The following is a 144,179-nucleotide window of genomic DNA, read 5'->3' as shown; positions in this document are numbered from 1 at the left end:
CATGGGTCCACCTTTTGAGCCCATGCACTCTTGTGAAATGCAATACTTAACATGGAAAGTTGCATTTTTAATTGCCATCACATCTTTAAGAAGAGTAAGTGAGATTCAAGCATTTACCATACAAGAACCATTTATTCAGATACACAAGCATAAAGTAGTTCTACGAACAAATCCTAAATTTTTACCAAAAGTCATATTACCGTTCCACTTAAATCAAACAGTAGAATTACCAGTGTTCTTCCCACAGCCAGACTCCGTAGCTGAAAGAGCACTACATACATTAGACATCAAAAGAGCGTTAATGTACTACATTGACAGAACAAAACTAATTCGCAAAACAAAACAATTATTTATTGCTTTCCAAAAACCTCATACAGGAAATCCAATTTCTAAGCAAGGCATTGCTAGATGGATAGTTAAGTGCATTCAAACCTGTTATCTTAAAGCAAAAAGAGGACTGCCTATTACACCAAAGGCACACTCAACTAGAAAGAAAGGTGCTACCATGGTCTTTCTAGGAAATATTCCAATGACAGAAATATGTAAGGCAGCTACATGGTCTACGCCTCATACATTTACCAAACACTACTGTGTAGATGTGCTAACAACACACCAAGCCACAGTAGGCCAAGCAGTACTACGAACATTGTTTCAGACAACTTCAACTCCTACAGGCTGAACCACCGCTTTTGGGGAGATAACTGCTTACTAGTCTATGCACAGCATGTATATCTGCAGCTACACATGCCACCGAACGGAAAATGTCACTTACCCAGTGTACATCTGTTCGTGGCATTAGTCGCTGCAGATTCACATGCACCCACCCGCCTCCCCGGGAGCCTGTAGCCGTTTAGAAGTTGATCTTGAACATCTGTATATTTGTAAATATATATATTACTGTAAACTACATTATGTACATACATATTCACTCCATTGCATGGGCACTATTACTAGCATATACAACTCCTACCTCACCCTCTGCGGGGGAAAACAATCTAAGATGGAGTCGACGCCCATGCGCAATGGAGCCGAAATGGGAGGAGTCCCTCGATCTCGTGATTCGAAAAGACTTCTTCGAAGAAAAACAACTTATAACACTCCGAGCGACTAATGCCACGAACAGATGTACACTGGGTAAGTGACATTTTCCTTTTCTGACAATCTTGATTGCATGATTTGTTTTGATTGATTTTAAGGAGGTATACAACCTGCTATTTATTTCCTAGCTGTCATATTTTCACAGTTACCTTCTTTCATGACATCTTGTTGTGCAGGATACTTTCAATTAGACTCCAGATAATATCTGATAGCAGTAAGTATTAATGTATAAGGAATTGAAAGTTAATTTTGAGAAGCAGAAGAACAACCGGGACAGGTTGATTCAAAAGTTGGCACAGATGCACAGTTCTAGATGTATACCTTAATCGTCTTTTGAATATGAAAGTTATATAAAGCTCTAAAGGAGAGTAAACCCAGTGATTGTCTCAGGATGGTAGAGAGAGTTCCACTGTCTTAATACTGCCCCAGTGAAGGGTCTGTTGTACGCTTGTTTTGAACTTAGATGGCATTAGCAATGTGGTTTTTCTTCTAAAATCTCTGGAACAAACACAGAATGTCAGTACGTTGACCATGCTATTGTATCTTGTCTGGCTTCCTTTGTAAGTTGTGCTTCCATTTTTTAAATTTATTCTGACATCTAGTAGAAGCCAAAGGAGGTAGAGTAGAATTGACAATGTGATTGAACTTCTTTTTGGCTGTGATTTGCCTTGATGTTTATGCATTGTTTTTGCCTAGGTGTCTCGTAGGTGTAAATGTCAGGGGGAAGCCCTCAATGCCAAATTTATTAGTTTCACAAAATTGACCCCTGAAATACAAAAATGGGATTGAAATATTTACTTCCCTTGTGAGCTGCTCAGGATATATAACTTCTGGCCACACCAAAGTACATTTTTCACTCAGCTTTTCTGTTACTACCTTTGGGCGTGGTGTGGGAATCCTGAGCAAACTTCCCTGCAGGATAGGCTGTTCAGGTCAGTTTGCCAGGGCATCATTATCATTTTTGACAAAGTCTATAGACTTGCCATTTGGATAAACAATTATGCATCCATGACCTATGCTAACTTTGTAAAACAAAGCCCAAAGATTTTCTTAGGGGCCTGCCACCAGCATTGCCAAATTCTGTTTGCTGAATCAGAAGGTGGTCTAGTTTGGATTCCACCTCCCACCTACTTCTTCATCCATGATACACTTTTTATCATGTTATTTCACTTGTATACTTTCTTATTCATTCCTGTTTTTTCCTGTCTTCAACTTTCTTTCTCTGTGGACTGCTTTTTTTCTCTTCTTCTGGGGTCAAAGTCTGTTGATTAAAATATAAGTCCTAATCCCTCATTTAGCATCTTAATTGTTGAAGGAGAAGTCTACATTTCTATGGCTTTCTTGCCACAGTCTAACGTTTGCCATAGTGGTTAAGCCTGGGCTGAGTTCACGGAGTTATGCTACGTGGAGCTTTGCGAAGTGTCCAAAAAACTCTGCTGCGCTACGCAGAGTTCCACAAGCGGCAGAGTGCATTGGGTCACGCTGCTTGCGCTGATTTTTAGTGGCAGGTTTTGTCCCGTGCTGAAAAATCTGCGTGAATGGCTCCCCTGCGCAGCGCAAGAGGGCACTGCTTCTTTTCTGTTGCTCGAGTTGATTTTGTACTCAAGCAGCAGCTACCTTAACGTGAACGGAAGGTTTCTCAACGCAAGCAGTTGCAACTATACTGCGACCGCTCGCGCTGAGAAAACGCGCCGGGAGGTGGTCCTGAGTAACATTTTCCCTGCTTGCACTCACCAACTCACCATTGACTAGCGAGGAGAAAACTCTGCTCATCTCCACTACGAGTAGTTTATGGGAACTGCGCTGAGTGGGAGAACCTCTACAAACTCCGCGAGCAGAGTTGACCGCCCACCCCTAATAGTGGTGCCAGTATAAACTCGTCACAAAAAAGATACGAAAAGCATGGGCACCCTCCAGCGGCTCGAAATGGCAAATGTGAGGAGTCCACATCAAACGTGGGCCATGCTGTTACACCTAGAGAGGCTATGGCGCACCAGCAAAGATCCCACAGACCGAGCCGCCTTCAAATCATCCCTCAACAAATACCGACTGCTCGTAAAATACACGGAAACCGCATCCTTACAGACCACATCAAAACCTCCACCCAAACCACATCAAGAAACTCTTCAACATTGTCTGAGTTCTCCTCCTTGTCAGCCTCTGAGAACACCATCTCCCCATCCCAGGAACTCTGCAACACCCTAGCAGACTGCTTCCAAGGCAAGATATCTACCATCTACAGTAAATTTGCACCCCAACCCACCGACCTCCACAGCCTCCTCACGCTAACTGATACCACCAACAATTCTCAGCTCACTACATCGGAACAGCTCATCAAACAGAGAACCATTGCCATCATGAACTCCATCCACTCCAGAGCACCAATGGAACCCTGCTCCCACTACGTCTTCAACTTCGGGAGAAAGGAAATCAGCAGCTAACTCACCTCCATTTCCAATTCTTCCATCACCATAGCCACCTTTCCCGATCAGTGGAAACATGCTAAGGCTAGACCCCCCTGCACGAAACCCTCCGCCGACCCCAGCGAACGCAAGAACTACCACTCCATCTCTATGGTCCCTTCCTCCCCAAAGTCCTGGAGAAGGCCATCAAATGACATCTCAATGAACACCTGGAGATCAACAACCTGCTGGATACCTCTCAGACCATCTTCTGTGCCAACCACAGCATTGAGACCACACTGATCTCTCCCACCGACAACATCAGAATCGTCCTCGACTGGAGAGACACAGCAACACTGATCCTTGGCCTCTCAGCAGCGTTCAACACTGTTTCCCACGTACCCTTATCAGGAGACTCCACCTCATCGGGATCCATGGACCCGCCCTCATAAGGATTGCATCCTTCCTCACAGGACAAACCCAGAGAGTCCGCCTACCCACATTCACGTCGGAAACCCAAGAGCATCATCTGCGGCGCCAGCATGGTTCATCCCTTAACCACACCCTGTTCAACTCCTACATGACTCCTCTAGCCAGCATAGTTGGAACCCACGGCCTCTACATCAGGTCCTACGCAGCTGACACCCAGCTAATCCTCTCGCTCTCAGAAGACTCCTCAACCACCAGAACCAGTTTACACAACTGCATGACGAGCATCGTTGACTGGGTGAAGACCAACTGCCTGGAGCTCAACACGGGAACACTGATATACTGATCTTTGGAAACCATGCCTCCATGTGCAACAGCACATGGTGGGCAGCCGAACTTGCACCCACATCGACAGACCGCACCCGCAACCCTGGCATCATCCTGGACTGCAAACTCACCATGAAACGCCAGATCAGCACACTTTCCTCTGCCTGTTTCCACACATTTTGCAGGCTTCAAAAGATGTTCAAATGGCTCTCTAGTGACACCAGAAAAACATTGACTCGAGCCGTAGTGACCAACCGACCCAATTACAGCAACGCGCTCTATGCAGAATTCATTATCCAGCTCCTAAAGAGACTTCAGCCGATTCAGAACTCAGCTGCCGGACTCACCGTCAACCTCCCCAAACGGACCCACATCATCTCTCCCCCCCCCCCCGCCCCCTCCCCCCTCAGGAACCTCAGCTGGCTCCCCGTCCAGAAAAGATGCCAGTTCAAGATACTGATACACGCCTACAAAGTCTTCCCCAACCAAGGACTAGCATACATCAGCCACCGCCTGAACTACCACCAACCCTCCAGACACCTGTATCCTGCTTCCCTCACCCACACTCCCCGCATCTTCCGAAGCCACAGTTGAGAGGGCTCCTTCTACCTCGCTGCCACGTCCTGGATTGACTTTTCCCCTCCACCTACAAACATCATCTTTCACAGAATTCAGAAAGTGACTCAAGACCTGACTCGTTGACTCATCGCAACAGGATCCCAGTGCCTGGATCCCTCATGGGTGATTAGCCGTGCTCTATAAATTCTGCAGCTCAGCCAACCTTCTTAGGAAGGCTAGTAATGAGATTAAAAGATGCAGATTCCTCCATGAATCCTGATAGCAGTAAAGAGGTGAAATCCTGTCACACTTACGTAAAATTATGTACAGGCAAGAAAGAAGCAAAATATCAGGGCCAGTGGTATTATGTTGGAGGCATGAATGCTTCATAGAATCACAAATCAAGCATTTATGTTTTAAATGCAGATTTTGTTGCATTATCATCTGCTGTTTTGAAAAATAGCACATATTCATATAGAAAAGATCTCAACGCTTTAGAAAAAGTGTATGCTTCTTATGAAAAGAAAATAAACTTATTCAGCATATAATTTTTATACTTTCAGTAAACGTGCCTGCAGTTTTCTAAATTGTGCCAGTAGGATTTACGTATTAGCTTCAAGACACTTTAGGATTTAAGACATGATGCCATTAAAAGGGATAATGTTTGTGATTCCTTTGAGCTCCAAGTACTCTTTTGAAATGTCTATGTGTATGGGTGATACTTCTATAACACAAATCTAGCCAAAAGGCAGCAGAGTGGTGTACATGGTGAAAGTGAAGCTTAAACTTAGCAAGCAATAGTAATGGAAGCAGAGTGGTGGACGGCTAATGCATTTTAATGTACTGTTCCGTAAAGAGGGGAGTCTTCCAAGTATTTCCAAATTTGGAGCAGCATTGGGACATTCCTGATGGATACTTGTTTCAGATCCTAGGTGTATAGATGGAAAAGGCCTGTTGGCGTTTAAAAAACAAAATAAAAAAATGACACTTTAGTCTGCAGTCTGATGATGTCCTGGTTTCTGAGGCGCCAAGAACCACCAAAGATGATTTACTTGTCTGCAAGATAAGCAGGGGTGCTGGGTTTGATGGCTTTGTAAACGATCCAGCTGGTTTTGAAGATGGTGCGGGCATGCAAAGGGAGCTGGTTGAGTTCCTTCAGAATGGGGATGATGTCATCATATTTTTGCAGGCCCTGAATGAGATGTGCTGCAGCATGTATGATTTCCATGAGGGCTCTACTTTAGAGTCTGGGAGACCATGGAGTAGGGCATTACCACCCCCCAAATGTGAGAATATAAGGGCTTGCACACAGTTCTGAAGTTGCTCTCCGAAAGAAACAGTTTGACTTTATTTAGACGGTAGAGCTGGTATCAGGCTGTTGTATTTTTGGCAATTTATTCCTTGAGGAAGAGGTTGATGTCTGGGGTGAATTCAGGTGATTTGGCATTTGCTGAGATTTAGCATTCAAAGCAATCAAACTTCAGATCTTTGAACCAGATTTGTACTTTATGTAGTTTACTGCTCTTGGCAAATAAGAATTTTGTCTTGGTATGGTTGAACAACAGATAAATGCTGCTTTGAGAACATTGTGAAGTAAATATCAATTTGTGTGACTAGTTAATCAAAATGTTTTCATGACAAAGAAGGAATCATTCATTCCACCCTCTTCGAACTATTCATAAATATATAACTTCTGTTAGCTGCTCCAGACAAAAACCCTTTCCAATGTCCCTTAATTGGCCATACTAACACTATCCAAGCAAAATGCTCATCTTTTGAAAGCATGAACATAGCAATTCACAGTCGAAAGAGGACATTTTGACTTTTGTAACTGTATGGCACTTCAGTTGTAACATTTTAATAATTTTTGAAGTTAATAACAATTGAAGATGTGTGAAAAATAGTAGATTGATTGTAATGAGTACTATAATTTAGCAACTTATTATACTTGATAGTGGTCAGAGAAATGCATTAGATGAGACTATCCAGAATCCTGAACAACTCATCACCCCTTGGAAAGTCAGTGGTCATGTATTTTTTTTTTACATTTTTATGTACTACAATTGATGGGGACTGCAGAGGAATAAGAGATCAGAGACATTCGGAATAGTCATTGAGTATCACTAACATTCTATGTAATATCAATGAGACACCCTTTTATACCTATAATGCTGGAATGTTGGCATTGTTTGTTTTTCTGTTCTTGCAAACTGAATAAAAAGATATTTAATATATCGCCTTGGTGGTGTTGTTTAGGTTTACTAAAGATGAAAATGACGCCATTCATTCTGTATCATTTGTCATTTTCACTTTACACTTTGATGAGAAACTGATATCTGGATTGGGTTAATTTTCCAGCCTCTGTGAAATACAAGAAAGCTTTTGCAATGTAGCAGTTTCCAAGTGATATTTAAAACTCAAATGTCGCTGTAGGAAGTTTCAAAGTAAGAAATTGTCTGCACAGAGTCCAAGGGTTCCCCTTAGAGGTAAGATAGTGGCAAAAGTAGATAATTCTAACGCTCTATTTTGTGGTAGTGTGGTCGAGCAGTAGGCTTATCATTGGGTAGTGTTAAGCATTTGTTGTACACACACAGGCAATAAATGAGGAACACACACTCAAAGACTTACTCCAGGCCAATAGGTTTTTATATTGAAAAATATTGTTTCTTAGTTTGTTAAGAACCACAGGTTCAAGATTTACAGTAAACACTTTAAATGTAAGGTACTTCACTTAGATACTTTAGGAACTTTGAATAAAAGCAATATCCTATACAGTCTTTGTAAAAATGGCAATAAGCTATTTTCAAAGTGGACACTTAGTGCAAAAATCAACAGTTCCTGGGGGAGGTAAGTAAAGGTTAGATTAGGAGGTAAGTAAAACACTTACAAGTCTCAGTTCTGGGGTATAGACAGCCCACCGTTGGGGGTTCAAGGCAACCCCAAAGTTACACCAGCAGCTCAGGGCCAGTCAGGTGCAGAGGTCAAAGAGGTACCCAAAACACATAGGCGCCTATGGGGAACAGGGGTGTTCCGGTTCCAGTCTGCCAGCAGGTAAGTATCTGCGTCCTCGGGGACAGACCAGGGGGTGAACACTGGGGGGGACACAAGTAGGCACACAAAACACACCCTCAGCGGCACAGGGGCGGCTGGGTGCAGTGTGCAAAGCAGGCGTCGGATTTCAGATAGGAAACAATGGAGGGACCCGGGGGTCACTCTAGCGGTGCAGGCATTGGGGGGGGGGGGGGTCTTCTCGGGACAGCCACCACCTGGGCAAGGCAGAGGGTTGCCTGGGGGTCACTCCTGCGCTGAGGTTCGGTTCCTTCAGGTCCTGGGGGCTGCGGGTGCAGTGTTGGTTCCAGGCGTCGGGTCCCTTGTTACAGGCAATCGCGGTCAGGGGGAGCCTCTGGATTCTCTCTGCAGGCGTTGCTGTGGGGGCTCAGGGGGGGCCGTCTCTGGTTACTCACGTGCTTGCAGTCGCCGGGGAGTCATCCCTGAGGTGTTTGTTCTCTGGATCTTGAGCCGGGGGTGTCGGGTGCAGTGTGTGCAGTCTCACGCTTCCAGCGGGAAAGTGCAGTCTTTGAAAGTTGCTTCTTTGTTGCAAAGAAGTAGCTGGTTTTGAACAGGGGCGCTGTTCACAGGAGTTTCTTGGTCCTTTAGTCCAGGGCAGTCCTCGGAGGCTTCGGAGGTCACTGGTCCCTGTCGGATGCGTCGCTGGAGCAGGTTTTCGAAGTTGGGGACAGGCCGGTAGGGCTGAGGCCAAAGCAGTTATCGTCTTCCTCCTTCTCTGCAGGCTTGTAGGTCAGCAGTCCTTCTTGTTTCTTCAGGTTGCAGGAATCTGATTTCCTGGGATCTGGGGAGCCCCTAAATACTGAACTTAGGGGTGTGTTTAGGTCTGGGAGGGCAGTAGCCAATGGCTACTGTCCTTGAGGGTGGCTACACCCTCTTTGTGCCTCCTCCCGGTGGAGAGGGGGCACATCCCTAATCCTATTGGGGGAATCCTCCAAACTCAAGATGGAGGATTTCTCAAAGCAGGGGTCACCTCAACTCAGGACACCTTAGGGGCTGTCCTGACTGGTGGGTGACTCCTCCTTGTTTTTCTCATTATCTCCTCCAGCCTTGACACCAAAAGTGGGGGCAGTGGCCGGAGGGGTGGGCATCTCCACTAGCTGGGATGCCCTGGGGCGCTGTAACAAAAGGGGTGAGCCTTTGAGGCTCACCACCAGGTGTTACAGTTCCTGCAGGGGGAGGTGAGAAGCAAAGTGACAAAGGCACTCTCCCCATATGGCTAGCAACATGTCTGGTGTGTGGCAGGCTGGCAGAAACTGGTCAGCCTAAACTAGAAGTTGGGTTGGTATTCAGGGGGCATCTCTAAGATGCCCTCTGGGTGTATGCTACAATAAATTGCACACTGGCATCAGTGTGCATTTATTGTGCTGAGAAGTTTGATGCCGAACTTCCCAGATTTCAGTGTAGCCATTATGGAACTGTGGAGTTCGTGTTTGACAAACTCCCAGACCATATACTCTTATGGCTACCCTGCACTTACAATGTCTAAGGTTTTACTTACACTGTAGGGTCATAGTGCTCATGTGGTACACCTGTGGTATAGTGCACCCTGCCTTAGGGCTGTAAGGCGTGCTAGAGGGGTGACTTACCTATGCCACAGGCAGTGTGAGGTTGGCAGGGCACTCTGAGGGGAGTGCCATGTCGACGTAATAATTTTTCTCCCCACCAGCACACGCAAGCTGTGAGGCAGTGGGCATGTGCCGAGTGGGGGGGTCCCCAGGGTGGCATAAGACATGCTGCAGCCCTTCGAGACCTTCCTGGCATCAGGGTTCTTGGTACCAGGGGTACCATTTACAAGGGACTTACCTGAGTGCCAGGGTTGTGCCAATTGTGGAGACAAAGGTACAGTTTAGGGAATGAACACTGGTGCTGGGGCCTGGTTAGCAGGGTCCCAGCACACTTTCAATTCATAACTTGGTATCAGCAAAGGCAAAATGTTAGGGGGTAACCATGCCCAGGAGGCATTTCCTTAGTCGCCTTTTATTTAATGGGTGATTTGTAATATGAAAGTACCTCATAGATATTGTGCATTCTTTGCTTACTGGATAGCAGTAGGTTGGCTGCGTCTTGCACAATCATCGATTGATATAGGTCCTCTACCAGTACTAAATTTAAGTGGGGGCTCTGTATAATAAACATGAACATACACAATTTCTGCTTTTAGACTGAAATAATTGTTCTTGGTAGGACTAATTTAAAAAAAAAAAAACGAAAAAAAAAAAAACTCAATGAGTGTGAAAATGTAGTGTCCTGCATTTCATTTTTCTCATGTTTTACTCAATGTTAGTTTTTACATTTTCATTAACTATACTCTCCTCTTTGAATGTTTTATTATATGTGAACAATGGGGACTGGGTTCTGTATCCAGTATATATTTCCAGTCTTCAGTGATATACCACTGAATTGATTTCTTAGGGAAACTCTTGATCATTTCTTGCATACACTGACCTCTTTCAGATCACAATTAAAAAAAAAAGACCCAAGCATCTTCGTCATTGTGGATATCCCAGACTCTTTTCATTTTCATTTGTTTGCCCAATCACTATTGAGCTACCAAGTCGGCATATTAGTAAATATTAATATGCACATTATTTCTGTAAGATAAGTTCCAGGGTGCAACTCATATTTCTGTCCTTACTCAGGAATGTAATGTTTTTGATCCATCATGTTTGACTAGAATCTAAGAACCATGTATTCCATTGATGTTTAGCTATCCATAATAATCGGAAAATGGTGCTCATTAGATCAAGATAATTTGTTCTGCTTTTGGTTCTTTTGTATTTTCCCCATGTTAGTAATCCCCGTAGACTTTTGTAATTTATGTCTATGGAGTAAAGAAGTAATGGATTCTTTTCCAATCTGATAAAAATACTTGAATGGAACATTGTAGATACCTCTTGTTGTATTGGTATTATGGATACATTTGTATAACATTGTGATCACTTAAGTTGTTACTATACCACACTATTCAAATTAAAATGAGTCATTGTTGCTTTTCTATTCTGAATGATGATATGTCTCTTTGCAGTTGACTGAGCTCCGACAAAGATTGGATAAAGCAGAAAAAGATAGGCGAGAATTGCAGGATGAACTTAGGCAAGAACGTGAAGGAAGACAAAAATTGGAGATGATGATAAAGGAACTACAGCAACAAATTTTGAATTCGTCAAAGAATCCTAATGTAAATTAGAAGCAATCAATGGTGAACTTCAGAGTTTTCTGTTGCCAAACTGATGTTAATTGGCTGTAATGGAAAAATGACAACTAAATTGGCGGTTTTCTATTCCCGAAGACCTAATGAAAATCTAAAAACAAATGTTATTGTACATTTTTCATTTATGCCCACAAGATGTAAATTATTTATGAAAGCTTTGTTTCTATGAGATAATTATAGTAAGTTCAGATCATTATTTGTTTAGCAATTTGTTTAAAACTCTTACTGTTGTCTTAAAGTTGCAGTTACTAAAATGATTTATTTTTCTTGCCTATTTTCTATTCTTGATTTAAAAAAACAAAACAAAAAAAACTGATAATTATAATAATATTAAACCATTCAGGCCATACTTGTTCAGCAATCTGTTTAAACCTTCTTCCTGCTTAATGTTTCAGCTACTTACAAGCTGTATTTTCTCTACTCCATTTTTTGTTGTTTACTTCTATAAAACTGTCTTGTAATTGTTTTCATGAATGTCAGTCACTTCTCCTCATTACTGAAGAAGTGCGGGTAATTTGGTAGCTGATGGGTTCTGAAAGGTTTTATGGCTATCAAATTTAAAGTGTCTTCCTTGACTTAAAAAAATTGCTCTGCAATGAGCAAATAGATGTTTCTGAAACTAATTTTCACCTTCTAAGATTATTTTAAAAGTGGTGGAAAATAATCATTATTCCACCGAAAAATTCATAAACTGGTGCTTTTATAATGTGATCTATTTCACATACTTCAAAACACTGTTTCCTTGCCCTCACCAGTGACACAAGCAAAGTAAACACTGATCTTGTTTATTAGAGTTCTGCAAAATGAAGCTTAACAAGTGAATTTACTTTCCACATATGTTTGAGGATAATTTTTGCTGTACATTGCAGTGCAAGTTTTTCTAAAAGCTGTTACATGGGTATGCTCGCAAGTATATTTAATTCAAAAGCTATATCAAATTTCAGTAGTAAATTCTTTTTTTTACTGGAAAGGCCTAAAACGTTTATTTAAATGCTGTTCATTTCAATAATTGTTCCATGTCTGGTATTGGACAGCATGCATTAGGAACAATGTATATATATTCAGAATTATTTGATCTACTTCATCGTTGGAGTAGTTGCAGTTGCTAGTTGTTTTTGTACCATGGGTGCCTATATTATCCCTTTGTTCCTTTTTAAGCTGCTATTCCTCAATGGACAAAGCCCCTTTGGGAAAATTTGATAATACCTTTGTTCTCGATGGGTGAGAACGATTGCATCCAGACTCAGGTTAAATTTTATTTCTGAAATTTAGCAAAATGTATTGCAATTGGCAGTTTCATGGGTAATTTCAGTTTCCTACTGATGTCTTTTTGAGCGCATTTCTGTCTAATTTTTCTGACAAGTGTCTCAGAGTATGAGCAGAGTTTGTTAATTTGCACTTAAATCCTCTTTTTTATTGTTTTACATCACACACTTCACAAACTTTATCACTTTCTGTTAGTGCATTTGAAGAACCTTGTAAATCTAGTATACAGCAGTTGAAGTATATGTAACAGTGCCTAATTTATAGGTATACAGTGGCTGCATTCCGACACTTCCATAAATTATTTTGCTCACATGTTCTACCTAGTTATCGCTCAAATACTGTGACAAAAATCAAACTGCTGTATGCTTCCAGGAGAGCAGTGCCAAGTAAGTTCATATGTTTAACACTATGTTTCATTGCACAAAGTTATTGGTGCAAAGTGTAGTCACTTTTGTTTCAGTTGAAATATGTTTGTACTTCTGCAAAACGGACTCTCAAAGTGAATGACACAGGGAGCATTTGAAACTTGCTTCCAAAACTTTCAGTTCAACTTATAGAATACATAGTGTAATTCTTCTGCTTCAGGAGCTATGCATGGAGCCTGATCACTTTTACATTTGATTGAGCTGCCACTGAATTTGCCAAAGCTCATTAAAATATCCATACACCCCTTCTATGTAAATAGAAAGCACCTCCCCATTTTACTTCCATCTTTTCATAATTATAAAAATAATGCCTATGCAGTCAAAAATATTTGGAGGACAAGGCTGATCAAAATATAAAATTATTTTTAAAAAAAAGCAACCAGCTTCCTCCTATGTCCTCCCCCGGCCCCACTTTTGAGAATCTGGATTTAGCGGGCTTTCTATAGGAAATTAGGTATGTTGAACCATTTTCTAAGCTGTCTAAACCTTTCCATAATAACTACTATTGTATACAACTGACTGCTAGGTTCCCCTTTTTAAGTGTACAGTACTTTGAAAATATGCATGTACTAATTGTTGCCATGAAAATTAGTGCAAACAATTCGAAAACAAGGCCACACATCTGAACAAAAAAATCTTTGTTTAAACTTGGAACTTGCCCCTTTTTCAAATGGTCGTAGAGCTATTTTTTAATTAAAGTTACTGGAATAGAATACTTTATTCTAAAATCACAGGCTCTTTTTGCTGCTGGACTGTGTCAGTCCCTAAAATGGGTTAGCCCTTAGGACTCCTCAACCTTAAAAAATGTTAATTTATTACTGACTTATCAAAAGTCCATTTTGGGTCTGACTACTTTAAATGTAATGTTTGTAAATACATCACACCAGGAAAAATTCACTTGTTTTAAATTATATTATAATCACGTTATCTTTGCATTGAATATATATATATATTTATTTATTTCAGGTTGTTTATAAGATCAGATTCTTCTTGCCTACTGTTTAGTCTTACTTTTATAAATCAGAGTTCTAAAATATACATTTAAGATACCATAGTTATATTTGTCGTTGTGTAATAGATTTTTAGTAACTGTAAATACTGTAAAGTTTGAATTGAAAAATATTACGTTGGGCTATGCCATTGTTCTAGTTCTGCCTCATTTACCAGTCTAACCCCATTTAAAGAGCTTGAATAGATATTGAGTATTTGCATAAACATTTACAAACCTCTTGTAAAAAAGAAAATATATATTATATATTGTATCCTGTCTGTATGAACGTTGTGTTTTAGCATTACTTAGCATGCTTATTTTGTATGTTAGTAAACGTGAAACATTTTGTTCTGCCCTAGGATTTTGTCTGTAGTTCTATACAAGCATATTTTTCCTAGACTTTGTTAATGTTAATATTTTATAGAAAGTATTACAATATTTTTCATTTTAAAAGAGCATACAGGGTTGCATAGTAAAGAAGGTGCTTTATAACCTAAAGCAAACTGTATTAAACCTACTCTGCGGGATGTATTTCAAACTTGCAACAGATAATTTGTCCCAGTCCTCATTTGGCAGTAATTATCTGCTCTTAAAGCACCGTCTGTCTCAGATAGTATACTACTATACAATGACCCAAACCTGATGTAGGAAAATGGGGTTTGTGTTTGTCTGTTTAAGCAGATCTCCAAGTGTTCAAATTTAGTAGACATGGGCATGATTGTTAAGAATTCCTAAACTATTTTTATTGCATACTTAAAATAGCAGTTGATATGCTGAGTTGTGTTAAAAAAAAAAAAAGGGTGGGGGTAGTATTCTAATACTTATTCAGCATAGACTAACTCAAAGATGCATATGGGTGCAGTTTTCATTTGAAAGAAACTTGATTATCACCTATTCCCAACTTTACTTAAAGCATAGACCTTTTTTTGTCTTGATTTTTGAAGCTGTGAATGGTTCATCCTCATTTTGATTTCTCCTTTGAATTAAGCCAGTGAAATAAATGTGTGGTAAAAGAAAACCATGCTCCTTCATTAAACAATACCTTTATTTTCCATCTTAACCGGTCTTATATTTTGAATATTCAGTTAAATTTAATTGTTTTGCGCACTTAACCTACAAGATAGGAAGATGACTCATACTTTGTGATTCAGTAGACTTGACTAAAATGCATTTCAATTTGTGCTTATAGGCATTGTAATTTAATCGTTTTATATATAAATTATCAATCGTAAATCAAACAATTTCTGTACAGTATTGTAGATTTACAGTTATATTTGCCTCTTTTTCCTTTTGTCATGCTATATTAGAGTATTATTGAGTGAAATGTTTTTGTTGCATTCAGATTTTCACATTTTAAAACCTACAGTTTGAGGATTTTTTTTTCTTGTGTATGTTTTCTCCACAAATTGTCATGTTAGTTTCATGGCGAGTTGTCTTAATGATCATTCAACATTTTGATTTTCCATGCCCCAATGACCTTCTGACATTGACTTTTCTAAATACATATACTCACTCGCCTAGGCGCATACAATTGGTTGCCTTTTTGTATCATTGTCTGTTTGCATTACACCAAGGATTATTTCCTGATTTGTTTCTTCCCTTTTGGATTCTTTATTTAAAGGCCAGTTCAAGTACGGAGTTGTCAGGGCGTTGGTCATAGGAAATAACTTATTTAATTTTCACTGTAGGCCATTCATACTTTTAACAGCGTTTCATTATTCCCAAGCTCCTTGGGAGCCAGCATCATCAAAAGATTTGCATACTTAGAACTTGTTAAAAATATTTTTCTCTTCTTTGTATACCACAAATCGTCAATTGCCAAAAAGTGGTACTCAAGTGCACTTTTTCTAACTGTTCGAATTAATTTCATTTCTTTCAAAATATTCCTTTTATCACAGGTCAAACGCCTGTTACATTGCAGTGGTTAAATTTTCAATGCATCATGACATACTATTCATTTGCATAAAAGATGGTATTAGTGATGATCTAATCAATGTATTTATGATTAAAACTAGTTTATCTAATCAGCGTATTGAGCAATAGTAGATGTTTACCATCTATTAAATAGCATGGTAGTCTTTATCCCTTTAAAGTGAATGTTTCTAAAAGTTGCAAGAGTACACTTTTAATCAGGGGAAGTCTGTTTTCATCAAAGAAAATGCAAGCTAGTGCTTTGCTAATGATCTCTTTTTGAAAAAATACTTTTAATATTGTTAATTGTACTGCCATTTAATGTTATTTTTCAGCACTGGAAGGCAGTATTACTGCAGCTGTACCAAGTTATTCCCTATTAACCTCACGACGTCTTTGCTTACAAGAACTGCTTTATTTTGTGGCGCACCCTTCAAGCGTGATCAAAATTGCAACAGGCTGGCAGGCTTGAATGACGTGTTTCCAATTAGAAAATCTGTCACACATTTATTTGCCACTTTCTTCAGGCACTGAATTTTGCCATCCAAATTCATTTTGATACTTATTCAGCCGAAGGTCGACACAGGTCTCGTAGGGCTACATCTCATGTTTTCAGGAATGTGGTATTATATCACTGAGAAAACTGTTTTGTTTGCACCATGCACCACATCAAAGTAACATTACTACTAAAAACTCCTCTTTTTCATTGCCAACCATGTTGCATATGGCACTAGTATTACATTTATGAGATTTGAACAAATTACAACATTCAAACTGCCAAAATCGATTGGTGCTATTTTTAGCAATGTTCCTGCAGTCCTCTATGGACTGCAAGACTTTGGAAGAGTTTTCTTAATCTAGTAGCAGCATCTCAGCTTTATATTTAGTTATAAAACTATTTTTCGATTTCCTTTGCTCCAATTCAGCAAAAACTAAAAAAGGGCCTCTATTTCATTGCTGCATTATCTTTTGTAGTCTTGGTGATGGCCCTATTGCATATTCTCTTATCAATTCTTTTAATCTCCTTGTTCTAGTGCACTGCTGTCAATTTGGTTTAGTTCTAACTATTTCCCTATAAGGTAAATGTCTCATTCTTGATCTAGACTCACTGCATTTCAGCGTCTTAAAGTAGCATCTGCGTTCCGTGCTTGACGATCAGGTACATTTTTGAAGCTTGCCATTCCCACAAGACTGTGTAAGATACAACCACAGTTTATTAAACTGCAGATGTTCTACTGCTGGCAATGTTTTCACGCAAACATCTGCTGGAGGCTTGGATTGGGTAGAATTTCTCAGTGGTACTTAGATGTCAGCAGACTTGTGTCAGCAGTACCTCTTTGCACTGAAGCGGTCTTTCTTATGGAGAATGGTTCAGAACAAAAGCCCTCTACCATAGGTTACTTACAGTATACATCTTCCTCCAGTGCAAATCTTGTTTCCACAGCCCGTATTTGTGACAAGTGTTGACTTAATGTACTGGTGCCAAGTTAGAAGGGGTACTGCTAACCTAAATTTTAAGTTCCATCATATTCCTTCTTTCACATTGAGGCCATACCGTTGATCAGCACTTGAAACCTAAGCAGTAACCCTTTATAAAGATATATGTGTTATCGATCTTGGAATTTTGACGTTTAGTAGCACATGCTTAAACTTTATAGCAATCAAACCTCTAATATTAATATTGTCCTTTACTAACTTGTTCAGTCTTGTGATTTCTTCAGGTAGCTGTTTCCAAAAAACAGTCCTGTAATCAATTTATATCAAATGATCAACCATCATATATAATTATTCCATAAATCCCATCAGGTACTCTTACCTAACAAAACTGGTGGGAGTAGTTTTGTTGCTGAACAATATTGAGAGGTTTCATAGGTATCAAATATACTCTTTTTTTCCCCCATTGCTTTCTGTTTTTTGCTGCCATAAGTGCTTATTAATAGGTTTTGCCTAATAGGGGCACCCTTCAGTCTAAGCCCGACTGATCTCACTCAGTCATATTTTCAGGAAGTTCATCTTCGCCCAAGAACAACTTTGCCAGATAGTGCTGGCCAGATAGAAGGTATTTCTTACATCACAAACCTAGGTCAAACTCAGTGGAGGGAATTGTTAACAGATACTTAGCACACAATATAGCTACAGTCATATAACAAAGCATCTCCAAAACAAATGCCCAGCATCTGAACCACAATTCAGAAAGATGACCCTTACAGAATAAAATGAACCGCTAACAGAAGGAAGGCTTCTAGAAATGTATGAAGTTTGATATATTTTAGAGTTTGTTTTTTAACAGCTATAAGAAAGTATAGTGTATAGTTCTTACTTGAAAGCATCCAGAGATGTTCTGTTCCTGCTGATATTTCGACTATTTCAAGACTACACTTTAACGAAACACGTTTTAGCCATGTCTAACCTCCAACTCCTAGTGTATGTTTTTTAACTTCCTAGTCGGGAGGCTCATGGAGGACTCATTATATAAAGGCATATACTATGGTTGGACCGGTTTAGCGGTGCTCTTTATGTTCTAAGGATATTACCCACTCTGAGGTATATTTGGCAGTCATCCCATTTTTCTCAGCAGTTGAGGGTTCTCTGATTTTAATGTGATCAGTAGGAACACCTTTGATGGGTATTTTTGACCCAGTGTAAGATTATACCACATTCTGATCAGTTGATTGGCTTCAGTTCCAACTCAGTCATTATGACTTGTAATGTGAAATAAAGTGCATAATTCCAGATGTTTGTTTCCAGTGCAATCTTGTGGGAAAGTTTTTAGATTAGGAGATCTGTACAACACTCATTTTAGTATAATAAGCCTTATTAAGGGAAAGCAAAAAGTGACTCACTGTAGTCGGTTAGATTGAATTGTGATGTGCCTTGCTGAGCACTGCTGGCAGCTGCAATGTTTTAATGCCCAAACATTAAAACCTTGTGGTTGACAACATGAAACAATAATTTTTAGTATTTTGCAAGGTGGATTAGCAATGACAGCAGTGGCAGTCTTGCAGGTTCTACACTACTAGTCTGCTTTCTGGGCATTCAACAGCATTGCAAGTATATCCGTGTTAGTGTTAAAAAGGGAAATCACTTGCAGTTTTTATGTATAATAATTGATCTGCTGATTCCTGTTAGGCATTGCTTTCAGTTAATTTGCCTACTTATGTCCAGTTGTTATTACAGTACTTTTGGCTCCTAAGCATCATCTCAAAGACAATATATAGAGTGCTTACAACAGATGAGTTCTAGAGTTTGCTTTCTGTTTAGTGAGAACAACTCCTGTATCTTTGTCATATATTGTCGAATGTGGTGTGTAAGATATTTAAGAAGTACCCTTATCTCAGGTTATTTTCTCATACACATGACGGAAGGGAATTTCTTTTGTTTGTAAATGTTGGAGAGATTCTCAGAACCTCAATTCTTTAAGTATGTCTCGCATCTAGATGCGAGAAGATGGTCTGCATTTGACTGGCTGCTTTGAAAACAGTGTTCGGTCAATGAATTCTTTGACCTTATTTACTCCTATTGCTTAAAAATTTGCTTACCATTCCTGTCTTTTTCAATGTGCAAGTGGCAACTATTATTTCTGCCTTCACCAGAAATGCGTTCCCTGCCATCGACTAGTTTCCAAAGTAAGGATATATTTTGGATATTTAATGGTTTTTGGCTCCTCACAATAAGTTCACTTGCAGTGGAGCGAGGCTTTCTGGTAGTTATTTTGTCATTCTGCAATTTAATTTGGACTTTTGAACAATTTGTTAAGTCTAAAGTCATGTTCTAAGTTTTACATGAACAAAATTACTAACTTTACTGGTAAATGGCCATTAATATTCTTAAATCACTAATTTGTGACTGTTGGTTCCTTTGATATTTCAGTTGGATTAGAAATTTTAATTGATGTATGATTATGGATGTAAACAGAGGTTACATCTGTTGTCAGTAGAATTCAAATATATGCAATTGTCCGCTTTTATTCTAACTTGTCATACACAGATGTATTCTTGTTACATATTATTGGGCTTCTTTATATATTATAACTAGCATGAGTCCACACGGTTCAAACTGATTAATTACTTTTTGTGAGGGGTAGAGGTATAAAGTTTAAAGAAATCTCACTGAGATGTAATTGAAATGCCAAGAATTACACTGCTTTTGCAACATCTTTAAACAAGAAAATGAAAGGAGGAGATGATGTCCTTTTTGAAAAGGTCTGAAAAACAAGTTGGCCATGCTTTCATCCATTGGTGGAAACTTCCAAGTATTATGTAGGTGATTCACTTTTGCATATTGTCATGCTCTTAACACAGCTCAGTTCACAAATAATTTTAAGTAAACATGACATCCCGATGACTTTCTTTTGAGTTTCAGTGATAACGTTAAATAATCCCATGAAAACAATCTTTGTAAAAGGACCTAACATTATTGCTACTGGTGAATTTAGAGTCTGTGAAAGTGAGACCTATATATTTTTTTAAAACAAACTTTATTGATTTTCACTTATGTATTCGCTTCCAATTACAGACATTTCACACTGTTAGAGAATTAAAGGCATAAATCGACCCCTCACGTCATTATATCGAATATTGGCTACTTCGGTTGAACAATTTAAGTGAGTGGGATGACATCCGAGGGATTTTAGTATAGTGTCACAGTGGAAATAAGATTTGTGCTTAATCAAGTAAAACGTATACCATGTTGGAAAACATAAGTTCTTATTAAACATGACTGGACGATTCCTAGCTGAGTGTTCAGAGCTTTTCCATTTGGCATTTACTTTTTGAGCCCTTTAATAAGCAACTGAAAGATTGAATGGATCAGAGATATTTCAGTCATAAGAAATGTGGTTCTGTTCCTCCTAAGTTTGGAAAAACTCTTTAATAAGAATTGAAGTAGTTTTTCAATGACGATTACTTATTAAAATTAATAATTTTATAACTGTGATGCAAGATCATAAAGTTAATTCATAAACCAATTAAAATATTTGCCAATGATGTACAGTTTTAGCTGTGGTTACATAACATGACAAAACTGTCTCCTACCTCATGTGAAATCCACAGATATTTTAATGTTTTTAATGAAACGCATAGCAACTATTTCAACACCTGGTTTACAGATTGTGAAATATATTTATTGCAGCAGGACATGCCATCCTCTCAAGCTTATACCTCAATTGTATTTTTGTGCTGCTTCCATTTTCATGCCCTGTAAATACCCTTTATAGCTTGTGGACCTATGCCCAAATAAAGAAAAGTTATGTGCATCTTTGTATTTTTGTTGTGTTAAAGTGTTGTAGTGAATGTGCTTACTAATATTATTTTCTTTTATGTATTCAACACTTCTTCCGGTGAAGTGAGATTGATGAGATTTGCTTCTTAATGGCCATTAATTGATGGTAAAGAGTCTGCAATTAGTACACATGTTGTAGACGTCCCTGAAATGGCCACTCAGAAATAGTGTTGCAAGAAAATTATACATAAGTCATTTTCAGAATGGTTGTCTTAATTTAACTATTTGGCACATTGACATTTTAAATTTCCCTTAAAATGTGTGTAGCCTAAGAACTATGGAATTGTTCCCATTATGGTGACATAGACTGCCTACCACCCCACTCTTAACAAACAATCAAAAGGCTGCATTATCCCTCTTTATACCCATTTTGTACTCCTGTGTACTGGACATGAATGCATGTTACTGGTACGTAGCTTGTTAATTGTTTTATCTTCCTGCCAGTATCTTCCTCTGACCTCCATAGGACACCGATGCACAGGGACTAGGCAAAGAAGATATATCCCACTTAGGTGCTGTCTCTTGGGCATAGTACCCCTTTTTCGATAGGGTACTGAAGTTACATTCCAAGCAAATAAGAATCAAAGATTTACACTTGTGCTTTTACATCCTGTTGTGGTAGTTTCACAGGATTTGTTTCTGTAGCCACTTGAAGGCAGCTATTCTCCCATTTTGACCTAAGAATTCAGGTTTGGAAAGGGATCCAAGATCTGACTGCTAACCAAATTACCAAGGTTGGAACTCAAATGATGATTGTTCACAAGCAATCTTCTAGTCAGCATGAAATAGTGTTTCCACATGCTACCTTAATGTGATGATCTCTTTAGGGTAGGCAAAATGCTCATATTAATATTGTATATATTGATTTGGTTTAGATGTTTCCCTGAATCTCAAGAGAGCTATAGTAGAAGATATGCTATGCAGTTTGGCAGGGTCTCCGCTATAGTCTATGCAGTGTGCCCAGTCTGGTTATGTTTATGCTGGCCCCTGTTAAATCTATAATGAGGAACTGGGCATGTCCAGCTTCAAAAGCTTTAAGCACTTTTTATTCAGCTCTACTCAAGAAACTTAAAATATACACTGGAAGAAGGTTTAGTCTCAAAAAAACGTGATGACCCACCTTTTATCCTTACCATACCTTTAAATATGCTTTTAGTAATATTTATATTATCAATAAAATAAAAAAATATATATATATGTGTGTGTTCGATGGCATGTGTAGCTGCAGATACACTTGCTGTGCATTATCCTGCCATCTAGTGTTGGGCTCAGAGTGTTACAAGTTGTTTTTCTTCGAAGAAGTCTTTTCGAGTCACAAGACCGAGGGACTCCTCCCTTTCGGCTCCATTGCGCATGGGCGTCGACTCCATCTTAGATTGTTTTTTTTCCGCCATCGGGTTCAGACGTGTTCCTCTTCGCTCCGTGTTTCGGTTCGGAAAAGTTAGTTAACAATCGAAAAATTTGACGCTATTGTGTGTGCTCGATATCGGGTTAGTGATAGTACATCGACACCGAAGAAAAGAAGAGCTCCGGCAGCCCTTCGGGGCTTCCACTCCTCGGCGGGGCCTGGTCGGCCTGACCGCGTGCGTCTTCGAGGCTCATGGAACGGACCCCATTCCGCTTCTGCCCCAAATGCCACGCTAAGTATCCTTATACAGACCAACATTTGGTCTGTAATTTGTGTTTGTCATCCGAACACAAAGAGGATACGTGCGAGGCCTGTCGGGCATTTCGGTCGAAGAAGACGCTGCGGGACCGGAGAGCTCGAAGACTCCAAATGGCGTCGACACCGGCCGGACACTCAGACGTCGAAGAAGAGGAGACATTCTCCATTCCAGATTCGGACGAGCCCAAGAGTGAGCAGCCGACGAGGCAACAAACCGTGAGTAAACTAGCCCCGGCAAAAACTCACTCGAAAATCATGAACGGCCCAGGGGACGCCACCGCCGACAGGCCATGGCTTTACCCGAAAGCACGGTGAACAAGCATCGGCACCGAAAAAGGCTTCACAGCAGCCGAAGACATCCGACTCCGGTCGAGATACCGGCTCCGAATATACTCGGCACTGAGATACCGACTCCGACCAGATCTGGCACCGAGAAATCGGTACCCCGAAAGCCAAAAAGGTTTCTTCGGAGCCGAAAAAGACTACTGAAAAGGTTTCGGTGCCGAAACACCCAGCCTCGGAGCCGAAACAAAGCTCCTATATGGACGAACAGGGCCTTTCCTCACAATTACAAGGCCACAGGTTTGAACAAGAACTGGGGATGGGAGAGCCAGACCATACCCAGAGGAGGCTCCATATACAGAAAGACACGGGGAAAATAAGTACACTTCCCCCAATTAAGATGAAGCGGAAGCTCGCATTCTATGAGGCGGAAAAGCAGCCAAAAGCAAAAGTGGCTAAAGAAAAAACACCACCACAGTTTTCTCCACAGCCATCGCCATCGGCCTCACCACATCTGTCCCCAATAGCAACACCCCCAATGGTGCAGTCACCAACGCACACAGGGATGATCCAAGATGACCCAGATGCATGGGATCTGTACGATGCACCAGTCTCTGATAATAGTCCGGATTGCTACCCGGCAAGGCCATCACCACCAGAAGACAGTACTGCTTACATGCAGGTGGTTTCCAGGGCAGCTACTTTTCATAACGTAGCATTGCATTCAGAACCTATAGAAGATGACTTCTTGTTCAATACCCTGTCATCAACACATAACCAATACCAAAGTTTGCCAATGTTACCAGGCATGTTAAAATATGCCAAACAGGTGTTTCAAGACCCAGTCAAGAGCAGAGCCATCACACCTAGGGTGAAAAATATAAACCTACCCCTACGGACCCTGTATACATTACGCAACAGCTGACTCCTGATTCAGTGGTAGTGGGAGCAGCCCGGAAAAGGGCTAACTCACAAACTTCTGGGGACGCACCACCACCCGACAAAGAAAGTCGGAAATTCGATGCTGCAGGCAAAAGGGTGGCAGCACAGGCAGCCAATCAATGGCGAATTGCCAATTCGCAGGCTCTATTGGCAAGATACGACAGGGCACATTGGGACAAAATGCAAAATTTTCCCAAAGAGTTCCAGAAGCGTGCCAAACCATCTCCAACAATCAAATAAGGTCGGCTATGGACTCAGCAGACACGGCAGCCAGAACAGTAAACTCGGCGGTCACCATTCGGAGACACGCATGGCTACGTACCTCCGGATTTAAGCCAGAGATCCAGCAGGCTGTGCTGAATATGCCTTTCAACGGACAACAATTGTTTGGGCTGGAGGTGGATACAGCAATAGACAAACTAAAGAAAGACACTGACACAGCCAAAGCCATGGGCGCGCTCTACTCCCCACAGAGCAGAGGCACTTTTAGGAAGCCACACTTTAGAGGGGGGTTTCGGGCCCAAAGCACAGAGCCTTCTACCTCACAGGCCAGACCCACATACCAGGGCCAATACCAAAGAGGAGGCTTCCGGGGACAATATAGGGGTGGACAGTTCCCTAAAACAAGAGGGAAATTCCAAAGCCCAAAAACCCCACAAACTAAACAGTGACTCCAACGTCACAAACCCCTGACTCACAGATTATTACCAAAATTGGAAACACATAACTACAGACTTGTGGGTCCTAGCCATTATCCAACATGGTTATTGCATAGAATTCCTACAAATACCACCAAATGTGCCTCCAAGAGCACACAAGATGTCCAAACAGCACTTAGATCTGTTACAACTTGAAGTCCAAGCGTTGTTACAAAAAGAAGCAATAGTACTAGTACCCAATCATCAAAAAGGAACAGGTGTTTACTCCCTGTATTTCCTAATTCCAAAAAAGGACAAAACACTGAGACCCATATTAGACCTCAGAACACTGAATCTTTACATCAAATCAGATCACTTTCACATGGTGACACTTCAAGACGTGATTCCCTTGCTCAAACAACAGGACTACATGTCAACATTAGATCTCAAGGATGCTTACTTCCACATACCCATACATCCTTCCCACAGGAAATACTTAAGGTTTGTAATCCAAGGCGTGCATTACCAATTCAAAGTGTTACCGTTCGGGATAACAACAGCACCAAGAGTATTCACAAAATGGCTTGCGGTAGTAGCTGCTCATATCAGGAGGCAGCACATGCACGCATTCCCTTACTTAGACGATTGGTTAATAAAAACCAGCACTCAGCAACAGTGTCTTCAACACACAAAATACGTCCTAGAAAGCCTTCACAAGCTAGGGTTCTCTAAACTACCAAAAATCACATCTACAACTGTGTCAAATACAACAATACTTAGGAGCAACAATCAACACACAAAAAGGGATTGCCACTCCAAGTCCACAAAGGGTACAAGCATTCCAAAATGTAATACTAAACATGCACCCAAACCAACACTATCAAGTGAGGTTTGTGATGAAACTTCTAGGCATGATGTCTTCATGCATAGCCATTGTCCCAAACGCAAGACTACACATGCGGCCCTTACAACAGTGCCTAGCAACACAATGGACACAAGCACAGGGTCAACTTCAAGATCTAGTGTTGATAGACCGCCAAACACACTCCTCGCTTCAATGGTGGAATCCTATAAATTTAAACCAAAGGCGGCCATTCCAAGACCCTGTGCCTCAATACGTGATCACAACAGATGCTTCCGTGGTAGGGTGGGGAGCACACCTCAACCAGCACAGCATACAGGGACAATGGGACGCTCAACAAAGCCAACTTCATATAAATCATCTGGAACTGCTAGCAGTATTTCTAGCAGTGAAAGCATTTCAACGTTAATAGCCCACAAACACATTCTTGTCAAAACAGACAACATGACAACAATGTATTACCTAAACAAACAGGGAGGGACACACTCATCACAGCTGTGTCTCTTAGCACAAAAGATTTGGCATTGGGGGATTCACAATCACATTTGCTTAATAGCACAATACATCCCAGGAATTCAAAACCAGTTAGCCGACAATCTCAGTCGAGATCACCAACAAACCCACAAATGGGAAATTCATCCCCAGAAACTACAAACTTACTTTCAAAGCTGAGGAACACCACGAAGAGACCTATTCGCAACAAAAGAAAACGCAAAATGCCAAAACTTCACGTCCAGGTATCCGCACCCTCACTCCAAGGGCAATGCATTACGGATGAGTTGGTCAGGGATATTTGCTTATGCTTTTCCCCCTCTCCCACGCCTTCTGTATCTAGTAAACAAATTGAGTCAAAACAAACTCAAACTAATATTAATAGCACCAACTTGGGCTCGCCAGCCATGGTACACAACACTACTAGATCTGTCAGTAGTACCTCATATCAAACTACCAAACAGACCAGATCTGTGAACTCAACACAAACAACAGATCAGACACCCGAATCCAGCATCGCTCAATCTAGCAATCTGGCTCCTGAAATCTTAGAATTTGGACACCTAGACCTTACACAAGAATGTATGGAGGTCATTAAACAAGCAAGAAAACCTACTACAAGACATTGTTACGCAAATAAATGGAAAAGATTTGTTTTTTACTGCCAGGCAAATCAAATTACACCGCTAGACGCCTCCGTACAAAAAATTGTAAGTTATTTACTACACTTACAAAAATCACATTTGGCTTTTTCATCCACAAAAATCCATCTCACTGCGATATATCTGCTTATCTGCAGATTAAACATACAAAATCGCTTTTTAGAATCCCAGTTATTAAAGCCTTTATGGAGGGACTAAAAAGAATCATACCTCCGAGGACACCACCAGTACCTTCGTGGAATCTCAATATTGTACTTACACGACTCATGGGGCCACCATTTGAACCCATGCATTCTTGTCAAATCCAATTCTTGACTTGGAAAGTAGCCTTTCTAATAGCTATCACTTCACTACGAAGAGTTAGCGAAATACAAGCGTTTACTATCCAAGAACCCTTTATACAAATACACAAACAAAGTGGCTCGCCGCAAATCCAAAATTTTAACCAAGTCATATCACCGTTTCATCTAAACCAAACAGTTGAACTCCCAGTCTTCTTTCCACAACCAGACTCAGTAGCTGAAAGGGCACTGCATACATTAGACATAAAAAGAGCGCTAATGTATTACATAGACAGAACAAAAGCATTTTGTAAAACAAAACAATTGTTCATAGCTTTCCAAAAACCTCATGGAGGTAACCTTATATCCAAACAAGGCATAGCCAGATGGATAGTCAAATGCATTCAGACTTGTTACCTTAAAGCTAAAAGAGAATCGGCCATTACACCAAGGGCACACTCCGCTAGAAAGAAAGGTGCCACAATGGCTTTTTTAGGTAATATACCAATGACAGAGATTTGTAAGGCAGCCACCTGGCCTACACCTCACACATTTACTAAGCATTACTGTGTAGATGTGTTAGCAACACAACAAGCCACAGTAGGTCAGGCTGTATTAAGAACATTATTTCAGACAACTTCAACTCCTACAGGCTGACCACCGCTTTTGGGAGGATTACTGCTTTGTAGTCTAAGCACAGCATGTGTATCTGCAGATACAAATGCCATAGAACGGAAAATTTCACTTTCCCAGTGTACATCTGTTTGTGACATGTTGCGCTGCAGATTCACATGCGCCCTCCCACCTCCCCGGGAGCCTGTAGCCGTGTTAGTTGCATGTAAATTGTATATATGTAAATAATATTCCTTTACTACACACTATGTACATACATATCTACTCCATTGCATGGGCATCTTTAATATCTTTACTTTACCAACTCCTACCTCACCCTATGCGGGGAAAACAATCTAAGATGGAGTTGACGCCCATGGGCAATGGAGCCAAAAGGGAGGAGTCACTCGGTCCCGTGACTCGAAAAGACTTCTTCGAAGAAAAACAACTTGTAACACTCCGAGCCCAACACTAGATGGCTGGAACTGTGCACAGCATTTGAATCTGCAGTGCAACATGCCATGAACAGATGTACACTGGGTAAGTGACATTTTCCATATATATATATATATATATATATATATATATATATATATATATATATGTGTATATATATATATATGTATATATATATATATATATATATATATATTCGATGGCATGTGTAGCTGCAGATACACATGCTATGCATTATTCCACCATCTAGTGTTGGGCTCGAAGTGTTACAAGTTGTTTTTCTTCTAAGAAGTCTTTTCGAAGTCACGAGATTGAGTGACTCGTCCTCTCGGTCATACTGCGCATGGGCATCGACTCCGTAGTTAGATTGTTTTCTTTCCGATGTCTGGTTCGGACGGGTTTCCTCTCGCTCCGAGATTTCGAATCGGAAACTTTAGAAAACTTCCATGATCATCGGTATTGTTTTGATCGCATTTCCACCTAGCCTCGAACTGATAGTGCAGTCAAACTAAAGTTCGCCCTTCTGGGCATGTGCGCCTGACTCTGGCCTGTTCGGGCCCACCACCTTGAAGCCTGTTGGACTGGACTCAATTTCAACTTTGTCCCCGATGCCACGTGAAATTTCCATACACAGACCAACACCTTGTATGCAATCTGTGTCTTTCTCCTGATCACAGAGAAGAGGATTGCGAGGCCTGTCGATCATTTCGATCCTGGTTTGCATAAGTTCTCCATCTAGTGTTGGGCTTGGAGTGTTACAAGTTGTTTTTCTTTGAAGAAGCTTTTTTGAGTCACAAGATCGAGGGACTCCTCCTCTCGGTGATAGTGCACATGGGCATCGAGTCCTTTGTTAAATTGTTTTTTTTTCTTCCCGCCATTAGGTTCGGGTGTGTTCCCTCGCGCTCCGGTAGATCTCCATTTGGTACTATCTTAACTTCTCTGTCTTTCCTTAAAATGTGGGTATTGTTTTCAAATGCGTTTTTCATACTAAACTCGATCCAGTTGTAGCGTCGGGATCAATTAAACACCTTTTTGGGTGCCCGTGCCCTTCTTGGGCCTTCTCAGGCTACTGCATCACAGGCTCATGGATCGGACTCTGTTTCGATTTTGCCCTCTGTGCCACGCTAAATTCCCCTACACCGACCAGCACTCGGTGTGTAATCTCTGCCTCTCTCCAGACCACAAGGAAGAAACATGCGAGGCGTGCCAAACCTTCCGCTCCAAGAAGACTGTGCAGGATCAGAGAGTGTCAGCTTGAGATGGAATTGAAGTCGACCAAACAAACGCCCAACATTTTTGGATGAGGAACAGGTGCAGACTGCGGTTTCCATCGCAGACTCCGACATCTGACTGAGATGGGGACAGCCCAGTTATTCCTGCAGCGCAGTACATGAGTACGCCAGCCCCATCCCATCTCCAAAAACAACACAAAAGGTCTTGTTTCCACCACTGCTTACTGGCCATGGTCGGGCCTGAAAGTTACATTTCGACGACCGTCCCTCTGGTTCGGCGTCAAAAAAGACCAAAATGTTTTTGACCAAGCAGACACCAACGCCTGTTTCGGGATCCAGTCGCAAGGTGGAGGCTTCCACTTCGGGAACCAAAAAATTTGCATTCCACCTCGGAGCCGAAGCAGCCAAGCTCCTTTTCGGAGCCGAAAAAACTTCTATCTGCTTCAGAATCCACATTTTCGGCCCGATTAAGCAGTCAATCACCAAGCTTTCAGAGCACACAACTGTAGGAAGCAGATATGTTCCATCTACAGAGGAATCAGCAGACATCAGGCACATTCTTGAAGTGATGGGCTATAAACAATGCAAAATACAGATTCAAAAAGACCCTGGGATGATTATTGCCGCTTCTTCAAAAACAAAGAAGCTGTCTTTCCAGGAATGTTTGGATCCTGGGCTTTCACCTGCAAAAATATTTAAGCACAAGGAGAAACCAAAGACAGTACAACAGTCTTCTCCACCGCACTCTCCTGTGCTTCCCACTTCTCCATCACCTCAAACTCCACCACCTTCACCTACACAGTATCCTATGCAATCTCTTGTCTCTTCACACAGGGATTAGATGGGCGACAATACTAACAGTGTAGACCCATGGGATGTGTATGATTCCGACCCTATCATCTAATGATCCTGATCTATATCCCACTATGCCATCTCCACCAGAAGACGCCACAGCCTATAATCAGGCAATTTCTAGAGCAGCCACATACCATAATCTGCAGCTACACTCTGAACCCATAGAGGATGACTTTCTATTCAACACCCTATCCTGTACACATACACAATACCAATGTTTGCCAATGCTGCCAGACATGCTAAAACACGCTGATGATGTTTTTAAGGAACCAGCAAAGGCTAGAGTACTCACATTGAGGGTGGACAACAAATATTAAGCTACACCATCGGATCCACTCTTCATAACACAACAGTTAACACCTTATTCCATTGTTGTCAGTGCATCTAGAAAGAGGGCAAACAGCCAATCCACAAGGGATGATCCCCCTCCTGATGAATAAAGCCAGAAATTTGATGCAGCAGGCAAAAGAGTGGCAACTCAAGCCGCAAATTAGTGGAGAATTGCCAACTCCAAGGCTCTTTTAGCCATGTATGACAGGGCCCACTGGGACGAGATGCAGGAGTTCCTCCAATACCTCCCTACGGAACACCAAAAAAGGGAACAGCAGGCAGTGGCAAAAGGACATGCTTTTGCCATCTATCATATTAGATCCACCCTACATGCAGCATACACCACAGATAGGGGTATAAATACTAGTGTTACGATCAGAAGGCATGCTTGGTTGCGGTCCTCAGGATTCAAACCTGAGATACAGCAAGCGGTCCTTAATATGCCGTTTAACAAACCGCAGCTATTTGGACCGAAGGTGGATACTACCATCGAAAAACTTAAAAAAGGAGTCAGATACAGCAAAGGCCATGGGTGCCCTTTACACAGCACCTTTTTGGGGTACTTTGTGCAAGCCCCAATTCAGTGGTGGGTTTAAACCCCAAACACAGTATTATTCATGGGAATCTTTCAGAGGATCTTATAGAGGACACAACTTCAGAACTTGTAGCAAATCCACTGCCACAAGAGGTGCCTCATCAAAGCAGTGACTTCCTCTCCAACCCCACACAGCACACATCTCCTGTGGGATGAATACTGCAACATTTCTACCAGCATTGGCACAATATTACGTCTAATCAGTGGGTACTGTCAATTATCCACATTGGTTATTGCCTAGAACTCATCTCCACGCCACAAAATATTCCCCCTCATTGACACGGGCTTTCTCCGGGAACACATTATTCTGCTAAAACACATTGTTCTGTTAAAACAAGAGGTAGAATATCTTCTATTCAAAGGTGCTATAGAGGTAGTACCTATCACGCAACAAGGAACAGGAGTATATTCTCTATACTTCCTCATCACAAAAAAGGATAGCACTCTCAGACCAATCCTCGATCTCAGACCTCTCAATCAGTATATTCTCTCGGAGCATTTCCACATGGTCACTCTTCAGGGTGTCATCCCTTAGTTACAAAAAGAACACTACATCACAGCATTAGATCTTAAAGGATGATTACTTCTCTATGCGCATACATCCAGGACATCGCAAATACTTGAGGTTTGTGATAGCAGGCAAGCACTACCAATTCAAAATGCTACCTTTGGAGTAACCGCAGCACTGAGAGTATTTACCACATGCCTAGCAGCGGTTGCAGTAAAATGCCAGCACCATTCAAACCTGTGAACAACACACGTAAACACAATCAATAACAATCACAGTCTAGGGTTCCCAATACATTACCAGAAGTCTCACCTTTAGCCAGCGCATATACAACCATATCTGGGAGCAATTTTGAACACTCAGTCAGCATTAGCCTACCCAAGCCCACAAAGGATTAAAGTGTTCCACATTCTCATATCTCAGCTACAATACAATCAAACTTGCACAGCAAGGTTTATTATGAAACTGTTGGGAATGATGGCATCCTGCAAATCAATACTGCCCAATGCACGTCCAAACATGAGACCCCTGCAACAGTGTCTTTCACAATATTGGTCTCAGACACAGGGTCAACTTCACGATCTAGTGTTGTAAGTCTGGCAGTCCAACAACTCTCTGCAATGGTGGAATCACATCAACTTATCGAAAGGGCGGCCATTTCAGGACTCTGTGCCGCAGACCATAATCGCCACTGGTGCCTCAATGACAGGTTGGGAGCCCATCTCTGCAATCTTACAATACAGGGAGAATGTGACTCAGTCCAGCAGACTTACCACTTGGCATTGCTGGCAGTGGTATTAGCACTCAAAGCATTCCAGCCACAAATTACACACAAGACAGTGTTAATAAGGACAAACAACATGACAACAATGTATTATCTGCAGAAACGGGGGGGAGGAAGACACATCTCAATTGTCCCTTCTAGCACAGACAATTTGGAAGTGTGCATTTCACAATTGCATTCACCCGTTAGCAGAGTATATCCCAGGGATACACAACCAACCAGCAGACCTCTTAAGCAGGACGCAGCAACAAATAAATGAAAGGGAGATTCACCCACCAATAATTCAGCAGTACTCTTAAAATGTGGGGAACACCAAACGGATCTTTTCACAACAAGTGGAAACGTAAAAATTCCCAAACTTTGCAACCAGGTACCCATACCCTCGATCCAAGGGCAATGCTCTATGGATCAGTTGGTCAGGGATATTTGCTTTTCCCTCTCTTTCACTAATTTTGTTTCTAGTCAACAAGAACCGTCACACTTACCTCACTATGATACTCATAGCTCCCACATGGGCACGTCAACACTGGTACACAACACTATTGGATCTATCTGTCTCCAAACAGACCAGACCTATTGACTCAAAACAGAGATCAAATCAGGCGTCCCAATCCCAGTATGCACAACCCGGCAATTTGGCTCCTGAAGTCATAGAGTTTGGATATCTACATCTTCCATCAGAATGTATGGACATTCTGAAAGAAGCACATAAATCTACAAGCTGGCAGAGCTATGCAGCTAAATGGAAACTTTTTGTAACCAAAAACATTGATCCACTTAAACCATTGGTACAGGATATTGTATGCTTTACTTACAAAAAGCAAATCTTGCATATTCATCTGTTAAAATTCATCTAACAGCAATATCAGCCTACTTCCTAAACAGACCGTCTACTTCTCTTTTTTGAATACCTGTCATAAAAGCTTTTAATGGAAGGCCTCAAAAGAGTTATTCCACCTAGAGCTCCACCAGCTCCTGCCTGGAATCTTATCATTGTGCTTACAAGGCGTAAAGGTCCACCATTTGAACGCATGCATTCTTTCGCTCTTCAATTTCTCTCATGAAAAGTTGCTTTCCTGGTAGCAATTACTTCCTTAAGGAGAGTAAGTGAAATTCAAGCATTCACTTTAGAAGAACCCTTCTTCCAAATTCACAAACATAAAATAGTACTTAGGACAAATCCAAAATTTCTATTCAAAGTAGTTTCACCATTTCACATCAATCAGTCAGTGGAATTGCCAGTCTTCTTTCGACAGCCAGATTCAGTTGTGTGACTTTTCAACAGCCTCATAAAGGTAATCCTATTTCGAAACAAGGATTGGCCAGATGGATAGTACAGTGTATTCAAACTTGCTAGCTTAAAGCTAAAAGGCAACTATTAGTAATTACTAAAGCACATTCTACTAGAAAAAAAGGAGCTTCAATGGCACATTCTACTAGAAAAAAAGGAGCTTCTCTGGCATTTTTAGGAAATTTACCAATGGCAGACATATGCAAAGCAGCCACATAGTCGACACAACATACATTTACTAAACACTACTGTGTGGATGTGCTATCACGCCAAACAGGGCAAATGTTGGTCAAGCAGTGCTTAAAACACTGTTTCAAACTACTCCAACTCCTACAGGCTGACCATGGCTTATTTTAGGAGGGGGCTGCTTTTCAGTCTATGGAAAGCATTTGTATCTGCAGCTACACATGCCATTGAACGGAAAATGTCACTTACCCAGTGTACATCTGCTCATGGCATGTAGTGCTTCAGATCTCATGCGCCCTCTCTCCTCCCAGGAAGACTGTAGCCGTTGTGGTACTTTCTTATGTATATATGTATGTTCGATGGCATGTGTAGCTGCAGCTATACATGCTGTGCGTATGGATTCCGACATCTAGTGTTGGGCTCGGAGTGTTACAAGTTGTTTTTCTTTGAAGAATTCTTTTAGAGTCACGAGATCGAGTGACTCCTCTTCGGTTCCATTGCGCATGGGCATCGACTCCATTGTTAGATTGTTTTCTTTCCACTGTCGGGTTCGGACGTGTTTTCTCTCGCTCTGAGTTTTCGATTCGGAAAACCACAGAAAACGTATTCGTCGGTATTGTTTGGATCGCGTTTCCCATCTTGTATCGAACCGGTTGTACCTCCGGAACCTTCATTTGCGCCCTCTGGGCATGTTCACCTGGCTTGGGCCTGTTCGGGCCTACCGCGTGGAAAGCCTGATGGATCAGACTCCGTTCCAATTCTGCCGTTGGTGCCACGCGAAGTACTCTTATACAGACCAACACTTGGTTTGTAACTTGTGCCTTTCTCCAGACCATTGGGAGGAAGATTGTGAGGCCTGACGATCTTTTCGATCAAAGAAGACCCTCCGAGATCGCAGAGCTGAAGACTCGAAATGGCGTTGAAATGCAGCGAACATCTCAACTTTATGGTAGAGGAGCAGTCGCAGACAGCAGTCTCCATCCGAGACAGACTCCGAACAGGAATCAGAACACAACAGACCCATCACAGCTGGCCAGCATGTGAGTACGTCTGCCCCTACACCCCTGCACAATTTCTTTTTTTAAAGGCCTTGGGTACACCACTGCCGGAAGGCCATGGTTCTGCCCGAAAAAAGACTGTTGGCGACTGTCCATCGGGGTCGGTGCCAAAAAAGGCCACTCCTCCGTCCACTTCGTAGTCAAGCAAATCTGTTAAAGGCACCGTTTCAGACTACAGTGAAAGAGCCCATTCCACTTAGTAGAAAATTCGGCAATCTGCTTCAGAGCCAAGGCCTTCGACTACTTTTTCAGGACCGAAAAAACTACACACTTCGGAGCTGAAAAAATCCTCATATACAGAGGAACAAGGACTTTGCAAAAAATTAAGACCAATTGCAAGACCAATCATAGAATCTCATAAGACTTCTGGAGAAGAGCCTGAGTTTGAACCAATATTACAGGTTATGGATGAGAGACTGTCCAGAATCCATATTCATAAGGAGACTGGAAGAATCATCACTGCACCTCCTTTAAAAACCAAAAGAAAGCTGGCTCTCCAAGAGGAACTAGACTCTGTACATTCACCATCGAAGGTACAAAAGGAGAAGTCTGTACCTCTACTTCTCCTCCTCAATCTCCACAGCTCTCTTTCTCACCTCACAATAGCCCACCACCACTGCCTTCTCCAACACATTCTTTATATTCACAGGGAGGTACGGCAGACCCATGGGATCTCTATGACTCTGATCCCATCCCAGACAATGACCCAGACATTTACCCATCAAAACCTTCTCCACAAGACACCACTGCATACACCCAAGTAATATCCAGGGCAGCAGCTTATCATGGAGTAACCATGCACTCTGAGCCATTAGAAGAAGATTTTTTATTTAATACGCTGTCTTCTACACATTACAGGTACCAGTGTCTCCCAATGTTACCAGGAATGGTTAAACACACATACCACATTTTTAGCGAGCCTGTAAAAGCTAGGATTATCATCCCTAGAATTGATAATTAGTTTAAGTCTGGTTCTTCTGACCCAGATTACATCACTCGCCAGGTTCCTGCAGACTCAGTGGTAGTCAGTGCAGCAAGAAAGAGGGCAAATAGCCAGTCTTCAGGAGACGCACCACCTCCTGAAAAGGCGAGTACGAAATTTAACGCAGCAGGGAAAAGAGTTGCTACACAAGCAGCAAATCAGTGGAGAATTGCACATTCTCAGGCACTTCTAGCCAGGTATGATAGGGCCCATTGGGATGAAATGCAAGATATTATACAGCATCTCCCAAAAGAGCACCAAAAGCGATAAGCAAGAATCAGATAACATCTGCCCTCGATGCTGCTGATACAGCTGCAAGGAGTGTAAATACTGCCATCACAATCAGAAGACATGCATGGCTGCGCTCCTCTGGGTTTAAACCAGAAATTCAACAGGCAGTACTTAATATGTCTTTCGATAAAAAGCACCTCTTTGGCCCAGAGGTAGACACCCCTGTTGAAAAGCTGAGGAAGGTCTCATACTGCGAAAGAGATAGGCGCTTTATACACCAAACGATATAGAGGTTCTTTTCGCAGACCACAGTTTCGAGGAGGTTTTAAGCAACAATCCTCAGAGGCTTCCACCTCCCAAAACAAAGCCAGGACAACTAACCCATTATCAACGAGGTGGGTTTAGAGGATCTTATAGAGGTCAATATTTCAGAAATAGAGGTAAATTCCAAACCTCTAAACAGACAACTCAACCTAAACAGTGACTTCCTTCAATCCCTTCCACTCCACATGTCTCCTGTGGGGGGATGACTACAGCAATTCCACTCTCAATGGCAAAATATCACCACAGACAATTGGGTATTATCAATTATCCTCAATGGCTATTGCCTAGAATTAATCTCCACCCCCTCCGAAACATCCCACCCCGATAACACAAATTGCCCCCGAACATACAGTTCTGTTACCACAAGGGGTACAATCTCTACTATTAAAACAAGCAATAGAACTAGTTCCACATTCTCAACAAGGAACAGGAGTATACTCACTATACCTCCTAATTCCCAAAAAAGACGGCACCCTCAGGCCCATGTTAGACCTCAGACCTCTCAATCTATACATCCTGTCAGAGCATTTTCACATGGTAATTCTGCAAGATGTTTACTGCGCTAGATCTCAAAGATGCGTATTTCCACATACCCATCCATCCAGCTCACAGAAAATACCTCAAGTTTGTCATAGCAGGAAAACACTACCAGTTCATGGTGTTACTATTTGGCATAACAACAGCTCCAAGAGTGTTCACAAAGTGTCTAGCAGTAGTAGCGGCCTACTTAAGAAGACAACATATCCGTGTCTTTCCATATCTAGACGATTGGCTAATAAAATCAAGCAATCTTACACAAAGCCGAAAATACACACGTTATGTGATAGAAACACTGCACACCCTGGGTTTCTCTCTAAACTACCAAAAGTCACACCTTCAACCAGCACAAGTACAACCGTACCTAGGTGCTATCCTAAATACTCAACTAGCCCTAGGTTATCCAAATATACAAAGGATACAAGCTTTCCAAAATCTAATACCACTTATACAACCAAATCAACAATACGCTGTAAGATTCATCATGAAGCTTCTAGGAATGATTGCATCTTGCATAGCAATAGTCCTACATGCAAGACTAAACATGAGGCCCTTACAACAGTGCCTTGCACAACAATGGTCACAAGCACATGGTCAACTTCAAGATCTAGTGTTGATGGACTGCCAAACACATATGTCTCTGCAATGGTGGAATCGCTACAGTCTAATGAAGGGGCATTTGTTTCAAGCCCCTGTGCCTCAGACCATAATTGCAACAGATGCATCAATGATCAGTTGGGGAGCTCACTTAAACAATCAGACCATTCAAGGGCAATGGGATGTCAAACAGAAACGGCTACACATGAACCATTTAGAATTATTAGCTGTGTTTCTTGCCCTAAAAGTGTTTCAACCTCTTCTCAAACATTAGAATGTTCTCATAAAAACAGACCACATGACAACCATGTATTATCTCAACAAACATGCAGGGGCACATTCATCTCAGCTGTCCCTTCTAGCTCAAACAATTTGGAAATGGGCAATTCACAATCAAATTCATTTACTAGCACAATATATTTCAGGGATAGACAATCAGTTGGCAGATCTCCTCAGCAGAAATCATCAACAAACACACGAAAAGTACTTTCAGAAGTGGGGGACACCAGACATAGATGTATTTGCAACAAGTGAAAAAGCAATATGCCAAAACTTTGCATCCAGACACCCACATAGGGCAATGCTCTGTGGATCAATTGGTCAGGGATATTTGCTTATGCTTTTCCCTCTCTCCCACTCCTTCCCTTTCTAGTCAGCAAACTACATCAAACATCACTCACCATGATACTCATAGCACCAACATGGGCATGTCAGCATTGGTACACAGCAATACTAGGGGGGGTTATTACAACTTTGGAGGAGGTGTTAATCCGTCCCAAAAGTGACGGATATACCACCAGCCGTATTACGAGTCCATTATATCCTATGGAACTCGTAATACGGCTGGTGGTATATCCGTCACATTTGGGACGGATTAACACCTCCTCCAAAGTTGTAATAACCCCCTAGATCTGTTTGTAGTACCTCATTCCAAACTCCCAAACAGACCAGATTTGTTAACACAAAACAAAGGTCAAATCAGGCATCCAAACCCCAATGCTCTCAATCTAGCGATTTGGCTCCTGAAGTCATAGAATTTGATTACCTAAACCTTCCACCAGAATGTATGGAAGTAATTAATCAAGCAAGTAAACCTACTACTAGACAATAATAAGCAAACAAGTGGAAAATATTTGTCTACTACTGTCAATCTAAAAACACAGATCCACTTACAGCATCTGTACAAGATGTTGTATGCCATTTACTTCATTGGCAGAAATCAAATTCGGCTTTCTCCTCCATCAAGATACACCTTACTGCAATATCTGCATACTTACAAACTATTCAACATACTTCTCTATTTAGAGTTCCAGTTATTAAAGCCTTCATTCCTCCTAGAACACCACCTGTTCCATTGTGGAATTTAAATATCGTACTTACCAGTTTCATGGGACCACCTTTTGAACCCATGCACTCTTGTCAATTTCAATTTTTAACATGGAAGTTTGCCTTCCTTGTAGCTATTACTTCTTTAAGAGGTGTTAGTGAAATACAAGCATTCACTCTTAAAGAACTTTATTTTCAAGTGCACACACATAAGGTTGTACTTAGAACAAATCCAACATTTCTACCAAAAGTAGTATCTCCATTTCACATCAAACAAACAGTGGAATTGCCAGTCTTCTCTCCACAGCCAGACTTTGTGACAGAAAGAGCTCTTCATACCCTAGATCTCAAAAGAGCTCTTATGTACTATATAGACAGAACTAAACATTTTAGGAAAACAAAGCAACTTCTTGTTGATTTCCAACAACCACATAAGCAATCCTGTATCAAAACAAGGTTTAGCAAGATGGAAACATGTTATATCAAAGCAAAAAGACAACTTTTGATCACTCCTAAAGCACATTCTACAAGATAGAAAGGTGTGTCAATGGCATTCTTAGGAAACATACCAATGGTTGATATATGTAAAGCAGCTACATGGTCAACTCCCCATACATTTACAAAACACTACTGTGTTGAGGTTTTCTCACAGCAACAAGCCACTGTAGGCCAGGCTGTCTTAAAGACATTATTTCAAACAACTTCAACGCCTACAGGCTAGCCACAGCCTTTTGAGATGACTAACTGCTTTGTAATCTATGCATAGCATGTGTATCTGCAGCTACACGTGCCATCGTACGGAAAATGTCACTTACTCAGTGTACATCTGTTTGTGGCATGTAGTGCTGCAGATTCACATGCACTCTCTCGCCTCCCCGGAAGCCTGTAGTTGTTTACGTTTTTAACATTTGTACATATGTGTTTACATTTGCATGGACATCTCCTTGTATTTCTATACTCTCACTCCTTCCTTCACCCTCTGCGGGAAAACAATCTAACAATGTAGTCGATGCCCATGCGCAATGGAACCGAGAGGAGGAGTCACTTGATCCCGTGATTACGAAAAGACTTCTTCGAAGAAAAACAACTTGTAACACTCCGAGCCCAATACTAGATGTCGGAAGAGCTATTCATAGCATGTGAATCTGCATAGCTACATACCACGATCAGATGTACACTAGGTAAGTAACATTTTCCTATATATCTCTCTCTCTCTCTCTCTCTAGATATATATATATATATATATCAATTTCAAATAAATAACCCAGAAGGGGCTGTTTTTGATTATGAGGGGAGTTATCGAGGATCTTTTGACAATAGAAGGTTTAATCTGCTGACAAATGTCACACTGTCTAACATAAACCCTAGTCTGTTTATATAAACTAGTTCACCAGTAGCATTGCTACAGTTTTATTAATTCCTACATGTGCAGATGCCAGCCTCTCATGGACTTCTTTGATTAAATCTAAGCTAGACAGACTACTAGGTATTATGTCTCGTACTCCTGATATTGTAGCTTCAGGAATGCTATTTGAATTGGGGGTGTAGGAGCATTTGGGTAGAAGGCATGCAGAAGGCATCCCACCTTCCTTGGTTGTGTTTATGGCTGTTAAAATAGCTTTTGATCTTCATTTGAGATCTGGTTGGGACTCCACTCAATCAGTCTGAATTGCAGCCTGTGCCACTAGGTCAGCTGCACACTTCCCTTTAGTGTGAATGCCATCACGTTGATGGCCCAAAACATGGACTGTGGAAGCTTATCTTGTAAGATAGCTACCTTTCCCCACAGCTGTTTATTCTTTTTAGGTTTTCCCTTTGAATCATTGAATCAATTCACCCACCTGTGCTGCAAATCGACGTCGTAACCTTGTTCACAGAGGGATCAGTTGGGCACAGCAAGTGTGGGGAAGTGACAAGCCAGCCTTTTGCAATGCACGAATCAGGGCATGTAATTCTGCATGTTGTGAAATACTTTCACCTAAAATTTTAGTGTGAGTGCATTGTGGAAGGAATTCACTGTTGTCCATTACACCTTGTGAATGAAGAGAGGGATCAAACTGAAACCTTACATCCACTCCACTTAAAGAAGAGGCCCACTGTACCCATCTCGGGTGTAGGGCGCAAGCATCAAGAATGCTTCCCTCTGTGGATGCTTCTATTGCTGGTACAGGAAAAACAATAATGATATGTTTTTCCCGCACGAAAGAGTGCTCTTTTAAGATAACTGTTTGCAGAGCTGTCAGGGTTGTTTCAATGGAAGAAAAACATGCTGTGCCACGGAATACAAGTGAGGCTTGTAAGCTACTGGGATTAATCTATCCTTCATGGTAAGTCTCATTGGTATAACTATCGTGACTGGGTATGACTGATAACTAGGTTGGTCTTGTTATTCCTAGTTTGTAAATATTTAGCCTTGAGCATGTCTCTTTATAGAGCATGCAGGATAGCAGTGGGTGCATTCATCTGTTGTTTATATGAAAAAGTGGGACAAAGCAGGTCAGTGAAGGGCGTCACTCTTTCTGCATAGTGAGACAAATAAGTATGTCCAAAGTTAAGAAGTCCCAGGAGCGATTGCAAATGTTCAGTGTATTGGTAAGGTTGCAAGGAAGCACAATTCTGAAGGAAAGCTAAACCCTTCCCCTCGTTGGATATCTTGTATTTCAGGAAGGTCACAGTCAGGTAGGCAGTCTTTGACTTCTTGAAATTAATCTTGTAACCGTGTGTTGTTAATATGGTCACCATTTTGTCTATCCTGGTTAGGTGTAGATTTGAATCATCATCAGTGAGATGGATAACATCGAAGTATGAAAATACCTCAGGATCTAGTTGTAAGATCTCCATAATTCCTGCTGAAAGTAAGCCTGGACTGTTCTTATAGACCGTAGGCAAACATCGTAATGAAAATTACACTCAGTTGAAACTGAAAGTGGTTAGATACTCACTCTCTGGCGTTATGTTTTGACTAAAGAACCCCTTGGACATATCCAGGATTGTTTTGTATTTGTTCCTCACCAGGTTGGTCATTAAACCTGTACTATGTGTGTTATGTACTGCACAAATCAGCATATACAAAGTCAAAATCCTACAGTCTAAGACTTTTCTATAGGAGCCGTCTATCTTGGCGATGGGAAAAAGGTGTGTGTTCATTGGTGACAAAACTTTTTCATATCCTGATACTGCAGTCGGTCTAATATTTTTTTAATGCCACCCGGCTTAAAGCTTTAAAGAGTGTTTTGCTAGTGGGTCACTGCGTAGGGGAATGATATGTGGACTGGAGTGTTTGGCTCACCCAGCTTGATTTCTGTATAGGGCTGGTGCTTGTCTCACAGCCCATTGCCTGGCATATATTTCCCTGATATCCTCAGGTACTATGGGGGAGAAGGCTGCTGTTATGACTTCCTCCCCTTGGGGTGCTTCCCTGATAAAGGATGAAGCCTAGTCTTCTTCTGGTAAAATAGCATAATCATCAGTTAAGTGTGTCTAAAAGATTTCTTTGCTGATATGTGGTGTGTCCCCTTCAGTTTATATGTTTAGATTGTAAATCCTATCAAGAGGATTTAAATGCTTATTTGGAGTCTTGATCTGTATAAAATCATCAGTTGGATCCTCATCCCAAAACCTCTGAAGCGTCTGAACTATTGTAACTTTAGTGGTGCTAAGTAGAAGCTCTCTTGCCCAAGCCCTTTTTCATAGGAGGACCCCCAGATGGATCATCATTTTTTCTGCTACTTTCTGGGATTTTAGAGTCCAATCCTTTCTCCCCTCTCTTTACCCTGACATCAATCTTGCGTCCTCCTTCACTTCCATTGCAGATATCCCTTTTACAGAACCCTCAGTCATTTTTAGGTTTTAAATGTGGCATAACGAGTCGAGTACCTAAGCTATCCCTATTCACAGAGGTGTAAACTTCAGCAATTATTTTTGGTAGTTACCATTCATAGTCTTGGACTCGAACTGCTTCCAGTTTCTGACCTGTAGCCCGAACTGAACCCTCTCCCTTGATATTACTTAGGATGATAGAGGAGACGTTCTCCATTAACTTGATTCCTAAGTCCAGAGCTGGTGCAGCTCCGTGCTCATTCTGTACCTGTCTAAGTACATCAGTCGCAAAGGCGTACCATGCATAGATGCATTTCCAGGGGCTACACTCCTCTACAGGGGTTACCATTCAAAGAGGGAGACGCATAGGCCTTCATTACGAGTCTGGCGATCGGACCACCACCAATGTGGCTGTCTGAGCGCCATTTTTCAACCCTGGCGATCGGGCTGCAGTGGGGCTGCCAGCTCTGCTAGGATCAGGGATCTCAGTGGTCTGGCGGTAGCGCTGCCCTGAGGATTACAACTTCGTTCTCTGCTAGTCATTTCATGGTGGTAGCACTTTTGCAATGTTCACTGTCTGCTTTGCAGACAGTGATCATTGCGAGGGTGCTGGCGTGCCCTGCATCCTGCAGCATTGTCGCCCGCTTGATTACGAGCCGGAGACAATGCTGTAGGCCGTTTCCCACTAGGCCGTTTCCCACCTAGTACGGAAACTAAGGTTTCCGTACGCTGGCCTAGCGGGAAACTCTTAAAGGGCCCAACGGGAAGGTTGCCTCCGTCTGCTGAACTCATAATCAGGCCCATAGTCTTTATTCTAGCTTTGTCCTGGGGGATCGTGTATGGATACACTGCTGCTAACTGATTGATCTTACGAACAATCCGGAAAACCATGTCATGCTTCTTAGGTGTGAATATTGAAAATACTACTCAATGCAGGACTGTAAGATATAAGCAACACATTGGGTGCCAAATGTTGCGTAAGCTACAACTTTGGCCTAGCACTACAAGGTGTGCTTTCCGCCTAGGGTGACACTAGTGAACATGGTTCAATGCACCAACGTTGAATGTGGTAGACCGGTTATTGTAGCCTTGCAGGGCACTATTCAATTTGTGATTGAAACAGAGCTATTGATTTTGTGCTACTAACAATCCCATAAGGGGATCAGGGGCACAGTGGTAACAATCCAGTTTCATTATTCACAGTATCTTATAACAGTGTACTAAGAAGAATAAACACTAAAAAAAATTATTACTACAGGAACAATCTGTTATTTCTGTACATCTAAAAGAACTACACAGAAATTTATAAAAATAACAAGAAGACACATTTTAAATAATGAGAATAAACTAAACAGGTCATCTGGGCACTAACAGATCTGCTTCTATGCGCTATACCAAGACAGCATGGAAGGTACAGCAACATATAGTCTAGAGGGTTTGTTTTTTTTAGGGAGAAGATACACACAGTTTAGGAGTGAGTGACTGACTGACTATATGCATTGAGGTGTTTTTCCTTTTGAACATATGCAGTAAAAGTATGTACATCTGGACTACATTATTTCGACTATATATCTTTATGTGATCTTAGTTAGCCATGCCATGGTGAAAAGTCGACATTTGACCCAGATGAATGTTGCATTTTTGTCATTAATCAAATGACTTGACACTGTCACATTTCTTAGAAAGATAAGGTCAGACGCCATCTGCATCAAGTAGCAGACATAACAATGATCTGAATAAACCAGGAAGATGGCGACTTCCATTATTTAAAAGTTATAAAGTAGCACCCTCCATTTGCCAAGATGGAGTCGAAGCCTACATAAGATGGAGTTGGATCTTAGGTGCTTTACGTCAATTTATTAGTGGTATTATCTGCTGGCTTGTTGGTATCGTCTGAGGGCTGATCTGTGTGTGTGCTTGTTTGTGGCATCCTGGCTTTGTCTCCATCCTAGTTGCTTGCAGTGGCATTTTGTGAGTGAGCTCTTCGCTTTACCACATTTCTGGGGCTCTGGTTCTGGTGGGCTTGATTGGGGTCAGAGTATCTCTGCAGGAGGTAATGCATGTGTTGGAGATGTCTCTGGGGAGATCGTTGAGGTGTTGCGGTTAGTGGTGTATGAGCTCCGAGGGCCAGGAAGAGATCTTGTTTCATTCACATTGTTAGGAGTTGGCAATGATGTTTCTGTGGTGGTGATAAAGTGGGTATGTTGAAGTGGATGAGGGTGTGGTCAGACCAGGTGATAGATGTGGGTTTTGCCTATATGGGGTTTAGTAGGTGTCTGGCTATGTTTCCCATGCGCATTTTGATTATATGTCTTTTTTTTTTTTTCCTCTTCATTGCTGTCAAGCAGTAGTGTTAGAGAACACCAGTTGATGTTCATTAACTCTTTGATAATTTACAAATATTTTGACATGCCACTTGACACTCGTAGTTTGAGTTATATTTCCTGAAAGGCCAGCCAGAAAAAGCAGTAAAAAAACAAAACGCAATAAATGACTGGAAGGCTTGAAAGTTACATAGACAGTAAAATTTCCAATTGGAAATCGTATTTTATTTTTGTCATTTTCACTTGTTTTGGGCCCCATTATAAATTTGGCTGATCTGCCCCAAATCAGACACATTCTTAGATGTCCTACGAACTCCTTTTACTGCAATTGTGATGCACACTGATTCAAGAAAAGTCATAAACGGTCCAAAAAATGGATTTCCAAAGTTATGTCAAACTACGCTACACATATAGTTTACGTGCAGATTCAAGTGTAATATGCAATTTGTTTTCACTGAGAGTGGTGAGGGACAGGGTTCACACAGATTATGGTCTTGAATGGATCTTGATACCCCTCCTTTAAAAACTCAAACAAATTACGTTATCCTTCGCATATTTGCATGCCTGTTATTTTATCTGCCACTTGTGTAGCGCAAAACTGACCTCACACAAAGCAACTTGTGGAACACACACATATATATAAGTTTCTAACTGTCCAATATGATGGATTCAATGATCTGTAGACAGTGACAGTAATATCTGGAATTACAATAAAATATCCAAATTCAAACAAGAACAAAAGTTACACAAAGAATACAACTGGTATGTGGCAAGTATAGATAAATCTTATGTAATCAACATATTTCATTCAAAATACAAACCATGATTCAACAATGTTGAGATATGTTGGTGTAAAGTCCAACCTAATTGAACAAATGTGTCAACAATGAGTCCATCTGAGAACAACCTCGCTTGTGTTTGCAGGATTCAGCTGAAAAACTGTTTGGCATTATGGCAGTGTCAGATTCAGTAACAAGGGGTAGATCTGTGCAATTAATTGTCCATAAACAGAGATTCCTGTACCTGCATTGAAGATGTGGTAGCTGGCTATTTGGGGGTAGGGGCTCAGTGGCACAAATAATACATCATCCGTGCACCCCTACCCTGCCCCTCCCCTTGGGATGACGACGTTTAGCCATAGACGTCTTCTACTAATATGCATTTTTTTTCTTCCATAGCAAACCTAAAGAAGGATAGCATTGATGGCTTTCTAGCCTGAGGTGACCCCCAACACTGGGATTCGTATGTACTGTGTACAGGGCAAAGAATTGCCCGCCTAACAGTTCATGCTGTTACTGCTGTAGAAAATGGATTCTTTGGATTGCTTATAACTTTAGTTCTTTAGGAATTATCTGCAGACAACTACAAAAGCTATATATGCCCAGTTACATTTGAACTTGTACAGATTAGTTTGAGTGAGGAAGTTGGATAGGTCCCAGAATGCCTTTTGTCCACAGGGAGTAAATTAAAAGCAGGAGTGCAAAAAACACATTGCCTGTGGGCCATGCCCCATCATCACCAGAGATGGAGAAATGCCAACGGTCCATGTCTAGTCATGGCAGAAGTTTGTGCTTATTTGGTTTTGTGGCTGTAAGGACTTTGCGTACTGAATGGTCAAATGATGGATTCTGCATCTACTAGCCAGTGGGAGTATGGCACTGGGCATAGAATGTGGATGAGGAGTATGTCCTGCGCCTAAAGCCAACTGATTGGAAAGGGGGCGAAAAGGGTATGAAGGCAAAGGAACCGTGTCCACACAAGATATTACTTTTTTCACGTGTAGAAAACAAATATATATTAAGCATGTGTGATGATCATTGAACCCAGTCATCCATTATTTAAACTTTTTCTGATCATTGGACTAGTTCTTGTAGACCGGCATATATGTTTCACAGAAAAGATATAAACATGCAAGTTTTATCCTGTAAAATGAAAATGTGTAGAGATTGCTCACAGGGTCCTGAAAATTTTCCATTCAAACTTTCATAAGGGTTTTTTTTATTTCTCGAATAATTTTGCTTTGTTAAAAAGGGCAGCGGCACACTGCACAGTGCCCATTTATCACGCACTATAGTTATGCCCAGCAGATAATGTGCACAGGAGCAAGGTCGGGGGTTGTAGGCCTTACCTCGTTTCTTTCCAAGACCATATACCAATCTCTTATGGAAAAAAATTCAAAAACGCTTAAAAACATAATATGCAAGGACATAATGATTACCATCCCGTACTCAAAAACTGTTAAATTCATTAGTTACGGTTAATTAGCCAATCAATTCGTCCCATCACCATGCATAGCTCATGACGTGACTGATGACATCAACTACACAGCCTACGCCCTGAGCGCCAGCAGCCCCAATATGTAGCAAGTTTAGCCAGGCCTTGTGCTGGCTATATGCCTATGTACATTATGACATGGTGTGTGATGCTCATAGTGCATGTTCTCTGTATCCAATGTTCTTGGACTGCATGCAACGGAGTCTATCCACTGCTACAAATAGGATACAATGGCACAATTTATCCTCCGTGCCTAGTGCCCATCTTTTGAGCTCAGCTATTCCCTGTGCACCCTTGATAGACTTATACTCTGTACTCACCTTGTGGCACTCAATGTCGTATCTAGATAGATATTATACAGCCTATTCCTTCTATTTCTCGTGCAGCAGTATGTTACTGGCCCTGCATGCAATACATCGACCGAGAAATCAAGCATTGACAAAGCCTTTAGGATTCTCCATTCTAATGCGAGTGCTGCGCTATTAGCTTTGCTAATGTTTTTCTGCAAAGTGTTTATAAAAAAATTAAAAAACATTTTAAAACACTGGTGGAAAAGCAAACATATCCTGTGGTATCTCAAAACTGTACATTGAATTCAATGTGTGAAGTCTTTATAAATGGCATGCGTCCTTGTTAAAATATTTTTCACTGGGGACAGAGTGTCAAAAGAATATGGAAGTGTCCAAATGTAAAAGAAAAAGCTTGGCAAAGCCTAATTTACTGTCCACAGTATTCTGCTTATTTGTCATTTGCCGTAGACCAGGGAGCATATTTTTGGGCTGTCAGGAGAAGTGTCATGCTAATTTCACCTTCTGCATCAGGCATCAACTGAGTGCGTGCAGCAGGTGATATTTCCCCAAGCATGATAAAATGCTATGTGTAAAGTTTGTGTTTTCATACAATATATCTGAAATAACGCAGGAAATAAAACAGAAACAACCCCTAAAGTTTGCTCTTCAGCCAAACCCATGCAGCAAGCTTGGAGGGGAAGGGTGCACTCAGCGGCGGATCCTCCGCTATGGTGGCGGAGCGTCGCCCCCCCGCAGCAGCTGCAAGTTTAACATCGAAACAATAATAAACTGTGTTTATTATTGTTTTGTTGTTACAGGGGCGGGGCCATAGGGGATGACAGGGGCGAGGGGAGTGCACTATGCACTCCCCTCAGTGCACATGTGTTCGGTCGGCTGGCTCGGGCCGGCCTAACACACATGCACACTGTGCTCTCTCCAGCCTGGCACTGTGTTGCTGGGTTGGAGAGAGCAGGCACAGGCTCTCAGTCTGGGTGGGCGCTCCAGGCAATCCTGGTGCTGCTCTGAGCAGCGTCAGGATTGGCTGCCGGGCAGGCTGGGAGTCTGTGCCTGCAGTGACCAGGAAAGAGGAGCAGCGGCAGAGCAGGTATTTTTTTATTTTTTTTAATCTAAATGTTTTGTTCCCCCCCCTCCCAACTCTCCCTGTGGGCTGCGCTGTGCCACCCCCGCCCTTTAGTTCGCAGCGAGCCGCGACTGGATGCAACACAGCTGGGATGGGAGAGCTGTAAGGTTGGCGGAGGTCTTTGAGAAGGAGGAAGCAGCATGTGATAGAGAAAGCTAGAAAACACATTCACTCTCATGGAACACTGTAGGAAAAACAAAATAGTTTCTCCAAAGAGAATATGTTCCAGGGGAGCGGGTGGAAGGTAAGATATTGGATAAGAAGTAAGCAAGTGGGAGACAAAGCCACCAGTGGTAAGCAATAGGCATGGTGGAAGCACAGCTTAAGTTCTTAAAAAGACTTTGGAAACCCAACAACTTGCACTGTCTGGTAGGTGAGACTTAAAAAGGTGAGGAGGTCCCGATTATATTGTTGTTAATTTTGTTAATATTATTTATATATATATATATATATATATATATATATATATATATATATGATTGCAACAAACTGATGTAATCTGCATAAGTGTGTGTGCATGTAAATTCCTTAGTTTTCATTGTTTGTTATCTATACTCCTGTGACAAAAACTGTCAGAAGGCCATAGTTCAATTAAAAATATTATGGATTCCATTATGAGCCATCACCTAATATATTTCTATCACTTTTTCAATAAACTACACATTTAAATTGTAATATTTATACCGAATTTTTAAATTGTAGTAAGAAAGTGCAAATATAACCCTAATGAGTGAAAATGATGGCATCTGTGCCACTAAAATGGGTATATATACATATATATATAATCAGTTAAAATGATTGTTTTTTATGGTGATCTGGTTTCCCCAAAAGGTCCTGAAGTTAAAAAAAATGAAATACAATGGATACCTGCTAATTGTCGTGACTTAAAATTAAAGTGACAGTCCACACACCTCTGTAATGTTAATGCTCATTTAAACACCCAACAGTGATGTATGCGTAAACCATCCTAGTTGTTGGACTAAAGATATGAGGGAGTAGTAAAATCCATCAGTGTGTTTTGTGTGCCAGGTGGCGACTGATGAAGGACAGACTGCAAATAGGATTTCTTTATAGGTGCATCTAATCCCTGCTCCTTGAAAATGTTCTTTATATTCTTCCATTTGCAGTCTGCGTTATATGAAATGTGTGAGACACGCTGACTTGGTCTTGTTCGCATCAGGGACCCAGAGTATTACTTTAGTGTGCTTCTCATTGCTGAAACCAGCTTTCTAGTGCCTGGCATGCCTAAACAGTAGCATTATATCCTCTGATTTCCTTGTGTTCCTCAGCAACATTGAGCCCATTAGAACTGAACACGTGATGTTAGTGTTCCTGGTCCCTAGTCGTACATAGTAGGGACAGTCAGTAACACAATCCTTAAGGTATGTCCCAACAAACACTTGGGTGAAGAGGTGTCTGCACTTCAATGTTATAGCACAGCACTTAGTCGGTATCAGTTGTATTGTTTTTAAATGCAAGAACTCTGTCATTGACGATTCTGACACGTCTACTCGAGCTCGCTTATTGGGTCAAAGCATGTTGGTATGACAAGGGTGGCAATGATACGACCAAAGTACAACTACAACATTCTAGTGAGGATTTGGCAATCATTCATAGCGGTAGCCACTCCCCTTGTTGGTTCTAGGATTCACCCGCCGTTGACTTTTTTTGCCTTTATGTTGAAGATGCACTGACCTTTTGGAGACGTATATTCAACATTAGACTAAAAATGTTCTTACTTGCTGTATAAATTCTAATGCCGCAGTTTTCCCTGGTGAGAGTCTGCTTCGTTACCACAGTCCCAAGAATACAGTATTAAATATTACAAAGGAAATGTACAGGCCATAAAATATGTGATATAAAGATAATAGGTGAGAATTTGAATTGGAATCCATAAAATGTTGAATTGAGCTATGGACTGTGGTCCATTTGTTGAACCCAGAGTGAAAGTATAGATTAATGGAAACTAATGCATTTTGTATCGTACAGTCCCCTGTGGCCAAAGCCACACCACGCAACGCATGGCCAAAGGCTATGGGCAGCGGTGGGTTGGGTGCACATTGGGGCAACCGGGCACAATGTGGGGATGCGTTTATGCAGTGGGTTGGCCGCAGGCCTTGCAGTCAACTCTCTGCTGCTTCAAACAAAATCCATAGAAATGAATTGAAAAAAAACAAAGGTCACAGAGACTTTATAGTTAGGAATTAGAATTTAAAAAATCTTAGAAATTTACTGAAAAAATCCCAACGGTTACAGGGACATTATAGTTAGGTGTAAAATGTACACGTATAAAACCATAGAAATTCAGCTGTTCTAGTCAGTTAATTAATGTAACTATAACTTACGCCCTCGCCATGCACAGCTATTTGGCCCCACAAATTACACCATTCATGATATCTTCTATGGCATCATTTATAATATCACTGCAACATTTGCAATAAAATTAGGCGGGGTGCGAATTATAGTTCCCTCAGAGCATGAGGTTTAGTTACCTGAAATAACTCAACAGCTAAATTTGTATGGCTTTGTATGTGCAAATTCTAAACCTAACTATAATGTCTATATATATATATATATATATATATATATATATATATATATATATATATATATATATATATATATATATTCTACATATAAGCAGGTTGTGGTAAATGGATTAAACCAATAAAGCATGTGTGGAAAAAACCAGCTGGACTTAAATTTTGTCCCGAGGTAGTTTATAATGTACTCTGGGAGGAATTAAGAGCTAATCCATAAATCTTATTAAAATACTTATTTTATTCGTTGAATCACATATTTGATATCACATAATATGCACATAAATAATTTAACAACCATATATACAATTCATTAATCACATATTGACCATCATAAGTGATAGACCTGTCAGGCTTAAGGAGATTTTCCCCCAAACATTTTGCCTGCTTGGCTCCAATTGTTCTGAATTTGGTTTTGCCGGCTTTAGGACTTCGGCACTCTTTCACAGCTAAAGTGCTTGTGATATCTCTCCCACATACATGGTTTGATTGGTAGATGCCTAATTGGCATATTTACTCATAAGTGCCTAGTAAAGTGAACTACATGTGCCCAACGCCTGTAAATTACATGCTACTAGTGGAAGTGCAGCACTGCTTGTGCCACCCACCCAAGTAGCACTTCAAAACATGTTTTAGGCCTGCTATTGAAGCCCGAATGCAGTGTAATACTGCCATGTCGATTTGGCATTTAAAACCCCTTGCCAAGCTTTAAACACCCCTTTTTATTACATATGTCACCCCTAAGGTAGGCCCTAGGTTGCACATAGGGCAAGGTGCTGTGTAATTAAAAGGCATTTACATTTAAGTTTTACATGTCCTTCTAATGAAAAACTCTCAAACATTTTTTTTTACCACTGTGAGGTCTGCCCCTCTCACGGGATAACATTGGAAATTCCTTATTGCATTTAATAAGCTGTAATTCGTGATCGGGAAGGGGTAGATGTATCATGTTTAGTACCTATGGAATTGTAATGATAAATCCTCTTTAATGGTAAATTCAGATTTACTGTTACATTTTGGAAAATGCCACTTTTAGTAAGTTGCCATTTTCCTGCTCTTAGCTATTGTGTGCTGGCAGCCTGTCTCCAAAACATGTCTGGGGTGGATGACAGCTGGGCTTTGTGCATTCCCTCCAGGCAGCCACGCACAGCGAAAGTTTAGGTATGACTGCTGGGCCCTCCTGGGCAGGATGGAAGAGAAGAGCTGGGCACAGCCTCACACAGCTGAGTAGGCTGTGTCCTGTCCCCACACAAAGGACTGCTTAACCCCCTGTAGTGAGTATGGAGCCAGGGCATGAAGGGAGGCTCTATGCTATATGTACACCTAAAAGCATTTCTTTGAAGCCTCCATCACTTCAAGGGCAACACTGGTTATAAGAATTGGACCTCTTATCCTACCAACTCAGTACGCTTCTGGATACTCTGCCAAGAACGGACTGCTGTTCTGTTACAAGGACTGCCACTCTGCTGGACTGCTGCTCTGGAAGAACTGCTTTCTTGCTGTGCTGACCTGCAGCCCTCCTTGCTTGGGCAAGAAGGACTGGACCCATATCACTTGAACTCCGGAACCAGAGTGACTCCAAGGGCTTGTTGTCTTGCCTCCTGTTTTCTGAAGTCTCAGGAACACAAAAGACTTCCAATTCATCACCAACAGCACCTGGACCTTACTAGTTGTGTGTCGTGCCCTGTCAAGTGGTGCCTACCCAGTCCGGGGCCCTTAGACATGGGTATAAAGTGCTGCTCGAGCCAAGAAGCAACACATCACTGCTGTTTCGCTGCTCAGAACCAGTGCCTTGCTTCAAGGATTGAGTGTAATACATCTCCAACTGCATGGCGCCTTGCCTCCATTTCTGACTCATCTCTGACTTTGCGCAGCTTGGAGCTGATGCATCACCTCCATCCCAAGTTTCAACGACAATGCATCGCCCTCTCTGCTCCTAGCATTTTATTTGACGTTGACGCAAACCAAGTACCTTTTCAGCGGGCCAAGGCTGGTCCCTGTATCCAACCCGTGCTCCGTTGCGTTCTGCTTCACTTTTCAAATTTGACCCAGTTCAGTGTGATCAGATAGCCCAAGTTCTTGCTTTATGCTTTTGTTTTGTTCATGAAATAAAGCTTGATTTTTTTCTAATCAGGTGTGGTATCTTTCTTGTGGTATTTTCACTGTTTTACTGTTTGAAGTGTTGCACAAATACTTAACACATTGCCTCTTAAGTCAAGCCTGACTGCTCTGTGTCAAGCTGTCAGGTGGTGAGAACAGGTTAATTTAAGTTGTATTGGTGACTTACCCTGACTAGGATTGTGGTTCGTGCTTGGACAGGGTCCATACCTCTGCCAGCCAGAAATTCAATGTCTAACAATAGGGCAACATTATTTGTCTATAACCTTTCAAATTAATTCATTTTAATGCAAGAGAGGTTTATTTGTAATTGTCTTACCTTACTATGCCCACACCCTTGTACATATAATTCCCGATCATTCATCCAATCACATTCATACATATGCACGCTCCCTTTTCTTTACAAGACACCAACAACAGTAAAGTGCATAACTGTAGTTCTTTTCCGTCCTCTTTTGTTTCTGTTGACATAATCATTATAATCATGCATTCATGGACACATTATGCAATATGTGATTTGCGTTTCGGTATAAGTTGACGTAAAGGCATCCACTCTTATCAGGACTCACAACCACTTTTGGCCAAAACTAGGGTGAGGGTGTCCTTTTTTAATATGACTAACATAATAATTTCAGTTTTACACAACCCTATATCCCAATGTTCTTAATAGTCCCCTACTTCTTTATATAACTAAACCAAGTGATGGCAGTGGCGAAGAAGTGAAGATCAGCCCAAGAATTGAAGTGGAACACAAATTGGGATTATAATCAGGGATGTGATTTAAAATGGTGTAATTGAATCAAACTTCAGATGGCCAGGGGACTGCATTAACAAGTATTGGCAAAGTTCATACCTGTTGCCTTTTGGATGCCAATGTAGCTGTATTGGTTTTGTTGATGCTGTTCAGCTTCTGTAAAAGTAGAAAAAAAAAACTCTGACATTTTTGCAGCAAGGGTCATCATGCATGTATGCATGTGGCTCCTGAAGCTACAGCAGGCCAGCTTGATGACGTGTGCGCATGTCACTGCGCATATGTCACAAACTGCATGCCTTTTTTTTCTTACCATACTAAAATGGCGGATGCCAATCTCAGAGCAATAAATAAACATATCATAATTTAATTGGGCATGAAATCGTAGTATAGAAAAGAAGTGGCCCATAAAGAAATTTGGATTAAAAGACAGAAAGCTAGACTTGAGAAAGGGTAGACCGTGTATTTGGCGTTAGTCCAACCCAGACGGCAGGCTATGAGTTGGCTTCGTGCTTTTAAAGAACTCTGAGTCATCCTGGAATAGCTAACTTGGTAGCAGAAGATGGGAGAGAGTTTTGGTGGCTGAGTGAAGTGATGACTTGAGACGGGACACAAGTTGTATCTTCCCTTTATTATGACACCAGCAGCATACACGGAGCTTCCTAGTCTGCTCTTCACTAACTTTTCCAGCCTCTATTGAGTTTCGTGACCACTGAATCCAGTCACTGAAGCAACCTTTCAATGTCAACAATCTAATGTTCCACCCTAACTGGATGACACAGCCTCTATTGGTGCACTTGACATAAGCAGTAGAACAATAATTATAGCAGTTAACCATAATTGCTAATGTGAACGGATATGACCAAATGTGTTCCATTTGTGCTCACATTAAGAGTTTCCAAATTAAATCTGTGAGCCTTTTGAGATAGTTACTTGTTCCACCCAAACCTTGACATATTGTCTCAATGGGTGTTAGAGTAGATGTACCTATAAGTCAAATTTGCATTGTGTTTTAGTAGTTGTAGGTCATCTGACTAAAATGGGTGTTTTATCTCATTACCACTTAACAAAAATCTTTCCACATCATATCATGAAGTGGTTATGAAGGAAAGAGCCAACTCTTGAGTAGTTTTCTGAAGACAAGAAAGTTATCTGTGGCTCTTATAGTTGGGGGTAATGAATTCCATAGTTTGCCTTCTTGAACGGAGTAGGATGTACCACCTATGGTCTTTTTCTTGTATGGTGGTGTTCTAAGGCGGGGTGCCAAACTTGAGCAGAGGTTTCTTTGTTGAATGTATTTGATTATTTTGTTTCTGATAAAAAGCGGTCCTGTTCCATGTATAGCTTTGTGGGTGATACAAAGCAGCTTGAAAGTGCATCTTCTGGCACGGGTAACCAGTGTAGTGCTCTCAAGGCAGGGGAGATGTGGGCTTGCGGCTTTACATGTAATAGTAGCCTGGCTGCGGAATTCTGGATATGTTGTAGTTTTTAAATATGTAAGTCACCCCTATGATAGGGCCTACACAACCGAGTGGGCAGGGTGCAGTGTATTCAAAATGTTGGCCATGCACTTTTAAGTTTTACCTGTTCTGGTAGTGAAAAACTCCTAAGTTTGTTTTGCACTACTGCAAGGCCTACCTCTCCCACAGGATAGCATTGGGTTACCTTATTGCATTTAAAAAGAGATAACTTTCGATTGGGAGCAGGTAGGGATGTTGAGTTTGATATATAAAGAAATGTAATTGAAAAGCCTTTTTAATGATAAAGTTGGATTTTAAGTCACAATTCTGAAAATGTACCTTTTACAAAGTTTCTTGTCCTTTGTGTATTACTGTCACACAGTGAGACAAAGGAGGAATGGGTGTTGGCAGGATGGGCCATCTCTGTCACGAGGGGTGGGGGAGGGCTGTCACCTACCACACTTACACATTACAAAGGCTCAGCCTGAGCACACTCACAAAGGGATTCAGACTAGTCCTTTGTACTCCCAGTCAATGTGGGCTGGAAATTCCAGACAACTCTGTAGAGGGAAGACTCTCAGGTCATAGTGGGCACCAAGTACAAGTAGTGGACCCTCAGACCCAATTCTTCAGTATATTTGTGGACCTGTGAAAGACTCAGGAGGATGACTGCTCTGCTGCTAGAAGGACTGATCTGCTGATAACTGCTGCCTAAATGAGAAGGGCTTATCATGCACCTTGAGGCCAGCACCACCGAGGTTACTCCAAGGACTATTTGGCTGACCTCCTGATCAGAGCCTCAGGGACAGAAAAAACTCGAACCATCTTGCACCCGGAGTCTGCCTGCTGTGTGTAATAACCCCCAACCCCAAAGCAGTACCCTTCCAGTAGTGAAAGTTGGGGTAAATGTACTCTGCCAGCTTAGCCATGTTCTCATTAGAACCAATGCAGCATGGCGCAAACCCAACACAGCTCTTTCAAGCACTTCTTTGGAACCGATGCAACTGCAATGCAAGCCAGCATTGCAGCCTGCAAGGCTCATCGGAACTGCTGCTGCATGATGTATCCTTAACGCAGACATCGCAGCTTCTCATCGTAACCAATGCAGCCTCAATGCAAGCCTTAATCATAGACCTCGCAGCTCATTGGAACTGCCTCTGCACAACACATCTTTGACACAGACTTAGCATCATTGTTACGTGGCACATCGCTCTGCAAGCAGGATTTAAGGTACGTTTTCTCAGCAGGACTAATTTAGTCCCTGTATTCAGCCCGTGCTCCATCGCGGTTGGCCTGAACTTGTGATTTTATCCCAGTTCAGCATGATAACCACAGTTGTGGCTTTGGGCTTTTATGCACTATCTTTACCTAAACCTTTACAATTGCATATCTCCGGCTCTACCAATTGTTTTTTTTGTAATTTACTGTCAAATAATTTATTAAATTTTGCTCTATTTTTCTAAATTGGCGTGGGATTTTTCTTGTGTTGTGTTTTCATTTTATTAGTTTGTGTGCTGCACAAATAATTTACACATTGCTTTTAAGTTAAGCCTGACTGCCTTTTTGCCAGGCTACTAGAGGGTAGCTTGACAAAGATTTATTTGGGGTTCTGCTTGTATGTCACCCTAACAAGAATTGTGGTTAGTGCTTGTGTAGGGTTTCGCCTCCCTCAGCAAATAATCCAATTTCCTACATTGGTATTCTGTGGTGAGATTCAGTGCTTGTGTTTGTGTAGAACCATACAGTGATTTTGCATCACACTAAAATCCCCGATAAATAATTTGATACCATTTGAGGTTTCTTTTAAATTCTCCTTCATTGTCTGATTTGCTTTTTCCAAATTCACCCTCATTCTACCTATCTCAGCCTGATGCTACACCTGCAAAGATGGAGTTTGAGCTTCCCAACGTGAGTGACTACACTGTAGTTGAGCTCAAAGAGTTCTGGGAGTAGAGTGGTTTCCAGCCAAGAGAAACACCAGGAAGTTGGAGCTCCAGAGGCTCTGAGGGCCTGGGCAGATGTTCATCAACCACTGATAGAAGCAGAGGACCAGGAGAGGGAGGATGATGTGGAGGACACTGATCTTGAGTTGCAGCACCCAGAACGGTAAAGGTAACCAGCCTACAGGAAGGGTCCTTCCGGCCATGTCAGGGAGCAGTATATCTTACATTGGCCTGTCCCCAGAGGAGCTAGAGTACAGAAAGGTTCAGAGAGAGAGCTTCAAATGGACAAACCCAGATGGGGGCAGAGGAGAAAAAGGCTGAGGCTAGCCAAGCCTTTGATGAAAAGAAACTAGCCTTGTAGGAAAAGTTTGATGTGAAGGGACTGACTCAAGGCTTCTTGCGGCGCTGCCCTGCATCAAAAGAAAAGGGCAGGAATGCACTGTATCAATAAGATAAGGCGCAGTCCTGTCCTCTTCCACAGCAGTGGCGCACAATTGGCTACCAATTGCCAATACTGGCACCAGTGTCTGCGTTGCAGGTATGATTGTTTTCGTGCAGGAAGGGACACTCAGGGTGGCTTTAAGTGGCCTTGTGTAGGAAAGTACCCTCTTTCTTGGCGTGGTTACCCCCACTTTCTGCCTGTTGTCAGTATGTTTGACTGTGTCCACTGGGATACTGCTAACCAGGACCTCCGTGGTTATGCTCTCCCTTAAAACTTGTTAACTGTACTTTTTTCTACCCGCATTTGGCATACTGATGCCCCCATGTAAGTTCCTAGTATATGGTACCCAGGGCATTAAGGTACCAGGGGATCCCCATGGGCTGCAGCATGTATTATGCTACCCATGGGGAGCCCATGCAAAGTGTGCTGCAGGGCTGCCATTGCAGCCAGTGTGAAAGGGTACATGCACCCTTTTTCACCATAGGTCACTGCACTAGGTCACTGTAAATCACCCCTATGGCAGGTCCTCCAAGGCCACAGGGCAGGGTGCAAGTACCTGTGTGTGAGGGCACCCCTGCACTAGCAGAGGTGTCCCTATGAACTCCATGAATACCATTCCCATGGACTTTGTGAGTGCGGGGATGCCATTAAACGTGTGTACAGGACATAGGTCACTACCTAAGCCACTAGTATGCTTTGAAGGGCACATTTGGTGCCCTTCATGCATAAACCAGTCCACACCAGTTCAGGGACCCGAGTCCCTGCTCTGGCACGAAACTGGACTATGGAAAGGGGAGCCACCACTCCCCTGTCCATCACCACCCCATGGGTGGTGCCCAGAGCTCCTCCCGAGAGTCCCTGGGTTCTGCCATCTTGAATCCAAGGTTGACCCGGACCTCTGGGAGGATCTGTGTGGTCAGGCAGGTGACGTCAGAGCCCCCTCCTGATAGGTGGTCACCTGGCTAGGTGACCAATCCCCCTTTCAGGGCTGTTTAGGTAAAAGGTATCTTATGCATAGTTGTCTGGGCACTGGATAGTGTATACTACATTGCAGTTAGGTAGGGCACATGCCCAGACTGATCCAGTGTAAACTTGTACTTCTATGTGAAGGCTTAGTGCCACATTTATGAGAATGTGGCACAGGACAGCACAGCAAGTCATCTTGCTGCGCAGCCCTGCACCAAACGGAGAGGGCAGGAATGCACTGTATTCATGTGATATGGCAAGTTCCTTTCCGTTCCAACTGCGTTGCTGCCATTTTCACTGCGTAGCGCTAACACAGACAGCCTTGCGCCATGGTGCAAGGGTGTCTGCGTTGTTAGTAGGATTGTTTTGGGGCAGGAAGGGCTACCTTCCTACACAAAAACAATCCCAGGAGGCTTTTACTTTTTCTATGTGTGCTGCAGAATGCAGCCAAATAAAAAGTGGAAAATAACGAGGAGAAATAAAGATATTTCTTATCATTGGGTCTCGCCTGGGGAGCTGTAAGATTTTGGCACATCCCCAGGTTCACAGGCTCTTGTAAATCTGGGCATGCGTCAAAATCCATGGGTGTTGCATGGGAAAACCCATCGCAACGCCCATGGAACACCTCCCTGGCACAGAGTAAGGCAACGCAGCAATTTGCCTTGCCTTACTCTATATCTATGAGGCTATTCAAAGCCACGCAACGTGACTTTACCTTGCCTCATAGATATAGTTGAGAGGTTTGCGCCACCACTGCGTCACTAAAAAGTGACGCAACGGCGGCGCAAGCCACTCAAATATGCCCCTTAGTCTCAGAGTATGGTGTTTTACCTCCCTGATTCTGAGAGGGTGCCTGCAGATCTATTAAGCCTTTGGCAGGTAGCTCTCAAGCAATGGTAGCAGGTGTTCATCAGTGCAGAGTCTAGCAGTGGTACCGGAGAAGCTTGGTGTTTACTGGGTGCTGTAACACCCCCTCCAGGGTACTCATAATGAATCCATAAGGAGAAATCAACATGGTGCAACCATCCCAAAAGCAACAAAGGCCAGCAAACCTGCGTATTCAAAACTCCATCCATGAAACAGAAATTGCCTTCTGACAAATTAATTTTTATTCAATTTATCCTGGGTTAATGGTCTTTTGTTTTTGAAAGTTATGTTATTGGTACTTTCACCTTATACTGCCTGTAGATTCTTGAACCCGTGGCACATCATTGACAGTGCTCCACCCTGGACTGTGTCCCTGCTGGCTTCTTGAAGTTCTGAGATACACCCCTTTATATTTGCATGGATACTGACAGAGAACTCTTAACCAACCTTTAAATGTACCTCTTATTTGTAATCAGACCAGTCCCATGCAGCAGCCCGCCTCTGTAGAAATAACATTTGCATCAATCTGAAATATGTTCTCTACCCAGCTATTGCAACAGCTGAATAAGAGAAGAGTACATAAGATTTCATATCTTTGGGGATGAGGAGGAATGAAAAGCAGGAGTAGTCTATTCACAAACAAATGCGTTTATTGAAAAACATAGGGGCTTATTTACGAAAAAGTCATGCAACGAAGCAACTCACCTTGCTGCACTGCACTGCGTCACAGAGAAAGGACAGGAATGTGCAGTATTTAGGGCAATATGACACATCACATTCCGGCCTTTTCCCCTGCGCTGGCGTCCTTTTGGTAGCCTAGCGCCAATGCAGGCACCCATGTACCAAGGAGCAAGGGAGTCTGCGTTGCATTCAGGATTGTTATTGTGCAGGAAATGCCACCTTCCTGCACAAAAACAATCCAGAGAAGCATAATTCCTCTATATGTGTGTGCTGCAGAATGCAGCACAAATAGGAAGAGGAAGTAACAAGGTAAAGATATTTCTCCTTTGTACGACTTTCTTAGGAAGGTGTATCTTTTTGGCGTATTCCCAAGTCTACCTGCTCTGGTAAATCTGGGAATGTGTCAAAAACCATAGGAGTGGCTTGGGAACCTACGCAGTGCCCATGGAATGCCTTCCCAGGGCAGAGTGTGGCAATGCAGCAATTTGCGCTGTGTTGCCTTACTCCAGATTTATGGAGCCACTCAGTGCCACGCAAAGTGGCATTGCGTGGCCTCATAAATCTGAATTAAGGTATGCATCGCTCTAGGACCATGTTGTGTGGTGCAAGAGCAACGAAAACCAGCTCGTAAATACGCCCCTTAATTCGGAATGAAAAGGGGACCTTGCCTCTGACCAAAAAGAAGGGTATATAGATCCAATTAACCAGTACTTTCATTGATTCATTCTATAGGTATTATAGCTCCTTTAGAAATGTCAGCATTAGCTTGTTGCCTATGCTGTACTAAAACTCTAGCTATATTTTCATTGTCTATTGATGGTGTTTTTGTATTCTGTTGTAATCTTTAGCTAACAGTTATGAGATTAGGACATATTTTGCTGTATGGGTTGTCAATTTTGTTCATTAAATCCATTGGGAACTTCTTTCAAATATGCTGATTAATCGCACTGATTCAAGAGGCATCTCTTTAAATTGAACTGCAATGTAAAGCGTGTGCACAAATTTCAACAGGACCATAGCACAGCTAATTTCCACAAACAGCATGGAGAGATATAAAATTAGAAATAATTGGCAATGGTGAAGGTTGGCACCCAAGAGAAATGTCCCCGCATGAGACTGAGTGTTGAACGATGTCTTCAAATAAGGATTTATCTCAGTGGCACCTGCTGTTTCTCCTGCAGTAATTGACAATGTAGGAGGATCTGAAAGTGACTTCAAGGATGCCGATGTGCTTCTTGATACATATCCTGCTGCTTGAGTGAATGCTGAAGTTAACTTGGTCCAAGGTAATGTTGCAGATGTCTCAGATTTTGTATCATAGTTATCCATTCTAACAGGGATGGGGGTAAGGAATTTTGTTGAGGTCATTTGAGGTGGGGTTGATTGAATGGTAGTCGTCATATGAATTATTTGCAGCACCGTAGTAACAACTTTAGATTTCATAATGGAAGTGATTTGGGGTGTTGAAGACATGACGTGAATGCTGCTTTGAGAAACAGTTATCAATCCAGCTGTGGTAAGCCAAGGCTTTGATGATGAAAAAGTTGTCATCATTTCACTGGTTTCTGATAAAACGATTGTACTGGTTTGAGTTGGACTGGGTAACGTAATTGTAGTGATGTGAGGTAGTTTTCCCACAATGTTTGTAGTGGTTTGTGGAATGGTAGTGAAAAACAGTGTAGTTTGTGGGGTGGTTGACAGAAAAACATTAGAGCTTGTGGGCAAGGAAGTTGAAGTGATTATAGAGGTTGTTGGCATCTTTGTCATAACCATTTGTAGGGTTGTAGGTATGATAGTTGTGAGGTGAGGACTTGTTTGCATGATGTCTGTAGATATTTGTGGGTCTGTAGTCATAACTGTTTTAGTTGCTTGATGCGTTGTTTGAAATATAGTTGTAGGGATTTGAGTAGTTGGCCTGGTTATTGTAATGTCTGAACTGATGGTAGACCTAATCGGAGTTGTCACTTCTACTGTTGAAAGCCATGTTGTGGTGATGTGAGGAGTTGGTGTGGTTGTCAGAATGACAGTTTGGGTGCTTGTAGGAGGGCTTGGAGTCATTGTTGTAGTGGATTCTGTTGTTGGTTGGATTGTACTGATGTGAGGACTTGTTAATATTAATGTAGTTTCCATTTGCTCTGTTGTTGGAATTGCAGTTGTACTTGGTTCAATAGTCATCAATGTTGTTTGTCCAATGGTGGAAGGAAGGATTGCAGTGATCAATACCATTGTCAGGGGATGGTCGGTGGTTTTAGTGGTCATTGTTGTAGTGGATTCTGTTGTTGGTTGGATTGTACTGATGTGAGGACTTGTTAATATTAATGTAGTTTCCATTTGCTTTGTTGTAGGAATTGCAGTTGTACTTGGTTCAGTAGTCATCAATGGTGTTTGTCCAATGGTGGAAGGAAGGATTGCAGTGATCAATTCAGTTGTCAGGGGATGGTCGGTGGTTTTAGTGGTCATTTTCTCTGTTGTGTGTATTTGTAGAGGTGCACGGACAGTTGTGGATAGCACTGTAGTTGCCAGCGTTGTCAAAACTGGTAAAGTAGTCAAACAAATTAACTGATCTATTGTTAACGATGTGACAGTTTTCCCTTTAAGATGTTCAGGTTTTGCACACTGCACATTATTTGCAAATTTAACTTTCTTGGGAAATGTCTTCATCCAGTTCATTAGATAATGCAGTCTGCAGTCACATAACCATGGATTGTCACTAAGGTAGATAGCAGAAAGCTTTTTCATGGGGTCAAAAAGGCCATGCGGGATATCCTGCAGCTGATTTTTACGAATGTATAGTTTTTGTAATTTCGGAAGAAATGAGAAAATGTCAGCGTCAAAGGATCTTAGATTATTTATTTCCAGGTTTAATTCAGTCAGGCTGCCCAGCCCAGTGAAAGCTGTTTTAGGCAGGACTTTTATTTGGTTTTTAAAAAGTGACAGTTTTGCTAAAGATGTAAGGTTCTTGAAGACCTCATGTGGAAGGGTTGTCAGCTTATTTTCACTGAGATCAAGCTCAGAAAGATTTGGCATGCTGTCTATCATGTTATTGGGGAGAATTCTGAGCTGGTTAGAATTAATCTTCAATTGTTTGATTTTGTTTAAACCAAAGAATACTTCACTTGGGAGCTCCTCTAATAAGTTTCCCTCTAACAAGAGCTTTTGAAGATTCTTCAGTTTAGGAAGAAGAGTAATTGGCAATAGCTTAATTCTATTCTTAGCAATATTGAGCTCTGTTAGGCTGCCCTGGTTGTCCAAGACACCATCTGGAAGGTTACTTAGCTTATTTTCATTTAACCTTAAAACTTTCAAGTTGTGGAGTTTGCTGAAATGATCCTTTGAAATAGCAGTAATTTGATTTTTGGCTAAATGTAAGAAGGTTAAATTAAGAAGAGCGTTGAAAATACCATCTGGGAGGTAAGGGATTTCATTCATATTTAAGTAAAGTTCTTCTAAGTTCACTAGACCATCAAATATTTCTTTCTCTAGTGAATTAATCTTGTTATTTTTAAGGATCAGCTTTCTTATATTTACTAGGTCTTTGAAGACTCCTGGCTTAACTACTTCTAAATCTTGGTTTCCTGATATTTCAAGTTCATGAAGATTTTTCAAAGTGCTGAATGCACCAATGTCAATGTTTTTTATTTGGTTACCCAGAAAAGATAGTCGCTGCAATTGAGGCATGTTCACGAAGGCTCCATTCTTGATATCTGAAATTCCTGTATACACAAAAAACATTTCAGTAACATTTGGGTTTGTCGACATTGGAATCTCTGTGGTATCTTTTTTTGAATACACCTCCTGGTTGTCTTTTGGGCAATCATACTCATTCATGCAGGGCAGTACTCCACTGCATGTCTGGAACAGGAGAAAAAGTGGAAGCAGGAAACTCAGCAGCATCCTGCAAAGAAAATAAAGTTTTTTGTTAGTATATAACTTAAGAGTCAGAGTCAACAAGTAAGTCAAAAAAGAAAGTGAACGAGAGACTAGGGACCACATTTACGAGGCCCTAGTGCCACCGGGGCGCCATTTGTTTTACGCTCCAATGTTGCAGTGTGCTGGTCCGTATTTACAAGGCCACGCAAAGCCACCTTGCATGGCTTTTCATGTCCTTGTAAATAAGGACAACTGGGCGAAAGGGGCGTTCCATGGGCGTTGCTGTCGGTGTTCCCACACAACTCCCATGGAACCCATAGGAATTTGATACATTCCCAGATTTACAAGTCTGGGAATGCATCAGATTCCTACGCCACCTCAGGGGAGGCGTTAAACTGGTGTAACAGGGAGAAATAACCGTATTTCTCCTGTTTTTCATCTTTCTGTGTGTGCTGCATTCTGCAGCACACATAGAGGAAAAAGACATTAATGATTATTTATGTGCAGGAAGGTGTCCCTTCCTGTGCATAAACAATCATCCCTGCAATGCAGACACACATACACCGTGGTGCAAGGGTGCCTGCATTTGTGGTTGGCAGCAATTTGTCCACCAGCGCAGGGGACAAGGACAGGAATGCCCCGTATCTTATAGATGTGATGCATTCCTGCCCTTTTGTTTTGACTCAGGGTGGCAAAGCAAAAAAGCTTGCAGCGCTGCCCTCCGCCAGAACTTAGTAAATGAGGCCCTATGCTGGGACGTCATTGTAACATCAGTGTGATGCCAAAAGTAGCTTCTTCTCTTTTACCATTGGCAGAAATACAGATTTGCAATGACAGAACAGAACAGTAGGGGCCGCCAGTAATCCTGGGATTCAATATTTTGAATGTAACATCTTTAATTTTAAAACTTCTAAGTGCTACTTCTTAACAATTGTAAACATTCAAACTTTTGGCAATGAAAAATATTGAAAACCAAGGTAAAGCAGAAGCAGGGAAATAGCAAGTAGCAGGAAAAAAGAAGACAGTAACATATAAAGAAAACATGTGGCTCTTGTCTACCCCAGTGAGGAATAGAGAAAAGAGAATGAAAATATCACAAATAACTCAAATAAGGCAAGAGAGGTCAGATAAAAAGTAAAAAGGAAGGGGAATGGAAAAAAGAGGTATCAGGGTTGAAGTGGGTGGGTGTTCGGAGGTGGAGGGGGACTGGGACCTCTCAGTGTTATGAGGTCAACAGGGAAAAGGATCTGAACTGGACCTGGAACCTAGCACGGGCACAGCATTAAGTTGGGAGCAAACTTGATTCCACAGGTACAAGTGCATTCAGTTCACGAGAGGAAGGAATGGGATTGGCTACAGATTGATTTGCACCTCATTGTGAGGAATGTGTAGAGGCTTCTCTGTTGACAAGTAAACTATCTTTACGAGTATTTATGGGAGGATCTTGAGTGGATCGATGTAGGTTAAATGTGTGCAAGTGATGATGTGTTTCTTGAAAAGCGGATGTCAGCTGCAGTTAATTTGGTAGTTGTTGACAAAGAGTTGAGTGGATGCACCTTTTACAAGCAGATGGAAACAAGTGAATAGCATTGGGATAAAAAAATGGTGGGGCTAGGGATGGAGGTGAGGTTAGTGAAAGAGGAAAGAAGGTATTTTTCACTTTGAATGGCGTAGGAAAGCAGAGGATTATGTTGTGTGGGGGTTAGTCCTCACCATGTAATACTCGCACAATACCCACAGATGGTCCTTGGATTCACACCAGTAAAACGTTAGCTCAGTCCTGGTAGTGTGGCAAAGAGCAGTCAGTCTTTACTCAAAGGAACATGTGTTAAGCATTTCACAGCAAAAAAATTGAAAATAAGTAATTGATACAACTCGAAAGAAATCCTACACCAATTTATAAAAATACAGCTTATTTTTTCTATAATTTTAGACACCAAAAGGAACAGTATTGATTCGGGAGAACCGGAAATGTCAATTTCAGAAGGAATAGAAAATCACTGCAGAAAAAGGCATTTAAAAGTTGCATTAAAGACAAAGGGAAAATGTCGTATATAGCAAAAATGCACTTAAAGAACAAGTTGCATGGCACCATTGGGGGTTTAAGTTAATGCTGTCCCTGGGACCAGATCATGACAGTCAGAGCAGTTTTCCCTGGCCCATGGAGTCTGGGTGCAGAATGGTTCTGTCTGTCCGTGGTGCTGAATGGGACTTGCATTGAAGTCAATTGCAGGGATGCCATTGGTGACAAACGACCACTTGGAGGTCAAGCTGCAGGGAACCTTGGTAGGGTTAAGGTAGTGCGGGACCTGGGATCAGGCCACACCAGTCAGTTCACACCAAGCAGAGGTGTCCCGGCTGTTCGTGTTGCTGAACGGGCATGCGCCAACACAGTTTTTACCACTGGCACAACTTCACTGACAAGGCGATGCAGAATCTCAGCTGGGGCTCGGTTGCAGATGTCAAATGCAGGTTGCACCCTGTGCCCTGCACCTGCAGCATCGAGCAAAGGTGTTAGTCATCGTGTTAATGACCAACAAGCCTTGGCAGTGTTAAGGGTGCCAGAATCATTTGGGAAGTAGCCGGGGTCCAGCTAAAACTTGTTAAACAGGCTGGACACTGGATCACCTGGTTTTGGAAGATCCAGGGTGGGCCCGATAGCCAGTACAACTTCAGATCTGGCGGTCGTTTTTATCTGCAGTTTGCAGGGGACTAGTGCCACTAGTCCAAGGGAGATTAACGGTACTTCTGGCTTCCACAGCTGTCCCTCTGGTTGGGAGTGATAAGTTTCAATCAAGGACAAAGGTCGATCATGCAGTTCCCCGCCTGTTGCCTCAGGGACAGAGTTATCCCTCTTTTGCTTTGGATCAGTGGGCAGAGTCAGTTTGTCGGTGATGCAGAGATTCTTCTGGTCCTTCTTCGAAGTAGTCGATCAAAGCTGAAGTTCTGGTGTCAGGGGTGTTCCTTAGATTTGGGATTTAAGGGAGTTAGGGAAGTGGAGACAAGTGGCCAATGGGCAGGTAATCCGCCCCTCAGGTGACCACATCCAGTGGGACAGGTCACCTTAAGCTACCAAGAACCCTATATTTTACCACTCTAAGATGGCAGAAACGAGAATTTAGGGCACGGATCGGGCTGCTCACTCTAGAGGAATGGCCATCCTGCTGGGGGTGTGCACAGTCCTACATACTTATTTTCCCACCTGACCACAAGCAAATGTGCCTGGGGGCAGGGGAGGGCTACTTCTTCACTGGAGGACAACGCTGATGGCTACCAGGGGCGGTACAGCCTTTGAACCTCACTGCCCTGAAGGCATTCTGCAGCACACATAGAAGAAACAAAATGCCATGGATGATTGTTTACGTGCAGGAAGGGACACTTTCTTGCACATAAATAATCATTCAAAATTACGCTTTGGTACTTCTATGTGTGCTGCACTCTGCAGCACACATAGAAGTGCCAAATCACCATTATAGATTGTTTATGTGCAAGAAGGGACACCTTCCCGTACATAAACAAGATATCATCCCTAAATGCAGACACCCTTGCACTATGGCGCAAGGGTGTCAGCGTTGGCGCTAGGCACCTTAATTCAGCACCAGAGCAGGGGGAAACGCAAGGGTGCGCCGTATTCCTTTAAATACGGCCTACCCCTATGTTTCAAAAGTGGCACAGTGCTCCTATTTTTGGCACACACCGTGCTGCATCACTTTTGCATAAATCTGGGCCTAGCATGCTTTACAGGCCAACTGTCTATTCATTCATATAAGGGCACCTTGAGGGACTGACAGAAGCGCGCATGCACGCCCGCACACAGCCACTCACTTATAGACCAGATCTGAGGACCAAGAATCTGCAGTTCTGTAAAGAGAGCGGATTTAATCAAGAACATAAAAACTGGACTCATGGTAATTATCGAACAGTGGCCCATATTTATGGAAAGTTAGTGTCGCCCTAGCATCATTTATTTTGAGGCTAAAGCGGCACTAACTTAACTCCATATTTATATTTTGCCACTGGACCCGTCTAGCGTCAAAATATTGGAGTTAGCTCCATTTTAAGAATGAGCCAATCCACTTTGCTTCTCATTGCAACAATGAGATGCGAGGTAGGTGTTCTCTTCCTAAAAATGACGCTAGCCCCCAGCACCATATGTAGCTCCCGACGCCGAAATGACGCGCACCTAGGAAGCAGACCAAAATAATGGTCGGACCAGGCGTTAAAGTGCTGGGAGGCCCATTTCTATGGGGAAACATCATGGAATGGGCACATAGATGCCCACCCCAAACCCCAGCATCACCACCACCCACATCACAGGGACACTACTGGAAGGGGAGCCCATCACAGGTAAGTGTATGTGTAGTGTGTGCAATGTGCCACGGGGGGCCCCTTACATGTGGCCCCCTGGCTAACACTGGGTATGATGGGCTTGCCCTGGGGACACTAGTCCCTTGTGGTGGGCAATATGGTTGTGGTAATGACTCCTGTCTATATTTACACAGGAGTCAATTGTTGGCTGCTTGTGCGTGAAAAAATTATGCAAGGCTGACTAGCGGCAGATTTTTTACCGCTTATCAACCTACCATCATTTTTGACCCACTAGCGTCATTTCCCCTCATGCCATCCATCACCGGTTAGCATCTTTTTTTCAGATGCTAACCATTCTTTAGCGCCATTCTGTGTGTTTTTTTAAATATGGTGCATGGATGGCATTAGGGAATGCCGTTAGTTCACGTTATTAAAGATGGCGCACCACTGTGCTCGTGCAGTTGTGCTTCATTTATCATCAATACGGCCAGTGTTTTTTCCCAAGAAGACAATTCTGCAGCATCTGTAAGTCCCCACAAGAAGGTCTGCAAAGACAACAAGCCAGGGATTTGCTCTGCCTTGTAGATTTGTGCTATAATTCCCACAACCAAAACATGCCAAAGGTCAGATATTTTGGGAGGGGCTCCCTTATGCCGCGTCTGGGCTGCACACTTAGCAGAACAAGTAATACAGTATTATTGTGATGGGCAGACACTTTTATTAGGTCAGTGATGCATTTTACATCTGGGTCATGGATAAACAAAAAACAGGAAGGCAACCAAAACCTCAGTTTCCTGAACCCAATTTGGACAAAACTGTAAATGGAAAAGTAAGACAGAGGCACGAGGAAAGGGTGCCAGAGACACTAGGAAAAGGGTAACCTAGACACTGGAAAAACGTGATAGATACATTGAGACAGAGCACACACATATACCCAGTGGCACAAGGAACACATGGACAGAGACAGAATATACACCCCCATGGGCCCGCCCCTTTAAAATAAAACAATAATAAACAAAGTTTATTATCGTTTTCTTTTAACCCCTTCTGTGCCGGGGACGTAATGGTTACGTCCACCGGCACAGTGCTCATGTGCTGACGACGTAACCATTACGTCCTCGGCACTGAGCTCAGAGGCTTTCCTCTCAACCCCCAAAGCAGGGATGGAAGGGGAAGCCCTTCCCCTTCCCTCCTGACCTCCCACCCGATCCCCCCAGTGACGTCTGATGATGTCAGGGTGCATTGGCGCGGTGACCTCATCAGAGGCCACTTCCCCATCGCGCCGGTGACCTCATCACTGGCCACTTCCGATCATGTGATGGGGGCCTGAGAGGCTTCAAAGGGAAGGAAAGGAATTTCCTTCCCTTTGAAGTATCTCAGAGCATTTCAAATGCCGGATTGTTAAGCGATCCGGCTTTTGAAATGCCCACTAGACACCAGGGATGTATTATAAAATGGAAATTGGCATAAGGGGAGCGACCCCTTGGGCAAGGGTCACTCCTCAGGGGAGCAATATTTTTCAAGGCCTTTTCTGCCCCCCTGGGGGCAGAAACCACTAGGCACCAGGGATATTATTTTTTTTTGTGTTTTTTTTTTTTTAGTTGGGGAGCGACCCCTTAGGCAAGGGTCGCTCCCCTGGAGGGCAAATTGTATTTAGACCATTTCTGCCCCCCTTGGGGGCAGATCGGCTGATTTTTGTTATGCCAATCTGCCCCCAAGGGGGGCAGAAACCTCTAGGCTCCGGGGATTTTGTTTTTTGCGCCAATTTCACGCAAGGGGAGCGACCTCTTAGGCAAGGGTCGCTCCCCGGCAGGGGGGGATTTATTTTAGGCCATTTCTGCCCCCCCGGGGTCAGAAACGTCTAGTTGCCAGGGATCATTTTTTTGGAGTTTTTTTTGTTTTGTTTTTTAGAGGTGGGGAGCGACCCCTTAGGCAAGGGTCGCTCCCTTGGGGACAGATTGTATTTAGACCATTTCTGCCCCCCTTGTGGGCAGATCGGCCAATTTTTGTTTGCCCAATCTGCCCCCAAGGGGGGTAGAAACCACTAGGCACTGGGGATTTTTTTTTTTTTGCGCCAGTTTCACTCAAGGGGAGCAACCCCTTAGGCAAGGGTCGCTCCTCGGGGGGGGGGGAATTTATTTTAGGCCATTTCTGCCCCCCCTGGGGACAGATCGCCTATTGTTATTAGTCCGATCTGCCCCCAGGGGAGGCAGAAACCTCTAGGTGCCAGGGATACATTTTTTGTGTGGTTTGTTTTGTTTTTTAGAGGTGGGGAGCGACCCCTTAGGCAAGGGTCGTTCCCGTGGGGGGGGGGGTTATTTTTGGCCATTTCTGCTCCTCTTGGGGACAGATCGGCGTATTTCTATTAGGCCCATCTGCCCCCGGGGGAAGAAACCACTTAGGCACCAGGGATTGGTGTGTGTGTATGTGTGTTTTCTTTAGTGGGGCAGCCCCTTAGGTAAGGGTCGCTCTCCATGGGGGCACATTACTGTTGGCCATATCTGCCCTCCTTGGGGGCAGATAGGCCTATTTTTTGAAGGCCCAGCTGCCCCCAAAGGGGGGCAGAAAGCCCACTAGAGACCAGGGAAGTTTTTTTTCCAAAATAAGAGGGTGGGGTTATGGCCATACCCCGACCCCAAATAAATGGGGGCAAAGTTGTTCTGCCCACCAGGGGCAATTACCCCTGATCCATACCCCAGGTGGCAGAAAGTCTACTAGATGCCAGGGAATTAAAAAAAAAATATATATATATATATTGGGGTAGTGGCTACCAACCAGTATGGGCCTGGTTATGCCCCCATCTCAACTGAAGGGGGCAACAGTCTTTCAGCTCTCCCCCGCACTCTAAAACACCTTATCCCACAGCAAGCAAGAAGACATTTGATTATTTTGGGTTTTGGTTTTACATTTGGGCCATGAGAGCTTGGCTAACTCTCAAAATTGTCCTACTTGGAATGGTGAGGGCTGCATTTTATGGACTTTGGGACACTGCCATGTAGAAAAAACCACAAGACCTAAACACATCTGAAAACTAAACATCTGGGTGATTCCAGGGTGGTGTGTTTCACATGCACCCCGCACCATTTTCGTACCCACAATGCCCTGCAAACCTCCAACTTTGCTGGAAATCACACATTTTCCCCACGTTTTTGTAATGGCACGTTCCGGAATCTGCAGGAATCCACAAAATTCCTACCACCCAGCATTGTCTCATCTATACCGATAACAATTCTGCTGCACTTGTCAGCCTAAAAATGCTTTTTTGCAAACTGCCCTTTTGGACCCCCTTTGGTTCCCCCCCCTCAATATCGACATGTTTTTGGCTCTTCCCTTTTCACAAGCACTTGGCCCACCTACACAAATGAGGTATCATTTTTACCGGGAGACTGAGGGGAACGTTGGGTGGTATGAAATTTGTCCCAATGCGGTGATCCCACACAGAAATGTGGGAAAAATTTGTTTTTTTAGCTAAATTTGAGGTATGCTGAGGATTCTGGGTAAGAAAACATTGGGGGATCCACCCAAGTCACACCTCCCTGGACTCCCTTGGGTGTCTAGTTTTCAGAAATGTCTGGGTTTGGTAGGTTTCCCTGAATGGCTGCTGACCCCAGGACCAAAAACGCAGGTGCCCCCCGCAAAAACAGGTAGTTTTGTATTTGATCATTTTGATGTATCCAGGTAGTGTTTCAGGGCATTTCCTTTTGCGGGCAGTAGGCCTACCCCCACAAGTGAGGTACAATTTTTATCAGGAGACTTGGGAGAACGCTGGGTGGAAGGGAATTTGTGGCTCCTCTCTGATTCCAGAACTTTCTGTCACCGAAATGAGAGGAAAAAGTGTTTTGGGCCAAATTTTGAGGTTTGCAAAGGATTCTAGGTAACAGAACCTGGTCAGAGCCCCACAAGTCACCCCATCTTGGATTCCCCTAGGTATCTAGTTTTCAAAACTGCGCAGGTTTGCTAGGTTTCCCTAGGTGCCGGCTGAGCTAGAGGCCAAAATCCACAGCTAGGCACTTTGTAAAAAACAGCTCTGTTTTCTTTCTGAAAATGTGATGTGTCGATGTTGTGTTTTGGGGCATTTCCTGTCGCGGGCGCAAGGCCTACCCCCTCAAGTGAGGTACCATTTTTATCGGGAGACTTTGGGGAACGCTGGGTGGAAGGAAATTTATGGCTCCTCTCTGATTCCAGACCTTTCTGTCACCGAAATGAGAGGAAAAAGTGTTTTTTGGGCCAAATTTTGAGGTTTGCAAAGGATTCTGGGTAACAGAACCTGGTCAGAGCCCCACAAGTCACCCCATCTTGGATTCCCTTAGGTGTCTAGTTTTCAAAACTGCATCGTTTTGCTAGGTTTCCCTAGGTGCGGGCTGAGCTAGAGGCCAAAATCCACAGCTTGGCTCTTTGCAAAAAACAGCTCTGTTTTCTTTCTGAAAATGTGATGTGTTGACGTTGTGTTTTGGGGCTTTTCCTGTCGCGGGCGCTAGGCCTAGCCCCGCGAGTGAGGTACCATTTTTATTGGGAGACTTGGGGGAACGCTGGGTGGAAGGAAATTTGTGGCTCCTCTCTGATTCCAGGACTTTCTGTCACCGAAATGAGAGGAAAAAGTGTTTTTTGGGCCAAATTTTGAGGTTTGCAAAGGATTCTGGGTAACAGAACCTGGTCAGAGCCCCACAAGTAACCCTATCTTGGATTCCCATAGGTGTCTAGTTTTCAAAACTGCATAGGTTTGCTAGGTTTCCCTAGGTGCCGGCTGAGCTAGAGGCCAAAATCCACAGCTAGGCACTTTGCAAAAAACAGCTCTGTTTTCTTTCAGAAAATGTGATGTGTCGACGTTGTGTTTTGGGGCATTTCCTGTCGCGGGCGCTAGGCCTACCCCCCCAAGTGAGGTACCATTTTTATCAGGAGACTTGGGGGAACGCTGGGTGGAGGGAAATTCGTGGATCCTCTCTGATTCCAGAACTTTCTGTCACTGAAATGAGAGGAAAAAGTGTTTTTTTGGGCCAAATTTTGAGGTTTGCAAAGGATTCTGGGTAACAGAACCTGGTCAGAGCCCCACAAGTCACCCCATCTTGGATTCCCCTAGGTATCTAGTTTTCAAAACTGCGCAGGTTTGCTAGGTTTCCCTAGGTGCCGGCTGAGCTAGAGGCCAAAATCCACAGCTAGGCACTTTGTAAAAAACAGCTCTGTTTTCTTTCTGAAAATGTGATGTGTCGAGGTTGTGTTTTGGGGCATTTCCTGTCGCGGGCGTAAGGCCTACCCCCTCAAGTGAGGTACCATTTTTATCGGGAGACTTTGGGGAATGCTGGGTGGAAGGAAATGTATGGCTCCTCTCTGATTCCAGACCTTTCTGTCACCGAAATGAGAGGAAAAAGTGTTTTTTTGGCCAAATTTTGAGGTTTGCAAAGGATTCTGGGTAACTGAACCTGGTCAGAGCCCCACAAGTCACCCCATCTTGGATTCCCCTAGGTGTCTAGTTTTCAAAACTGCATAGTTTTGCTAGGTTTCCCTAGGTGCCGGCTGAGCTAGAGGCCAAAATCCACAGCTTGGCTCTTTGCAAAAAACAGCTCTGTTTTCTTTCTGAAAATGTGATGTGTTGACGTTGCGTTTTGGGGCTTTTCCTGTCGCGGGCGCTAGGCCTACCCCCGCGAGTGAGGTACCATTTTTATTGGGAGACTTGGGGGAACGCTGGGTGGAAGGAAATTTGTGGCTCCTCTCTGATTCCAGGACTTTCTGTCACCGAAATGAGAGGAAAAAGTGTTTTTTGGGCCAAATTTTGAGGTTTGCAAAGGATTCTGGGTAACAGAACCTGGTCAGAGCCCCACAAGTAACCCCATCTTGGATTCCCATAGGTGTCTAGTTTTCAAAACTGCATAGGTTTGCTAGGTTTCCCTAGGTGCCGGCTGAGCTAGAGGCCAAAATCCACAGCTAGGCACTTTGCAAAAAACAGCTCTGTTTTCTTTCAGAAAATGTGATGTGTCGACGTTGTGTTTTGGGGCATTTCCTGTCGCGGGCGCTAGGCCTACCCCCCCAAGTGAGGTACCATTTTTATCAGGAGACTTGGGGGAACGCTGGGTGGAGGGAAATTCGTGGATCCTCTCTGATTCCAGAACTTTCTGTCACTGAAATGAGAGGAAAAAGTGTTTTTTTGGCCACATTTTGAGGTTTGCAAAGGATTCTGGGTAACAGAACCTGGTCAGAGCCCCACAAGTCACCCCATCTTGGATTCCCCTAGGTGCCTAGTTTTCAAAACTGTGCAGTTTTGCTAGGTTTGCATACGTGCCGGCTGAGCTAGAGGCCAAAATCCACAGCTAGGCACTTTGCAAAAAACAGCTCTGTTTCTGTCGCAGGTGCTAGGCCTACCCCCGCAAGTGAGGTACCATTTTTATCGGGAGTCTTGGGGAAACATAGAATAACAAACCAAGTGTTATTGCTCCTTGTCTTTCTCTACATTTTTGTCCTTCCAAATGTAAGACGATGTGTAAAAAAGACGTCTATTTGAGAAATGCCCTGTAATTCACATGCTAGTATGGGCACCCCAGTATTCAGAGATGTGCAAATAACCACGGCTTCTCAATACCTTATCTTGTGTCCACTTTGGAAATACAAAGGTTTTCTTGATACCTATTTTTCACTTTTTATATTTCAGCAAATGAATTGCTGTATACCCAGTATAGAATAAAAACCCATTGCAAGGTGCAGCTCATTTATTGGCTCTGGGTACCTAGGCTTCTTGATGAACCTACAAGCCCTATATATCCCTGAAGAGTCCAGTTGACGTAACAGTATATTGCTTTAAAAAATCTGACATCACAGGAAAAAGTTACAGAGTAAAACGTGGAGAAAAATGGCTGGTTTTTTTCACCTCAATTTCAATATTCTTTTATTTCAGCTGTTATTTTCTGTAGGAAGCACTTGTAGGATCTATACAAATGACCCCTTGCTGAATTCAGAATTGTGTATAGCTGTCTGGGATCCAGCATTGGTTTCTTACCCATTTCTGTCACTAACTGGAAAGAGGCTGAAAGCACAAAAAATAGTAAAAATGGGGTATGTCCCAGTAAAATGTCAAAATTGTGTTGAAAAATTGGGTTTTCTAATTCAAGTCTACCTGTTCCTGAAAGCTGGGAAGATGGTGATTTTACCACCGCAAACCCTTTGTTGATGCCATTTTCAGGGGGAAAACCACGAGCCATCTCCTGCAGCCCTTTTTTCCAATTATTTTTAAAACAACGAAATTTTCGCTGTAATTTGGCTAATTTCTTGGTCTCCTTCCGGGGAACCTACAAAGTCTGGGTTCCTCTAGAATCCCTAGGATGTTGGAAAAAAAGGAAGCAAATTTGGCATGGGTAGCTTATGTGAACAAAATGTTATGAGGGCCTAAGCGTGAGCTTCCCCAAATAGCCAAAAAAAGGCTCGGTACAGGAGGGGAAAAGGTCTGACAGCGAAGGGGTTAAAGGTTTTGCAGCTGGTGGGGGTGCAACGCTCCTCCACCCTAACGGAGGAGCCACCCCTGGTTACTGCACATATCGCAATTAATAAAGCCAACTATAGTCCTGGCCCGTACATCAAGTCTAATATTTCAAGTGCAGGGCTTTTCATCTGGAAATAATTGCTATAACCTGAGTTAGGTTTATGAGATCAATCTCAGGAACACAAATTTTGTTGGACACTCAAGCTTTAAACATAAATCATCTGTTAGAGGGGCCACACATGAGTCATAATCCGGTTGAATATTTGATGCTGGTTTCTAAATGGGTGGCTAAATTGTGATTTCCTGAGAGTTCCCATGGTCATTTCTAAAAGTGCATCAAATAGTATTAACTACACATTTTGGTAAAGTTTCGGTGGTTCTAGTGAAAATTTATGAAAGTTAAGCATACCAGCTTCACTGATCATTCCATAATAGTTCATGAGGAACCCCAAGCCTCAGTTAATTAGGAATGATTAATGGGGTTCTTTCTAATTACAACAGCTTATTTGTAAGTCAATTGTATAATTAATATTGGAACCACTCATTGTAGAAATCTAGCCTTTGGTGTAAATGTTTATGGGAATATTTAAAGATTTGGGTAAAGCTCTTTGTAACCACATAGTTGACCAACACTGATGATTCGAACCTGAGAGCTGCACAAATTGGGCTCTCAGCAAGGAAGGGGATAGACAGGGTGGTGGGGTGCAGGAAACCATTCATTATTTATTATATTTGGAAAGAAGGGGGAGAAGGAGGGAAGGAGTTATTTAAAGTGAGCTTTGTGTGGGTGGGAGGGAAGAAAACATGTTTTTTTCCTTGGGTGAGGCAGTGGGGGACAATGCATGGAATGGTGTGGGTATGTGGCAGGGTATCTGGGGCCGAATTATCGATAGCAACTCAGGGGTGCATGCATCCACAAGCCACCTTGGTATTAGAGAAGGGAACACGCTAGCATCTGCAGCCACTTCTGCTACAGATCATGTCTGCGTACATGTAACACTGGTGCAGCCCTCCCGGGCAAAAGAATACTTAGATATGAGGAGGCCATATGTCCTCCCCCAGAGAGGTCGGTGGTCCCTGGTGTATGGGGGCCTTGCACCCCCCCCACACACATTTTTATTTCTGACTGTCCCGGGGAAGTGGCATTCCCCAGGGCTAATTAAAGCCCTGGGAGGGGGGTTGTGTACCCTCCACCTTTATTAAAGCCCCCAATGCCCCATAACCTGACCCATTAGGGGGCTAATTAAAAGAAAAGGGTGGAATCCAGATGCATTAATTTTTTCTGATGTTTTTAAAAAAATGTTTTTTTTATCACTGGTGGGGTCCCTCTGGGACCCCAGCACCAGAGCTACGGGGTCAAGGTGTCCATAGCCTGGCCCCTTTTCTTTTTTTAGCTTTTTTTTCTGGGAATTGGCTGAAGCCGAGTGCCAAGATGGCTGCCAACACTTCCTGCTTGAAGTGTTGGCAGCCAATTAGATATCAGCACGGGGACAGTTGGATCCGCAGAGGGTCTGCATCCCAAGATTTCTAATACTTTTGAAACTCTGATTTATCCAAAACTACTGAAGCGATTTATACCAAAGCTTGTGCCAAATTTGGTGTCATTCCGTTCAGCGTTTCGGGCTGTAACAGTGTTAAAAAATGTGAAAAATCCCATTGATGAAGAATGGGGTAGAAGTGTTTTGGGACCCCTCCTCTTTTCCTTTGCCCCTGCTTTATGGATCACCCCAAAACTTTCACCACAGCAGCTCAACTAACCAAAGGATACGTTTGGAAAATTGTGTGAAGATTCATCAAGCCGCGCCAAAGTTATTGGCAAAACAAAAAATGATCTGTCCATGGAAAAAAAAAAATCTAATTATAACTACCTACCTGCGACAGTGGTAGTATTAATGATGTCAAAGAAGATGTCGTGAGTGATGTAATAATGGTGGTAATTAACAAGTGTGTGAGTTATAGTTACCTTAGGGCACGAGTTATAGCTTCTTGAAATAACAGCTGAATTTCTATGGCTATGTTCGTGTAAAATCTGAACCTAACTATAACTTTCCTGTAATCTCTGGCTGTTTAGTGAATCTCTAAGTTCTTTTTACTGTAGTTCCTAACTATAAAGTCCCTGTAATCTTTGTTTTTTTCCTGTGAATTTCTAGTTTTTTTTTACCGTTAAGTAAGATGCCCATCGCAATGCATGGTGGGGGGAGGGTGGCTGGACACCAGGCCTGGCATTGTGCTGCCCCCACCCAAGCTTGCTGCTCGTGACCCCGTCTCCTTGTCACCCATTGTCCAGGTCCATGCCCCTGCTCCCTCATTAGAGCCCCATGTGGCCGTTGTTCTGCCACTGCCCTTCCAGCCTCCCCTGAACAGTTAGCTTGCTGCCCCATCCACCTCCTTCCTACCTCTGTTGTCCAAGTCCATGAAGCAGCACCCTCCCTCCTGCCCTGCTTGGTCCGATGTGCTGCCACTGACCCCCGCCCGCCCTTCATGGTCAGATTTTGCTGCAACTGTCCCTTCTGTCTGTCCGGTATGGTCAGCTTGCTGCCCGTGCCTCTTTCCCCTCTGCTCTGTGTTGTCCATGCTCATGGCCCTGTCCCTTCCCAATTTCTTTCCATGGTCCGTTGTGCTGCACTGCCGTCCCGCTTATCCTGTGTGGTGTATTGTGCTGCTGAAACCCTTGATGCCTGCCCTGTAAGGTCAGGTTGGTGCCCCTGCCCATCTCCCTCCTGCCCTATGTTATCCAAGTCCATGTCCCTACCCATTCCTCCTGCCCTCAATGATCTAATGTACCATACTTGCCACCATTTTGAACTTGGTAACAGGGAAATTTTGGAAAAAAAAACTTGGGGATTTGATTTTCCCCATTGACTTACACTGAGAAAGAGGAGATTTTGGAGAGGAGGCAGATGAAAAAAGCCCTTTTGGGCTTAAAAACATTGGGAATCTCCGGCCTGAATAGGGTCTGTTGGCATGTATGGTTGTGCTGCCACTGCTTCTTCCGTCTGCCCTCAATGGTCTGTTATAGTGTCACAGCCTCTCCTGCGTGCCCTGCATGGTTGGTTTGGTGCCCCTGCCCCCACTTTCACCTGCCATCCTGCTCCGTTCTACTGCCACTGCCCCTCCCAGGTGTCCAGCACGGTCAACTTGTTTCCTATGCACCCTTCTCCCTACCCTCAATTATCTGAGTTCGTACCCATACCTCTGCCTCCCTACAGTATTCTAATGAACAGCTAGATTTCTAAATGACTGATATAATGTAAAATTTTAGTGTCATACCTCATGTAACAAAAGTCATCAGAATGTGTTCATATATGCCTTATGTTAATCAAAGTATTAATGGTTAAATGTAAAAATTGCACTGACACATTTTATTTCTGTGGATTCATTCACAATGTACAGTTCGGCATAGGTGGTATTTGAAATAAATCAAAGAACTGAAAGATTTAAATGATATAATGTTATAATTTAGGCCTTAGACTAACAGAATATATTTAAATATTATTGAATTTCTAATGATTAAGGAATTAAAAATTCATGAAAAAATGAAATAAATTTACCTCTATTACACTTAATGAAGTGCATTGACAAAGTTATTTTTTGTTTAAAATGAATGTATCATGCATAATATAGAAGCAGTGTTAACAGTGAACTCAGTTTGCATATCAGAGTGTATTTATTAAAAATTATTTATTGAACATATTGCTTTAATTCTCCTGTGGCACCTGAAGTCAGGCCTGTAGTTTGTAATTCATGACTGTGCAAGAAATATTGATTTATTTTCATAATGTGAGCTTTTTTCAGACTATGTTCTCATGAGAAGACTAGATTTCTCAATAGGCTCTTTTGCTTAAACATAGAGAGAATATTTATTGTCCTTGAGAACAGAACATTGTGGAACATGGACTGCCATTGAATACAATTGTTCCAAACTTAGGTGGAGTCACACAGATGGAAGATGTTCGTATGAACAGACCTGCAAATGGCATTTGATGTTACAACCTAGAGTCATGTGATCGATTTTTATTGGATGATGCCCTTTTGACGTAATGTGGAAAGCTTTCCTGAGCGAATCAATTTTTTTTATCAACATTAATTTAGCATTGGTTAGTCAGACTTTGAGCACTTTTTCAGATCACCCTGATGCTTCCATATCTCCTGCGTCCCTGACACTTTGCTGAAGAAGACTCTCGTATGCTGTGCCTCTTGGAGAGGTATCTTACTCTGTGCTTTACCCCTTTGAGATGTCCTTTTGAGACTTAAAAGTGTTCCTAACCTTTTCAGAACACTCTTGATCAAGCTTCTGATATGCTGACGCTTTCCCTATTTAACTATTTTTTGTCAACATTAGTTAGTCACTTTTGCCCGAGATTTCCTTTTTTTCATATTATTTTTGTCTTTTTTTGTGCTTTTTCTCTTTTGCCTGCATGGTTTCTGCCCCACACATGTATTTCCCTGATTCTGTCAACATTAGGGTGTTTCTTCTGTGCCAAATAAAATTTTTGACTCTGCTAAACTGATTTGACTGATGATTGCTAATTCTGAGCAAAGTTTGTTTTCTGTACCACAGATATCTTTGCTGGTGACATGCAATGTTCTTCTTGAATGCTTAGTTCTATTGATGCTGATTTGCCTGAACTTATTTTGATGCCTTGGGCAACCCTGGGTAATTAGGTATCTTTACAACTTGTTCTTGCAAATTGTATATATGACTTTGGGCTTAAGTTTGTAAAAAAAAAACTTAACTTTGTTTCTGACTGGAGCTTTTCTTCTGTAGCCACATTGGTCATGGTGTACAATTTAATTGGGTTTGTATTCAAATTGTGTTAATGGTTCTACCACAGTCTGTAGCAGGGTCTAAAGAGCAATCTGTCTTAATGAGCACTGATTCCTGCGAAGGATGAAAATGCTACAGCAGTTGTATATTTATTACAAAAGTGGGCTATCTTTACGTACCAAAATTAATGTGTCCTTGTGTAATGTAACTGATGCTCATGGAAAGCACTCTAACACCTTTGAGTCAAGTCTGAGCTATGTAAAGGTGCAAAAAAACCTAAACAATTAAGGGGCGTATTTGTAATGCCCTAGTGCCACCTTGCACCACATTAACGTCAATATTTTTGACGTTAATGTGGCCCAATGAGGCTGAAATCCCTGTGCTGTATTCCAGAGTGGCGCAATACATCCACTCTGTAACCCTTTGCAGTACATTATGCCTGCGCCAGACATAATTTATGCAAAGGGGGCGTACCCCCATTAGGGGAGCCGGAAAAATGGTGTGAGGAAATCTATTAGATTTCCTTGCACCATTTTTTACAGCACTTTTAACGTCTGCTCAAGAACAGGTGTTAAAAGGGGGCTTCCATTCTTTAGAATCGGGCCCTATGTACTCTGCAGGAGTAGTGCAAATATTTTGGCTCTACTCCTGCAGAGTATATTCAATAGCGTCATGATAAATGTCACTATTGCCCCCTACCCTGCACCATGGTAAGCCATATTTTAAATACAGCGCACACATGGTGGCGGTAGGGGGTCTGTAGGGCGCAGGGAAAGTGAGATTTCCATAAATCTGCCCCTGAGGGCCTTATTTACAAGTGTCACCAGTACATCACTTTTTTTAATGCACCAGCAGCAGCGCAGGCTGCAGGTCCATATCTATAAGCCAACACAGAGACACTTTGCGTGGCTTTTCATGGCCTTGTAGATACAGTTTTCTGGGTGAAAGGGGCATTCCATGGGTGTTACTGTGGATGTTCCCATGCAACACCCATGGAATCTGATGAATTCCCAGATTTTCAAGGTTTCCTAAACCTGGGAATGTGTCAGTTTCCTGAAGGTGGTGCAACAGGGAGAAATAACATTATTTATCTATGTTTTTTTCCTGTTTCTATAGGTGCTGCATTCTGTAGCACACTTAAAAGGAGGAAAACGCCTCTTTGTGATTGGTTTTGTGCAGGAAGGTTTCCCTTCCTGTACAAAAACAATCATCCCTGCAATACAAGTATCCTTGCTCCATGGTGCAAAGGTGCCTGCATTGGTGCACAGCAGCAATGTGTGCACCAGCGCAGGGGACAAAGACAGCAATGTACAGTATCTTTTAGATACAGCGCATTCCTGCCCTTTTGTTTTGATGCAGGGCAGCAAAAAGGCTTGCAACACTGCCCTGTGCCAAACCATTGTAAATGAAGTCCTGCTTAGATTTAATAGATTGCCCTGAGAGATCTTACCTCTAGGTGGGATGGCTCGTCTAGCATTTGTGATCTGTGTCAAGGTGGGGTACAATCTCTTTCACATGTTCTGTTTGTCTGTCCGGCACTTTATATAACTCTGCCCTTCAAAACTCCATTACACTCTGACATTCAACTAGACTTTACTCCACTCTATACCAGCACTCGCCACTGTCCAAATTTGCATTCAACTCTTTGCCCGTACACTCTACTTCACTGTACAACAGTTTCCAACACTGTATGACACAGCACTTCACTGTACTGTATGAGACGCCACTCCAATTTATGTTTCCTCAACTCTACGTCACGCCACTTCAATTTATGCCACCTCACTCTACGCTAACCCACTGTACCCTACTCCACTCTACGTTACTTCTCTGTACACCACTACCATCTACACTATTCCACTCAATGCCACTCCACTCACCTACACTCCACTGTACAATATTCCACTGTACACTATTCCAGTGTTTGCTACTCCACTTAAAGGTAATCCACTCTACACCAGTACAGTGTACACCACACTACTGTACACCACTCCATTGTATGTCACTCTCCTCCACTCAATATAACTCCACTCTATAAAAGTCTATCACACTTCATGGCACTCTACAACATTCTACTCCATTCCATTCCCATACACTCAACTGTCCAACTCTATACTCCACTCTATGCCCATAAACTCCAATGTACACACTCTATTACACTTCATGACACTTTTCTTTATGACACAGCACTCCACTCTACTGTACAAGATCCCACTCCAATTTATAACAGTTAACTATGTAGGCTATGCCAATACACTGCCCTCCATGCCACTCTACGAGATACCAATACACTCTGTAGTACTTTACTTCACACTGTGGTACACCACTGTACTTGACTCTACTCTAGTGTACAAGATTTTACCTCCCTCTACGCTATTATACTCTATGTAGCTCTACTGTTTTACACACTACTGTATTCTATGCAACTCCACTCTACAACACTCTACACAATTATGCCACTCTGACACTTTACTCCTGTCTATACCACTTCACTCCACTGTACAATCCTGTATTATACTGTATGCCAATGTACAATACTCTACTCCACTCTATGATACCCAAGTCCACTATACATCACTCTATGCAACTCTTTGTATGCCATTGCACCCCACCTTACTTCACTCTTCTTTGGCACAGGGCTCCACTCTACTCTACTACTCCACTGTACGTCACTCCACTGTATTCCACTCAATGCAATTGTACTTTATACCACAGTATGCCAATCCTCTCTACCACATTCTTGAACACTACACTACTGCACTCTACAAAAACAACTAGACTGTATGCCACTCTTCTCTATTGTAGTCTACATCACTTCCTAATACTGAACGACACCCCACTACACTCTCTTGTGCAATGCAGTACTCCAATTTATGACACTTTACTCAACGTTATGCTCTGCCACTCTACTCTACTGCATTCCACGCCACTATAGTCTTCGACACGCCTCTCCACTCTATGTCACTTTGCTCCACTCTACACTACCCCACTTGAGTGTACTCCACTCAATTATACTCCGCTCTGTGACACTTTATCTCACTCTACCAAGAGTGCTATACAAGCTATGCCACTAAACTACACTGTATGACACTGGACGACACACCACTTAACTTCTCTCTACAATACGCCCCTGGACTATATGCCATGGCACTCCACTCTATGACACTCTCCTCCATTGTACTCTACAACACTCCACTTGACGATTCTCCACTCTAAAACACTCTACTCCACTTTTTGACAGTCTAAGACACCCTACTCTACTGTTTGACAAGTCATTCCACTGTACAACTCACCCCTCCAGTGTACAATACTTGACTTCACTATATGAGACACAATGGGGGTCATTACAACCCTGGCGGACGGTGTTAAAGCTGCGGTAATACCGCAAACAGGCCGGCGGACAAAAAAAGGGAATTATGACTCTGGCGGAAACCGCCAACAAAGACAGCCACTTTAACACACTGCCCGCCACGGCGGTACAGACAAGCAGCGCGGCGGTCACCGCCAACAGACAGGCAGAAGACAATGTACCGCCCATAGTATCACAACCCGCTAATCCGCCACCTTTTCCGGGGCGGATTCACTGTGGATAAAAACACGGCGGAAACAGTTCCTGCAATGGAAAAACGCTCACCTGAACACATCCCACGAGGAACGAGGACTCCATGGAGCCCGAATTACACATTCTACCGGCCCTTGTATTCCTACTCATCTACGAAGAACAACAGCGGCGCGGCCGAAGACAATGGTGAGTACTGCACCTACGACATGGGGGAGGGGGAGGCAAAAGTTAGGGGGACACCCACGAAACACCCCCACCCTCGCATATTACAACATACACACCAATGCATCCACAAAAATCACAGTAACAACCCACAATCCCCCCGGAAGAATGAAAAGACAAAGCAAAATCAGTTCAAACATTGTAATGTAGGAATATACATGTCTTGCAAAAATATACAGCTATATACGAAAATCAGGCAGAAATATATACATTAGGAGAAGTAGTGCAGATATGCACATAGCAATGTCCGTGCACCACTAGTCCAAAAATGCATGGGCGAGGCCCACAAAAGATACCTGACCACAATCGGAGAGAACACTGCCGGGGCATCAGATAGAAATACTACAGGCACCTCAGGGGGAAGGGAAGGGGGGGCACCTCAGCCGGATGACCGCAAAGCCAGATCCACAACGGGGCTCCATGCCCACTGTGCCATCCTGGGGAGTGCAAAACCACAGTCTCTCAAGTCTCTACAGTGGGTGGCTTGCCCACTGTGCCATCCTGGGGAGTGCAAAGCCACAATTTCGCAAGTAGATAACATCCGCCAGTGGCTCGTGAGGGGGACTGGTGCCCAGACTGGATTAGTCTCCCCGTGAAAGTTCCTGTCTCGTCACTGTCCCAGCTGCACATGGGATAAGGATGCTTGATGTGGCGGTCTATTCATTCTTACCCGGTTCATGCCCTGTTCAGCGGTGCTGTGCCATGGCGGTCTCAGGCCTGTTCAGCGGTCTTCACCATGGCGGTCTTTGCCCTGTTCAGCGGTGCTTTGCCATGGCGGTGCTTGCCCTGTTCAGCGGTGCTTTGCCATGGCGGTCTCTGGCCTGTTCAGCGGTGCTTTGCCATGGTGGTTCTGGACTGTTCAGCGGTGCTTTGCCATGGCGGTTCTGGACTGTTCAGCGGTGCTTTGCCATGCCGGTCTCTGGCCTGTTCAGCTGTGCTTTGCCATGGCGGTTCTGGACTGTTCAGCCGTGCTATGCCATGGCGGTTCTGGTACGGACATTGGTGTGTGGCATGACGTTCCCTAGACTGGGCATTGGTGTATGGCATGACGTTCCCTCATAGCCCACCTGGGCTGTGGCAGCCGGGGCCCTCCTGGGCACTGACTCCGGCGGTGGTGGTGGTCTCCTGACCAGTGACGAAACTTGGGCCCTCCTGGGCTATGACTCTGGCGGTGGTCTTCTGACCAGTGATGATATTTGGGCCCTCCTGGGCTATGACTCCGGCGGCGGTCTCCTGACCAGTGACGATACTTGGGCCCTCCTGGGCTATGACTCCGGCGGCGGTATCCTGACCAGTGACGATATTTGGGCCCTCCTGGGCTATGACTCCGGCGGCGGTCTCCTGACCAGTGACGATACTTGGGCCCTCCTGGGCTATGACTCCGGCGGCGGTCTCCTGACCAGTGACGATACTTGGGCCATCCTGGGCTATGACTCCGGCGGCGGTCTCCTGACCAGTGACGATATTTGGGCCCTCCTGGGCTATGACTCCGGCGGCGGTCTCCTGACCAGTGACGATATTTGGGCCCTCCTGGGCTATGACTCCGGCGGCGGTCTCCTGACCAGTGACGATACTTGGGCCCTCCTGGGCTATGACTCCGGCGGCGGTCTCCTGACCAGTGACGATACTTGGGCCCTCCTGGGCTATGACTCCGGCGGCGGTCTCCTGACCAGTGACGATACTTGGGTCCTCCTGGGCTATGACTCCGGCGGTGGCGGTGACCTCCTGACCAGTGACAATACTTGGGCCCTCCTGGGCTATGACTCCGGCGACGGTCTCCTGACCAGTGACGACAGTGCTGGCGGTGGCGTCTCGACCGCCGGGAATGATGCCACCCTTCTCCGCCGTGATACTCACAACAGGCTGGGCAGACTTCCTCTGGCCCTTCTCCACCTTTGGTGGAGTCACAGCTGACTCTCCAATCCCCTTGGAACCCATGTGAGTTGTTTTCCCACCAGGAGTCTTCACACGGTCCCGTAGTCCACTCTCCAATTTCAGAGCCTTTACAGGGGTGGGCTGGCAGTGCCTTGGCTCCGGGTCACACTGCCTGCCAGGTGGCCGGTGCACTCCACATACCTTGAACAGGCACCACTGGTATTGGAGGCTTTTTGGCTGAGGCGCTACGACGGGACTGATGAATTGGAGGGGGGGTGGTGGGGGCAAAAAGGTCAACTTTACAGAGGGACAGTTTCTGACGAACACTGGGATGGGTAGTTGGAGGGGGTCTGGGAGTGGAGGAAGAGGAGGTGGTTGTAGGAGGTGTCACTTTAGGTGTTTTGGGTGCAGGTGCAGGTACTGGAGGCTGTCGTGAGGTGGATGGATGTTGGGTGTGTAATTGCCGGCGTTTGTGTACTTTGGGAGGGGGCGTCACAGACACACTGGGAGAGGACACAGGGGACGTGTAAATGGCAGTGGAGGTGGTGAGTGCAGGTGAGCGGCTTGGGGTGCTGGGTGTCCTGGTGCAATTCATGGTGCCTGTAGATGTGGTGCATGCAGGTGTGTGTGTAGACGAGACTGGGAGGGAGGAGGGAGAAGAGGAGGAGGGGGACACGGTGGGGGCAGTAGATGTTGCAGTCTTTGCATGTGGGTGATGCTTGTGTGAGTGCCTGTGGGTTGTGTGGTGCTTATGTTTGCCTGAGCTACTTTTGTCTGTTGAGGTGTGTGCATGCTGGTCTGATGGTGTGCTTGGGATAGGCTGGGGTACAGGGGACTGGGTCTGGATCTGGGTGGAGGAAGTTGGAGGGGGGAAGCTAGACAATGGCTGCCATCAGTGCTGAGGCCAGAGTTTGCAGGGTTTGCTGAAGGACACCCTGACCAGAATGAATGCCCTCCAGGAATGCATTACTGTGTTGCAACTCTCGTTCTACACCCTGGATGGCATTCACAATGGTAGACTGCCCAACAGTGAGTGACCTGAGGAGGTCAATGGCCTCCTCACTGAGGGCAGCAGGGGTGACTGGGGCAGGGCCTGAGGTGCCTGGGGCGAAGGTGATGCCCACCCTCCTGGGTGAGCGGGCACGGGGCGAACGCTGAGGGGCTGCTGGGAGGGCGGTGCTGGTAGGGGAGGTGGTGGCTGTACCTGTAGAAGTGGGGCGCACAGATGTTGCCGCCACCACAGGGGAGCCCCCATCGGTGGACGAGTCCGTGTCACTGTTTGGTGATCCGGTGGCCGATGTAAAGCTCCCCTCGCCCTCCGTCCCACTGGTGCATTCAGAGTCCGTGGTGTGGCCCTCCATGGCCATGTGGGATGCAGCTCCCTCGTGCTCTGGTGCCACTGTGCCTCCGCCTGATGATGCTGATGTACGAAAGAACAGGGAGAGCAAAAAACGGGGGGGGGAAGACAGAAGAAGAACAGGTTGAGTGCATGGCATACCGCTACCGTTGGCGGACAAGACAGACACAGCAACCCCCTGCATTATGCCGTGCTCCTGCCCTCTGCATATGCAATTTCTGGGATATGGCCTACATGGCTATGGTGGACATCTGTACACATGGATGCCACAGGGGCAACTATGCCTCGACTTGGTACTCTACTGAGGTGGGGTAGAGTGCCACATGGGCTGCATTACAGAGAGGCCTAGTCTTCGTGTTTCTGGCTGGCCTAGGTACACCCACAGGCCTCCTCCCCCACCCAGACCCCTCTACTGCGCGCAAAATCCACAGAATGAGGTTGTACTCACCCCCTTGTGTCTGCTGTGATGCCCTCACGCGCCTATCCAACTCCGGGTAGCCAAAGCCAGGATCCGGAACATCAGGGGGGTCATGGTGCGACGGGCACCCCTCCCGCGTTGGGAGGCCATCCCCAGCTGAGCCTCCACCGTCTTCTTGCTGCAGCGGCGAATGTCTTCCCATCTTTTCCGGCAGTGGGTGCCCCGTCTCTGGTGGGCCCCCAGGGTCCGGACCTCCTTGGTGATGGCACGCCAAATGTCCCTCTTCTGGTGGGCGCTGACCTACATGACATGCACAAGGGAAGAGGAACAGTCATTACCAACTGCACCGTCGATGTGAGTGGCCCCCTCCCTACTCTGGCCATGTGGCCCATTCATTCACATGCATTAATGTTCTATGAACTCTGCCTCCTTTCCTCTTACAACCAGCCCTCTCCACCCAGGCCTAGCCCATACGATGTGCTCCCTGTGTACTAACCTGTTGGTCTGGAGGACCGTAGAGTAGCGTGTACTGGGGGAGGACCCCGTCTACCAGTTTCTCCAACTCCTGAGCAGTGAAGACAGGGGCCCTTTCCCCAGACGCAGCAGCCATCGTCGCTTCCAGACCGAGGTCACAGCAGCACTTGCGGTGTAGGTCCTCTCCTGTCGAAGGTCAGGTATCTAGTGATTTAACAGATAGAAAATGGCGGTGACGTCCGCGGCTGTGACGTCCGCGGCGGTGCGCATCATCACCGCCGGCGCACCTGTTCATTGGCTCCTGGGACCCATAGGGTCCAATGTTAACCAATGCAGCATTGCGCCGCGGTCTACGACCGCCTACCATGACGGTGTGCAACGCCAGCGCTGTTACCCCACAATCCCATTGTCCCAGTTTAGAGGTCAGGCAGCCGCCATTTCAGGGGCCCACATGGCTTCATTTACCTCTGCGTCACACATAGCTAGGCCTACACTCAACACACATACAGGAAGGGTTTTGTGATTGGTGTAGTCTTCTGTGTAACTGTGGGTACATACCTGGAGGAAAAATGACTGATTCGTCGCTGTTGTCCTTCGTAGGCGCCGTCAGCTGGGACATGTGAGAAGATGGCGGAATCCTCCGGTGTACCAACCGCTGGTGGACCTGTTGACAATGGAAGAGCGACATGTAATTGTCACCTACAGGTTTGACCGTGCCACAATCCAGGAACTATGTACCCGGTTGGACCCAGACCTGATGTCACCAATCCGCCATCCCACTGGAATCCCCCCTCACGTGCAGGTGCTCTCAGTGCTCCATTTCCTTGCAAGTGGGTCATTTCAGACAACAGTGGCCATGGCATCAGGGATGTCCCAGCCTATGTTTTCCAACGTTTTGTCCAGAGTGTTGTCTGCCCTGCTGAAACACGTAAGGAGATACATCATTTTCCCTGAGGTGGAAGATTTGCATACAGTTAAAGGTGACTTCTATGCCCTCGGACATATCCCCAACGCCATAGGTTCCATTGATGGGACCCATGTAGCTCTGGTCCCCCCCCACAGGAGTGAACAGGTGTACAGAAACAGGAAGAGTTATCATTCCATGAATGTTCAGATGGTCTGTTTGGCAGACCAGTACATCTCTCAGGTAAATGCTATGTTCCCTGGCTCAGTGCATGACGTCTACATCCTGCGGAATAGCAGCATCCCTGATATGATGGCTCAACTCCAGAGGCACCTTGTATGGCTATTGGGGGACTCTGGTTACCCCAACCTGTCCTGGCTATTGACCCCAGTGAGGAATCCCAGGACCAGGGCAGAGGAACGCTACAATGAGGCCCATGGGCGGACTAGGAGGGTGATCGAACGCACCTTCGGCCTCCTTAAGGCCAGGTTCAGGTGCCTCCATATGACAGGTGGTTCCCTATTCTACTCACCGAAGAAGGTGTGCGAGATCATCATCGCCTGCTCGATGCTTCATAATTTGGCTTTGCGACGCCAGGTGCCTTTTCTGCAGGAGGATGGTCCAGATGACGGTGTTGTGGCAGCTGTGGAGTCTGTGGAGCCTGTGGACAGTGATGAGGAGGAAGCTGAGGAAGAAGACAACGACAACAGGGAGTCAGTCATACAGCAATATTTCCAGTGAGACACAGGTGAGAAAAGTTTCATTTTTACCATTACATTAACTTTCACACGTCTACCTCTATCCTGTCTGTCATTTCAGACCAGTATTTGGTCACTGAGTTGTACCTTTCTATTACAGTTTCACAGGTGTGGTTACCAATGTGTGTCATCTGCTTGCATCCTTCAAGGACTTGTGATGTGTGACATAGGTATGTTGGCTTTACAATGGGAAACGCATTATGACACTGCCATTGATAATACATATTTACAAAATCACAGACTGACTCCAGATTGTTTTGTGGTTCAAGGGTGTTTATTGAAGTGCTCAGAAATGGGAGGGGGTTGTAAAATGAGGATGGGTGATGGCAGAGGAATGTCCATGGCAGAGTCCAGTCTATTTGTCTCACAGGTGCACTGCCCATCTGGGCATAGGAAGTGGAGCTGGGGCAGTTCAAGTATGGACAGGGTAACAAAGTGGGTCAGTGGGGGGACAATCAGGGTGGTCTCATTTCCTGGCGGGGGTCTTGCCATCTTGCTCTGTCCTGTTCCTGGCTCTCAGGGACCGCTTGTGTGTTGGTTGTCCGTCTGCAGCGGGTGGGGTGCTGGTGTGGTGGTCCTGTGGCGGGGCGTCCTGTCCACTAGCGCCGGCGGAGGTGGTGGGCAGTTCATCGTCCTGGCTAGTGTCAGGGGACCCTTGGAGTGCCACGGTGTCCCTCAGGGTCTGCTGTATGTCCTTCAGCACCCCTACGATGGTGCCCAGGGCCTGAGCTGATGGTCCTGAGCTCCTCCCTGAACCCCAAATACTGGTTCTCCTGCAGGCGCTGGGTCTCCTGAAACTTTACCAGGACCGTCGCCATCGTCTCCTGGGAGTGGTGGTATGCTCCCATGATGGAGGTGAGGGCCTTGTGGAGAGTGGGTTCCCTTGGCCTGTCCGCCCCCTGTCGCACAGCAGCCCTCCCAGTTCCCCTGTGTTCATGTGCCTCCGTCCCCTGGACCGTGTGCCCACTACCACTGCCCCCAGGTCCCTGTTGTTGTTGGGGTGGTGGGTTATCCTGGGTTCCCTGTAGTGGTGGACACACCGCTGATTGACCTGTCCTGGGTACGGAGGTTTGGGCCCGCTGGGTGGGTGCTGTGCTGGTGTTACCAGAGGGTGGAAGGTCAGTGTTGGGATGTGCCTGTGCAAGGGAAACCGACTGTCCCGAGGCCCACAATGGTCCGGGCTGGTCATCAGGATCCAGTAGGGCAGAGCTGCTATCGTCACTGTGGGCCTCTGCTGGGGGTGGAGTGGTGTTGTCTGGACCCTCTGGTGTGGTGACGGTCCTTCGGGTTCCTGCAGGGGCATAAGAGCATGATTAATGCATTTGTGTGTGTGATGGTTTGCAATGGGTGGGTGTCTGTGTACCCCAGTGCAGGCATTCCTGTGTGGGGGCTTGTGTGATGATGGTTAGGGGGTTGTTCTGGGTATGTGCAGTGGGCATGCTTTAGTGAGGGGTGTCCATGCTTAGTTGTGTCATGCAGGGCTTGGTGTTGGGATGGGTGGTTTGTGTTATTAGTACATTAGTGAGGATTTGGGGTGATAGGGGAGGGGGTGAGGGTGGGGGTGTGTGATAGCATGCAGGTAGGGTGGGGGATATGATAGTTAAGATTTGACTTACCAGTGTCCCATCCTCCACCAACTCCTCCGAGGCCCTCTGGATGCATGATGGTCAAGACTTGCTCCTCCCATGTTGTTAGTTGTGGGGGAGGAGGTGGGGGTCCGCCGCCAGTCCGCTGAACCGCGATGTTGTGCCTGGAGACCGTTGAACGCACCTTCCCCCGTAGGTCGTTCCACCTCTTCCTGATGTCCTCCCTATTTCTTGGGTGCTGTCCCACAGCTTTGACCCTGTCCACGATTCTGCGCCATAGCTCCATCTTCCTGGCTATGGAGGTGTGCTGTATCTGTGAGCCAAATAGCTGTGGCTCTACCCGGATGATTTCCTCCACTCTGACCCTGAGCTCCTCCTCGGAGAAGCGGGGGTGTATTTGGCGTGACATGGGGTGGTGTGTGTGATGTGTGGGGCGGTGTGAGTGTTGATGTGTGTGGTGATGTGTAGTGGTGTGTGGTGTTTTGTGGGTGGATGTGGTGTGGGTGATGGTGTTGTGTGCCTCTGTATGGTGGTGTTGTCTTGGCTGTGCTGTCTCTCTGGCCTTCGTCCGTGAATTGTGGTCGTAGGGGTTTGTGGGTCTGTGTTTTATATTGTGCTGGGTGTGTGGGAGTGGTGTTTGTATGTGTATCAGGTGTGTGTATTTGGAATTGTCCAATGTGGCGGTGTTTTGGAGATGTGTGTGTATTTTGAGCGCGGCGGTGTATACAGCCAATGGAATACCGCGGTTGAAAGACCGCTGCGTGGATTTGTGGGTTGTAATAGCATGGGCGTTTTTCTGTTGGCGTGGAGGTGGATGTTTTGTTTTCGCCACTTTAACACTGACCTTTGTTGTGGCGGAGTTGTGTGGGTGTCTGGATTTCGGCGGATTCCGAGATGTGTGTCATAATAGCTGTGGCGGACTTATTTCTCAGAATGAGCAGAAGGTATGGCTGCAGATGAATTTCTGGAGGAGTGGGTGTAGCGAGAACTGCAGCCAAAGGGCCTCTTCAAATTCTTAGATCAAACAGGCATACAGGGTATTGGTCCCGGCTCCCCCTCCCGGAGCAATGGGGGCATGGTTAATGAACCTTGCTAGAAGTTCATGCTAAATGCTGGTATCATGTGATTGGACTCTATGCTAGTTGGACGAGTGAATGTTGGGAGGGGAGATGTTGCAAGAGTCCTACCCAGTATTTGAGGTCAGGGATGCTGGTAGCCTTGGATTGGCTGGAAGGCCCCCTCTGGTTAGAGCAGGGCTTCTGGCTGCCCACACTCTGCCTCTTATAAGTCACTTAATCTGCAAGAATATCTAGGAGGGTTCTGTTGTTTGTTGGGGTTTTGCGAGAACTTGTGCGTGACTTACACATGGGTACTGGGCACACCGGGGCAAAGGTTGAGTTGGGGTCATGGCACATGCCCAAAGGTGGGGGATTTATGTACGTGAACATATGCAAAATTTTAATACTGTAGTACTGGAGACAAGCCTGATTCTCTATGTAAAAGTTATTTGGTGCACAGATTAACTACCAGTGAACTTTTAAGTGCAAATAGTGCTTCATTTAAACAGGGTAGAATAACTAGTGTGAGTTGCAGATGTACCTTTTAAATAAGGTCTGCCCATCTCTAAATGAGGCAGGCGGACCGAGGATTTAGTGGCAAGGGTTCTCTGTTGTATTTGATTACCATGTACTCCATTAAGATGTGATGCACTTCTACTCTCTCCCAGTGCTGGTGCACTGTGTGATGCCTAGCACCAGTGCAGAGCCCCTCGCTCCATGCAGCAAGGGTGCCTGTGTTACAGGCGTGAATGTTTTTGTGAAGGGATGTATACTTCTTCATTTTGGCGCAATCCCAGGTATACTGTCTTTAGTAGATCTAGGATTGCATCAAATTCCTCGTGTGAATTCGCAGGAAACCCCAGGCTGCACCATAGAACGCCTAACACAACAAAATGTAATGCAGCGCAAGCTCCTGTATTATGTTACATTTCTTCACTAAGTCACGCAAGATGCCACAAACGGCCCACTGGTTGGCTTTGTAAATCCTGTTTAAAGACTTGCTTTGCCTTGCGACGACTTGCATCATGCAAGGGCAAAGCAAGTCCTCAGTAAAACTGCCCCTAGAACTGGCCTTGTGGGTCTGATAGATATACTGTTTCCATATGAAAATCAGTTGTGTGCATTTTACACATCTCCTGTTTCTTGAATAGCAATTTAATTTGAGCTCAACCTATTTACAAATAGGTCACATAATTGTCCATTTACAATGGGTCACAAAACCACCATACAAATGAACATTAAATAGGGATTTCCCAATGTGCAACAACCTGTAACTGGCTCGAGATACAGGGATGAAGGACTACAAAGGGCAACAGACCTGTCTCTGTATTTTTTTCCCACTTTTTGTTTCGAAGGCACCATGTCCAGTGAAGAGTGAGGGGCTGCTTTAATGGAATGAATGTTTCCCATTTGGACCAACATTTGGGCGTGTTTGTGTGTGGGGGGCAATTCGAAGAGCAGTCACAGCTTCCCCTTTACAAATCAGTAACCACTCCAACTCCGCAGCTGGAACCTGATCAGTAGTTTGTAACTGTGACAGCTGTCTGAATGATTGATACATCCCTTTTCCAAATTTCTAACAGTAGAATGAGCCTTTCATGCCCCTACTGTTTGTAATTCAGAAAGGGTCACAAAAACCCTTTAATGAGTTGGAAAGAATTTTATGACTGGAAAAAAAGTTTTCGCACAGAGTAGAAACCCTTTTGTGGTCTCTAACTGTTATTTTGCAACACAGCTTTGCATATCTAGCCCTGGCTTAGTGCTGAGGTTTTTGTGTGGGTCAACAGTTTGAGTCTTCTACCAGAAATTGCATTTTAAATAACCATAAAAATATTCTGACCAGAATATTGTAAAGGTAAGTGTGTAAAGGTAATTAGAGCATTGAAATGTTGGGGGCTCCATTTTAATCCCCTCAGGCTTTGTGAGGAATTTGTTTTATTTGATAGAACATTCTGCCCTCTAGTGGCAGAATGTTCTAATAGCCTTAGAACCCACCATAGCGGGCTCTACCGGCCATTAAAGACCCTTTCCCTTAATAGAGGCTCGGGCTTTTAACGCGGAAGCGGGCCTTTAATGGCTGGTAGAGCCCGCTACGGCGGGTCCTAAGGCTATATTGGAACAGTGGAGTGTTGAGAGCCCCATTGAAGACAATGGAGTAGCTCCAGGCTTATAATGGCTGAGCTCCATCATTTCAATGTTAGTCTTCACGTTTCTCCCTTTTTAAATTTATAACATTCTAACAGTAGTGGGTCAAATTTTCTAATTGCCTTCTGCTTTGGGCTACACCAGTTGTTAAAGGCCCTCTCCCCTTGTTAAAAGCCCTCACCTGTGGCTCAAGTCTATAACTCAGACTCATGGACTTTAACAACTGGTATAGCCCGAAGCAGTGGGCTACAAGCCTATACTGTAGGTTTACAACTTTTAAGTCCATATCTATGCACCTTGGTGATATATATATATATATATATATATGTATATATATATATATAATCCATCAAACGGTCCACATTGTAGTGCGCATATTCACCAGTGCACACGTGAGGAAAGGACCATTTCTCTACAATCTCCAAAAAACAAACAATTGCAAAACAATTGTCTCGTTGCACTCCAGGAGAGTTTATTGCTTTATCCAAATGTGTACTTCAAACGACTAACGGTGTCGTTTGAAGTACACATTTGGATAAAGCTATAAACTCTCCTGGAGTGCAACAAGACAATTGTTTTGCAATTGTTTGTTTTTGGGGCATATATATATATATATCCTCAATGTATGGAGATGTGGTGTTAAGAATAGTGACTCTATACTAACTAATAAATAGTTACCTTCACAGTATTTTGGTAGTCAGTAGTCTGGTCACAACATTTTTGTAGTTTGTTATTTTTGTACTCAACATTCTGGCATACATATTGGATTGGATTTAATGTACAATTTTGATTTTGGAAAGAATATTGTTTCCAGCTAATATGCCAATTAACATGGTCCCTATACAAAGTTTGAAAAGAAATGTAGACCCTTCAAAATGCTGCCTAATAATTACCAGACAGATGCTTTTATGCAAATAAATCTCTTCTGAATATAGGCATCCAGATGACCTGTTTTTCAGCTGTCCATCTACACACAGAAGGAAGCATTTCTATGGAGCTGTATCACTTTCTTGGCAAAAGTTCAAGATTTATTTATTAAACGTAATCCTCTCATTAGATGCTACAGAGATATCATACAAACCAGGCCCAATGGTGCCTTTTTTGGGAGTGGGTGCAATCTATACCACTTGACAGCCGAAGACCATACAACCTACATAATTGCAGCCACCATGCCCCACCAGCTCATCAGAGCCTCCAAGAAACCTGCAATTTAAGAATGCATCAGCACCAACGCACACAACAGCATGGAGCTCTTCACCATAGTCAAGGAATTCACGAACCCCGGAACTAACACCTCAGACATTACCCCCTCTCAAGGCCTCTGCGACGAACTTGCCACCATTTTTTCCCAGAAAATTCAGGACATATACAAAGAATTCAAGAACCAAAGCCTGCCTCCACTGCCCACCAGCACCACCACAGACCCCATGCCGCACTAGACCCTGAATTTTGGGGCACCTATCTCCACAGAAGACAACCAGAAACTCATGAACTCCATCCACTCAGGGGCATACTCAGACCCATGCCCCCATCACATTTTCAACCTGGCAAGCTCCACCATTACACTGGAGCTCCGCCAGACTATCAAGTGCTCTATCGAAACAGCCACCTTCCCATCTGACTAAAAGCATGCAGAGATTAACCCACTCCTTAAGAAACTCTCCTCCGACCCAAGGGATTTGAAGAACTACAGACACATCTCTCTGCGCCCCTTCCCAGCCAAGGTTACTGAAAAGACCATCAACATGCAACTTACAGAGTTCCACGAAGCAACCAGATCCTAGATCCCTCCCAGTCAGGATTCAGGAGAGACCATTGCACAGAAACAGCCATCCTCACATCCACTGACGACATTAACGCCATACTGAACCATGGAGACACGGCCACCCTTATCCTCCTTGACCTCTTTGCCACGTTCAACACAGTCTCCCACTCCACCCTCTGCACCAGACTCCACAACGCCGGCATCCTTGGCAAAGCACTGGAATGGATTTGATCCTTTCTCACTGAGATCCCAGAGTGTCAGCCTCCCGACGTTCACCTTAACACCCAAAGAAACATGCTGCGGAGTACCCCAGGGATCCTCACTAAGCCTGATCCTCTTTAACATCTATGTGGCCCCGCTTGCCAAAATCGTCAGACAGCACAGCCTAAACATTGTCTCCTACGCCGACGACACCCAACTGATCCTCTCCTTGACCTACGACCCATCAACAGCCAAGAGAAATTTCCATGGCGGAATGAGAGCAGTCGCCCCCTGGATGGAAACCAGCTGCCTCAAGCTCAACTCGGACAAGACAGAGATCCTTGTAATCGACTGGGATGACTCCTGGTGGCCTACCACCTTAGGAAACACCCCCACCGACCACGCACACAACCTGGGCATCATCCTAGACTCCATGCTCTCCATGACCCATCAAGTCAACGCTGTCTCATTGTCTTGCTTCCACACCCTGCGTCTACATCGGATGATATTCCAGTGGATTCCCACTGAGAAAAGAAGGGCGTCACCCACGCGCTTGTCAGCAGCAAACTAGACTACGGCAACGCACTCTAGGCCGGCATCACAAAGAAGCTCCAAAAAAGACTACAGAGAATCCAGAACGCAGCAGCCAGACTCATCCTGGACATCCCCCGCCACATCTCCGCCCACCTCAGAGACCTGCACTGGCTCCCGGTCCACAAATGCATCACCTACAAGCTACTGACGCACACCCACAAGGCACTGTGCAACATAGGACCGGCTTACCTCAACCACTGCCTGACCTTCTACACCCCCACCAGGCAGCTCCAATCCGCCCAACTCACCCTCGCCGCCATCCACAGTATCAGGAAGAGCACAGCTGGAGGCAGATCCTTCTCTTATCTCGCAGCCCGAACATGGAACACACTCCCTCTCAACCTCAGACAGGTCGCCTCACTGAAGCAGTTCAGGAAGGATCTCAAGACCCGGCTCTTCGAGTGAGCAGCATGCCTTCAACAGCATCTTGAGACCCCACTGGTGATAAGTTGTGCTTTACAAGTGATTGATTGATTGAGTGACTGTAAACCAGGATCGGCTAAGAAATCGCTTAGGCTCATATGATTGGTTGGTGGTGGAAAGCTGGTGTTTTGTAACTCTTTGGGGTTCCTAGGAGGTAGCAGAATCAAATTAAAAACAGAAAATTCTGACAAAAACACCAGCTAAACTTCTGGTTAATACTAGATGGATGCAGCCTTATGTGGCTAAGGGCTACAAAGCTGGTGTGGGGAAATAGTGCAGGGGGGGATGGAAGGGATAGAAAAGTGAAAATAGGTGTATGGTGCAGGGACTTGAGTTGTACGGTTGGGGCGGAGAGGAAGGGAGGTGACCTTGCACTGATTTTCTTGTCAATTTCCATTCCTTTATAACTTTCAACTTGTACATTGGATTTTGTTCTGTAAGATTTCATTTGGATTTTGAAAAAAACAGCATTGAAATACCTACCCTTCATGACTAACACCAAGTGAGATAAATTGATGAATACGGACCCAACAATGTCTAAAGGTGCAGTAAAAATATGAACAAGTGACGAGCAGTACAGACAGGAGCAGCCCCCAACTGCTTATTCAAGTGCTGCTCATACTGCCTAAATGGTTACTGCACCAAGGGCCAGATGTATCAAATGGTTTTGCCCATTCTGTGTCTATGGGAAAATGTGTTCGTACATATGGCCCCAAATGTTAACTGGTGCAGCACTAACAACATGAAATGCTTAGGTGATAACAATATGAACCACTGCAGTACGAAATAAAAAAGGTGCATCTCAAATGAGGCAAACACAGGCAGACCAGATAATGTAAAGAGGTGATCTGACAACAATGTAAACACATGCAATACTAACAATGATAACAGGTGAAACACCAGCTATGTAGTTGGGTGCGCCACGACTGAGGCCGATTGGTAAAGCCCCAACAAGGTCCACAGGTGATGTACCAAACAGACGAAGAACAATGCAGACAGGTGCAGCACCAACAGTATAAACAGGTGAGCCACAATCAGTGTAAACAGGTGCAACAGCAACAATGTAACAAGGTGAAAAACAAGCGTGTGTTTAGGTGCTCGGCAAGCAAGGTCAATGGGTGCTGCCTCAGTAATGTCCAGAGATGCAGTACCAGACGTGCACAGGCTAAGAACAATATAGACAGGTGTAAAAAAAACACAGGCGGAGTAATCAGATACACCACCAACCAGATAAATGGATGGAGCCTCAGCAATGTCTACAGATGCTTCACCAAACAAACAAGATGAACAATGCAGACAGGAGCAACAGTGTAACAAAAGACCTGCTGTGTAATGAGGTACACCACCAACAAGGAAACTGGTGCAGCCTCAGCAATGTCCACAAATGCTGAGATCAAACAGGCGAAGAACAATGTAGACGGGTGCAACACCGACAGTGTAAACAAACACCAGCTGTGTAATTAGGTACACCAACAAAAAGGTCAGCAGGTGCATCTTCCGGTATGTTTACAGGTGCAGCACCAGACATACACAGGCGAAGAACATTGCAGTGCAACACCAACAGTGGAAGCAAACACAGACTGTGTAAACAGGTACACCACAAACAAGGTCAACGGATGCATCCTGAACTATGTTTACAGGTGCAGTACCAGACAAACACAAGGGAAGAACAATGCAGAAAGGTGAAACGCCAACAGTGTAAACAAACACCGGCTGTGTAATCAGGTACACTACCAACCAGATAAATGAATGCAGCCTCAGCAATGTCCACAGACGCTGCACCAAACAGGTGAAGAACAATGCAGACAGGTGCAACACCAACAGTGTAAACAAATACCTGCTGTGTAATCAGGTACACTACCAACCAGATAAATGAATGCAACCTCAGCAATGTCCACAGATGCTGCACCAAACAAACAGATGAAGAACAATGCAGACTGGTGCAACACCTACAGTGTAAACAAACACCTGCTGTGTAATCAGGTACACCACCAACAAGGAAACGGGTGCAGCCTCAACAATGTCAACAAATGCTGCACCAAAGATACAGGTGAACAATGCAGACAGGTGCAACACCAACAATCACTGACTGTGTTAACAATCATTGACTTTGTTGTCAGGTACACCATCAACAAGGTCAACAGGTGCATCCCCAACTACGTCTACAGGTGCAGTACCAGACATACACAGGCGAATAACATCGCAGTCTGGTGCAACACCAGCAGTGCAAGCAAACACAGACTGGTTAATCAGGTACAACACCAACAAAGAAACGGGTACAGCCTCATTAATGTCCACAGATGCTGCACCAAACAAACAAGCGAAGAACAATGCAGTCAGGTGCAGCACTGATTATTTACAAATGCAGCACTAGCAGCATAAGCGATCACTGCAACAAATGTAAACTGGTAAACGTCAACTGGGGTGGGGCGCCAACAATGTAAACAGATGCATTACCGCCAAAAACAGTCCCCAAATGCACCAAATCACCTCACAGAAGCTGACTTAACCTCATAGAGGGCAGTAGCTTTAATAGTCCATAATTATTGTTATTTTAGAATACCAGGGCTTAATTTGTGCTTGTTCTTTACGGTGCGGTTTATTTTTGAGGGCCGGCACTTATTTTTCTTGCATCAAAAATTTACTGCGAGCAACATGGGAAAGACGAGGAAGAGAAAAACGAAAAAGCGTCAAAAAGGGGAAAAGCAGGAAGCTGCAAGAGTGAGCTAAAGGGGCAGGGAGTGGCTTTAAATGGATTACTGAGGCCCGAGATGGCTTCAGGATTAGGCCGCCTCAGTAGTCAGTGCTCGCACATTTAATTGCAGCAGCCGCGTGTTTAAGAGGAGAGCTTTGAGCACCGGCACGTTTTTATTTACAAATTAAGCACTGAAGAATACCATTAAGTGCATTAAAAAAGAACAGAGAAAGTCGGGCAGGATTACAGTCGAGATGAAACGGAGGACGTCTTACCTTCAATAAACCATACACATATAATTTACTGGCACCTTGGCGGTCAGTTTAGCTGTAGGACATCGACCTTCCTTTAGCCCGGAGCTATGCCATTTCTTCGGTCGGGTCAACACTGTAGTCCCTGCCTCCTTCTTGCACGGAGAGCGGACCCTCGGTGTACGTGCTTGGAGCACCTTGCCAGCCTCTATCTCTAAGCCCGGGCCCCTATCATAGCGCCACACTGGCTCATTTCTCCCTTGGGTTAAAAGTCTGCGAACCAGCGATAAGGTGTTTGTAGAATGTATTCAGTGCTGTCAAGTTCTGCACTCTTGGCATGATGCGTGCCAGTTAAACAGCCGGGGCTGAATGTCACGTGGAGCTATTGTGCACTTGTTAGGCGCTATGGCACATCGGATAGAGTTTGATAAAAAAACAAAAAACAAACACGGAAGATGTTCATTCCCCTAACATACCTGCCAAACAGCTGGCTGTCGGTAAGACAAGATGTTTACACTGACTGCTGGTTTAAAAAAAACTACTTTTGGAGGGCGACGCAGGTTTGCAAAGAGAGGGCCTCGTTCAGGAGCCCCTAGCGCAGTGATACTCAAAGTCGGGCCCGGGGGCCGCATGCGGCCCTCCTGACATTTACATGCGGCCCCCAAGTCATCAGCAGCACTAGCACTAAAAACTCTTAAATAAACGGGCAAGCATTTATTTGGAGGCTAATTGAAAAGGGAGTAACTAGGGTGTCCTGGAACTCAACTTTAGAAACACCTTCATTATTAATGACATCTTGCAGCAAAAATATAAAAGTATGATCTGTTTGAAATTCAAAAAGTGCATTTCATTAATCTGCAGAACCGTTTCACCTTAGTACACACGATTATTTCACTGCATTGAGAAGTATTTTTTAAAGTGATATTTTTTAAACATAGATTTACAAACTTTCACCCCCCTTGTTATATGAACTCTTTAGGAGGGCTGGGTTTCTATTATACATGAACAATATTATAGTTTCTTAAATCAGACCCAGAAGGTTTTATACAGCACACATCCTGAACACGTATTTCAAAGTTCTTATATGTGACGATGAAGAAAAAGGAGGTAAAGTGAAATAAAACATTTGCCTAGGATCACACAGTTTGGTTAAGTGGAGAAGCTGGGATTTATACCCAAGTTTCTAATTTCACATTGCGCAATTCAGACACTAGGGGCCATATGTACCAACTAATTTTCCATAGACACAGAATGGGTAAAACCCTTTGCTACATCTGGCCCTAGATGTATACGCTTAATTTCCCTTACAACCACTTTACCGCTACCCCTCCCCACTGACCGCCAACTTGCTGACATCAGTGAGGCCCTCGGTCACATGTTTGTGAGTACCCATGCCCTAGCGTAAACATTCATTTATGGCCTTTTGCTCTTTCTATATGTACTGCAGAACGCAGCACACATGAAAAAAGCAAAAACGAGGAGGAATAAAAGTATTCCTTCTCGTTTTGCCATGCTGATGTCACCCATAGGGTGGTGTTATATTTTGGCGCATCTAGAGCTAGGGCTCTGTAAATCATATTTACAAGGCCCTTCGAGCCGCGGGAACGTCACTTTTAGTGATGGTCCGGTGGTGCACACTGCATGCCCGTATTTACAAGGCCACGTAAAGCCATCCTGCGTGGCTTTTCATGGCCTTGTAAATATGGACTGAGCCAACGCAGCGCAAGTCGCTGCGTTGACTCACCCTGCAGCAGGGAGGTGTTCCACTGGTGTTGCGGTGGGTGTTCCCACGCGACACCCATGAATTTTGATGCATTTCCACATTTACAAGGATTTGTAAACCTGGAAATGCTTCAAAAGCCTACGCCTCTCTATGGAAGGCGTGAGGGAGGCGCAACGAGGAGAAATACCTTTATTTCTCCTCATTGTTTCCTTTTTCCATGTGTGCTGCATTTTGCATGGAAAGGCTGGCGGAATGGGACTCGCAATCCGGAGAGCAGCGCTGCCCTGGCGGATTACAACAGCCGGGACCACCAGGCTGGAGGTTTCCTGCAGTGTTGCCGGTTTGACCGTGGCGGTTTAACCACGGTCAGACTGTGGCAGATCGGATCGTCACTACCGTGGAGGTCTGATAGCCACCCCGAGTCTCAAGACCTCCAGACTCAGAACGACCCCCTCAGTCTTGGGTATATTGGGTGTCCAAGAGGTAAGGCATGGTAAAGTAAGAAATGAGAAAGTAAGGAAAACAGCACAGGGGGTCGTAATACATAAAATACTCCGGTGGTGCAAGGGGCATGTGTACCCACTTTCTGCGCCCCTGAGGCACTTTGCTATTGTAGAAGGGGCGACAGACGCTTGTGCGGCCTGTTCTGTAATACTGATAGCCATGTGGCACATGTAGCACCAGCATTATCTCAATAGGGCATTCCCTGAATTGGCATGCGGACTTGGCTCTATTCAAATTAGGGAATCTCCTTGCCTCTGTGCTGTATTATGGAGGCAGATGCAAAGGCAAAGAAGGAGGTGCATTAAAAGTGCGCCTCAAAAAGGTGTTGCACTGTCAGTGCACCCTCTGCGGACAGCCCTCTAAAAGGGACAAAAGGGGGTCCTATGGATCCTCCAGGCATCCCCTTGCAGGCGGGTGCAGTCACTCACTGCACCTACCTGCAAGAGGATCTCTATACCCTCTTGAAAGTGTCACCTGCACTGTGAAACACAGAGCGGCTTTGAAGCACCCAGTCCGTATTTCACGTGAATGCGTTGCCCCAAGTCAGCACGAGTTCGCGCCTGCCCTGAGCCAGGACATTAAACATAATAGGGCACATTTTCTCTGTTTGTTCACGGAGCACCTGTTTGAATGTGGGTCATGGCGCAGACAGGAATGCTGTGCCCTTATCATAATACGGCACCAGATTGTGACGTATTTATGGATTGTATGAGGCAAGGTCGGTCTGGTGGGCAGGCACCTGTAAGGGATCATTATAGCTGGCCCTTGCAGGAAGAGAAAGCACAACCTGAACTTGCAAGATAATGACACAATCTTGGCATAGGTTGTTGGCCCAGCCCCTGTCCTTTCTGTGCGATCTAGAATCAAGGCCCGAGGAACGGATTATAGCTACCTGCTGCATGGGAAAAGCAGTGTATGGGGTTTGCCGCACATGTGAAATGCCTTGACAGAATTTTAGTTGGGCATTAAGTACATGCAGCGAACAACCATCTCTTTGTTTCCCCATGCAGCTCCGTGCAAGGACTTGGCAACAGGAATGTCTGGGCTTTGACTTACAAACCATTGCAAGACTACAAATTACAGAGGCCATCCCATGATCTCGTTTTCGGCACTGCGCCAGTGAGGCAGGGGACTGTGCATTTCTCTTTAATTTATTCAGAGCATACACTAACTCGAAAAATGTCTGAGTTAATGCATGGGCTGCAAATAGTAAAGCTCAGAAACCAAGGGCAGTAATTGTTTCTTTGTGTGTCTTTGTTCTGCTGTTCACAAAAAACTGGGGCCCTCATTTAGAAGGCACTTGGCGCAGGACGGCACAAGTGCCTTCCTGCGCCACCCAGCGCCACTGGGAAAGACCAGAAATGCGCTGTATCTACTAGATACGATGCATTTCTGTCATCTCCCCGGCGCACAAATTGGTGCCATGCACCAATGCCTGTGTTTTGAGGATGATTGTTTTTGTGCAGAAAGGAACACTAGTGCAAAACTTGTGCAGGAAGGGACACCAGTGCAAAACTTGTGCAGGAAGGGACACCAGTGCAAAACTTGTGCAGGAAGGGACACCAGTGCAAAACTTGTTTTGCACTGGAAAGTACCCTAAAAGTAGTAAAGCAAAGCAGCATGAAGTATTGCTTTGTGTTATTTATCGCCAAGGGGGAGCTACATGGGTGGTACATGGGCGTTCTCATGCAACCACCCATGCCTTTTGACTCAAAACTCTATCTTTTGCACCAAACGTTAATGTCATTTGAAAGGAGGCGTTAAAAGGAGAAATGTTATCAGCACACATACAAAGTAGGAAAAGTTTTTAAAAGTGTATCTAAGCATAGCATTTTGTACTGGAAGGGAACCCTTTCAGTACAAAACCAATGCTGGACTCATGCACACACCCTTGCGCTATAGCGTAAAGGTGTTGGTATGGCGCACAGCAGCTAAAATCTGAACCGGCACTAGTTAGAGGGGAGGAGAGAGCTATAACCCTGTAGATATGGTGCTGTCCTGCTCCCTCCCTGTCACGCAACGCAGTGCACCATTTTTGGCTACTGCGCTGCGTTCTGTGTCTGTTTTGTAAATCTGGGCCCTGGTTTAAAAAATCAATTTTTCATTGATGGCATGTGGGCAGCTCATTCCCATGTGCTTGACATTGAAAGAAAAAACAGATTTAGAGTATGCAGCACTGCATTAAAATAATCCAAACCATAACCTTGTCCCTTCTTTTTGCCATGAAAAGGAGGTGGAGGGAGGCTGCAAGGGAACAAAGGGGCATATTTATACTTGTTTTGCGCTGAATATGCGTAATTTTTTACACAAATTCGGTGCAAAACTAACTCCATAGTTATACTTTGGCGCTAGACTCGTCTAGCACCAAATTTATGGAGTTAAAGTCATTTTTTGGACGTGAAAACCTACTTTGGGTCAATGAGATGCAAAGTAGGCATTCCAGTGAAAAAAATTACTCTATGGCCTTAGCGCCATATTTACCCCCCATGCTAAAATCAGGTACGGGAGGCAGGAAGGATCAAAAAATGGTGCAAAGCTTACTTTGCACCATTTTTGAATGCCTGGGTCAGAGCAGGCGTTAGGAGACCTGTGGGCCTATTTCCATGGTGGAACACCATGTAATAAGCCCACAGGTGCCCTCCCCAGGTCCCAGGGACACCCCCACACACCCCAGAGGGGCAGCGGAGGATGGGGACCCCATCCCAGGTAAGTATAGGTAAGTATTTCTTTTAAGTGCCAATGGGGGCCCTGAAATTGGCCCCCTACATGGCACTGTGTGCAAAGGCCATACCCAGGGGACCCTGGTCCCCTCTGCTGACCATTGGGGTGGTGGGCATGACTCCTGTCTTTTCTAAGACAAGAGTCGTGGTATCGATGGTTTGCATCAGAAAATGACTTTAGGCAGGTTAGAGTCATTTTTTTTCACTCTAACCTGCATAACCTCATTTTTTGTTGCAAAACCCCCTTCTTGCATACTGCCAGCCCCACCCGACTAATGCCATTTTTTCTTTACGTTAGCCTACCCTTTGCACCGGCTTGCACCATTCCATAAATATGGTACACGACTGGTTACACAGAAATGGTGCAAGGGAGTGCCAAACCTTTTGGTGCAAAACTGCGTTAGTGTAGTTTTGCACCAAAAAGTATAAATCAGGGCCAAAGTGTGATGCTCTTGAAGACATGTGTACACCACTTTGTTTTTTCTAATTATAGAAACAATGGGCCAGTTTTACTAACATTTTGTGCTGGGTTTCCATCAAAAAAGTGATGCAAACCAGCTCAAAATGTTTTGTTTAGTAATTTACTTTCCAGTGCAAAACTTGTTTTGTGTTGGAAAGAAGTTTGAAAGTAACTTAAACAAACTTGAAGCACTGCTTTGCATTACTTAGCATCAAGGGGCCTTTCCATGGGTGGTACATAGGCGTTCCCATGCAACCACCCACAGTTTTTGACGCATCCACTAAGAATAGTAGATAGGGTTTTGCATCAAAATTAACTCCGCTTGAAAGCAGACATTGAAAGTAGAAATGTTTAGTTACTTTTTGAGCTGGTAACTATAACCCTTGCCCTAAGGTAACTACAATCCGCACCCCTGCCAAGCACTGCTAATTACCCCATGTATTACATCACTCATGACATCTTGTATGCACCATTAATAATATAACTGCAACATTTCCACAATCTCATATCACAGCTACAATACAATCAAACTTACACAGTAAGGTTTACCATGAAACTATTGGGAATGATGGCATCGTGCATAGCAATAGTACTCAATGCACGTCTAAACATGAGACCCCTACAACAGTGTCTCTCGCAACAATGGTCTCAGGCACAGGGTCAACTTCACGATCTAGTGTTGTTGGACCACCAGACTTACAACCCGCTGCAATGGTGGAATCACAACAACTTTTCAAAAGGGCGGCCATTTCAGCACCCTGTGCCACAGACCATAATCACCACGATGCATCAATGACAGGTTGGGGAGCCCATCTCAACAATCTTACTATCCAGGGAGAATGGGACTCAGTCCAGCAGACTTACCACATAAACCACTTGGAATTGCTGGCAGTGTTCTTAGCACTCAAAGCATTCCAGCCACAGATCACGCACAAGACAGTTTTAATAAAGACAGACAACATGACAACAATGTATTATCTGCAAAAACAGGAGGGGACACACTCATCCCAATTGTCCCTTCTAGCACAAACAATTTGGAAATAGCCAATTCACAATCATAGTCAACTACTAGCAGAACATATCCCAAGGATACAAAACCAACTAGCAGACCTCTTAAGCAGGGCGCAACAAGAAATACACAAATGGGAGGTTCACCCACAAGTAATTCAACAGTACTTTCACATGTGAGGAACACCAGGCATAGACCTATTTGCACCAAGTGAAAACGCAAAATGCCCAAACTTCGCCTCCAGGTACACACTCCCTCGATCCAAGAGCAATACTCTATGGATCAATTGGTGTGGGATATTTGCTTACGCTTTTTTCCCTCTCCCACTAATTCAATTTCTGGTCAAGAAGATCCGTCACACCACATCAACATTGGTACACAACACTGTTGGTTCTGTCTGTAGTACCACATCACAAGCTTCCAAACAGACCAGACCTATTAACTCAGAACAAAGGTCAAATCAGACATTCCAATTCCAGTGTGCTCAACCTGGAGATTTGGCTCCTGGGGTAATAGAATTTGGATATCTACAGCTTCCATCAGAATGTATGAACATTCTAAAGGAAGCAAGCAAACGTACGACCAGAAAGTGCTATGTAGATAAATGGAAACGTTTTGTATACTACTGTCAACCTAAAAACATTGATCCACTTAAAGCATCAGTACAGGATATTGTTTGTTATTTGCTTCACTTACAAAAAGCAAATCTAGCATACTCATCTATTAAAATTCATATAACAGCAATATCAGCTTACCTCCAAAACAGACAGCATACTTCTCCCTTTAGAATACCTGTCATAAAAGCTTTTATGGAAGGCCTTAAAAGAGTTAATCCACCTAGGGTTCCACCTGCTCCTGCCTGGAATCTTAACATCGTGCTCACACGACTTATGGCTCCACCATTTGAACCCATGCATTCTTGCGCTCTCCAATTTCTCTCATGGAAGGTTGCTTTTCTAGTAGTAATTACTTCCTTAAGGAGATTTAGTGAAATCCAAGCATTCACTTTAGAAGAACTTTTCTTCCATCACACAATTCCTTCTTTCACAAGAATGAAATAGTACTTAGGACAAATCCAACATTCCTACCCTAAGTGTTTTCACCATTTTACATCAATCAGTCAGTGGAATTGCCAGTCTTCTTCACATAGCCAGAGTCAGTTGCCGAATGAGCTCTTCTCACTCTTGATGTCAAAGGAGCTCTCATGTATTACATAGATAGAACAAAAGATTTCAGAAAATCTAAGCACATTTTTGTAGCTTTCTAGCAACCTCATAAGGGTAATCCTATTTCAAAACAAGGATTAGCTAGATGGGTAGTAAAGTGTATTCAAACTGGCTGTCTTAAAGCTAAAATACAGCTATTAGTAATTCCTAAAGCACATTCTTCTAGAAAGAAAGGAGCCTCAATGGCATTCTTAGGAAATATACCAATAGCAGACATGTGCAAAGCAGCCACATGGTCCACACCACACACATTTACTAAACACTACTGTGTGGATGTTATCTTGCTAACAGGCAAATGTTGGGCAAGCAGTGCTTAAAACACTATTTCAAGCTACTCCAACTCCTGCAGGCTAGCCACTGCTTTCTTTAGGAGGGGACTACTTTTCAGTCTATGCAAAGCATGTGTATCCGCAGCTACACATGCCATTGAACGAACATTGTCACTTACCCAGTGGACATCTGTTCGTGGCATGTGGTTCTGCCGATTCACATGCACCCTCCCTCCTCCCCGGAAGCCTGTAGCCGTTGTAGTACTTTCTGTTATCTTAACTATTTAACAGCAAGCATTTCGCTATTGAAAAATTGAGGAAAGATAAATGAATGTTAGTAAAGTACACTTATTAATTAACATCAAATATTACAAATCTTGAAAGTCTGTTTATACAATACAACTTTATTTCTCGTATTATTATACCCAGTATTATATTCCTTGCACATATATTCACTTACTATTTATTTATTACTCTAGTCCTACTGTACTAGAGAAAAAATAAATAAAATAAATACAATTAAGTAAATATTTTTTTTAAAAATGAATGTATGTAGTGCTTTCCTCTTATTTAGTTTCTAAGCACTAACATAACACAACAGAAATGCACTTCTGAGGTCAAAGAAGACTTTTATTGTTATTTTATTCTTCCCCAACCACAATGTTTATGAATGAATGACGAATTAGTAGCTTTCAAGTCCGCGTTAATCAAACAAAATATATCAGTTTGCAATATACACAGCAGGTTATATTTATAAGATATTGAATGCAAAGCAAAACAAATACTTCACCGTGTAGGAACTATTTACAGCTACATCTTTCTAAGGTCTGCAAGCTGAGACCCCTGTCAGCCGCGAGAAAGAGTGTCATCTACCCACACGGGATGCTGGCAACTGGCGCCAAGCTCCAGCACGAGGTCCGGCAGATTCGAATCTGACTCTCTGCAGCCTGTTACATTCGTTACAAAGGTGTGCCCCCTCCTCTCAGACCTGGGAAACTGAGCAAGCCTTTTGGAGACTGGCCAGGTCTCCAAGACTACTCCTGTTCCCAAGCTCAAGGGAAGAGAAACGACGCCCATGTACTCTCTCTTATCAGGTCTAGTCTACTGTGAGAGCAAAACATCTTGGTTCTCTGGTGCAAAAACACAGCTTGGAAAAATACAGAACTCCACGTTAAAGGCAATGGGCAGCTAACCTAAATATCAAATGCAATGTCATGTTAAAGGCAATAGGCAGCTAACCTAAATATCAAATGCAATGTCTAGTGTCATGTCAAAGCCAATAGGCATCTAAGCTGAATACAAAATGCAATGTCTTATATCATGTCAAAGCCCATAGGCAGCTGAGCTGAATATAAAATGCAATGTATAATATCATGTCAAAGCCAATAGGCAGCGGAGCTGAATATCATGTCAAAGCCAATAGGCAGTTAAGCTGAATACAAAATGCAATATATAATATCATGTCAAAGCCCATAGGCAGAATATCTAATAGCATGTCAAAGTCAATAGGCAGCTAAATTGAATACATCATGTCAAAGTCAATAGGCATGCAATGTCAAAGCCAATAGGCGGCTAGACTGGATACAGCATGTCAAAGCCAATAGGCAGAATACAGAATGTAATGACTAATGCAATGTCAAAGCCCATAGGCGGCTAAACTGAACAAAACATACCATGTGCTACTGGTGAACATTGAGCAACTAATATGCGCAGTGGTGAAACACAAAGTCATTGGTCAAAACAAAACTTTATCAAATGGCAGGACATTCCGCCCTTTGACCAATGAATTTTTGTTTCACATATCTCATATTTCAAAAAAAAAAAAAAAAAAATACATTATCAGCAAATCAAATTTCAATGATCAAAGCAATCCCTGTAAAGCAATAGAAGTGAATTAACACATTGATCTCATGACCTTTCACATCAGATACATCTACATAAAAAAAGACTGGGCAATTTTTTTTCTGAATGAGTCTCTAATTCAACAGTGTTAGCAATTTGATGTGGCATGAGTTCTGCTCATGTAAAGGTGCACGGTCCACCTGAAAGGTTTTCTGGAAGGTAAGCAAAAGTCAGAGTTCCATACGAGAGGGGAAAAAAAAAAAAACACAGCAAACAAGTTGAACTTGAACTGAAGGCGCAGTTTGCGCAAAATGGATCCATGGTGCTGGCACTTTACTCAGCCAGGTTCAGGTTGGGGATTCGGTCCCTTCCCCGACCCCACACGCACACACCGGAAGGGGGACCACACAGCGCACTCAGGGACAGTGGCGAAACGTGGTCGGATCTGCAAAAGAAACAAGTATGACTTTTCTTGCAAATAACATTTTTCATTTAAACTGCACCCTTCCTCTTTCTTTCCCTGTTTTATAATCAGCAGGACGTTTTTGGGGCCCTTTGTTATATTCTCTGCAGGTTCTGGAGGGTCACTTGGGGCGTCAGCCAACACATCAGCACTGAGGTTTTTATCTGCTGCACCACAGCTTCCCTTTTCTTGCACTGTCAGAAGGGCTGGGGCAGACTCCTTCTTTACCAAACCTCCATTCACTGCATTTTTGCCAAGTTGGGCCATTCTGTCTCCAATTTGTATGAATGAATCAGATTCTTTTCTAGGTATCAGCATAATTTCGATTTTTCCTTGGTAATTTGCAGCAATCACTCTCCCTAAAACCTGATCAATTTGCCATTTCTGTTCTGGTAACTTTCCTCTCCCCAACTGCTCTGTGACTGCTTGCATGACAGATTGCTTTTGTGCATGCTGCACAGTTTTTATCAAATCTAGGGGAATGGGCATCTCTCTCATCTCTGCCCACCTGTAAGTGGCCTTTTCACATTTCTGGGGCACCCACATAGCCATCCCCACTAAGGCAGAATTCTGGGTGAACACTTCTCTCTCTGCATTTTTCTCATTAACATCTGCAAGGTAATTGAACCAGTTAGGTACAAGCCATGTGGCTAAAACATTATCAAAGAACCAAAAATCAGCATAAAAATGACACATCTCATGTAGCTCTTGCTTTAAAATCTGACACACATTATACAACGCTGTTCCTTCTACGGTGCCAGAAAACAACATTTCAGTCAATGAATCATCAATAAAACAAACATGCTTTTTATCTTCAGTAGACACGAATTCAAATGGTGCACACAATTTCATTGGTAACTCTTTTATCTGTGGTACTCTAGCCCTGTCTTGCAAGTACCAGATCCATTGTATGATTCTAGCTAGGGGCACTATTTTCTTCCCTTGTTCATGATTTAAATGTACATAAGTATTTCCTTCTTGCACTGCGCAGAAACCTAAAGTCTGCATTATTTCATTTGCCAAATCACACGCGCGCAGCTGCATATTATTTTTCACAGTGACCATGTACAAAAGTGTTAGGATTTCTCTCAAATGAGGGCTATTCTTTTTCCAAAAATCAAACAAGCTAATGAAACTCGGGGTGTCTTGCTCTAAAATCCTTCGTTTTACTTGTGCATTTTGCAACGGTAACTCGTCGTCCGTGTTATCAGTTAAGGAATGCACTTTGGCTGCCAAAAACCCTGGCTCACACGGAAACTCAGTGCAGCTCGGAGCTGTCTTAACCCCCTCATTATTGGAATGGGACAAGAAAGATTCTTCATTTTTATAACTTTCAGCATTATTTTGAATTATCGTATCCTGGCTAATTTGCTCACGTAAATTCCTATTTTCATGTTCCAACTTCCTACATTTCTCTTGCATTTCTCTGTAAGCAGATAAAGGTATCCAGACCTTTCTGTCATCATTACTTCCAAAACACACGTTTTCTACATATATACAACAGGAATTATTTCTCAAAACATTATCAGGCCTTTTAGCTACACATGCATTTTCTTCTGTAATTCCCCAAACAGAAAACAATTCACAGTTTTTCTTAGCACCATCAGGCAGTTCATCAACACATGTATTCTCAGACATGGTCTGCCGTGCTACTGTGATTCTCCAAACAGAAAACAATTTCTGTAATTCTCCAAACAACAAAAAAACAATTACACTTTTAAAGTGTGCACTTAGAAATCTACTAACTCGTCAAACCCCTTTTAATCACCTCTTAATGACCGACCCCACGACTCCAGGTACCAATTGTAGTGCTTTCCTCTTATTTAGTTTCTAAGCACTAACATAACACAACAGAAATGCACTTCTGAGGTCAAAGAAGACTTTTATTGTTATTTTATTCTTCCCCAACCACAATGTTTATGAATGAATGACGAATTAGTAGCTTTCAAGTCCGCGTTAATCAAACAAAATATATCAGTTTGCAATATACACAGCAGGTTATATTTATAAGATATTGAATGCAAAGCAAAACAAATACTTCACCGTGTAGGAACTATTTACAGCTACATCTTTCTAAGGTCTGCAAGCTGAGACCCCTGTCAGCCGCGAGAAAGAGTGTCATCTACCCACACGGGATGCTGGCAACTGGCGCCAAGCTCCAGCACGAGGTCCGGCAGATTCGAATCTGACTCTCTGCAGCCTGTTACATTCGTTACAAAGGTGTGCCCCCTCCTCTCAGACCTGGGAAACTGAGCAAGCCTTTTGGAGACTGGCCAGGTCTCCAAGACTACTCCTGTTCCCAAGCTCAAGGGAAGAGAAACGACGCCCATGTACTCTCTCTTATCAGGTCTAGTCTACTGTGAGAGCAAAACATCTTGGTTCTCTGGTGCAAAAACACAGCTTGGAAAAATACAGAACTCCACGTTAAAGGCAATGGGCAGCTAACCTAAATATCAAATGCAATGTCATGTTAAAGGCAATAGGCAGCTAACCTAAATATCAAATGCAATGTCTAGTGTCATGTCAAAGCCAATAGGCATCTAAGCTGAATACAAAATGCAATGTCTTATATCATGTCAAAGCCCATAGGCAGCTGAGCTGAATATAAAATGCAATGTATAATATCATGTCAAAGCCAATAGGCAGCGGAGCTGAATATCATGTCAAAGCCAATAGGCAGTTAAGCTGAATACAAAATGCAATATATAATATCATGTCAAAGCCCATAGGCAGAATATCTAATAGCATGTCAAAGTCAATAGGCAGCTAAATTGAATACATCATGTCAAAGTCAATAGGCATGCAATGTCAAAGCCAATAGGCGGCTAGACTGGATACAGCATGTCAAAGCCAATAGGCAGAATACAGAATGTAATGACTAATGCAATGTCAAAGCCCATAGGCGGCTAAACTGAACAAAACATACCATGTGCTACTGGTGAACATTGAGCAACTAATATGCGCAGTGGTGAAACACAAAGTCATTGGTCAAAACAAAACTTTATCAAATGGCAGGACAATGTAATAAAAAAGAATTAAATAAAAAATAAAATAACATTTAGGGCCATATTTATTCTTTTTGACGCAAAACTGCGCTAGCGCCGGCTAACGCCATTCTGAAGCACCATGCGGGCGCCGTATTTATTCAATGACGTTAGCCGGCGTTAGCCGCCGGCGCTGCCTGGTGTGCGTGGAAAAAAACGACATACACTAGCCAGCGCCGGCGTAGGGGGATATGGAGCTTGGGCGTCAAAAAATGGGGCAAGTCAGGCAGAGGCAAATTTTTCGCCTCAACCCGATTTGCGCCATTTTTTTCGACTCCCAACCCCCATAGAAATGACTCCTGTCTTAGCAAAGACAGGAGTCATGCCCCCTTGCCCAATGGCCATGCCCAGGGGACTTCTGTCATTGGGCATAGTGGCATGTAGGGGGGCACAAATCAGGCCCCCCTATGCCACAAAAAAAAAAAAAAATGACTTACCTGAACTTACCTTAATGTCCCTGGGATGGGTCCCTCCAGCCTTGGGTGTCCTCCTGGGGTGGGCAAGGGTGACAGGGGGTGTCCCTGGGGGCATGGAAGGGCACCTCTGGGCTCCTTCAGAGCCCACAGGTCCCTTAACGCCTGCCTTTTCCAGGCGCTAAAAAACGGCGCAAAAGCGTCCGTACGTCATTTTTTTGACCCGCCCACTCCCGGGAGTGTAAATACGGCGCACATGCCTCAGAGTCAATTTTTTAGACGGGAACGCCTACCTTGCATATCATTAACGCAAAGTAGGTGTCCACGCTAAAAAATGACGCAAACTCCATGGACTTTGGCGCTAGACGGGTCTAACGCCAAAGTATAAATATGGAGTTAGTTTTGCGTCGGAATTGCCTAAAAATAAAGACGCAATTCCGGCGCAAACGGAGTATAAATATGCCCCTTACTCTCTCGTAAGTTTTACTTTGTCTGCCCATCACCCTATGTCTCTATCAATCTATCCTCCATCCCCACTCTGACTCATCCCAAACCCATTTTACTACTTTGAGCTCCAAAATAACCCTACTAAATTCTCCCTCATTTATCTCACCTTTGATTCACTCCTATTTCCCTATACTAATCCACCACTAATTCCTCTTGGGTTCCGGAGTAGAGCGCTTCTCGCTGATAAGCGATTCGACGCCTCAACAGGGGTAGTAAGTGCTATATAAATACAATTACAATACAATTTGCACTGAAATTATTGATGAAAAAAAAGCATGGTGGGGCGCGATTTATAGTTACCAACCTAACCATAACTGGTGAATTTCAGTGGTTTTGTACATTTAAAACATTACGTGGTCACTGAAATTCTCCCCTAACTAAAAGATTCCTTTAACATTTGTTTTTTTCAGTGAATATCTATCTATCTATCTATCTATCTATCTATCTATCTATCTATCTATCTATCTATCTATCTATCTATCTATCTATCTATCTATCTATCTATCTATCTGTCTGTCTGTCTATCTGTCTGTCTGTCTGTCTGTCTGTCTATCTAGCTATCTATATTTATCATTTTGTATATGTATATAATTTTATAACTTTGGCGCTGTCTGGTGAATCTTCACAAAACTTTCTCAAAACAAGTCTCATTCACCTCAGCTTCTTACTGGAAAGCCTGGTGTGGGGTCAAAAGCACATATTTTTAAAAAATGTTCCTGCAAATCTTTGGTGAATACACGAATCAACAGCAAAATAAAAAATAAGTGTGGGCTTCCACGCTTGATAATGCAAACCCACCCTGGGTGGGCCAAATCCAGTGAGAGTCGGCGCATATTATAAATTTTGAGGAGTTGGGAATGTGGCCCTCTGTCATGAGCATATAGGATATCTTGGGGACCCCATCCCCTGGGGCCAACAATATAACAAAGACAAAAGGTGGTGTGTACCCCTCCCCAAGCTTTGAAAAGCCCTGAAGACCCCATCCCCGGGCTGTATATTTTTTTAAAGGGCAGGGCCGAACATCACCTCCCCATGTTGGTATCGACACCAGGGACCCCATTTTCTGGGGCCCGATACTGTACAGTGTCCAGGGGAGCCAACCCCAGGGATACGGTGGTTTCCTGCCCAGGAGAGTGCAAGCATACCTTGCCTGGACTCTTCTGGGCAGGAAACTGTACTTTGCTCCCGCCTGGTGGGAGCAGTTACAAAATACTGCTTTCGCTGGGCGGGAGCAAAGGAAATGTGCTAGCACTGCTCAGCAACCAGAATAGTTCTGGCTGAAGAGCCGACTGGTGCCTTTGGGTTCCCCCCTCACAGTCCCCAATGACCTCTGCAGTGTGGGTGCCCCGGGTGGGTCCAAAAAGATAAAAAGGGGGCCCTGGGGCTCCCCATGTGGTCCCCTACAAAAACGGAGCTGTGAGTGCCCGAGTTGGCTCCAGGGCACCCAGATTATTAAAAACATCCTGGCTCCTGCCGGCACATATTATGTGTGCCAGAAGGGGAGCCATCTAGGGCCACAGGGGTCCACATCTCCGCCTACGGCCTCCAACTGAAAGTAAACATGTAGGTGTACCAGGTGGGTACTGGGACACCCACAACAATTCATATCCTAAGGTAACTATAACTACTAGTGTCCTCGTCATGCACTGCTAATTACTCCACATATTACATCACTCATAACATGATCTATTACATCGAAATGACGTCATTGATGATAAAACTATGCATGGTGGGGCACGAGTTACATTTACCTTAGGGCTTGATTTAAAGTTACTTGAGATAACTATAACTGGTGAATGTCAGTGTATTTTTAGTTTAAAACACACACACAAGCTCACACACAAATTTAAATCTAGACATTGCATTTCACGTTACCATAGTATCTAACCGTGCCAATAAGGAAAGTCTAAAATCCTCCATTTTAAAGCTTAAAGAGTTGGTTGACCTGACCTGAAAATACCCTTCTCAACTACAGAATTCTTACTCTTCTTTTCTAGCCACCCTCCAGTCCAAAAACGGCTTGACCCCCTTCACCAGATAGATATTCATCAACCACTAGTTTCCCATGCTAAATCTCTCAGCTTTATCATTGACAGAAATCTTACACTGACTGATCATATTGGCAAATAAACGAGATCTGGCTAATACAACTGCACCTTCTTAGGAATCACGAACCAACTTTCCCTCACATAAACATTGGAGCAGCAGTTAAGTCCCTTGCCCGTCCTCATCTGGACTAAAGAAGTGTTATCGGAAATCTAATGTTGTGCTTCTAAAAACTGTCCTGGATACTGGAACCAAAGATCTGGCCATATTACTCTTATATTATGACATCTTCGCTGGCTCCCTCTTGAAGCTATAGTGTTCAAAGTAGCACGTTTAACTCCTAAAATGATCCACGCTGGCCTACCATCCTCACCAAAAGATAAGCTCCAGCTTACCGGTGTTCAGAGAAATACCAGAAACAGAAGCCATCTTACACTGGAAATCTAGAAAGCCAAAATAAACAAATCTTCAAAAAAAGCCTTCTCAAGCCTGAATTCCGGACTCTGGAGCTCAATTCCAAACAACATCAGACTCAATCCTGACCTTCATAGACACGAAGACACACCTGTTAGGCGTCTACCTGTTAACGCGTCCGTCTATGTCAATTTATACACATCAGGACTCGTTTTAGGACGATGAATCTTTGGGCCCAGTGGTGAGACACCGTAGGACGAGATAACTGATCAATATATCAATCTATATGTCAATAACATTGTCAATAGTTAACACCAAAATATATCTTACTTTAGTCATTAATAAACCTTCGGCGCAATCATGACCTTTCAGTCACGAATAACCATACCTTTATGGATTTTTATGAATTTTATTCCCTATTGATTACAATCTAATAGCAAAAGTATCAATCTCAAAACCAAGAAGCAAATAAACATAATCACAAGATGACAATCATAATACGCTTTCAATAATGCAAAGATCAGAAGCATAGACAATCAGATGACTATAAGCAGTTCGTAGTACAAAGAACCTTCTAGAGATATTAGTTCAGCATTGCACTATGTCAGTCACATCAGTTTGTCAGTCGGGACGAATGTCTCATCTAACCTCTAATTAGCATTGGCATGTTGGGCTTCATGCAAAACAATTTTGAACACCAATTTGGAAAACATCTAACTAAGGTCTCTAATCAAAAACATACAGCAGTTGGTACCTAGAAAGAAAAGGCAAATGAATGCATTTCCGTTATCAATGATTATATTTACCCTCCTCAGAATAGGACAGCGTACAGAATCAGTCTTCGTCTTCAGGACATCAGTTAGTTCACCGTCAGTCTACCTAAGTTAGAGGCAAGGGACACTCTCCTCATAAGGAGGAAAGTGTAATGGGGCAGTCTATGGGCAAGGATGGTTTTTGTCTAAGTCTCAAATCACCAAATAAAGTGACAGAGTTTCTGGATGCAATCGATATCATTCCCTACCTCAGGCTGCTTGTCTCTTGTGTCATGGGTTTTTAAACCTTTTCCGTAATACATTCCCCCAAAATTCTATTGGTCAGTCACTACACCCCACTATCAGTAGCCTATTAAATTATACATTAAGTAATGCATTTGTCATTTCACAATAATTCCCTAATTCCTAATTGGTCTTCATAATTGACGTTTTTCGTAGGTGGCACATCCGGGGTTACTTCATCGTCTTTTGTACATATCAGGTCAAAAGTTCTCTTCTTCTCGCTTCACCGTCCTTGGAAGTGTCTATTATTGTTTCGAAGCACATATCTTTTATATGAAAGCTACTAGCATGCGGATGGGAAAGATGGGTGATGTTGCAACTAGTAAGAGAAAAGAACAATCGCTGGGTCATGGTCTTTTGCAAGTCAGCACACTGGAGAAACAGAAAAATATGCTTTAATATGAGAGTTACACAGCTAGTTCTCGGCTCACGCTAACTTAGGATATATGGTTCCAATGAATGCAGTTTTATACGTGTTAATGTGCTCAGTTAGGCAAACTATAAACGATTATTTCTTACAGTCGACATTAGTTTATACATATGAACAATTCTCCACGTTTATGAATACGCTTCAATGAATATTTTATTAATACAGCATTGTTAGACATAAGCATTTCACATCTATAATATGTAATATTTAAACTACGCTCTCTCAGTCCCTCCTCTGATGACGCTGGTCATCACACAATCTTTTGATCTTAATTTTTCACCTTGCGCATAATACGCATTTCAACATCCTGCCCTTTATGTGAGCTTTCCCATATTTCATTGAACATGTTCTCTCTTTCACTTTCTTCATTTCTTTTTGTTCTTTTAGTCCAATTTCTTTTCACTTTATCATTAATTTTACATATTCCCCATAATCCTAATAAACAAATTAAAACAATTAATAGACCCATCATAATTTTTGCAAGTACCCCACTCCAAATGTTGGTAAACCAGCTTCCCACTCGGACAATTTTTTTCCCAAATTTCTCCCAAACACCAAGTTCTTTTAGATCCTTTAGATCTGTACTATCTCTAGTAAGGTTAGTAAGTATGCTTCTAATTTTCTTACTGTTATCGGGTGTGAATGAACAGCGATGATGTTCATTAAGCATTTTGCACACACCTCCACTCTTTGCTAATGTCTAAAGCAAGCCGGTTTTGAAGAGTCATAGCTCTTTCTGCAGCAAGTTCAGTATCCATCAGAAGTATAGCTCCTGTAAAATTTGTCAGCATGTTATCCACAATAGTAGACAAACTTTGAATTTTCATGGAATTTAAGATAACCCCTACTGATGGGATTATAGCTCCAAATATGTCACCAATGACAGCCGCCACTGATTCTCGTTTTTGTCTAGTATGTTGTAATTCAGATGTTTTAGGTATTTGTTTTAAGTCATCAATCTGGTATATCTTTGGGAATACTATTCCCAAATAACATGTCCCATACCATCCCTTAGGAAGACGGTAATATGCATTTAACCCACAGATGTAATAGATTCCAGGAATCGCTGGGTCTTGTCCATTTAACATAAAGGTCCATTTACTCTGAAACAGAAACACATGCCTACATTCACTCGTTCCCACAAACAAATTATCTTGATCAGATTTCGGTCTATATACACAAAGTCTACCTACATGCAATGCATCTATGGCTAATTTGCCTTGTGTTTTAATTGCAGTATAAGCATAATCATTTGCATAAGTACGTTTTTCTAAGCCTTTTTCAAATTTTTCTTTCAGTGTTTTGCGTCTATCATCTGTGTGATCTAAAAAGCTTTTCTCTACAGGAGACAATAAGCAAGTCAAATTATTGCGATGTGCATAAGCAGTTCCAAATGTAAGTGTTGGATCAAAGAATCCTCTAACTATTTTAATATCATGCTCTTTAGCTAACTTATTTAAGAACTCAATCACAGGCACAAAGGAAAACACAACATCCAAGTTTGAATAAAAGTATTGCACATGCTCTTGATCATAGAATCTTGTTAATAGCAAGCTGCAGCTAATTCCATAAGTAAGAGGGAGGCTGTGATAAGTAACTCCCTCCTGCACAGATGAAGGAATTTTAGTACACACATAACAGTTCTTCGCATCCATAGTTTCCACATACTCATTTAGTAAGCGATAGAAGACATTAGTAGAAAGTTCCCCTTTTGCATTAGTTCCCTCATGCAGATGTCTCGCATCTTGTTCAAATTTCTCCCACGGCGATAGTTTGTTAGCAGTAGTAGTAGTAGTCTTAGGTTTTGAAGTTGCATTAACAGTTTCACTCTCTCTCCATGGCATTCCTACAATCACTCCCACTATCATTATTGCACATACAACACCTATCATAAGTCCTAACCAACCACACACTTTACTTCCTTTGCTACTATAAGCCATGTTTGTATAGAATCAGAATAGCAGATCAACAATCAACTCTGAGAAGCAATCTCTTTCTGCGTATTTTACAGCGTCTTCACTCACACCAGGACCCTTTTCGTCAATTCAGGTCAGCAGCTTGTCGTATCAGGTTTCTTTAAGTCAAATCCAGGTTTAATGTCTCTTTCCGGTAGTTTCTAAAGACCTTTTTTTTTTTTTTTCAGCTTTCTCGATTTCAAATTTTATCTCCGTTTTCTTGTTGTATATTGTTCAGGTACCGTAGTATTGGCTTGGTACTTCTCGATCAAAGCAGAATGCTAAGAAATCTTGTTGCCATTCAGAGGTTGTAGCATATGCCCATTCAGGACCTGTATGTCTTCTGTTTGCTATTCTCTTTTTTTTAATTTTCGTTCACCTTGTTGTTCTCCTTCACTCAAATCATCTGCCTGTGTAGTATCGCTTTCCTCTATTATTTTCTCGTTTGCTATTTCTCTTATTCTAGGATGTGACTTGTCTGGCCAATTATCACCTCTGTGTGTTTTGTTTCGGTGTTTTCCTTCAGGACATTGGACAGCACCCTCCTCTCGTGATATGGTGTTTTCTCTTGATGGACCTGCAACTGGTTCAGAAGACTCGGATTCGTTTTGATTTGAATTCACCACTTCTCCTTCTCCGTCGTCTTCAGGTTCTACACTGTATTCAGGCTCTGAATTGTATTCGTCTACTTCTGGGAGAACCTCTCCTTGTCTTAGTTCTCCGGCTGTCTCAACTGAGATAGGCACTCCGTCACTTCTCTCGAACTCACTGTCAGCTTGAGTGACAAGGCTGTTCTCAGTGCGCTCTCCTGTAGTCTCAGATCTTTCTGGACCAATCTCTGACTCTGAGACTTCTCCTCCTGAAGTTGCTGTACCGGAATCTTCAAGTTCCTCTTCAACAGGACACGTTACCCTTTTTGTATGGCTGGCATGTATCCAGTTGGGAACCCCGGCACACTTCACAGCAGTAGTGGTTGTTAGTATTACTTGATATGGCCCTTTCCAACGCGGCTCAAGACACGATTTCCTCACGTGCTTCTTGACAACCACCCAATCTCCAGCTTGCAGAGAGTGTCCTGGTTCGCCGATTGGTGGTAACGTGTTAGCTTCCACCTGGTGAGAGAAAGAGCGAATCACGTCAGCCAAACTTTTGCAGTAATCCAACACCATATCATCTGTAATATTCACTAGTGCATTTGCAGGTACCGCCGGTAACCTCATTGCTCTGCCCATGAGGATTTCATGGGGGGACAGTCCAGTTTTCTTATTTGGCGTGTTTCTCATAGACATCAGTACTAGAGGTAACGCATCTGGCCACTTCATGTTTGTTGCTGCACACATTTTTGCTATTCTTGATTTTAAGATACCATTCATCTGTTCAACTAATCCTGATGCTTCAGGGCGATAGCTACAATGCAACTTCTGCTCAATGTTGAGTGCGGCACACAGAAGTTTAATCACCTCATTGTCGAAGTGTCTTCCCCTATCTGATTGTATAGAAACCGGAAACCCGAACCTTGGTATTAATTCTCTGAGTAGTAGTTTTGCGACTGTAAGACTGTCATTCCTACATGTGGGATATGCCTCAATCCAATGACTGAAAACACACACAATTACCAACACGTACTTCAATCCTCCACAAACAGGCATTTCAATGAAATCCATTTGCATTTTGTTAAATGGACCTCCAGCTCTTCCAATGTGGCTCAAAGTTACCACTGTTCCTTTTCCAGCGTTCATCTGTTGACAGATGACGCACCTGTGACAAGTAATTTCTGCGGCATGTCTGAATTTTGGATTGAACCAATCAATTTTAACAGATCTGATCATGGCATCTCTTCCTAAATGCGCCTGCCCATGGTATAATCGGGCAAATTGTGACAGAAGACTATTTGGCAAAAACAGTTTTCCTTCCTCTGAAACCCACATATCATCTGCTCTTTGTACACACTGCATTTTCTGCCAGGAACGTTTTTCTTCTTTGCTAGCATGGCTTTGTAATGTCTTTAATTCATCTAAGGTATCAACCACTCGTAATGCTAGGCTTAAGGTTGTGTCATTCTCAGGGTGTGGTAACAGTTCCCACTGCTCCTTAAATGATATACAGTTTAATGCACAGAATCTTGCAACTTGGTCTGCATAACCATTCCCCTTTGACACAAAGTCTTGTGATCTGGTGTGAGCACTGCACTTCACCACGGCAATTTCAAGAGGCAACTGAATCGAATGTAACAAATCTCTTATTTGATCTCAATTTTTCACTGGTGAACCAGAGGATGTCATGAAACCCCTCTGAGACCAGAGTTGGCCAAAATCATGCACAATTCCAAATCCATATCTGCTGTCAGTATAGATTGTCACTTTCAAATTTTCAGCAGCATGGCAGGCTTTTGTAAGAGCCATTAATTCTGCCACCTGTGCAGAAAATACTTTCTCGAGCCAAGAGGCCTCGATTATGCCAGATATGGTACATACTGCATAACCAGCTCTCAATGTTCCTGTTGAATCTCTTAGGCAGGACCCATCAACGAACATAATGCAATCGTTTTCTTTTAACTGGGTATCCTGTATGTCTGAACGAGGTTTGGTACAAAGCTCAGTCACTTCAAGACAATCATGCTCAAATTCTTCCCCATCTTTGATTTCTGTATTCTCATTGGGAAGTAGAGTTGCCGGGTTCAGCACAGTGCATCTTTTTAATGTAACATTTGGTGACCCCAAAATAATCGTCTCATATTTAGTAAGTCGTGCATTCGTCATGTGTTGCGTCTTAGTTCGTGTTAATAGAATTTCAACAGAATGTGGAACCAATACTGTCAAAGGGTATCCCATGACTATGCCTTCACATTGGGAAAGGCTTTGACCAACTGCTGCGACTGCTCGCAAACAACCCGGTAAGGCTGCTGCGACAGGGTCCAAAGTAGCTGAAAAATATGCTACAGGGCGATTTGCATCTCCGTGGACCTGTGTTAAAACAGACAAAGAACAAGCATCACATTCATGACAGAACAACAGAAAAGGTTTCTCATAATCAGGCATTCCTAGTGCTGGAGCCCTGCACATGCACTCTTTCAGCTCTAAAAATGATTCAAGCTCTGTTTTTGTCAAAGTGATTGTGTATGGTTCATCCTTGACCTCTTTCCCTGTCAATTTTATTAAGGGCTTTGAAATGATCGAGAAGTTGGGTATCCACTGGCGACAGTAGCCTACCATTCCCAAGAACATCCTGACATCTCTCTTTGTTGTTGGGGGATTCATTTGTAGAACAGCTGTTATTCTTTCTTTTGATATTTGTGAGAAAACAGGGCTGATTGCAGAGGCCCCATAACTTTTTGCCCCCATTTTCCTCTTTTTGCTGGTGTTTTCCTGACTTTGATGGTGCCCTGGGTGCTGCTAACCAGTCCCAGGGCCTGTGCTCTGTGTAAAATGGATATGCAAATTAGGCTAATTATAATTGGCTAAGTTAACCTACCTATAAGTCCCTAGTATATGGTAGGGCATGTAGGTTTAGGGACCACAGCATAGGTGGTGCACACCTAGGTGCACTGCTGAGGTGCCCAGTGTCATTTTAAAAGCAAGCCTGCCTTGCTGGCTGCTTTTAAATTAAAGTTATATGCAAATTCGACTTTGGAATTAAAGGTACTTCCAAAGTCTTAAACTACCTTATTTTTACATATAAGTCACCCCTAAGGTGTGCCCTATGTGCCCCTAGGGCTGGGTGCCATGTAACTATAAGCAGGGACTTTATAAAAATAGATTTATAAGCCCTGGTGAGGTAAAAACAGCCAAATTCGTTTTTCCCTCATTGAAGTAAATGGCCTTCATAGGCTAGAATGGGCAGACTTTATTTTAAATTTTAAAGTCTCCTTAAATGTTACATACCAAGAATTTGGTATCAAATTAATTGTTGTAATAAATCCCACAACTTCCAGTTGTTGGATTTAATATAACTTTTTCAGGTAAAAAGTTTAGACTTTACCTAAAAAGTTGCCAATTTCAGCTCTGCATTGTTTTTGCTGCTGTGCTCTGATTGGCCAGCCTGCAGCAGCTTCTGCCAGGCTGCCTTGATGAGGTGTGAAGTGGCCTGGCTTCACACAAAGGAATGTGCTTGGGGGAGAGAATCTCCCCTCAGCAGATGGTGAGGCAGGAAGGGGGAGGGCTGCCAAACTGGTCTTCAAAGGCAGAGAAGGACATTTGGAGCACCCAGCAACACCCCCACATCCTGCAACCCCAGACAATTAGGTGCCCCCTTGATTAGATTAGGAGAGGGCAGGAGAGGGGTGTGTTTATGATTCTTAGCCACACCAGTGGGTGGGCTCAGCCAGATGTAACCTCCAAAAATCAGATTCATCCATGTTGGATTTTTAGAGACTGTTGCCTTCTGGGATGGATTTTTGCCACACTTCCCAGGAAGTGGTCATCACAGGGGGACGACCCTGTCCCTGATTGGAGAACCAGGGCCCCCCTGCTTTTCACCCAGGAGCAAGGATAAAACTGGCAGACCTGCCCCCACACCTCAGATCCCTACCAGATTTCAACAAGAAAGGAACTAAAGGAGAAGAAGGACTTCCCTGCTGGACCCCTGGCCTGCACCTGGAACCTGCACTCAGAAGGACTGCACCAGCTGCACACTTGGGCTTCACCACAAGAAGGACTTTGCCTGGCTTCAACTGGTTCAAGGAGGGACTCCCTGTTTGCTACAGGTGAAAAATTGCTATCCAGAGTCCCCTGCACCAACTCCTGAAAAAGTGACCAGCTGACCACTGTCCAGTGGCCAAAAAGGAGTTTGCGCCAGGTGCATTCTGGGAGTTGAAGTCCGCACCCCCCAAGGACCATCACAGAACTTCTGGACCCTTGGGGTGAGCTGTGGACCCCAAAAGAACCTTAAAAGAACATCTGGGTGAAGCCCCAGAAGTTTGGAGAAGATTTGAAATTTTTTGTAAAAAAGCTCCAGAGAGGGACCGACCCGCCGTGGAAATTCTAGCCGGCTTGCCTCAACCGCGACCCGGCCTGACTTTGTGGTTCGTCCCGGTAAAGAAAAACATCCGAAAAAGAGACTAAGTCCGAAGGTAAAAAGTTGATCGGGACCTCCCAGCCATTGTATCCGAGAAGGGCTCCACGGACGTCGGATCAAGATCCAGGTTTACCCCGGTCGAAGGATTTTCATCTCGAAAAAACGACTAAGTCCGAAGGTAAAAATCACCACCGAGGAAATCCACATCGTGTATCCGGACAAGGGCTCCAGGAGGTCGGATTCAACTGGCAGGTTCGTCCCGGTGAAGAAAAACTTCAAAATAAAGACTAAGTCAGAAGGTAACTTTTTAACCGAGGCCTCCCGCGACTTGTAGCCGAGCAGGGCTCCATCGCGGTCGGCCTGAAACTTTGACTTTGCCCCGGTCGAGGTGCAACCAGATGACCCGATTGGCGCTTTTTGTTTCTAAGCGCTAGAAAAGTAATAATTCTTTAAAAATTCATATCTCCGGTTCCCTTTATCCGATTTTATTCGTTTTTGTGTCATTTTAAAGATAAAAATATAAACTATTTTTATAAATTGGTTTTGGATTTTTAAACTGTTTCCTGTGTTTTATTTAATTACTGTTTTGTGATATTTGAATGCTTTACACACTGTCTCCTAAGTTAAGCCTTGACGCTCGTTGCCAAGCTACCAAGGGTTGAGCTGGGATTCATTTACTGAGGCCTAACTGTACCTAGGTGGATGTTAGTGGCTTGTTGCTAGGTGTAGGTACCTACCTGCCCTTACCAATAACCCATTTTCCAACAATATTCTTCAGGAACCTTTCTCAATCAGATGCCCCAAATATTTCACTTCTTTTTGACAGTATTGCAACTTCTTAGGTGAAGCCTTGTGTCCATTCTTTCCCAAATGATTTAACAATGCAATGGTATCATATTTACAGCTGTCTCTGGGTTTAGATGCAATCAGCAAATTATCAATGTACTGCACAAGAGTCGAATTGAAAGGCAGCACAAGTGGTTCCAAATCCTTCTTCAATATCTGATTGAAGATGGATGGTGACTCAGAAAACCCCTGAGGAATTCTGCACCAACTGTACACCTTATCCAGGAATTTGAAACTGAACAAGAATTGGCTATCTTCGTGGAGAGGTATTGAGAAAAATGCTTGTGATAGGTCTTCCATCCCACTAAACCATTCAGCATCACAAGGAACCTGGAACATTATTACCGCTGGGTTAGGTACCACAGGGCAGCATTTTATCACAATTTCGTTTATTTTTCTCAAATCCTGCACAATTCGAACCTTTCCACAGGGCTTCCTCAAACCCATAATAGGAGAGTTACACAGACTGCTCAGAACTTCTTTCAAAACTCCCTGTCTGAGAAAATCTGCAATTATCTGTGTCACTTCAATAAGGACATCCTGAGTCATATGGTATTGCGGTACTTGTGGGAACACTGCATTTGGCTTTATCTGCACCTTGACTGGCCCTACTCCCTTGATTAATCCGACCTCTTTTCCGGTCAAATCCCACACTTTCTCTGTTACAGACCCTTGTAGATCAGCAGGTAGATCGATCAAGGTAAACACTGGGAATAGAGTAATTAGAGGGTAATCTTCATTCGTCTCTCCTCCTTCTTCTATGAATTGACCCTCATCTCCTTCATCGTCACTGTTTGTCTGTACTTCTATTCCATCATTGGAACAGGTAATCGAACATTTAGTCTTACATAATAAGTCTCTCCCTAGTAAGGACACTGGGCTTGAGTCGCACACAACAAATCTATGCAGGCCTTGGAAGTTTCCAATTTCAACCTGCACTGGATCAGTAATCGGATTAGTCAGGTACTGGTTAGCCACTCCGACCACTCGTATGGTGCGTCCTGAAAGAGGTAATCTTGGTACTTCTGCACTGCGAACTGTAGAGCGTGTAGCTCCTGTGTCGACTAAAAATGAAACCATATAGCCCATTACTTTTCCCTCTACATATGGGCCTCTCTGATCTACCTCTAAAGATGCTGCAAGCCTGCACTCTTCACTGTCTGAGCTGTCGTCTGACCAATCCCCATTCATGTCACTTTCACCTCTTAATGGGAATTGTTGTACAGTGTTGTTTTGGTTTGTTACCTGGCCTGTGACCTGCTGAGGAAGCGTCACCTGTTGCTGTCCCATCGGAGCTAGGGGTAACTGCATTTGCTGTCTAGGCACCATAGGGATCTGCTGTTGTATCGGTTGTGCTGACACTGATTGGAAACGCGGCATTTGCATTTGCTGCATGGGTTGTACCCCTGACATTTGCACCAAATTATTCAGAAAATTCGGGTTTTGGTGTCTCATTCTTGTGAGTTTTGTAGTGTACCGGCATTAATGCTCTGCTGAACTGTACCATCCTGCACCATATTCGGACAATCCCGCTTCCAATGCCCCACGCCCCCGCACGCGTGACATGGTGACATCTTCTTTAATGCCTGACCGTCATTTTGAATAACAACATTATTCATGTCCTAACCACGGTTCACAAACCCTCGACCTCTACCTCTCAGCTGTGCCTGAAACACACCATTCATTTGATGTTGTTGCTGTATCATTTGCTGGGTACCATTTCCCTGTATTCCAGCTTGTGCAGCTCTTATCTGCATCACCATCACTTTCTCCTTCAACTTTTTCTGCTTCAACTCAATCTCATCATTACAGTATTTCGCATACTGTAACACTTCATCAATCGGTTTAGCTTGCCAGCAAATCAAATGATTTTTAGTCATCTGGCTGACCTGCGGTCTCAGCCCTTCGACAAACCTAAACACAAGATGGTTCATGTCCTTCGGCTCGATTGTCTCAGTACCACTGTAATGTTTGAATGCTTTCAACAATCTCTCATAATACGCATGTATTGATTCTTTAACCTCTTGAGAAGTCCGGTCGATTTTCTGCCAATCGGTCACTTTCGGCGACACCTTTTGTTTCAAAAACTCAATTACTTTATGATAATATTTCATCACCTCTTCAGAAGGTGCTCCAGTCACCTTATCCCTTGCCGGCTCCTTTGTGGGCCAATCTACCCCTCTCTTACACTCGAGCCACAAATCTGGCGGAACAATGATTTCAAACAAAGTATTTAAGTCTTCCCAGAGACACTTTGCAAGCTTCACGAATCTATCTGTCTGTTGATACCACTCGATCGGTTTTTCTCTTAACCTAGGATAATCATTCGTAAAGGACAAAATGTCTCCCCTAGACCAAGGCAGATGCACTAAGACACCACCAGCTGTTTCTCTCATAGGTAGGATTTTCACTGTCTCTAAACTAGGTGTGGCTGTTATTTCATTAGACCCTGGGCTATCTCTTTTTCCCTTATCTCTTTTCTTTGCCCACCGGCCTTCCCATTTCTCTAGTGCTCCCCAAATTTGTGCACTTTGAAGCAACTCTTTCAAGTGTGTCTTCATGCCTGCAGATCTCATGTGTTCAAAATCTTTAGTGTCAAAATCTAATCTGTAGCTCCTTTTCAGGTGTTTCGTATTTCCGATATCAATATTGTATTTGTCTGCCAAATTCGTTAATCTCTGGTGTACTTTGCCTACCTCTTTAGTAATCTTAGGGCATAAGTACCTCAATTCTGCCTCAGTGTATGATTCTAACCTATTCACTCCCATTGTTCCTTCCACTAACTCAGCAGCTTCTGCTCCTAATCGCACAAAATTCAAATATTCATCTTGTTTTTCCTTTTCAGGTTCAATTGTGGTCACTGTAGTCTTTTGTGAAGTACAAGTTTTCTCTAACCACTCATTCAACTGTTGCACTGTAAAACCTTGCAGTGAGATGTTCCCTGCATGTATCATTGGAGTGTGGGAGGTATTTGTACTCATAGTTTGGGGAGTCAAGACTCCCAACCCTGCTTGTCGCATTGTTTCAAGAGGTGCCCCTATGGGACTAAGGTCCATTAAGGGTCTCGGTTGCTCGCATACATGTCCTCCCTGGGCCATTATTTGTGGAGTTCTAATAGGCCCTCCTCTTATCACTTCATGAGTCATAACTCCCTGATCGCAGGTCTTTGTTTTCTCCTGTGCGTATAACGGTACTGGGGGACCGACAGTAATAGGTAGCGATATAGCAGCAGGTGTCTGACCTGGTCCCAAGCTTCTTGGAGCTGCAACACCATAGGTCTGTTCTAATGTACCCGGTACAGGTACTAACGGAGGTCCTGCTACAGGGTTATACCCAGGTATCAGCTGTGGAGGTTGTGACACTAGCTTTGGAGTTGATTCAATCTGTATTAGCCTTGGCTTAGTATATATCGGGTCTGGCGGCACCACCAAATTCGTAGTAGTCTCAAGCACTGGGACATCCGGGTAAATTCTTTTTATCTGCGGTGGAGGCTGCAACTGTATCGGCGAGTCTGGTGCAGTGGGTACACTGACACTATTCTGTATCAAGGCTGTATCGCTAGTCTGTGCCGTATCAGTAACTCCCTTTTCCTTTGTCTGGTTCCCAGGATCCAAGCTAGTACTTGGAGCATTGTCGTTCACCGCATACGGTGGCGGACGATCATGTAACAATCTATCCATAAACGCCTCCTCATCTGAATCATCCTCTTCTTCCCAGGACCTTTTGTTCTCTTTGAATTTACCTGAATCATTGTCGGTTTTGCAAGAAGCTTTCTTTCCCTGTGTCTCTTCTCCCTGTGTTATTGCCGGAAACAGCTTTAACCCATCTACTATTCCTCGTCTCCACATTTTGTTCTCACTGTCCCATCTAGCCTCTGCACAGGATTTTTCTGCCCTTGTCAATCTTCTGTGAAACCTTTCTTGCCTATGTTTAAGAGCCATCAGGTCCCAAATCGCCAAAGCCTCGTATTGTGCCGGTCTCGGAGGTGGTTTCTGCGTACTTAACATCCACCTCAAATTTTCTAACACCTTTGGATTGAATGTTCCATGTTCTGGAAACGCTAAACACCCCTCTTTCTCTGTTTTATCCATAAACAAGGTGCAACACCCTTTTCTTCCATAACTGTATAAGCTGGAGTACCCTCAGGTGGTGTAGGTTCCCCATCGGTTGCAACAATATATACGTCTCCTTTCAAAGCGCTTTTGAATGCCTTAACAAAATTCATTTTGAAATTCTTTTATTTCGTATTTAATCAGAAAACGGCTTAGTTCCCAGGGCACTCTTCACCTACCCTTTTCTCAACCTATTGCCTCTCACGGACGGTAACCAATCCGTGCGCGACCCCTCTCAGCATCTGACCTATCTCAGCGCGGCACCACTGACGTCACACTCATACACACTGCAGCTGACAAAGTCCTGCGGTTTGTCCACACCTCACAACTCCTTACAACTCATACAAACTAATGCAAATTATTGCAAGCTCTTAAATGACAATACAAATCTGCTGGTTTACTACAGGAAGGGTAACACATTTGCTTCAGAACTTTACAGAAATTTCACTTGAAGCCTCGGCCGCTACTCTCTCCTTCTCAGTTCCCACATACGCAAGCAGAATTTGACCTGCAAATCCTACTCTCGACTTGTCAATGACTCCTTCTAGTGCACATTAGAACTTGTCAAATCTCCATCGAAGGTTTCACACATACATCATAACTCAAACTCGACTTGTCAACCACGCCCGATTGACCTATTAAACCACACAAATTACAACATAAACCACATTTATTATCATACTCCGGAGTCTTAGACCTCAACAGGTCCGTATATAACAACCAACCACGTGGATAATTTTGAGCAACAAGCGCTACATTCACATGAAGTATGCCAACTTCCCTACTCTCATACTGTGGAGTACGCCCACTCCTTCTAAACAACACTTATTTTGGCCTAGACACACGCACATTTTCACAACCACCTGCAAGATGCATAAGCTTAAGCAAGCGCAAAGACCCTAATCACACATACTATGGCGCTGAGAACATTCCCAACTCATTTAGGCAGGCTCCGAGATCCCAGGAAAGCCATGGCAAACCTAGCCACTCATTATCTCTCTAAATTGCATTATCACAGAAAAACAACAAATTAAACAATGAAACTCCGTCCTAGGGCCCCCAAGGGCCAAACCGTACTCTGCTACCAGAACTGTTAACGCGTCCGTCTATGTCAATTTATACACATCAGGACTCGTTTTAGGATGATGAATCTTTGGGCCCAGTGGTGAGACACCGTAGGACGAGATAACTGATCAATATATCAATTAATATGTCAATAACATTGTCAATAGTTAACACCAAAATATATCTTACTTTAGTCATTAATAAACCTTCGGCGCAATCATGACCTTTCAGTCACGAATAACCATACCTTAATGGATTTTTATGAATTTTATTCCCTATTGATTACAATCTAATAGCAAAAGCATCAATCTCAAAACCAAGAAGCAAATAAACATAATCACAAGATGACAATCATAATACGCTTTCAATAATGCAAAGATCAGAAGCATAGACAATCAGATGACTATAAGCAGTTCGTAGTACAAAGAACCTTCTAGAGATATTAGTTCAGCATTGCACTATGTCAGTCACATCAGTTTGTCAGTCGGGACGAATGTCTCATCTAACCTCTAATTAGCATTGGCATGTTGGGCTTCATGCAAAACAATTTTGAACACCAATTTGGAAAACATCTAACTAAGGTCTCTAATCAAAAACATACAGCAGTTGGTACCTAGAAAGAAAAGGCAAATGAATGCATTTCCGTTATCAATGATTATATTTACCCTCCTCAGAATAGGACAGCGTACAGAATCAGTCTTCGTCTTCAGGACATCAGTTAGTTCACCGTCAGTCTATCTAAGTTAGAGGCAAGGGACACTCTCCTCATAAGGAGGAAAGTGTAATGGGGCAGTCTATGGGCGAGGATGGTTTTTGTCTAAGTCTCATATCACCAAATAAAGTGACAGAGTTTCTGGATGCAATCGATATCATTCCCTACCTCATGCTGCTTGTCTCTTGTGTCATGGGTTTTTAAACCTTTTCCGTAATACATTCCCCCAAAATTCTATTGGTCAGTCACTACACTCCACTATCAGTAGCCTATTAAATTATACATTAAGTAATGCATCTGTCATTTCACGATAATTCCCTAATTCCTAATTGGTCTTCATAATTGACGTTTTTCGTAGGTGGCACATCCGGGGTTACTTCATCGTCTTTTGTACATATCAGGTCAAAAGTTCTCTTCTTCTCGCTTCACCGTCCTTGGAAGTGTCTATTATTGTTTCGAAGCACATATCTTTTATATGAAAGCTACTAGCATGCGGATGGGAAAGATTGGTGATGTTGCAAACTAGTAAGAGAAAAGAACAATCGCTGGGTCATGGTCTTTTGCAAGTCAGCACACTGGAGAAACAGAAAAATATGCTTTAATATGAGAGTTACACAGCTAGTTCTCGACTCACGCTAACTTAGGATATATGGTTCCAATGAATGCAGTTTTATACGTGTTAATGTGCTCAGTTAGGCAAACTATAAACGATTAATTCTTACAGTCGACATTAGTTTATATATATAAACAATTCTCCACGTTTATGAATACGCTTCAATTAATATTTTATTAATACAGCATTGTTAGACATAAGCATTTCACGTCTATAATATGTAATATTTAAACTACGCTCTCTCATACCTGTCTTAATATGTTTCGTGTTTAGTATTTGTCCCTCCATCTGGCCCACCCCTCTCCTGCTGATCCATTGTTAATTGTCTTGTTTCGCTCTCATCGGATGCTCGTCACTTGAGTTATCTGTTCAACTGTGGGACAACTTCAAATAAAGAAACGTCATGTATATTGTTCATTGATGGAGGAATATACCTCCAGCTACTACTGTGAAGATGCCAACCACAAGTCAATTTTCTCATTCATTGAGACAAACATGAAAGCTGGACCTCAAGAAAAGTAATGACAACAGATTAAGGGGGTTATTCCAACTTTGGAGGAAGTGGTAATCCGTCCCAAAAGTGACGGTAAAGTGACGGATATACCACCAGCCGTATTACAAGTCCATTATATCCTATGGAACTCGTAATACGGCTGGTGGTAAATCCGTCACATTTGGGACGGATTACCACCTCCTCCAATGTTGGAATAACCCCCCAAGACTCTATTATTTGCCTATAATCCATGCCCCAAATGCTCCCATCCTGTAATCACTAGTAAATATAGAAGAATGTTCAATATGATTTAACAAGACTAGTAGTGGATAACTAGCAAGCCTAACACCCAGAACCAGATCCGTACCTTTCAACATTTCATCCTAAATATATAAGCATTTGGCAGTCTACAACCAATGTACATTGGGTACATTTTCCATTCCTCAGCCCTTATTGCACACTGAGCGCACTTTTACTGTTTGCGCCATGGCACACACCTTTACATAGGTGCACCGTGTGCAAACACAGAAGGTGTGCCCCTTTTAAAGAGAATGCGCTGCCTTCAGGGCAGCCACGAACTTGGGGGCAGTGCAAGTGAAATACGGAGCAGCTGCTTCAAAGCTCCGTTAAGTTTCACAGTGCAGAAGGGAACCGCCTGGATTTAGGGGAGGGATTAGCGATCCCTTTGCAGGCGGGTGCAGTGAGTAACTGCACCTCCCAACTAGGGGATGTCCAAAGGGCTGCCATCAGGGGGGAACACTGACAGTGCGCTACCTTTTTATGGCACACTTTCAATGCGCATCCTGAAAGTATTTTTGGCGTTGTACCCACGCCCATAATATGAAGCAGGCAAATAGGTGTACCCCCGGGGCGCTTGCTGTAATACAGCACTGATGTGTAACCTCCCTGTTTGGTTATTTCTGCTTTTAGCATGCATATTGTTTTCACCAGCACTTTGATCATATCCATTATAGTCCTTATTCTAATCTCTACCTCATTTATGTAGATGTATGAGTCATTAGAGAGCTTGCAAAAATGCGTGCGATGTCCATCCATCTTCCAGCATTTTAGTTCTTCCTGCTTTAAATTAAGTGCTGACAAAACAGAGATCTTGCTCTTCGGAAGGGAACACCAGATCTGGAGCTCTCCTTGGTGGCCTCCCTCATTAGGAGATGCCTCTGAACTCAAGTAAGCCACAAAAAGTCTTGCGTTTATCATAGATAACTCACTTTCTATGCAGGCTCAAGTGAGCATAATATGCGGCAAATGCTTTGGTACCCTTAAACTTTTGAGAAGGCTCTTCAGTTGGATACCAGTCGCTCGGTGAGGAACAGTAGTCCAAGTCCTCATAACTAGTAGATTGGACCATGGAAATGCCCTGTATGTTGGCCTGGCTGATTATTTATTTGTCAGACTACAGGTGATTCAGAATGCTGCCGCCCAGCTAATCTGTAATGTGGGAAGATTTAGCTCAGCTTCGACTTGCTTGGCATCCCATCATTGGTTGCCAATGTGGAAAACAAGCCAGCTTCAAACTCGTATGCCACACTAGATAACATAAGGCCTGAAATTTTACAAACTAAAGTGGAATTTTACATTACAACATGCAAGCTGAGATCAAGCAACACTGCTCTAAGCAGATAAAAAAAGCGAGAGCAGGAGGCTGCTCATTTTCTTACCTAGCAGTGTCCCAGTGGAACACTCTGCCATTGAGCTTGCACCTCATTAACAGCTACCTAGGCCCATATTTAACAGAAATTGACGGCGTGCGACGCTGTTCCAAAATTGGCAGCACCGAGCTCTGTCCTTTTCAGAATGCAGGGATGCGCTGTATTTAATTGAATACGGTGCACCCCTGTGTTGTCCCCTGCGCTGGCGCTAAAGAGTGCAAGGATGTGTGCGCTAAGGGGTTTGATTGTTTATGCATGGGATGGTGTCGCTTCCTGCACATAAACAATCACTAATGGCGATTTGGCACTTCTGTCTGTGCTGCAGAATGCAGCACACAACGAAGTGCCACAGCGTCATTTTGAAATGATTGGATGGATGCAGGAAGGGACACCTTCCCGCACATAAACAATCGTGTCTGGCATTTTGCTCTTTCTATGCATACTGCAGAAAGCAGCCCACATAGAAAAAGCAAAAAACGAGGAGGAATGAAAGTATACCTCCTCGTAGCGCCTTGCTAACGCCACCCCTGGGGTGGCATTAGATTTTGGCGCTGCCTCAGGTTTACAAAAACTCGTAAATCTGAGACAGCATCAATATGCAATGGGTGATGCTGTGGCACGCCCACAGCAAAAACCCATTGCACGCCCCTTCCATGCAAAGGGCTGCGTGTGAAGGGGCATATTTACAAGGTGGCGTTAAGCCTCAAAAAGTGGCTTAACTCCACCTTGTAAATACGGCTCAGGGCATTGTGCCACCGGAATGTGACGAAAAGTAATGCTCCAGTGGCACTAGGGGCTCATATATATGCCCCCTGGAGTTTAGAAAAAAAACTTAAAACATGGCTCTTTAGAAAATGAAGATTATTGCACCTCCATGATTCTCGCTCAGTCTCACAGTCGAAGATTTGGTAGTTTCTTGTGCCTTGATATCCCCTTGAGGGTGAGTGCTGGGTTTTACATATATAGTAAATAAATAAAATAAATAAACAAATCTCTTGTGTAACCGGTTTACTCTGTCTGTCAATTCATTTTGACCTAAACACCCCAGAACTGAATAGTTTTGTCCTGTGCTCTTCCTCGCTTCAAGCTGTAGTAACTGTTCATGCTAGAATAATTTAACTGGAGAATGTATTTCCCCACTCTGGCACTATAGATATGATCAGCTTGTATAAGATGATCATGTTCAAAACAACATATGCCAGACAGTTTATTAATTCAATACTGTATAAATGGAAACAACGTCTAAAGTTTCTTTCCTCCCTTTTTGTTGTTTTTGATTCCTCTTAATATTTTTGTTTTTGCTGCTTTTTTAGTTTGCTTTTGTAAATTTGTGCGACCCTGCTACATTTGAAGGTTTTGGGCCTTGTATATCGATGTCAGGGTGCTCTGCCATAAATACGTTTGAGTACCTTGTATTGTAAACTCACAGTCCTCGTGCCAGCATATCAAGTTAATATTGTGTCTTAAATATTGTGGGACAGAATACTGCAGGTAAGAGTATACCTTCTTTCACTATTTTTTAATATTGTTGGGTGTTATATTGGTATTATGTGTATCATTTTTAAGTGTATTAGTTGTTTTTGTTTGTAGTTGTATATTGTATTTTTTTAACATGTGTGTATTTTTTTCTTGACACTTTTAGCAGAATGTTGGGTTTATTGTAAATTTAAATATTTTTTATGTTTGTTATGTTTTCAATTTTTGTTGCTCATTTATTTTTTTATCTAAAATTTTTAAATGTTAAAATATTATTTATGATTGATTTGATTTTGTAATCTGCTGATTAAATGTACATTTGATATTTTGTTTAACATTTTTAAAACTGATTTTTTTCTTATTACATTTTCATTTTTGTGTGTATTTTTTACATGTCATTGTAATTATTAAGAGTTTGAAAAATATTTTATTAATACTTTTTTATTCTTTTCTTTTTAAAATGTACCTTTATTTTACTAATTAATTTAATAATAACATTTGTTTCAAATAATATTGTTGGAATTGCTTTTTTAATTCCATGTTTACATTTTATGTAATTATTGTTTTTACATGTGATTACTCTAAACATATTTTGTTGTGCTTTTTTGGTTTATCTGTTTTTCCATTTCTCATTAAATTTCATTTATAATGTATTATTGTGTTACATTTTTAATGAGAGTTTTTGTTTTGTTAAGTCTTCCAATTTAGCATTTGCAATTAATGTGTTGTTTTGGATAACTGAAATTGATACTTCCAAGTATTGTTTTTAGTAGAATATATATTAGAATTTAGTAATAAGAGTAGTTCATTACAAAATCTTAAAGTCTAATATTTTTCCAAATGTGTAGGAAGCCAATTGATTCAAATAGGTGCTTCACTTTAACTCATGCTTTGAGCAGGTATTAAAAAATGACACCACAAATGGTGCAGTGAAATCTTGTAGATTTCACTACACCATTTTTGCGCCCTTCTAACTCCGGAACACCCCCTTGTATTCATAATGTGGTGGAAGGGGTCACAAAGTGTTGCAATGCATGCATTTTCGCTCTTTGTAAATATGGTGCAGTGAAAATTGCCTCCTTGAGCCCCATTAGCGTAAAGTTCAGTGCTGCTGTGCTGATCACGAGTACAGTTTCCGCAAGCCTTTCCAGGGTGGGTACCCTGGCATGGAAAGGCTGGTGGAAACACAGTGCAGGGTGAAACGGGGGGCCCCTGCATGGCCCCCCTGCCCTGCACCCTCGGATTGAGCACTGTCTGCTGTGCAGACAGTGCGCAATCCGAGGGGGCCAGAGGCCCCCTCTGTGAGACGGCATGGGCCTCGGCTCCATGTGGAGCCGAGGCCAATGCCGCTGCACTGTTTACGCTGGGCTGACCGGCGGAAACCTCCAAATATTGAGGTTTCTGCCGGTCAGCCCAGCGGAAATGTCATAATCGGCCCGGGGGGAGAAAGCCAGCTCCACAGTGGTCTCCTACCCGCAGGTTTGGCGGTTGGCTCTTCCAAGTTCGTAATGAGCCCCTAAGTTTGGAATGAGAACAATAAATCTGACCCCGTCCCCCGCCTCCTCAAAATCCAACACTTTCCCCAGTGCGGTTAGGTTGGCCTGGGAATAGTAGATATGACCCTCCCCCCACCAAGAGTCCACACTTTCTTCAATGTGGTTAAGGTTGGAGTTGGAATAGTAACTTACACTCACAGTTACAAAGTTTAACACTTAACCCAATGTGATCAAATGTGGATGAGAATATTATATCTGATCCCAAGCCCCAAGTGCAACACTTTCTCCCGTTTGATTACATGTGGAGTTTTATTGGTAATTTTGACCCCCCGCAAAGTCTAATCCTTTACCTAAATTGGTTAGGTTTGGAGTTGGAATAGTAAATGTGCAGCCACCAAAGTCCACCACTTTACATTATCGTTAGGTTTGGAGTGGGATTAGTAAATCTGACACCCCCAAGTACAACACTTTCCCAAATGTGTTTACTTTTGGAGTGAGAACAGTAAATCTTACTCCCACCCCACAAAGTCCAACACTTCTAACAATGCAATCAAGTGTGGGGTGGGACTAGTAAACCCCCCCCTCCTCAAATTCCAACACTTTTTACAATGTAGTTAAGTTTGGAGTGTGAATAGTAAATCCACCCTGATCCCCGTGTTCACCACTTTCCTCAATGTGGTTGTGTTTGGAGTGGCAATAGTACATTCAACCCCCCAGCTCCAACGCCCAACACTTTCCTGAATGTGGTTCAGTTCGGGGTTTGAGCAGTAAATCTGATCCTACCAAAATCCAACACTTTTCCAATGTGGTTAAATTTAGAGTGGGAATAGTAAATCTGATCTCCCCAAAGTCCAACTCTTTCCCCAACGTAGTTACGTTTAGAGTAGAAATAACAAATATGAACCCACTCACCAAAGTCCAACATTTGCTTCAATGTGCTTAAATGTGGAGTTAGGATAGCAAATCTAATATCCCCAAAGTCCAGCACTTTCTGCAATGTGACTACTTTTGGAGTGGGAATAATAACCCCACCCCCAGCCAAGACTAACACTTTCTCCAATATGGTTAACTTTGGAGTGGGAATAATGCTTTGCTTAATTTGTAAACAGAAACGTGCTGGTGCCCAAAGCCCTCCTCTTAAACATGCGGCTGCTGCAATTTAATGTGCAAACACAGAATACTGAGGCAGCGTATTCCTGAAGACATTTCGGGCCTCTTCAATCCATTTACAGCCACTCCCTGCCCCTTCAGGTTACTTTTGCAGCTTTCTGCTTTCTCCCTTTGAGACGCTTTTTCGTTTTTCTCTTCCTCAGTCCACAGTAAATGCTTTAGGCAGAAATATATGCGCCGGCCCTAAAAAATAAGTGCTGGTGCCCCTCCCTGGAAACACGCATGCACAAAATAAGCACTGGAATAATGAATATGACCCATGCCCCCCCTAAAAAAAGTCCAACACTTTCTCCAATTGTTGTTGAGTTTGGGGTAGGACTGATGGTCCCCAAAGTACAACCACTTTTCCCACTTTCCCCAATGTGGCTAAGTTTTTGGTGAGGATAGTAAATGTGATATCCAAGTGCTACCTTTTGTTTGTATTTCTTGTTTTGTGCGTAAGACGTTATAGTCATTTATAAAACAAATGGTTTGTTTTTTTATTCGTATATTTTTGCTAGGTCTATTTTTGTTGTATACGTTTTCTGTATGTTATTTTACTATAATTACTAGTCTTATGTAATCTGCTTTATTAATATGCTTATTAACAATAACAAAATATTAATTTCATAATAATTAAATAATTAACATTACACATATATTATAGTTGTAGTTTATACACATTTTTCTTTGTAGCTGTACAATTTGTTTACACATGTAAAGTCATTTTAGCAAATATTTTTCACATTATTTATGTTTTTGAAGATATTATAATTAAAAATACTGAAATCAATTGGTATTATTATAGGTGTATTATAAATATAAATATATATATATATATATATATATATATATATATATATATATATATATATATATATATATATATATTGTTTTCCATTTTAAAATGTTACTTGTTATTGCGTAAACGTTGATTCCAATAGGATGCAAGTCTGTTTTTTTAGTGTTCATTTTTGCCATTTTTTTAAAGGTTTTTTCAATTCTATTTTTGTCGTTTTGGGCTGTATTTGGAGCCTGCTGTTGTGGTTTCCTGTTGTAGCTCACTGATTCAGTTAAGACTATTTTAAACTAACTTTGTAACTAATGTGTTCATTGTAGATTTATTGTATAGGAATTTTATAAATTTTTAGCAATAATTCTGTAATTTATATTTTTGGTTTTACTGTTTAATATACTTATGCAATATTTTAGGGGCATTTGGGTATATCAACATTGTTTTGCTCAATATAGTGTCTTACAACCGTCAGGGAACTGCCATTTTTCTGCCAGCCTGACTAACATTGGGTTGTTGGTCAAAGTTCACAGATCATCTGCCCTATTTATTGCAGTCCTTCTGACATACTTTTTTCTGGTTGTGACTGCCAGGGTCAAGCCTTGCAGCCTCGAACTGGCCTGGTGGTTTAACTTTGGAAGTTTGTTTTTGAAGAACAAAAGATTTTGCTGGGCCATCACATTAACCATGGTGTCCACTCCACAAATGTTCAGTGCCTTCAACAGAGCCACCTCAACAGCATCTCTGCTGGCTTTGCTGAAGGCATAGAGCTCTCCACATGCATGCCTCATTTACTACGAAATGGTGCAATGCAGCGGCAAAATTTGCAGTGCCATGCTGCATCATTTCAGAAACGCAGGGATGCACCCTATTTACTACAATACGGCTCAACTCTGTGTTTTCCCTAGCACTGGCGCTAAAATTAGCTGCCTTGTGCCAACACCGACGCCCTTGCACCATATCATTCAATAATGGCAATTTGGTACTTCTGTGTGTGCTGCAGCACGCAGCATACATAGAAGTAGCAAATCGTCAATATTTAATGATTGTTTATGTGCAGGAAGAAACTCCTTCCTGCGCATGAACAATGAGTAATGGAGTTTTGCTCTTTCTATGTGTGCTGAGAAATAAAATACGATTTCTCGTAAATCTGGGACAGCATCAAAATGCAATAGGTGTTGCAGTGGAACTCCCACAGCAACACCCACTAATTGCCCCCATTTGCTCAAAGTGATGCATGTAAAGGGGCCGTATTTACAAGGGGGCGTTAATCTGGAAAATGTGGCTTAGCTCCATTTAGTAAGTATGGAAAAGGGCACAGTGCCACCAGAGCGTCGTTGAAAGTGATGCTCCGGTGGGGTCAGGGGCTTGTAAATGAGCCCCTAAATTTAGTGATAGCAGTAGAATAAATGACCTTCTGTTCAGGTGGACCCATGAACCAGCTAGCTAACGCTAAATGAGGCCCCTGATCTCTTGTGCACTTGATGGACTGGAAAATCATGCAAGTAGAAGAATTCCTCACTGTCAAGTGGTGTAAAGGCGCCTACTAAAGCTTGGTTGTTCCTGTACCTATACACATTAGCCTTCTCCGGCCTGTGACTGGTGGATGGGGCCAACATTGTCTTCTCAACCTTTCTTTTGGGCATAAAGTAAATGGGTGTGTCACAACAGAATGTACCACAATCCTTTATGGGTGATGTGCTGCAGAGGAGCCCTTCCTGGGAGAGCTTGATTCCCTGACCCTGTTTCACGTGCCTGGTTTATCAGGGGCGGCTCCTCCGTTAGGGTGGAGGAACGTCGCGACCACCAGCAGAAGGAGCTACAAAACCTTTAAAAATAAAACGATAATAAACCAAGTTTATTATTGTTTTATTTTTAAATGGGGTGGGGCCATGGGGTTGACGAGCGTGAGGGGAGTGCACAGAGCACTCTCCTCGGTGCGCATGTATGTTTGGTCGGCCGCCTCGGGGCAGCCAAACACGCATGCTCACAAAGGCTCTCTCCAACTTGGCACTGTGTTGCTGGGTTGGAAAGACCCAGCCCAGGTTCCCAGTCTGCGTTGGAGCGCCCAGCCAGGGCGCTCCAGCCAATCATAACACTGCTTTGAGCAGCGTCATGATTGGCCGCAGAGCAGGCTGGGAGCCTGCAGTGCAGCGGAGAGCGGTGGCGACGTCCGGATATGTTTAAAAAAAAAAATGTGTATTTTATTTTATCCCTGTCCCCCACCCCGCCATTTTTCTAAGTCGCCAGCCGCGACTGCTGTTGATAGATACTGCACCACACCTCTCCCGTCTCCACCAGCAAAGAATAGTCAACCCCCCCCCCGCACCCTTCCCACCCCAGGGCTTCAGAACGCAACATGAATAGCTCTTTCTGAACATCTGTGGGCAGGTTGAGACTCCAATCACTCTCCTGCAACCTTTGACCCCTTTGATCACCACAGTGTGGCCGATTTTGCCTCAAACTGATGTTCTTATTCTGGCTGCCTCCTTCCAGTCAATTAACTTCACTCCATTTGAGTTCACATAAGTGAGTGATTCGCTTCTGTAGAGCTCTTTGTTGGATGAGGGACATTACTGCAGTATTTTCTCGAGTTACAAGAGATCTATCTACAATCTGGCGAACTGACATAAATATATTAATTGACAGGAACTCGTGGCAGAAAATGTCCTCCTACCCTCAGCGCAGTGCACTAACTATGACTTACCTAATTGGGACTTAAGACAGCGAATCTGGTTGCTATCTTGACGTCACTTAAGCTCAAGTTTTGGCGGTAAAAGCTTCCATTTTAAACAGTCTTGTGGTCTTTAATGGTACAGCTAGTAGTAATGTATTTAGCGGTCAATGCACGGCAGAAGGTGGACTGTAATCTGTTAATGGGCCTTTTTTCTTCTGGAAGGAGTGATAATTTACACTGATATTTCCCATGCATCGTCACTTTTAGAAATACCACTTAAACCAAGTGCCACCATATCTGAATAGGCATTTCTCTACTGGTGCATGCTGAGTCAATTCTGTTGTCAACAAAAGACAAATATAAGACAAATAAATAAATGTAATATGGGGCTCATTATAGTTCTTATACTCTAAATAATGCCTAATAGCTCCAGGTAGTGCAAAATCATGTATTTTATGCTTGACATTACTGCTGGGCCTACTGCAAGGAGGGCGCTAATAGTCTTGCTGTGTTTCTGTGGGGCCCTCTTATTTACTACGATCCAATAGCCGGTAGTAAAATACAGCTCAAAAATCATATAAAAACAGCGCAAAACTGACACAAAAACGGTTCGCACCTGCCTCAATCTTTACTCTCCTGCCTAAACGTTGGTGTAAAAACTTAGAGGGGAACCCATCACAATTGTTATGCGTCCTTGTGATTTTATGCCTTCTGGCAAGAACTTTACAAAGTCTCGAGGCATATAGCAGACTTTTAATTTTGCCTACACAAGCCTGCAACAAGTAAAATGTGAGCAGTACTGCAACCAGCGACCAGACTTATCACCACTGTTCGTAAATGTGGCCACATCACCCTCATTCTGAGGGATTGCCAGTGGGAATCAATCAGTGCAAAGACCTACTCTGCTGTCTTACCTACATAAACATCTGAAGTACCACCGCTCAAACTTGAATTGATATTCAAAATACTATTTTTC

At 43.3% G+C, this 144,179-nt stretch overlaps 2 protein-coding genes across 4 annotated transcripts in view; one reads left to right on the top strand and one right to left on the bottom strand.

The window, feature by feature from the left end:
• The window catches only part of SKIL (SKI like proto-oncogene), a 134,909-nt gene extending 120,073 nt beyond the window's left edge, over positions 1 to 14,836 (top strand). For both annotated transcript variants that reach the window (XM_069213179.1, XM_069213178.1), the window contains exon 7: positions 10,909 to 14,836. In XM_069213179.1, the coding sequence (XP_069069280.1) occupies positions 10,909 to 11,070 (162 nt within the window). In that variant the 3' untranslated portion in view covers positions 11,071 to 14,836. The remainder of the gene's footprint in view (positions 1 to 10,908) is intronic.
• A 45,423-nt stretch (positions 14,837 to 60,259) lies between these two features.
• Positions 60,260 to 109,814, bottom strand: LOC138265455 (platelet glycoprotein Ib alpha chain-like). Of its 2 annotated transcripts, none has more exons than XM_069213176.1 (2): positions 109,710 to 109,814; positions 60,260 to 64,207 (listed from the first exon to the last, which is right to left on the bottom strand). In XM_069213176.1, the coding sequence occupies exon 2, from the start codon at positions 64,204 to 64,206 to the stop codon at positions 61,216 to 61,218; it is 2,991 nt and encodes a 996-aa protein (XP_069069277.1). In that variant the 5' UTR covers position 64,207; positions 109,710 to 109,814; the 3' UTR covers positions 60,260 to 61,215. The 2 variants fall into 2 exon arrangements, with proteins under 2 accessions (XP_069069277.1, XP_069069276.1); XM_069213175.1 differs by lacking the exon at positions 109,710 to 109,814 and adding an exon at positions 101,033 to 101,498.
• Positions 109,815 to 144,179: the final 34,365 nt, after the last annotated feature.

Source organism: Pleurodeles waltl, chromosome 11 (assembly GCF_031143425.1).
Source record: "Pleurodeles waltl isolate 20211129_DDA chromosome 11, aPleWal1.hap1.20221129, whole genome shotgun sequence".
NCBI lineage: Eukaryota > Metazoa > Chordata > Amphibia > Caudata > Salamandridae > Pleurodeles > Pleurodeles waltl.
The sequence above is the reverse complement of the archived record's forward strand: the minus strand, read 5'-3'. Positions and strand labels throughout refer to the sequence as shown.

Bases quoted from the DNA above. Each gene is read 5' to 3' on its own strand.
- LOC138265455 (XM_069213176.1), bottom strand. From the start codon at position 64,206: ATGCTGCTGAGTTTCCTGCTTCCACTTTTTCTCCTGTTCCAGACATGC.